Genomic DNA, 144,179 nt, shown 5'->3' on the forward strand with positions numbered 1-144,179 from the left:
CGTTCATTCACACAATACTGATCCAGGAACAAAATGATCACCACTGTTTTGACGATGTGGGTTTGCAGTCATGCATTAAATAAGGCAGGGAGCCAGGAACCAAGTGGAAAATAGGATAATCTATGTATGGGCACCATAATTTCTGCCACATCAAAGCAGCTGAGAAAAACACTTTGGACACTACAGGCTAACACACAGGGCTCACAATTGCTTTCTGACATTTCTAATTCAACCTTCCTGTTAGAAGGTCAGGTTAGTGTACATAAAAGCTACTCCCATTTATAATTAAAGCTACCCTGTGTGATAGGTTGGGCCAAGAAAATGTGTGTGAGACTAGCCAAAGATTGTCCATAGGGCCTTGCAGAGCCAGGCAAAGGCCCAGGCCAGGTAGATAATGCCCCCCCCAATCGCCTCCACCCACCCAGCGCCCATTCCATGCTCCTCTGCGGAGCCAATCACAGGCCCCACCCCGGATGCTGGGGTAGCTTTTCTCTTGCGCTGCCAGCCATGGCCCCAAGAAATCCGCCCACCACCACCGCCACCTTTACGCCTCCATGTTCGCCCCAGTGCATCCCCTGCCACTGTGAATATGCTGACCGAGGCCCCCTTTGGAATCGGAGGCCCGGGCCAAGTGGCCCATATGGCCCCCCCTCTGTCTGGGCCTGATTGTCCAATGTGCATTATGGATGAGAAGGAATTTGAAGTCAGATGCCCTCCCACCAGCCCCAGCAAGCATGGTCAATAGTCAGGGATGATGGGTCCAGAAACACATTTGTAGTCCACAGATTTTCCATCCCTGTACCAGAGGGGGCTTGCAGGAGACTAAGATGGAGTTTGTCTAACTCCATCTTAGTCTCCTGCAAGGGTCCTCAAGGGTTCCACAACTGCATGCTCCATGGGGGGTGAACTTGAACCTGACTAATCCTTTGACCCCCCCCATGAGCTCTCCCACCCCATTATACCTCTTTCTTTGGAGGCAGTGACTGGCATTGGGTCACAGCAGAGCTACTTACCTGTGTTTCTCACTCTTGTTTGCAACGACTGAATCATGCCCTTAGTAAGCCATTATTTTGTTATGGTTAATAATTTTATAATCATCAAACTTCATGAGGTGTCTCCAATAAGCTAGAAGTTAATACCTAATCTTTTGCATGTGCATGTTCAGTCTCCAGATGGCAACGGTTGCTGTCAAGCGATCCTTTCATCTGTGTTTGTGTGACATCCAGTGGCTGGCGGGATCAGCCACAAGCATGCTGTCTTCGGTTAATGATTTAAGAGGTCATTCTCTCTGCACAAAACCAGTAGCTCCTCTGGTTATTTTCCCCTTACATTTGTTAAAACACCTTGTTGTCTGTGATATGCACATACAGCTGAATTCAAGCATATGTGCCTAAGATAACTTACTTGTGTCCTACTGAAGTATGCATCATTCTGAAAGGAGCAACCTTAAACCAACAGGGAGAGTAGACAGAGGCCTTTTCATTGTCACAATGTATATAGCTCCTACAGTTCCCCAGGAAAACCATTCTGGTTATTGTGGCTCTGGGAGAGGAATAAAGGTCTCTCAACAACTCTCAGCAGCCTTAACAAACTACAATTGCCAGGTTTCCTAGGGGGAAGACATGACTGTTTAAAGTGGCATAGATGTATAGTGCAGATGGGGCATGCTTATTTTGTTAAATTTGTTAAATAGGTCTCTCACTGTTGCCTGTAGTTTGAAATAATAATTAGAAGTCAGGGTGTTTCTTGGAGTCTGCAGGATGGGAAGCTATGCCTCAAACAAGCATGTTGTTGTTTTTTAATTGTAGTAACTTGCCCTGAGACTTTGGGGTGAATGGCAAATAATAAGCCAAAATAATAATAATAATGTTTTGCTTATAGCAAAACGTCATGGATGATAATGGGATTTGGGGTTTTATTTTTCTGAGATCCATTTAAGAGATAAACACGCTAAATTCCATATAGTTCTATCTGTTTTTTTGGGTTGTTTTTTTAAATATTCAGCCTGAATGCCATTGCTCATGCAGCCCAAACAGAACTACCCACACACAAGAGAGAGGGTGGATGGGATCCCAAGGTTTGAAGAATTACTCATTTTTTATTTTATAAAACCTCAAAGGGTGTTGGGGGAATAAAAATGAATCCCTGTGACCCACATATGTGGAGAACTAATAAAGTGGGGCTTTGCACACTCTCCTGCAAGCAGAGAGCCCCAGTAGCAGAGATTAAACTCACAAAAGTTAAGCAACAGTATAGTGTTAGGAATATAGATTGCTAAACTGTTTTTATCCCATACATCTGCACACAGCAGCTGACCTCTCTTTCTATCCCTCTTGCAATGAGCAGACCCCACACTGTTAAGTAACTTTAAAATGCATTACTTACAGATTCAAGGTCTCAGTAATGCATTGTTCCATGCAGCAGCAAGAATAATACAGGCAAAATACTCTAAGTTCAGAGCTAGCTTAAGCGTGTCTGTCCTCATTGGTTACATGAGGCAGAGAGAGAGAGAGAAAGAGAGAGAGAAGAACAGGAAGATAAGGCTTCACTTCCTCCTTCACTGGAGAAGAGTCTAGGAAGTACAGTTCTGGAGTCCTTAACCCTTTTATGCACTAACTAGCAATCATGTGCATAGTTGTGTTTGACTGCAGATTTCCCCAAAGGGGACCCCCCCCAAAACCAGCCCAGTGAGATCTGACCATGTTTTTTAATGGCCATGTAATCTGACTGGCGTAGTGGTGGTGGGGAGACACAGAAAACTGGATGGGAGAGGGGATATTAATAATAATAATAATAATAATAATAATAATAATACCCTGCCCATCTGGCTGGGTTTCCCCAGCTACTCTGGGAAGCTAACAAAATATATAAACCACCAAACATTAAAAACTTCCTGATACAGGGCTGACTTCACGTGTCTTCTAAAAGTTGTATAGTTCTTTATCTCATTGACATCTGAAGGGAGGGTGTTCCACAGGAAGGGCACCACTACCGAGAATAGAATGGAGTGGTTGGAATTCTGAAAACAAGCACTCCCTGCTGCAACATTTTGTTGCAGACCCTCTGGTTTTTAACATAATAGTTGCCAAGATGCATCTCTGAGATCACTATGAAAAGTTCCCAGAACAGCACATATTGATCTTGGTACATGTTGCAGTATTTCCCCCAATGTAATCTGCTTCCTTAACTTGTGCAGACTTTTATTAAGGCAACAGGAAAAAGCCAAGCATGGAAAATATTACTGTATGCCTTTGGATGCGTGGCAGTAGGGGTCAGACTGAGCTTGATGTAGAAGCTAAAAATGCCATTGATTTTAAAGCACCCTCTGCTTTGCCTTATCCTAGGGGTATATTTCTACTTTATGGATGTGGGTTTTTTTAATTAAAAAACATATTTATTGAAAGTTCATAAAGTACATAATTATATGTGCACTAAACATGGTGAGACATAAATACAGTGGTACCTCGGGTTACAGATGCTTCAGCTTACAGACTCTGCTAACCCAGAAATAGTGCCTTGGGTTAAGAACTTTGCTTCAGGATGAGAACAGAAATCGTGCGGCGGCAGCAGGAGGCCCCATTAGCTAAAGTGGTACCTCAGGCTAAGTACAGTTTCAGGTTAAGAACGGACCTCCAAGACGAATTAAGTTCTTAACCTGAGGTAACACTGTAAAAGAGAGAAAGAGAGAAAGAGAAACAGAACCCATATAGAAGGGAAAATAAGTGTGGGGGGGAGCGAACCCCCCCCAAAAAACTGTATACTTTACAAGGTTGTTATTGTACTTTATGGATGTATAAAAATATTTTGCACATGCAGTGTTTTAGCAAATATATTGCCTGCTACATCAAAATGGGTATGTATTAAGTAGACCTGGCTTCAAGGAGAAGACCGAGACTGGAGTCATAAGCAAAAGGTTACCAACGCTGGCAGGGGACCAACGACAGCTGCGACAGCACTTGCGGGCAGAACGTCTTCAGGACTGCCAGAGTCAATCCAGGGTTTGTTTTCTCACCCCTAACTTTCTCATTGCTGACCATTTTTTTCATTTCAGTGGTAATAATAAGAGAGGAGAAGGTCCTCCCTTAACACTGAAACAGTTCAATATTTGACCATGGCTATAAATACCAGCCCAAATGCAGCAGGATTTTATGCAGAAGAAAACAAAGATAACGTATATGAAACTGTTCTTGGCGAGATCAAGTACTTGGAGCTGCCTCTAGGAATCACTTTAGGGTAAGTAGCATCATATCGCAAAGAATGCACTTTATTTTGTCCTGTGGGGGTGGTTTTATTTATTTATGTTTGGTTATACAGAACTATCCTATCATTCCTTCCGACCTCAGTAGAGATTTAGCTGTACCTAAAACAACCAGTAAAAATCGACACCTCTGAAATTGAAGCACATTCCTTCCTTTTAATGAAATGTGTTATTTCCATGAAAAGTATTTGGGTTCCATAAGTTAAGGCGAAATTCTTCCTAAGACTCAGTTCTTCTGTTTAGTGGCATTATTTGGATTTCTGTGCTGGAAGCAGCTTTGAATTGGGGTACATGATTTGCTGATGGTATTGGCTTGTTTCTGTGAATGTATACTCTTTATTTCCCCTGCTTTTGGAGTCTAAGAAAATGTTATATTTGAAAAATAGGTCCCCCCTGATCTGTCCAACCCCCAGGGAGTGGACTACATTTCATACCCATGCAGATATAGCTTTGATGATTAAAAGGTATTTGTGCAGCTAGCACAGAGTGAATTACCGAAAGGGTTGACATTCATTGTAGCACATTAACTTACTATAGGCTAAAATACAGCAATTAGCAAATAAAAAAGAAAGAAAATACATTTGCATTTCCATGGCCATATTATATATTTGATTACAAGGTATCATATTCGAGTTTATTTTTAGTACCCAACAGAGGTTTTTTTAAAAATAGCATGGCTCTGCTGCCACAAGGATCAGTTTACAAAGATGATTCTGCTAGAAAAACTATGAGAGAGAGCCAACTAAGTCATACTCAGAGTAGACCCATTGAAAGAAGTGGACAAACATTGCACATCACCCAGGATACTTTTATTTTCATGTCACAGTTTTATCAAATTTAACTCCCCCCTCCCCCCGTTTCATATGTTCTTCACCCAATGTACATAAAGTGGAAAAGCAATTTTTTAATATCTATTTGTATTTCAGTCCAGGTAGAACGTTGTTGAAAAATTATGGAAGCAACACTGCCTCCTTCCCTCCTGGTTCTGTGAGGATAGGAGGATGTTTCTTGGATTGCCATATGTCCTCTTTTTAAGGGGTAAATTTTCTGTCTTGGTGGATTTATTGAATTTGCTGAACTGTCTGGGGGTGTGGGAGCAGTCTACTTTTTATGTTGTTTTGGTATATTTTGAAGGGACATTGTAGATTGCACCCGCTCCCCCTCCCCTCTTGCCCCAGGTGTTGTTCTTCAAAATATGGCAACCCTAATATCCCTCTGGAGGGATGCAGGTGGCGCTGTGGGTTAAACCACAGAGCCTAGGGCTTGCCGATCAGAAGGACAGTGGTTCGAATCCCCATGACGGGGTGAGCTCCCGTTGCTTGGTCCCTGCTCCTGCCAACCTAGCAGTTGAAAGCACATCAAAGTGCAAGTAGATAAATAGGTACCACTCCTGCAGGAAGGTAAACGGTGTTTCCATGTGCTGCTCTGGTTTCGCCAGAAGCAGCTTAGTCATGCTGGCCACATGACTGTACGCCGCCTCCCTTGGCCAATAAAGTGAGATGAGCACCGCAACCCCAGAGTCGGTCATGACTGGACCTAATGGTCAGGGGTCCCTTTACTTTCACCTTTACCATCCCTCTATCCAGTTGACCTGTTTCTTAATGTTGCCCTTTCCACACCTGAATAATGTTTCAGGTTGAACTGCAAGGAAGGATAGGACCACGTCAACTGGGCCTAGCTTTATGAGAAACCAAAGCAATTCAACATATTTTTTTTATTTTGGGCCCTGCCTTTTTCAGTTCAAAGAGTTTGTACTGCCTTACCCTCCCTCCTTCTGACACCTATGAGGTATTTACAGAACCATTTCCAGATACAGTGACTCAAAGTGATAGATGCAAATAGTATTTATCAAGAAAGTGATTGTGCTGTCAGTGTTCTACTCTGGGATATGTGAAGGTGTTGTTATAAAAAGGAGAGACCCATTGAGAGTGTGCAGAGTACCGTTTTAGTGTAGGATAACTAGACACCCATCCCACCCATCTCTTCTAAAGACAGAACTTCAGCGACCATCTAAGGGCGTTTCCAGACTGCCGATATTTTCACGTGGGATTCAGCCCACATACCGACAAATCCAGGTTGTGGAGTGGGGACGTTTGCGATAAGGAAAGCGACGCAAAGTACCTCCCGGTAAACAAACAAGAGGGAATGCTCATTCAACAGCCAGCGTCGTCCGTCTAATATCTCTGCAGACCAATCAGGGCGAAGGCTCAACGAACAGGTCGTCTGGAAGCGCCTCCAAGTCCTTTTAGACGCGCAGACCAGTCCTGTATAGAGGTAGGAGCATCTAAATATGTGATGCCCCTCCTCCCTCCCCGGTTGGGATTTGGTGCGCCGACCTCTGCCTAGGACTGGGCTGTCAGGCAGGGTAAGTCCTGTTGGACTCATCATTTCCATGTAAGCAGGCTTCTGGCTTACTTACTGGGACCTACTTCCAAGCATCGGAGCCAACTCCTGGAGGCAGAAGTCCCTTCGCCCCCTCTGATAAAATATTTGACGGGATCGCCGCCCCCCACCCAAATTAATGGACATTGCCATTCAGATGGTGTACGTGCACCACGTTACGTGATCGATTGTGCAGGAAGGGGCTCACCTGCCCCGTATATTTTATTCAAGTTAGCACCCCTGGTTCCAAATACGCACGCACAGGATCGGGCTGCAGGGGCAGGTTGGAGAAAGGGAATGAATAAGCGCGGAGCTGGGCAGTGCCTAGCGCTATGCGCAGAGTTAGGCCCCCACCCCATTGGCTGGAAACAGACTTTCTGGGCGGGGAAGGACGTCCCCTTGAACTTTGTGCCACTGACTCCAAATTAGGAGCTCCTTCGTGCTCAACAACCCCGCGCCTTCCGGCGCCTCCCCGACCCGCAGGGAGGGAAGGCTCCTTGCCACAGCTCCCCGGCTGCCATAGCAGGAGAGCCCAGCGCCCCAGTCCGGGCCACCGCGCGCCCGAGGGAGTTCTGCAGGAGGCGGGCACCTCCGAAGGTCGACGGCTCCTTCCGGCACGCTGATTGGCTCGCTTCCTCTGCGCAGCGGCTAGCCCCTCCCCTTCGAGCCTCCCTCCCTCCCCCGCGGGCTGCCTCGCTTTCCTCGCTCTCGCCCTTTCCCTCTGCGCGCCTCCGCTCGCTTCCCTCCCATCCAAGATGGCGGAGAGCCTGCCGGAGCATGAGCGGATCCTGCAGGAGATTGAGAGCACCGAGACGGCCTGTGTGGGACCCACCTTGAGGTGAGGGGGCGGGGGAGGCTCTCCCCGGCCGGGCGCAGGGGCTGCACGTGCCAGGCTCCCCCCCCCCCTTGCGCGCTCCCCACCCCATCTCTCTCTGGTTGCCACAGCAGGAGCAAGAGCAATGACAGCTCCTCCCCAGGCACACGCGCACATTGGTTGCGGGGAGCAGGCTCTAGGGAGAGGTGCCCCCTTTCCTACCAAGTCTCAGGAAGGGAGATTCCTCCGAGCCTTTTAAGTCCTCCCTCCTGTGGAGTTTCTTGCCCTTCCCTACGTCTTGGGGCGGTGGTCTGTCTTGCTGGTGCCCCCCTCCCCCGTTCCTCTGTCGTCTTTCTCCCTCGTGTATCTTGTCTATTGTACCTATTTCAACCTGACACTTCACCTCTGCCCTTTGCAGACTCTTCTTCAAACCGAAAAGAAGGGGAGAGGGAGAGGTCTGCCTTCCTCCTCCTCCTCCTTCCTCATTATCTGACAGCTCACCTGGCCTCCCAAGACAGGCATATCGGGTTAATCAATAGTCTGAGAAATTCAGTTCTGTGCTCCTTGAAATGAGAGAAAAAATGCACTCCTCTAGAGAAGCTGCACTTGGGTTTCTTGAGTTCTGAATTTGTACTAATTGCCTGTGTTTGGAGACCAATGAGCTATCAAGTGAAGAAGGGAGACACCTTTTTGGAAAATCCTGTTAGGTGAAATGTGAGGGTGAAATGGGTTCTGTAGTTATCCATTTGTCCTGACAAACGCCGCCACCTTTTAGTTTTATTACTGAAGTTCCTCTGCAACTGATATTGGCCTGACCTTTTCTGGCACTGTATTTGTTTTGCTTAATTAGAGTATCCCTGTAGCTATCATGAAGATACGTTTGTTTTTAATTTTTTTGTAGCTCTCTTCTGCCATTTTTGGTTTTTTGTTTTCCTTGGCACTTGCAAAGCTTACATCTGATAGACTCTGGTTCTTGCCTCATCTTGTGTGAAATAGTTGTGAAATATATTGGAAGGAACATAAGAGTTGGATTTCGTATCACCCATTGTGGTTGGAGGAACAGTTTGGATGTTTGTAATTTTTTTGGACCTGTGAAAGCCAGTGGGTGTGTCTTGCTATTTATGTAGTCACTGGACTTGTAAATCGGCTTCCTTTGAAAGTGTTGTTTCACTAATCTTATGTGGAAATGAGGCTGCTCTTATTGTTTCTCACTACAATCCCAATTGCATGCTTTATAGTTGCAACCTGTGTCAAAGAAGTGGGGCAAATCTGTTGCGTTCTTTACTAATTACTTATTGCTGCACAATCCAGTGGGCATATCTCCACAAAGGTGGCTCTCTGGTGGCTTGAATAACTTTAGGTCTTAGTGATTATCCTCCCCCTTTCATCTTGCCTGCAACACCTCTCTTGTGCCATGGGGTAGTTCTACAGCATGAAGCTAGGATATATTTTGGTGGTAGATGTTTCATCGCATAGTGGTTCTGATGTTTCATTATGTCATCTGTCTAGACCAGTCATTCTCAAACTTGTTGTTGGACTACAACTTTCATCATCCCTGACCACTGGTCCTGCTAGCAAGGGATGATGGGAGTTGTAGTCCAACAACAGGCAGGAGCCCAAGGTTGTTGAGGTAGAATATGCTGTGCCCCATTTCTCAGTGCTTGCTTGTTGAATTCACAAAACAAATATTAAATCGGGAAATAATGAAAGAGTGTAAGGATGAGGAAAAAGTGGGATGATGTTCAGAGATAGGGCTTGCTTTCCCTGTTAGCAAAGGTTGAAGGAATTGGGTATGCTTAGGCTGGAGAAGAGGATGGGGGATGGGGTTTACATGATCAGACTCCTTACTTAACTGAGGACCATTGCAGAAAAGAGGACAAATAGTTGCTCTCTGCTTCCCAGAGGACAGGACCAGAACTAATAGATTAAGTTAAAAGATGGTAGATTTTGGTTGAACAGTAAGATAAACTTTTAATGGAGAAATTTAGCAATGGGACCAATTACTTGGGAGTGGGGATATCTCTCTTGCTGGAGGCCTTGGAGGTTAGACAGCCAGCTGTTGGGTGTGTGTGTGTGTCCGTGCTCTGCATTTCCTGCATCCAGCAAGAGGCTAGATTGCCAGCAAGATCCTCTCCAAAAACTCTGCTTCCATACTCTATTTGCGCTACATGCAGGCTCTGAGCTCTTTCTCTTCTGCTCTGGCGTACTGAATCCAGTCAAAATCTTAAACAAGCTGTCAAGCTCCTCTGAGGTTGGAAGCCCATTACAAAAGTGAGCACACTCATTCTGTCACCAGAACTGAAGTTCCTTAAAGCTGAAAAACAAATCAATACTTGCCTTCATGAAACTTTTATTTTCATTATGAGTAGACAAGTCTCCCAAAAGCAATTTGTTCAGTTCCCCTTTACAGTAGGAGGGATTGATGCAGGGACACTAGCTGCACAAGGGTTGAAAGAAACCCATTTCTTTCATTAGGTTTTCTACAGGCAAAGTTTCTGTTGAGTTGTTGGCCATATCTGTCTCTCTATCATCTATCTATCTATCTATCTATCTATCATCTATCTATCTATCATCTATCTATCTATCATCTATATCTATCTATCTATCTATCTATCTATCATCTATCATCTATCTATATCAGGCATAGGCCCTGCAGATGTTTGGGACTACAATTCCCATCATCTCTAGCTAACAGGACCAATGGTTAGGGATGATGGGAATTGTAGTCCCAAACATCTGGAGGACCGGCGTTTGTCTATGCCTGACATCTATCTATCTATCTATCTATCTATCATCTATCTAGGTTTCTCATTCTCTCCTACAAAAGAGAAACAAATGTTCTATATGCCCAGAGAAGTTTCATGTTGTGCGCACTGCATATTTGCCTCTTGTAGAATTATGAACCACTGGAAATGCTGTGTGGAAGTCAGCTGTGTAGGCAGATTTTCTGTGGAAGAGATTCTTACACAATATGATAGGAAATCCACTCTTTGCCTGGTAAAGTTTATGACTTCAGCTTTGTGTGTGCAACAATTTATTAAATAACCATTGTAACAATGCATTTGAAACAGTAATGGGTTACATCTTGCTACAACCAACTATGCTACTAGCACTGGATACAGTATGTTGAACAACTTATGTTGCATTTAAAACATATAGTATTTTGTTCCTATCAGTGTTATGGCGGTTTTAACTAGGCTTGTAGAAACCCTCTTAAAACTTTTGAAATAGATAGATATTTATCAAAGCTGAACCTGTTGCTTCCCACCAGTATTTAATAAGGTTATATATATGCTAATGCAGTATGAAAAGTATTTAAGGCACTTTCTGCATTATAGGGCAAAAAGTATATTGGAACTTAGGCTAAATATTTACTGTGAACAAGGTTTGTGTGTGCATGTGTGTATACTCTCTCTCTCTCTCTCTCTCTCTCCTCTCTCTTTCTCTCTCTCTCTCTCACACACTCTCACACACTTTTTTTTTAGTACAAACAGCCTTTAGCAGATATATCATTTAGACATAAGGATCTGGCTTTCTAATACAGTTGGTATACCTTGTGTCATAAGACGTTGCTTGCGGAGACTGAAACACAGTCTTCTTCACTAAAGTGCATTGCAAGTCTGCAGGTAGAATGACATAGTATGTGCAGTAGTGACTTTGCAAAACTAGATTCTGATACATTTTTTAACTGTAGCATTGGGAAGAAGTTGAACAAGTGGAAATTACTTTGCCACCCGCGTATATCCATGTTTTCAATTTACTACTCACCAACTTTATACAGTATAGCGAAATAAGGCAGGGGTCTAACACAAGATGATCTGAGATGGGGAACTAACTTTAGCTTTCAGGAGCTTGGATAATGGTTAAATTCTCCGGAGAGCCTATTTCAGGGCCTCCATTCCACCCCTGCCCCAATTTATGTCTAGTAAGCATCTGATATTGTTGTCTCCCGTACTTCTCTGCTGGAATGCCTTTTATGTTATTTGTTGCACTTATGCTTCACCTTTTCCCCAAGGAGCTCAAAGTGCAGTACAGTGGTACTTCGGGTTACAGACTCCGCTAACCCAGAAAAAGTACCTCGGGTTAAAAACTTTGCTTCAGAATTAGAACAGAAATTGCGCAGCGGCAGCGTGGCAGCAGCAGTGGGAGGCCCCATTAGCTAAAGTGGTGCTTCAGGTTAAGAACAGTCTCAGGTTAAGAACGGACCTCCAGAACAAGTTAAGTTCTTAACCTGAGGTACCACTGTACATAGTTCTCCCCCCAGTAGGCAGGGCCGGGGGCTGGCACAGTGGCTACTGGGCATGGGAGGGGGGCTGCCTGGCAGCAGGAGAGCTGCAGGGGGGCGGAGCCACTGTTCATCCTTCAAAAATGCCAGCTATGGGGGGAAAAGATCAACAACTTTGGTCCACCCCAGGTGCTGGCAGGGGTTGCTACGCTGCTGTCTCCTCTGCCTCATTTAATCACCACAACAACCCTGTGAGGTAGGTTACGCTGAGATGTTCCTACTGGCCCATTGAGCTTCATGAATGAGTGGCAGTTTGAACTCTGGTCTCCCAGGTCCTATTTTGACACACTAACCACTCCCAGTGAGTCTGAAAGTTATTTTTTCTTTCTTATATCATAGTCTAAAACTCCCTGATATCCTTTTTTTTTTTTTTTAAAGGAAATCATGCAGAGTTGTATATTTGCTACTGCTGTGTGAATTAAATTAAATTCAATTCAGGTTACAGTTATTGAAGACATTTTCCACACTAAAAAAGTGTATTTGATACCTGGGCTTAATTGACTCTAGGTTATTAGTGAAAGATGGAAGCGTAAGACAATGGGCCCATGTTTTCTAGGTCAAAAACACCAGCACATTCTTTCAACAATACTGCATTCAAATTATGTGGCGATGCCTCACTTAATGCTCTGCAATTCTCAGTTTCACAACAGAACTTCAAAGAAAGTCATGTGTGTGCTTAAGGCACCTGCGTACACATTGCTGTTGTTGATGTTTGGATGTTCAGTGAACTTGAGAAGGACGGTATAAGGACAGTCATTACCTCGGGCCCCAAGAAACAATGGTCCTGCTCAAAAGTGGCGCTAGGGTTCTTTGAACAGAAAGTGAGATTTCACGAAGCTTGTTTTTCAGGGAGACCAAGCAGTTCTAACAGGCACTAGGGATGTTGTTATGATTCTTTCCCGGTGGTTTCATCACTTAACAGCACCCAGTATACCATTCGCTACTATGCTTCACAGTAGCCTCTTTGCTGATTGTGTCCTCTGAGGCTTTCCCTATGCCCGTTTTATGTCTGCTTTGCTCAGAATTGGCACAACACCATACAGAATCAAATATGTGCAGGGCCAATGTTTGACTCTTCTTTGGATGGATTTAAGCCATGCTAAGCTCTGGAGTCACTTCAGATTTCAGCATTGCATTTTGCTTTCTTCAGTGAAACTGAGACAACCATCAGAAATAATAAAGGTTTTGGAGCGAGCTGATAGGAGAAACATTAACTTTAGATGTGCAGTGGGAAAGGATGTAATTTCTAATTCCACGGCTTAAGATAACCTAATATAAGAAGCTGGTAATAGAACTGGCAGAGGATTCAGCAGTCAATAGCTGGAGACGATTTACCTGTTTGTTCTCCCTTCTCTCAGCAATTGCTTAGAACTGAAGGAACAATTACAAACACACACACACACACACACACACACTTGTATTGGGAGAAATCCAATTGAATACATTTGGATATACTTTCAGATAAACAAGTGCTGTTTGTGAGAGATACAAAACAGAAAAGGTATTGGAGCCTTTCTTCTTTTCAGGTTATCTCTAGAATGGAAACATAATCTTTTTGGACTCATGGTGTTGATAATAACCCAATAACTTAAGAATGGAAGAGCAAGAAATTAAAAATAATAATTGTAGTTTTTATTAAGTCCTATCATATTGCTTGAGTAGTGGTCTTCGCAGGAGGATTTTTGCTGAAGCTCTGTAAATATTCATTTATTTCAAAGATGATTAAGCTGAGCAATATTGTTACAGAGCCTTTGGCTTTCTTTCTTCCTCCCTGCCCTTTTATATTAAAACCAGCTAGGGTTGACTTTCACTGCTTTGTGAAATCAAATAAAGAACATTTTTCCAATGCCTCTTGCTTGCTGTAGAAGAAAAATCTCTTTTGTAAGGGATTTCCTTTTCTGTTGTAACCATTTCCAGAAGGGTAGCACAAGCTACCAGGAGTCCTGGGGCAACTTAAAAGACAAAAGGTGGCATTCAACTAAGATTTTTGCAGAGTCGACCTATTGAAATCAGTGAACATCAATTTCAGCTGAGGACCACTGAGCCAAATTATGGCACAAACTTAGTGGACGGTGTGGTCTGTGAAAGCTTATGCCACAGTGAATCTGCTAGTCCTTAAAGGGCCACAAGATTCTGTTGTTTGCCTTTCTGCCTGGAATAGCTAAAACTGTCCTAGGCAAGGTAAGTGAGGCATCTACCAGACAAGCGAGGTATAGCTGTCTAGTTCTAGTAGCCCAATTGCCTATAAATAACCCTGCAGTGTGTATTTACCATCGCTTCCTCTGTCAGTGCTAGAGTAAGAGGAAAAATGTCTCCCTGTGCAATGGATCTCTCTCAACTGCATATGATTAGGTTCTGCTTTGGACAAATGTGTACATAAGGTCATCTTTGCTTCCTTTAAGAATTAATGTGGTTTGGGTACTGTCAGCCTCTTGGTTTCTTTAGCTTGCTGACCTCCACAAAATACTCAAGTTCTGTCAAGCTCTGATATTTCAGCTCTTAAGGTTTTGCAATGTCTTATGTACAGTGGTACCTCGGGTTAAGTACTTAATTCGTTCCGGAGGTCCGTACTTAACCTGAAACTGTTCTTAACCTGAAGCACCACTTTAGCTAATGGGGCCTCCCACTGCCACTGCGACGCCGGAGCACGATTTCTGTTCTTTTCCTGAAGCAAAGTTCTTAACCTGAAGCACTATTTCTGGCTTAGTGGAGTGTGTAACCTGAAGCGTATGTAACCTGAAGCGTATGTAACCTGAGGTACCACTGTATGTAAATTTCCTTTTAATAAGTGACTAAGGCATAACTGTGCACAGAATTGCAACCCAACATTTGAAGCTAGAACTCCAGCGGGTTACAATGACCATGGGGGATGGAGGCGATATAAATCTCATTGCTAAACTGGTACAATAACACACACCCCTCTAATCTTGAATTACCTGATGGTGTTATGGGCAAGACCAACATCTGAGCTGCATACGTTTGTACTGTATGCACAGGTGTCAGGAGGTGGGACTAGTCAGCAAGCACAGTTTTTTGTTAGGACTACATAGTGTGACATGGCTGGTGTGTTTAACACTTGGTTACATCTAGAAAGTAACTAGTATTTGGGGAAATCATGTGGAATAAGTTCACTGCCTTCAATATTTTGGTCTGATAATACATTGTATACAATCGTAATTTTACAGGTGCCTCTTTGATGTCAGTGGGTTGCTGTTAGTAAGTCTTAAAAGCTGTTGTATCTAGAGTCTAATCTGTCCTCTAGCTATTAAGCTGAAATTAATAGTTTTAGAGATCAAGTATAGCAAGTTCAAGTGCATGGCTGATATACTCCACACAAACAGCTAGGGAAAGTCCTGTCTAAACATGCTGTGTGCTGTGCTTTAAGAGCTTTTTATTTTGCTATAGTTTCAATAGTTGTGACCAGATCTTGATCTGAAAGGATGCTAGTTGATTCCCACAGTTATAAATGTTGATTTGGTCACCAAAATGTTAACAAAGTAATTTAGTTTTTCTTTGCCAGCAGAAAGAGCACAAGGTTCACTTTCCCCCCTGCCAGTTCATCCATCCAGTACTTTTATTTAGTTAACAAGTGACTACAGTAAAGGATACTTTATAACTTGTTTTTTAGGTCTGTGTAACTAACATTCTTTAAGTGCACGTCTAAGAGTAAATGTGAAGATTTGCAGTGGTGGGTGTACACTAACCTGGAAGCAAGTCATGTTTGGCTATATTTCTCTTGTTGGTTGTATACTTAGGGCAAACTTGCCTTTGCCATGGTGTGATATGCATAATCATGCCTATACAATCATATAATATTTTATGTGTTTTCCATGTGTGCTTTAGGAAAGTTTTTATTTTTGCTATAAAGACTTCATCAGAGAAATGTGGAGCTGCCAACAAATAATATGAAATGTTGATTATCCTTTTTAAAAAGATCAAAGAGACCTGATAATATTAAACTTGATAGATTTTTATTATGCATTGTGAAATAGTGAACAAATGTTTCAATCTTTCTGACTTTCCATGCATCCTAGTAAATGCTTCTTCATTGCACCAAACCAGTTCAGTCTTTCACCCCACACTCCTCCTGTGTCCCTCATTCCATCCGAATGTACATTTAGATAGGAGCTGACCCTGGATCTGGATGAATATTGTAATGTGCAAACGTGGCATAGGTGATGTCCTTGAATACATGGAAAATAGACTCTTTCCCCTTGCTCTCCAAGCATCCTCATGTTCATTGTTGGTGAAGCCACCTACCTTTCCACTTCAATGGTTCCTTTCCCCTCTAGCACTAGGGTTGAGCTAGGTTAGTCAACCTCTCATTTCACATGAAACATTTCAGACAGCAAATGTCTCATTGGCCGCTTTCAGGTGCCCCAAAGCATGGCACAAAAGCGTTTCTCTTCTGTGGAATCCAAAGGACTCATGGAAGGAGAAGGACTGTTTTCTTCTTGTCCTTTAGGGGTAGTTCGCGATAGTCTCTTCCTGCTTCTGGCTGCTCCCAAACATAGATAACAAGTCCTCTGTGTGTATCAGAGGACTTGAGGTGGGAATGGGGTCTGTATCTCTTCCTTGCAGGGGCCAACCCACTCATGCGGCAGGTGGAGAAGATGCACTGAAATCTCATTTCTTGCTTTAAAATAAAACAAGTAGAAATCTGGGCTGCTAATGGGTACCAGGCAGTGGCCATTCTGCAGGACTCAAATGGGGACACCGACTGCTCTGTTCCTGACACAGCTCTGTTCCTGCTATACATCCTTTCTCAAAGCTTGGTCTTTTTGTTTTCTGGCTTGTGCCAAAAGAGAGCTGGGCAGGCTAAATGGCCTAAGGTCCACTTTTTTCTTCTTGCTGTATTACTTGCTGGATGCTAATGGAAAATGTCCATTTTGCAGAAGCGTGCTAGGAAGTAATATTGCTCTTAATGCCTGAACGATGATATCATGGAAGCTTGTTTTCATGTAGGAAGCCGGTAAAGAAGTGGCAGTGTAAGATAAGCCACCAAAAGTGGTTGCTGAAAGAAGTGAATGTGTAAGTTATGGGAACTTGCTTTGTGTTGGGGTTTCTGTGTTGAAAGTAAATTATGTGGAAATGGGTATGCTTCCAGGTCCATTCAGGAATGTTACTGGATCCTGTGACTGCATTTGCTGGAAAGATTTCCATGCTGTCACTATTAAAGTATTGGTCTGCGGCGTTTGCATCATTGTGCCCAGAAAAGAGCATGAGCTTAGTTGTCACAGCATAAACTACAGTTTAATATCCTATCTGTTTCTTGTGAATCTTTACTATTCATTGCAAGGTTGAGATAACAGAAATAGTGAGAGTTTGGGATATAAAATACATCTCCCAACCAATCACTTGAGTAGTAGTATAATTGTTTATGTCTTCGATGTCTGATGTGAGTGTGCTCCACAGGGCAGGTGCCACTACCGAGAAGGCCCTGTGCCTGGTTCCCTGTAACTTCACTTCTCGCAGTGAGGGAACTGCCAGAAGGCCTTCGCAGTTAGATCACAGTGTCTGGGCTGAACGATGGGGATGCTCCTTCAGGTATACAGGGCTGAGGCCATTTAGGACTTTAAAGGTCAACACCAACACTTTGATCTGTGCTCAGAAACATACTGGGAGCCAATGTAGATCTTTTAGTGTAGAATCAAGGCCAATTTTCAGATATTTTTCTGGGAGTATATGACCAAACCTATTCTACCAGTTTCCCATTCGTAAACTTCTTGTTCATTTTTTATTGACGTATCAAGAGGAGCTTAAGCATTAAGCACAACATTGCTAGGTATGTTTGGCTGTTCTCTGTCTGGCCTGATTTCTTACAGGGGTTAGGTTGAAAGGGTGGTGGCAAGAGGAATTAAGATTTGTGAACATTTTAAAGCAAACACTTAAATTTGTAAACAGCTCTCCTGTTAACAGAACAGTTTGATAACTTGCTGCAAAAGTGGAGTTGCATTTGGGATGTAACCAACATTAATCTGATTCAGAGCAAACCCACTGATATGAACGGACATGATAAATTCAGGTTCATTCATTTTAGTGGATTTACTCGATGAGTAGGATTAACGTTGGATGCAATCGGTTGAAGCGAATCTTTGCAAACAGAATGTGGGCTTCAATGTCTTGTTCTGTTACAAAATGGCAAACTTGCTTATTACTGGGAAGGCTTATTGTATAAAATTGGTAAGTAGCACAAAAGCTTTGCAGGAAGAGGCATCTCCTTGCTTTGCGCTGTAAAAACAGGAAGAAGGAAGTCCATTGCAAATCTGGGTTTACTGATTATCCGTTGACATTTCACTACAAAGGATGTCCATTAACAGCCATCAGTGTGATACATGCTTATCCAGACTGAACAATAACTGCTGTAGTGTCACTACTACAGAATATTGACCCTGGTTATAGGAAGCAATGTTAACTAACAAACTGTACTCAGCCCTTTCCTGCTCATAGAAACAGGATACTATTAGTGAGAACAATTCACAGAAACTGCACATACAGGAAAACGTGCCAAATCAGGCAGAACTAAGATTAATAAATTATCTTCCCCTGTTTGCAAAATTTAAGCAGATTCCATTCTTTAGGCATGTTGTAATCTTCTAAGTAGAGCAGTGACTTATTTTTTAACAGGGATGGAAGAGATAATGTCTGCAAGTAGAAAGTCTGTTTAGGGATTGAGAATATGACCATATTAAATCGGTTGTTGAATTGCAGGAAGCACCTGGGCACCATTTTAGGAAAGATTTTAAGGGTGTGTGTTCAGAAAGCTACATGAAATACAGGAAAAATTAGCATCAGGCGCTGGTGATTAGTCACAAATGTATGTTGGTAGGTTGTTAGAGCAGAAACTGTGGCAAGGCTTCCTGAGAAATTGCTGCAATAATGTAATGTTGCTGTTGTTTTTTGTACTGTCACATTTGGGTTATGCTAATTACGGTTTGGACAGCATCCAATTTGAAATGCAGTATCTTGTGTGTGTGTTTCAGGGTCCAGTGAGCTTTGTTTGAATATTTGAAAACTTCCCCTTGCATGCACAATTCAAGGTTACGGTCTAATAGCAGTTTTGTTAGACTGGCATGGAACTAGAACCACATTTTGCTAAGCTTTTGTTACTTTTGTTTCTGTGTTTCAGCAGAGACTGGTTGTATATATGAGGAGGCTGGATCAACGTTGGGAATGTGGTAGATAGAACAAACAAAAGTTTGTTAGCAGCCCTGAGGATAGGCATGGAGGTAGGGTTGTTCATCAGGGCTGCTACCAAACTCCTGCTTGACCCCTTGGCTTTTATGCTGTGGGGTCCTGTTACTCATGTTCTTTAATATCTATATGTATCTACTAGGTACGCGGGTGGCACTGTGGTCTAAACCACAGAGCCTGGGACTTGCCAATCAGAAGGTTGGCAGTTCGAATCCCCATGACGGAGTGAGCTCCCGTTACTTGGTCCCTGCTCCTGCCCACCTAGCAGTTTGAAAGCACGTCAGCGTGTAAGTAGATAAATAGGTACCACTCTGGCGGGAAGGTAAACAGCATTTCCATGCGCTGCTCTGGTTCCCCAGAAGCAGCTTAGTTATGCTGGCCACATGACCCGGAAGCTGTCTGCGGACAAACGACGACTTCCTTGGCCAGTAAAGCGAGATGAGTGCCGTAACCCCAGAGTCGTCTGCGACTGGACCTAATGGTCAGGGGTCCCTTTACCTTTACCTACTAGGAGTAATTATCCGGGGATTTGGGACACAGCGTCATTAGGATGCTGATGAGGCCCAGTATCTCTCAGTTTGAATCTGGTGAGGCTGTGCAAGTGCTTAACTTATGCAGTGGTGGGCTGGATGAGGGCCAATAACCTGAGGCTCCATCTGACAAGAAGGAGGTGATGGGGTGGGCTGTTCTCATGTTCAAGAACTGGGAAGATGTCCTCTTCTTGACTAAGTTGCACTGCTCTGAAGGAACAGGAGCATATCCTGGATCTAGCTTTGTGCATGGAGGCCCAGGTGGCCTTGGTGATGTGAGTGCCCATGCCCTTGTGACGCGGGTGGTGTTGTGGTCTAAACCACTGACCTTCTTGGGCTTGCCGATTGGAAGGTCAGCGGTTCAAATACCCGCAACGAAGTGAGCTCCCGTTGCACTGTCCCAGCTCCTGCCAACCTAGCAGTTTGAAAGCACACCAGTGCAAGTAGATAAATAGGTACCGCTGCGGCGGAAAGGTAAACAGTGTCCCCGTGCACTTTGGCTCCCGCCACGGTATTCCATTGCACAAGAAGTGGTTTAGTCGTGCTGGCCGCACAACCCAGAAAGTTGTCTGTGGACAAACGCCGGCTCCCTTGGCCTGAAAGCAAGATGTGTGCCGCAACCCCATAGTCGTCTTTACTGGCCTTAACTGTTCAGGGGTCCTTAACCTTCACCTTTACCTTTACCAGTTGGCTTTACTAGCTCCATCTGTTTGTGGACTGGGATAGCCAGGCCACAATTATTTGTGTTCTGGTATGCTCCCAGTTTACTCCCATTAAGTCAGCTTTTAAATACCTCCAGTGTTTAGTGATGGTAAACGTTCGGCTTCTGTCAAGAGGGATTTTTATGTAATTGGGGTTTTTATGCGACCATCTCCTTGTCTAGTTGTGGATTGAGATGAGATTGAGCTTTGAGTCCAGCAGAATGATTTGTTCAGTCGCCTTAAAAAAACCAAAAAGTTGCCCAGAAGGAGAGGTCCATCACTGTGTGAAAGTGAGATTCCAAATCCCTGCATTTGCCAACATTTCGCATCTTCTGATTGAGTTATTTTATTTAATAAATTAATAAATAAACAAGGGTACATGTGCCAGTGATGAATAACTTTTCGGAGAATTTTCTTGTACCCCTGCAGAAATTAATGTAAGTGGTGCTTTATCCCATAATCTGGCCTAATGTGCATCTGTAGTATCCCAACCAAGATCTTGTTAATCCCTGGCATTTCCACATAGGGCTGGGAAAGAGTCGTGACTGAAACAAATGGTAGCTGCTGCCAGTCACTCAACCCTGAGCTAGGCAGACCAATGGTATAAAGCAGCTTGTATGTTCCCTTAAGTGTTGCTGATTCATTTTATTCAGTAAGCCACACCTTGTGTGAAGGAGTGCTGCCCTCTAGTGTTCACATGATATTGATGAACTTCAGTGAATAATAAAACAAAAGCATAGGACAGTGGTACCTCTGGTTACATACGTAATTCGTTCCGGAGGTCCGTTCTTAACCTGAAACTGTACTTAACCTGAAGCACCACTTTAGCTAATGGGGCCTCCTGCTGCTGCCGCGCCGCCGGAGCATCTGTTCTCATCCTGAAGCAAAGTTCTTAACCCAAGGTACTATTTCTGGGTTAGCGGAGTCTGTAACCTGAAGCGCATGTAACCTGAAGCATATGTAACCCAAGGTACCACTGTACTTCATGAAATCCTACTATTGTGGGGCTTTCTTATCAGCAGAATTTTGCACGGATAGGTAATGAAGTATTTGGATGAAAAGACAACAAATCCTATGAATTTGAAATGCTGCAAGTCTTTCTTTTCTCAGGAGTACAGGCTTGGAGGAAATGGTAAATTCATAAAGAACATGGGTTCTTATCTGCATTATCTGTTAATTCAAATGGAAAAGGAGCAGAAAAGAATATGTGTCATTGTTCAGAAATCACTGCATAGTAGGCTTAAATGCGCAACGGAAAGAAGTATAAACAAAGGTTGTGTATAAGTAAACTGCCTAACAAGAGTTTTAAAACACGTGAAAAGGAAAATGGGTCAGCAGCTTAATGTTAAGACTGATCATATGTAACTTCAACAACTTGTGTGTGCTATGAATGGGGTAATGCACAATAATTCATTTTAATTTAAGATTTTTTTTTAAAGCCTCCTTGCCAGCAGTACACAAGATATGCAGAGTGCATTAAAATGAACCCAACATAAACCAGACTTTAAAAAAACCCCTTTATTCTTCTATGTGACTGGAGGGTGAACAGTGGTAGTGTTTAGTGAACTTCTTGCTTCTTCTTTCACTAAAGAAAATACTAATTTCTAATTTGTGTTCACTCATACCCATTAAATATTGTTTCATATTTCTCTTGGATCACAGAGTTTGAGACAATACAAAAAAATACTTTATTGTGTGTGCTGATAGGCAAAAGGTTGTCTTGTTTCATGAGACACTGCAAGAAATGATGTATTATAACTCCCACAAGATGGTGCTATTTCCATGTGTAGTACAAAACGGCTATGGAGAGTTGATTGCTTTATTCTGTACTACCTTCATATTGAACAGCAAACGGCCTGTGAAAGGGTGGGCACTTTTATACATTGTATATTATGATCTTTTTGGAAAGACAGGATGCCTTAAGACAACACATTACATCTGTAATGAAAACTTGGGGGACCTTCATTATACAGTATAAAACTACAATCTCCTGCAGTTTATACATGGTGGATTTTCACTTTTCTTTTTGCTATCAGGAACCCGTTTTCTTTTCTTTTTCTGTGTTGGTGTTCTGCCTGCAAAATGGGGCCAATAATGCTTTGAGAAAGGTGGGGGGTGCATTGTAAGTACACATACAGTGGTACCTTGGGTTACAGACGCTTCAGGTTGCAGACGCTTCAGGTTACAGACTCTGCTAACCCAGAAATAGTACCTCGGGTTAAGAACTTTGCTTCAGGGTGAGAACAGAAATTATGTGGTGGTGGGAGGCCCTATTAGCTAAAGTGGTGTTTCAGGTTAAGAACAGTTTCAGGTTAAGAACGGACCTCCAGAACGAATTAAGTTCTTAACCCGAGGTACCACTGTATAGGTAAGGATCACAAAATCACGGGTTTACATATTTGTATTCAGGAAGCTGTATCAGTTTCATTAGTATGTATTTCCAATAATTTTCTGGCTGGCCTTCCCTTTGCTGTAAATCACTATTGATTTCTCTGTTTTATAATTCCCCCTTAGTTTCCATAATTGATTATTCCTCTATAGATAAGTATCTACAATATTATTATCCCCCCCCCCAATTTATTACCCACCCTTCACCATGAGGTTCCAGGGTGGGTTTCTACAAATTAAAATTCAGTATTAGGAACAGTTAATGAATTACAGACATAAGAATAGAGTGGGTCCTGAAAATGATAGATAGATAGATATAGACAGATGTGCACACCAACCACCCATCTGACTGGGTGGCTCCAGCCACTCTGGGCAGTTTCCAATAAATAAGAAACACAGTAAGACATCAGACATTAAAAACTTCCCTAAACAAGGCTGCCTTCAGATGTCTTCTAAAAGTCAGATAGTTGTTTCTCTCCTTACATCTGATGGGAGGGTGTTCCACAGGGTGGGCATGACTACAGAGAAGGCCTTATGTGTCAAAGGCCAGGGGTGTATCATGTATTTATTTATTTAGAAGATTTTCTTGGTTTACAAAAGCGTGTGCAATGTGTCTCTCTCGTATTTCCCCCCCCCCCATGTAACATTTTTACAAATCTGTTTCATTTGTTGAGACATTAGGAAGAAAAGGGGGAAAGAGGTGGAGGGGGGGAAAGCCGCTCTGAGCCCGGCTTCGGCTGGGGAGGGCGGGATATAAATTATTATTATTATTATTTTATAAAGATGGGTAGGGATGAGGTCGGGTGGCGATGTTTCTATTTTACTTATTATATGTAGGGTTTGGTGTCAGCGTTGCTTATGCAGGTTCTTTGTTTTTTACTTGTGTTCCTTTGGTGGTGAGAAAGGTTGGGGTTGGCCTATGGTGTGGTTATTCATTTGTGGTTGGCTGTGGTGGTCTTTGTTTTCATCTTTAGTATATGGCAGAAACTATTTAATGTAAGCCAGACACACCTCTGTGGGAAGGGAATTCCACAGCCTAGGAGCTGCCTAGGTGAAGGATGCCTTCTCCTGGGCCCCCACCACCCTGAACTTCTGAGCACAGTGGAACTACCAAGAGAAACCCTTCTGTGGATCTTAATACTGGAGAGGGTCTGTAGGGAAGGAGGCAATTTTTCAGATATTTGGGGCCAAAGTAATTTATGGATGCATAATGTTGTGGCAAACCGTGGTTTAGCTTGATGTGAGTGAATCTAGTCTCAGTGTGACTCACACAGTGAGAGCCAGTGTGGTGTAGTGGTTAAGAGCGGTAGACTCGTAATCTGGGGAACCTGGTTCGCTTCCCCGCTCCTCCACATGCAGCTGCTGGGTGACCTTGGGCCAGTCACACTTCTCTGAAGTCTCTCAGCCCCACTCACCTCACAGAGTGTTTGTTGTGGGGGAGGAAGGGAAAGGAGAATGTTAGCCGCTTTGAGACTCCTTAAAGGGAGTGAAAGGTGGGATATCAAATCCAAACTTTTCTTCTTCTTCATCTCCAAAATCCCTCTATTTTCCTGCATGGCTCTCAGTTTTCACTAACCATTATTTCCTGCGTTCCCTGCACCAGCAAATTTTGTTTAACACTAACCACTGTTGGTTTAAAACGAACCATATACCTGTACCACATTTTGAAATTGACTCCTCTTAACCAGAGATTGCCAACCTAGCACACTCTAGATGTGTTGAGCTACAACTCCCATCAGCCCTAGCTGGCCTGGCAGTGGTAAGGGATGATGGAAGTTGTGGTCCTAAACATCTGGAGGGCAATACATTAGCTTGCATTTCATCAAACGTTATCTGTGGATAGTGGTGTTATATTGTTCGGTCACTGGGTGGCAATGGGCTTGATTGTATTGGGGTAGAGTTGTGAGTTTCCTGTATCTTTTCCTCTTCTATTTTGGAGAAGACAAGGAATGTTTTCCCCCGTACATCTCTGACTGGTGCATCCTCTAAGCCTCCCATGACAGCAGCTGTAATTGTTTGGTGTTGTTTTGCCTCTTACTGTGTTTTGGCTTCCAGTGGCCTGACTTGAATTTCCCGTGTCTGCCAATCTCTGCTTGTTCTCATTTCCCATGCTCCTCGGCCACACTTCCATTCCTCTTTTGTTCTTCTACCAATGCCCTTCCTGCATATGTTCTGCTTCCCTCTGCCAACAGACACATTGGCTTGTGAGTGAGAGTGTTTTTTCCAGTCTCACTTGGTTGATTTCCCTCCTCTGCTCAGCAGCAAAGCCAATGCCATTTATAAGCTTGTATATGTGTGTGTGTGTATGCATTTACCCAGAGACATTTGCAAACTGATGTGAACAACAAATGCCGGGCAAGACTCCCTGGGTCATTGTTGCTGGTGCAAAGGGGAAAATGTGTAATTTGGTGTCTGGTATCTTGACAGGAAGGGACGTGGGTGGTGCTGTGGTCTAAACCACAGAACCTAGGGCTTGCGGATCAGAAGGTTGGCGGTTCAAATCCCCACGACGGGGTGAGCTCCCGTTGCTCGGTCCCAGCTCCTGTCCACCTAGCAGTTCGAAAGCACATCAAAGTGCAAGTAGATAAATAGGTACCGCTCCAGCGGGAAGGTAAACGGCATTTCCGTGTGCTGTTCTGGTTCGCCAGAAGCGGCTTAGTCATGCTGGTCACATGACCCAGAAGCTGTCTGCGGACAAACGCTGGCTCCCTCGGCCTATAGAGCGATATGAGCCCCACAACCCCAGAGTCATCCGCGACTGGGCCTAACGGTCATGGGTACCTTTACCTTTATTTTGACAGGAAGGTCTATTGAGATATCCTGGATTAGGGGGCAACGGAGGCTCTCCTACCCCACCAAACTCAGTCTTCAGCAGGCCACCTCCCACCTGACTAACCTTACTTCCACCCTGTCCACCTCCTTAGTCTCCGTGTTGCTTTTCTAGAGCTCAGCATTGGTTCGAACGTGGTGCTGACCAACCCCAAGGTTGCAGGTTTGATCCCTGAATGGGACAGCTACATATTCCTGCATTTCAGGGGGTTGGACTAGATGATCCTCAGGGTCATTTCCAACTCTAAAATTCTATCAGTCTATGAGCAGGGTGGAGGATGTGAACAAAGCAAGAGTTAGTTTGCTCTGCTATTTCATGCCTTCCGTTCTACTAGTCTCCATGGGCACTGGCTGACTCCCATCTGGGGCTTTATACGTACATAACCGGAGTAAAAGCTCATCCCAAAATCTGCTCTGGACCCCCAAAATCTACACTGGAAGGTCCCTCAAATTGCCAGAGCAGATTTTGAGGGTATGCCAGGGAGCCATGGGGACTGAAGAGAGGAAGTCCCACTCTGGAAGCAGAAGCCATGTTCACTCTAGCTCAGACAGCTTTGGTTACAGCCTAATGGAATCACTGTGGCTAATGCTCCATTTTGATGCAATTAAAAATATACATATAAATTCCGTAAGCCATGTGTACCTTTTAATGGGTAGAAAATAGTGTTGTAAAATAAGAACATCTAAGAAAGTGATGCTGAATCTGATATCTGGGTTTTGAGCATGTCTGTGCTAAAAATTGGTATTGCCCTATATTATTTATGTTATTTTACTTCTGTTTGTCTAGGCAGGCTTTCCTGGAAGGAGTGAGGCAGTACAATGAAGCCAAGTTTTGAACTTTTAGACACTGAGCAGTTGGCATTCATTCTCCGCTAGGGGGCTGATTGTGCAAGCTGATTTTGAACTGTATTTGCCTAGTGGCATGCAAAATGATGAAATATGATCTAGCATAGTTGAAGGCCATACATTTTGTATAGCAGCAATTCGTCTATTTTAATAAATGGCTATTTAGGAGATCTTTGTTGTTTGGCATGCTAAGAGAAGAGTACTAAGGTATGAATAATAGAGCTCAGATCTGATTGCCTGAGTACCTGACTTAATGAAATGAAGTCTTAGTTTATTTTTCAAGCCTTGAGTTATGTGTTTCACTTCCCAAACGCAATTATGACGGTATTGATAACTGAATTAAGTGGCAAATTTATTAATTCATGTTTAATCTTGGATTATTATTTTTAAAAACAAATTTGGAAAAGTTACTGTTATTAGTAAAATTCTAAAAGCCTGCTAATTGCTAACTCAAATGCAATTATTTATATATACTTGACAGGTCTGTATATGATGATCAACCAAATGCACACCAAAAGTTTATGGAAAAGCTAGATGGATGTATACGTAACCATGACAAGGAGATTGAAAAGATGTGCAATTTTCACCACCAAGGCTTTGTAGATGCTATTACAGAACTTCTTAAAGTAAGGGCTGATGCAGAAAAACTCAAGGTAAGGTGTTAGTTATGATTACAATTACTGCAAAGTAGTGAAAAAAAATATTCTTCATAATCACACATTCCTTTTTCGAATATACTGATACATTTCTGTGCCTGGAACATTTTAATTGGTGTAAATATCACAGTGGTGAAGACAGAATAATGTAGTTCCATAGCAAGATTGTGGATGTAAATATTTTAGGAAGTTTAATCTATTTTTTTAACAAGTACCCAAAATTTAGCAGGCTTTCTCCTTTCTCAAGCAAATGCTCCTCCACTCTCTCAAAGGGCAGTTGGAATTGTTGGGATTCTTTAGAAAGATGTTGTGAGATTTCCTCCGAAGTAAATGGTATAACTGGTCCCTTTAGCTCTCTTTACACATTTGCAAGAAAAATATGCACACCAGACAGAATGAGCATAGTTCACCAGAGGTTATGATTAGAACAGCATTATATAAAGGATATTCAGATAACAAGAGACCAAATACAACATCAATGAGGTCATTGAGCATCTTTGTTCAGAAATTAATGAGTTTTTTAATAAACTAGAATGTGCTCCCTTATTATGATGACCTAATGAGTCACTTAATATGTGGGAAAGTCTGAGGTCGAACACTGCCTGCACCTGCGGCATTAAAATGTTGCTGTGGCTTGGAGATTTCCACGTTTGATGTTAATCAACCACCCAGTGTTTGCATTCAGCAAAGTATGAATGTTTAATTACCGTAAAATGCAATCACCATTTCTTGCAGACAATGAATGGAACATAGAGCTCATTGAGGTTATCAAAAAGGGACCAGTGGTCAATTGGGTCAATGATTTGAATTGTTTGACAGACCTACAGAAACAAAAAAAGTTCAAAAATCCCAAGTAAATTTGAGAAGTTTGCCACAGAATCTGTTAGAAAGAACTGTCATAACTAATTGAAGTTAACAAAAACCCTTGGTGATCAAAAGTTCAAGTTCAAGCTGTAGAGTTAATTTGGATTTACATTTCTTTGTTCTAAGTTTCTCATGAAGCATGATCTGATTACAAGGGTGAGCGGCTGCATCAGGGCAATATGTGCATATTTGTCTAACAAAGGTGAAATTATTTTTAAGGTCCAAGTTACTGATACCAACCGAAGGCTTCAAGATGCTGGGAGAGAGGTGAGAAAATGGCGCTTCCTATGTGCTTAATGGATACTTGCGGGAAACACCGTAGGTGCGCAATTTAACTGTGGTATGTTTGGAAATATCCAAGGTGATTGCTGAGACGGAAGAAATCATCCACTGTAGACTCCAGCAGAGGAATATTACAACAGTGGTTGAGAAGCTGCAGTTGTGTCTTCCGGGTGAGTTACAAATCATGTGCAATACTTAAGCAGCACTTGGCAAAATTAGAAGGATGTGCATTTCAGTACGGCTAGTTTAAAATTACCTCCATGTGTTGTCGTTTATTTATTTTAAAAAAGGAATTATCGTCATTGTGGTCCTCGGCAGAACATTTCAGCTGAGATGTATCTCACTTAGCTCTGCTCCCGTTTGATATCCAGTCTATTGGTGAAAGATTATGGATGAAGCTAATGATAATGGCTTAATGCATATATAATGTTGTCATGCTGTTGCAATGTCATTTGACCTCTATTTACACAGGCATTCCCTTGACCTCTTGACCCAAGTCTCCTGTTTTTAATTGCTGTGTTTTAATGGGACTGCTTTATTGCAGGTTTTAATGATGGATGTTTGTTTTCATGTTTTCAGGATTTTTCACATTTGCGTGCTTCTTTTATATTTTGTAAGCTGCTTAGAGGTTTATTTCTGGCATTAAGCGGTATATAAATAAAAATAGCTGAAATCTGAAGCTATTTTAAATTGTTTATTAGGAGACTTTAATGCCTCCTCTTGCAACAGCTTTGAGGCCATGAACAAAGTAATATATATATATATATAGCTCATGAATTAAAATACAATGCCATCATACAAATGCAACTGAAAATGGGTGGGATATTGGAAATAAGCACCAGCAAAGCTTTAGAGCAAGCTAAAATAAATACCATCTCCCTTGTCCTGAATCACTGTTTGTGGATATTTTAGCTGCCGAACCCTTGCACATTGCCGTTCTGAATATGCCAGGGTTGTCCCACGTGGTGTGCTGCTTATTAAGAGCTGTTCTGGTAGAAGGCAATGACCTTCTTTTGTTGTGTGTGTGCCCTGTAACTTGCAAGGATTACAGTAGGTGGTACTGTTGGCATACAGTGTGCTGCTCCCCGTAGCTTGGGATGGATCCTAGGGTACTTCCAATGGCTTAACTTAAAAAAGAAGAAGGTTAAGCTTGTGTTGATGTTGGCTTGAACTTACTGTTTGATTTTACTTTTCTGATTGTTCATGGACTCCCCCTCCCCCTTCACCATTCATTCCATTGCCTTACATGCCTCCCCCCCCCATATTATTTCATCCTCTCATTGTAAAACATCCATGAGACAAGTGTTCATTTGCATATAGAACTGGAGGACATATATGTATTTTGGAACCTTTGCACTTTTTTGTAGTAGGATTTATGTATTTTAATATCTTCGTTTTACACAGTACTGGAGAGGTACAGCAAACTAAAAGAGCAGATGAATGTGAAAAGGTGAGTACAATTCTTATAAGCTGAAGTATTGCTTTTTTTATTATTAATGAATGGGTTCATCCACTTGTCTTCTGCAATTACCGATGGGATGGTAAAGACTACTCTGGTCAAGACATATAATGAATCGTGGTCTGCTCTTTGTACTCTTTTCATGTCTTTGTTTCATGCCTGTCATTACAAATGAACAGATGTTATGAGAAAAATTAACCTTTTTGAAGGGTTTAATGAGAAAAGAAGCCCTGTCTTGTGCAATACGAAACGAAAACGTTTTAAGTTCTGTTTGTCACAGTATTTATCACTTTATTTGCTTTAGTGTTTTAGAATAGTCTACAAATAACTGATACAGCATAGAAACGGCAAAGAAGCTTTCCTTGCTCATAATTTGCTTTTGGCTGCAGTCCTTTGAACATTTTACACAGGTGTAAATCCTATTGAATGCAATGGGAGTGGCTTCTGAATAAGAATGCTTAGGGTTGCACTTTTTCTTTGAAAGCACATTCCAAAGCAGTATTATAACTGTAAAAAAGAAAGAAAAAGTTATTAATCCTTTCTACAACTTATACATTATAAGTGTCTGTTGTTAATCTGTTTAGTATTAATGTAATTGCTATAATTATAACTCCTGTGGAGCTGTGCAATAAAGCACATTAGTACATCTGTCAATTTGGGGTTGATATATATATATATATATCAACCCCAAATTGAAGGGTTTAATGATATAATTGAAGGGTTTATATATATATATAAAATGTTTGTGTATTTGCATGAAGAATCTGAATGAATTCTGGTGAGAGGTAGTTATGGGTATGAAGGCAACTTATCAAAATGCTAATTTGGCAGCTTCGTAATATTTAGTCCCTGCAAGTCTCTCTCTCTCTTGTCTCTTTTTGTCTCTGACACTCTTACAATTGTGACTATTTATTTAAAACTTTTTAACCCCTCTCTTCAGCAAAATAAGGGAGGGCATAGCAGGTTACAGATTCTAAGCCTGAAGGCAAGGACTATGACATGGCACAAATGGAAAGGGGTTTGACATGGAATGTAAAAAAAAGAAAATGCTGGTGCTATTTCTTAGTTACAGAGTTCCTGTAATGACTAGCTCCTAGAAAAATTCCAGCGAGAGGAGGAGCAAAAAATTGCTGGTCTTTCTGAAGAGTTGATGGAGAGGTCCTGCAAACCCAGCTCTCTCCCTGTCCTGCAGCCTGATTGGATAGTGACTGTAGATGACAGCAGGAGGAGGAGCCTGATCATCATTGCATATGATGGTCACTTCTGCTGATCATGCATTTTTCTTCTATGCCACTGATTAAAAGTTAAGCAATGAAGAGCCAGAGAAAGCATCTCAGCTTGTTAGGCTGCATCTATGCATTATGCATAACCACAATTCAGCACTCTAGCCAGGAGATTGCACTTCATTTTTTTGCACAACTGCAAACGTTTCACAGATGAAACTACGTACAGTCGTGAGCATGAGTGGGTGGAGCTAGGGGCGGAGTCGGGCGATGTGGCCGGCTGGAAAATGGTGGGGCAAACACAACTCAGACTCAAAGCGTGCCAAAAGAGGAGTGAAGTCTGCAAGCAGACATCAAGCTCCGGATTGCCAAAGTAGCAAGGCAAGCTGCACGCATCACATGGCAATACATGAAATACATGTATATTCACTGCATTGCATTTACATCTTTTTGGAGAATTTACTGAAGCGAAGCAAAGGGATTTTGGCCCAATCTTTGCCAGCCTGGTGGCATCAAGATGTTTTGGATTGCAACTCCCATCAGCCCCATTCAGCACAGCTGATAGGAGTTGTAGTCAAAAACATCTGGAGGTTGCCAGGTTGGCAAAGCCTGCGATAGCCTAAATAAGCCATTTAGGGCCAGGATTCTTAGTAGATATTATAGCTAAGGATGAACAGCAGCTAGAGGGCATATGGGTAGAACTCTCCACAAAGGTTGCCAATCCTGTACTAGGGCAGTTTCTCATCTCCCTCCCATTTGCTCCTTTTGAGACCCTAATCTTATTTGCACGAAACTGCTCAGACTGTTAGTTTTGTTAGGATTACGTTCAGATGGTAATCAACAACAACAACAACAACAACAACAACAACAACAACAACAACTCTCCCCTTATTTTCTCCAGATATTATTCTGCTTTAAAGACTATGGAACAGCTAGAAAACATCTACTTTCCTAGAGTTAGTCAGTACCGGTTTTGTCAGATAATGATTGAAAACCTTCCAAAACTACGTGAGGAAATTAAAGAGATTTCCATGTCGGATCTGAAGGACTTCCTAGAGAGTATTCGGAAGCATTCGGATAAAATTGGTGAAACAGCGATGAAACAGGTATGTTTGCTGAAATCTAAGCATATTCAAGCTTGACTAAACCAATCGTAATTTAGCCTCAATTCACCTGCTTATAAGGCCTAACATGACAAGAGGTTCTACACGAACACCTTCCTTCCCTCTGCACACCCATGGGTCCCCGACTTGTGCAAACTTTCCCTCACATTTTCAAAATGTAGGAATTGCATGAATCCAACCTGTGTCAGTCTACTCCACTGGAAAATATTTTGGTCTTGGGTGACTTTGTGGGATCCACCTGAAGAGATAAGCCACTTCCCTCCTTCTGCTCCCTTGGCCATTACATTTGCTTTCGTAGGTCCACAGATGAATTGTGTGTGATCTTTTTGTGTGTGTGTTCAATGGCATGCTTTGCTATTACAGGCACAGCAGCAGAAAACCTTTAATACTGGTCTCCAGAAGCAAAACAATTTCCGTTATGGGAAGAGTCCATATATAAATAATGATGGCATTCCAGAGCCAAGGAATAAAATTGTTTCAAAACAAAACCTTGAAGAGGAAGAGGAAGAACATGAAGATGAGGTATTTCAATCTCAAATAATTTCCCTTCATTTTACTTGTTCTTATTGTTCAACCTTTAGGAAACAATCCTGAAATAGGTGGAAGTGAATCTTAGAGTCTCTCAGGGGGCTTGTGGTAACCCATTAGACCATTTAGCTTTCTTTTCCTTTTGAACAGCAATTTTCCACATGAAAAAGCCCTCAGTTTTAAAAAAGCAGTTTGCTACATCAAATGGGGTTGAGGAAAGTGGTTTTTGGATTATCATTTTTTACAATACTCACTTGTACAAAGTACTGGCACATCTTTTTTCCTGCCCATGGCAGCCATTTTGTGCTGACAGCCATGACACTTTTATCAATATATGTGAGTCCCAGCACTACATTATTATTTTTTACTAAATAAAGAACAGATTATAACCATTATTTTTATCCCATGAGGAAAGAGTGGAGAAATAAGTGCTCACTGAATATTATTCAGGCAATTTTGATTTAACTTAAATATTTGTAGAAGGGAATCATACTTTTATCAGGCCTTTATCTGTCAAGGGCACCTGTACAGTTACCAAAATGGCTGGATAACTGATCATGGCAGTCTGCCTCCTATCTAAATGCTGACATCCTATTTGGCTTACTGTTATTACAGTGGTGCCCCACAAGACGAATGCCTCGCAAGACGGAAAACCCGCTAGACGAAAGGGTTTTCTGTTTTGGAGGTGCTTCGCAGGACGAATTTGCTATGGGCTTGCTTCGCAAGACGAAAATGTCTTGCGATTCCTGGGGTTTTTTTCCGCTCCCCACCCCCTTTTTCTAAGGCACTAAGCTGCTAATAGCCTTTTAGCAGCTAATCCGCTAATCCCTTAAGCCTTTAATAGCCGCTAATAGCCGCTAAACCGCTAATAGCGCTAATCCGCTAATCCGCTAATGGGCTTGCTTCGCAAGACGAAAAAACCACTAGACGAAGAGACTCGCGGAACGGATTCTTTTCGTCTTGCGAGGCACCACTGTAGTTTCTAATGCCCATTTGATTTATGAATGTTATGCTGTAGCTGAATGTGTTTTGCTTTGGATCCCTTCCTACAGGTTTTGACAGCTCACGATCTGGTAGATTTTTCTCCAGTTTATCGATGCTTGCATATTTACTCAGTTCTGGTACGTATATCATTCTTTTTTTTGTGTGGGAATTTTTTATTTTTACATTCCTCTTATCCTTTTGCCTGTTTTCTCTCTGTGTCTCAAAACTACATGAGTTTTCGTAAGACCATTGCAGCTACCTTAACAGAAATCCACCTGCGTTCTAAAAATAATGTGAGTGTGCTGTTTCTGCCAGCCTCTGTTGACATCCTTTAGTTTATATCCATTAATATCTGTAACAGGATTTTTATAAGATTGTGTCCATATATGCACCTTCCATCCAGAGTAGGAATTCATGAGAGATTTCCAGTTTTTGTTATTGGGTGATCGGGAGAGAGAGAACCTGTTTCTTGGTAGCAACAGAGCAACCATAATTGCTATCCCAACAGAACATCCTTCGTATCAAATTAATTATGGTTCTTGTGTTGTTTTAGATAAGAATATGCTCACTATGTAGGGCAGGCATAGGCAAACTCGGCCCTCCAGATGATTTGGGACTACAACTCCCATCACCCCTAGCTAACAGGACCAGTGGTATGGGATGATGGGAGTTGTAGTCCCAAAACATCTGGAGGGCTGAGTTTGCCTATTCCTGGTGTAGGGTAAAGAGCACACTCCAGCAAATGAGTTAAATATACCTAAATTCAGATGTAATTTCAGTGGGAGAATTAAGCATAAGTTTAAGTCGCTCCCGTTGAAAGGTACGGGAGTGAAAAACTGTGTGTTCTGTTGGATAGTTGCAAGATCTTGCTGATGTAACTAATTTGACAAATATGACTCATATGGCGGGGGGACGGGGGACCACGAACAACTCAAGTGGCAAAATGGAAACTTTAGAGCTTTCCGAAGATAAAATTGTAACTAGTAGCTTTGATACAGTAGAAATACTGTACTACTATTGCTGATTAGGCATCACAAGCCTTTTCACTGGTTGGAAAGTAGCTTTTGTGTGCTTTGTTTCTTGAATAGTCATGGTGATGGGGAGCAGTGGTCAGGACTGGGGAAGGGATTTAACCCTTTCCCCCCTGCTGTGGAACTGATCTGGACCACCCACCCCCACAGCTGCTATTTACTTTGTGCGTTTAGGAAGAATGCTACTTGAAAACCGTAAATGCTCCCGCTAGGTAAATACTGTGCTGTACTTGCAATTATGCTACAGTAGTTGTTTCAGAATTACATGTTGCTCTTGGCTGAAGATGAAAACTCACATGGCATGGTAAGTACTTACATACGTAGGTGTCCGTTCCCTGAATCTATTTTTAGAGTAATAGAAAGTACTGTATAGTTCTCTTGATCTGATAACGTAAACCACCAGCTTAGTTTACAGATCTTGTATTTTTAAATAATCTTTCAGCTTTGCATTTTGAGAAAGCCATCTGAGTGTAGTGGGTATTTCCATGTCTGCAATTTCTTATTACGGTACCCAATATATCTTTCTGCTTTGAATTTACTAATTAATGGAAACCTAAATAAGTAAGCTAAGCTAACCGCAAGAGTAGTAAAGCTGAACTTGAGCAGTTTAAGAGGGTTTTTTTGTTTCGTTTTTAAAATTCTGCTTACATGCAAATTATATTAATTTCAGTATATACAGATGAGTCAATGTTTGTGGTGGTTTTTAAGTAGACAGATGGTTCTTTCTGAATGAATCATCACGATAAAAAAGATCTAAATAGATTTTTTCCCTCTACATTATGAAGAGCTCTGAGAGTCAAGGGACCATTTCCCCCCATTTCATAGAAAATAGAAACCAATGAAGTATAGAGGGTGGCCATTAAACACGTGCCACAAATAGACGTTTATTTTAAATATTAAATGAAGTCTTAGCAATGTTAATCAAGGAGAGTGAAAAGCACACCAGAAAAAGGTTTGTTCTCATTTTACTCAAACTGATATTCCACACCACATAACTATACTACTGAACATATTGAAACTATTAAGGAAGATCATGCCTTTAACAGCAATGCCTACTCTATTTACGGTAGCCCCAATCTGTGTGACATCTTTAAATCTGGGCACGCTATGATGTTTCCAAACCTGAATATAACTATCTAATTAAAATTTAGCATGATGTAAGGGAGAAATAGCTGGTTTCTTTTTTCTTTCCTTTCTCTCTCTCTCCCCCCCCCCCCCCGGGTCCCACACTTTCAAAACTGTACTTATGCATGATCTGGATAGATTTCTTGAGTGCTGAATTGCTAAAGTACTTTGCAAGAATATGGCTTGGGTGCTAGATTCAGATGGATGAGAACACAACTCTGCTCAATTTATATACCAAAGGGTACCCATTTCCTTTCTCATAGCAATATATAATCAACTCTAACCATGTTGCTTAATAGTAGTAAATCATATTTGGAAACTTTAAACTTCAAACATCATAAATGGGTTTATTTAATGCTGTAAGAGCTAGCCTTGATTTCTTATTACCTGTAGAAAAACAGCCAGTACTTTTGGCTGACCTTTCAACATAGTAACACCACCACCCCCATTTTACATTTTCAACTAAATTTAAGATTCTTGGCAAAGCATCCTTCAACAAAGTTGATACCCTTCCAAGCCCAAGACATCAGGAATAATTGTCAGCTTTTCATGTTGTTTTAAATTTCATCAATTGGTGGTGGAAACCTAACAGTGAACAAATCCTTGAGAGGCAAGATATTCCCCCCATGGCTATTGAAATGACACAAATCAGCGTTGTAAGTTTTCTTATAAATGATGCAAATTGGAAAAGAAACTGTTCTTTTTGTTCTAAGTAAGGAGTCGTTGAATGTCAACTTGCTGTTCAAGAGTATTGTCAAAATGAGTTGGTTGAACCAAATGTGAAATTAGGGGTAGGGAACAGGTTCCATCTGGTAGGCTGGATCCTGAACTCCATCACCTCTAGTGGACCACTTTGACATTTGGGCGGGTCCACACTCCTGTCAGTCACCTGGTGTTACAAATGAATGTCTCAAATGAAGTGCTTTTGGGTGTGTTTAGAGTATTGCCATTCCACAAACGTAACATACATTTTTGTGTGTGTACTTTCACAAGATATTTTTTTTTAAAAAAAGGTGTATGTATATATTTATTTTCCCCTTTAGGGCGATGCAGAGACATTTGAAAATTACTATAGAAAACAAAGAAGGAAACAAGCAAGACTAGTGTTGCAGCCACAGTCAAACATGGTACTTAATTTTCCTTTTAGTGGAAATTGGTCTGTTTTAAAATACTTAACATATCAGATAACTTAAACTGTTTATATTTATATATATTGCGTTCTTTTCTTAAAGCATGAAACGGTGGAAGGTTACAGAAGATACTTCAGTCAGATTGTAGGGTGAGTTCCAAAACATGGGTGTCTCTTGCTCTCCTGCTTTATAGGCCTCTATTTGTGGTAGCTTTTGACTCTTCAGCTTGTTCAGTGTTGATTTGCAGCAATGCTAACTGCATTTTTGCCTAACCTGTTGACTACTGCCTGCTTCAGATGTTGCCAGATGCCTGGGAGGCGGGGGGGGGGGGAGAGCAAATAACTCATGCTCAACCTCCATCCCAAAATAGCTTAAGCTTGCTTGAAAGCAAATCTTGTGCTTACTCTCGGAATGGGGTTTCCAGTTCAACCCCCCCCCCCCGTTCTCTTTTCCCTGGCCCCACAGAGAATTGTCACTCTCATCAGTGTATGTGTACCATAAACTCATTGACTGTCTGTTCGGATAGGAGAAATTGGTTCTGTCCCACAACCTTGCCCCCACTGCTGGGGTCACAAATTAGCTTTATGACTGCTATTGCAACTCAGTTACTAGTTTCAAGGCAAATGACAAAGGGTGGCTTTCACCCTCAAGCTGGTTTGTGTAATCCTGTTAAACACCCTCTAGCAGCAAACCCCATAAAAATTGGTAACACTGGTTTAAACCTGTGTGTGTGTGAGAGAGAGAGAGAGCAAGAAACAAACAAACAAGAAGCGGGTTGTTGTTTGGTTATATATGATTTTAACGGCGATTATTCCTCTTAACTATTTTCTATGCGTTCAGTTTTTTTGTAGTAGAGGATCACATTTTACACGTAACCCAAGGATTGATAACGAGAGCTTACACTGATGAACTTTGGAACATGGCGCTTTCAAAGATTATTGCGGTCCTTAGAACTCATTCGGTAAGTGAGAAGGTGTTGAGAAGATGCCCTTTAGGTTTATTTACTTAAAGAACTTCTGAGTGTGTTTAAAGGAAGGATAATGTCAAAGTAAGGGGGTGGGGAATCCAGGTCCATTATTGGGAGGGTGTTGTGGGTTTTTTTGTAATTAAAAATTGCTCAGATTGGGGGGAGAGCCTGCCAAGCTTTTGTTTGTCCCACCAGTCTCAGGCTGTGAGCCACAGCCCTGGGCTATCTGCATAATCCTTTGCTGATTTACAACTCCCTGGGTCTTCCAAACTGTGGCCTTAGTCCGGCAGTTTAGAATATGCAGAGTTAATCTGCTGTTATTATTGCAATCCGTCCTAATTAGTTTCAACTGACCTCTTCATTAGATCAGATTGAATTAGTTTAGTGCTGAAAGCAGCACCAGGAAATAGTTCCTAATTATCATTCCAAAACCCCTGTTTCCAAAATAAACTTCACCAGCGGAACCCTTAGAGCTGCCCTCTTTTTTTTGGTACTTCTGTTGCAACTTAGACACAATGCCTTGGATCTCTTTCCAGCTACTTGAAACTGGAACAGTGCTGTTAATTTAATATCTGTATTATTTGGTTGAGGGATAATTAATCACTATATAATGTGTGTCATTTAATGCAAAGTTATTTTTGCTCAATTTGCCCAGTTGAATACCTGCATGAGAAAGAGTGGAATAGCTTCAGTTGCTTAGGAGCACTCAAATTTGGGAAACTGCCCCATAATATGAGTCAAGCCATTGGTCCATCTAGCTTAGTATTGTCTACACTGACTGGCAGCAGTTGTCCTGGGTTTCAGATTTGGGTCTCTCTCAGCCCTACCTGGCGACGCCAGAGATTGAATCTGGGACATTCTGCATGCAAAGCAGATTCTCTAACCATTGCTGACAGAATGGGACTGTGGCAACCTGTGTGGTGTCCATTGTGATTAAAAAATAATATTCACACCACCTCACAAAAATAGTAGTAATAGTATTCATTTATTACCCACTCTTCATCCAAAGATCCCAGGGCACAAAACAACAATTTAAAACACAACGTTGTTATTTCAAAAACAAATCAATCAATATAAGGACATTCCAATGATGATGATGATGATAATAATTATTTTAACCCCGCCCACTCTGGGCGGCTCCCAACAGGATATTAAAAGCACAAAAAAGTCAAACATTAAAAACTTCCCTAAACATAGCTACCTTCAGTTGTCTTCTGAAAGTCAGGTAGTTGTTTATTTCCTTGACATCTGATGGGAGGATGCCACTACCGAGAAGGCCCTCTGCCTGGTTCATTCATGCCATTTTGTTGCTGAACTGTTTTGTAGATGGATCATTTTGAGCAGTTAGAATAGTAGACTCATAGAATTGTAGGGTTGAAAGGGACCGCAAGGGTAATCTAATACCATGTCTTCCATTGGTTAAAATTCAATTTTTGAAATACAATATGTGGTTTTTACCTTTCAGTCCTATTGCACTGATCCTGATCTTGTTTTGGAGCTGAAGAATCTGATTGTCGTGTTTGCTGACACCTTGCAGGTTGGTGGTAAAATACTTTGTTGTAAGCATTTCATTGGGTGTCCATTTGCAGCCCTTCTGTTGGCCAACTCAATTCAATTCAATGTCTTAACAGTAAGCCAAGGAAATGTATTATTTAAGGACATACCGTATTTTTCGTCCCGTAGGGCGCACCGGCCCATAGGATGCACCTAGTTTTTTTTTGGGGGGGGGAAATAAAGGAAATTTCCCCCTTTATTCCCCCCCCAAAACCAGGTCAGGGAATCCAAACCAGGTCGGGGAACAGCGGGATGGCGGCGCTCCACCTCCCTGCTATCCCCTGAGCTTGTGGGGCTGGCGCTGGGGAGAAGGCTTCAACGAAAGCCTGCATTCGCCCCATAGGACGCACACACATTTCCCCTTCATTTCTGGAGGGGGGAAAATGTGTCCTATAGGGCGAAAAATATGGTATATATATACCAAGGATGCCTTTATGTATTGATTGCAGGCATCAACTCTTAAAATTTTGCAGTATCATATTCTTACTTATACTCACTTGCAGCGATAGCATCCTTTAAAATACTGTTTTTAAACACTGTTTTCCTAGGGCTACGGGTTTCCTGTGAACAGGCTCTTTGATCTTTTATTTGAAATAAGGGACCAGTACAATGAAACGCTGCTTAAAAAATGGGCTGTATTGTTCAGGTTAGTATCACAGAATATGAAGATCCTGTTTCAAAGTAATGTTAACCAGTTTTGGTTGTTCTTTCGATGGCTATATAGTTGCATATATCCAGCCAGGGGATTTCACTTAAAGAAAAAAATTCTAGCTCTTTATAATTATTGTCAAAGTTACAATTGAAAGTGTGTGTGAAATGTGTGAAAGATGGAGCAGGACTACAGTGTCCTACATAGTCTTTGTTTATCTCCATGGCTAACAGAAGCTGTCTAAATTACACAAAATAAACAAATACCTGAAGTCCCACGGGTTTATATTTCCTACCCTTGGACACTCTGCCTAACAGGCAATCACTTTTAAATAGTGCTGCCTCTGCTTCTATGTATCCCTTCCCACCAGCGGTTCACAGCTGCTCCTGTCCTCAGACTTTGAGCGCTAGCAATTAGATGGTTCGGGAGCAGTCTGTGACACCAGAGCTCAGCACATGCTTAGCTCTCAACGTTGAAAGCTGTAGAAGTGCTTCACTTTGGCTAGATTGTGCCCATATAGGTTTGCCGTGTGCTTTAGTATTTATGTTTCTAATATGCTCCTTTGATTGCACAGGGATATTTTTGAAGCAGATAATTGCAGCCCAATTCCCGTCTCAAATGAAGAAGAGTACAAAATTGTCATTAGCAAATTTCCCTTTCAAGATCCGGAACTTGATAAGGTAAGAAAACACACACTGTGCAAAAGCACCTGGGGAGGCATTCTGATGATCCTCCAAACCAAGTGCACTCCCTTTTTCTTCTCTTCCTTGTACACATAGAAGAGGAGGCTTTTTCCAGTTAGTGGCAAACCATTGTAATTTTGTCTGAATGCAGCAAACTGGTTTGCTCAAATCCTAGTTTGCCTGCAAGCTAGGATCAATTTTCAATATGTGTCTGGTGTATATGCACAATTTTGTTTTTGAAGTGTATGTATTTCCATCTTTGGGACTTTGGGGTGAAGTATAGATACTTAAAATAAATAATAAGTAAATATTATTGTCTCAGTGCAGATGTAACAATTAATTAGGGATGAAGGCGAGGACAATGGGATTGTGTGCCTGGGCCCTTCCTCTCAGCTCATCTTCTTTTGTGTGTAGATTTCCTCTTACTACCCAATCCTCTTTTTCAGTCCTTAGGTGTTCTGGGCATTAATCTGCTGAGACAGCAGTACACACTTGTAGAATCCTGTAAAAGGAGAAATAACCTGATGAATTGGTGTGTTTTGTTTTTTTGTTTTAAAAAAGCAAAACTTAACATACTTATAGCCTCCCTTGCCTTTTAAAATTCAATTTATACAACTTGGAATGTATGGCTCTATTTATGGTCCCAACTTGGAGAGATCTGAATACTGTAGCATATTTTTATATGACGAATTGTGTTGTCAGTCTCTTGCCCATCAGATGTGAGGAATGGCATGTCTCTCCCTATGCAGGGGGGGGGGGACTACAGAGATATCACAGCCAAATATAGCTTAGCACAGGCATCCCCAACCTTCGGCCCTCCAGGTGTTTTGGACTACAATTCCCATCATCCCTGACCACTGGTTAGCTAGGGATCATGGGAGTTGTAGGCCAAAACATCTGGAGGGCCACAGGTTTGGGATGCCTTGCTTAGCATATGATATTAAGGCCCTTTTCTCCAACCTGCTTAGCTTTAGTCACTTTGAAATGCAGCGTAACATGACACATATGTGTTTTGTTTCCGCAGCAGGGTTTTCCAAAGAAACTTCCAATGTCTCAGTCAGTGCCTCAGATTTATATCCAGGTCAAAGAATTCATTTATGCAAGCCTTAAGTTTTCAGAGTCACTTCATCGCAGGTAAGCATTTACAAAAGCTGTGTGTGTGTGTGTGTGTGTGTGTAAAAGACATGCAGGACCTATGTATATACACAAGAAGAAAGGGTTGGAACTCAGAACGCAAGGTGTGCTATCTAAAGGTCCCAGGTTCAATTCTATCCCAGGTGGGGAAAGGTAAGACTCCTCTCCGAAACCCCTGAGAGCTGCTGTCAGTCAGCATAGGTGATGCTGAGCTAGATGGAGCAATTGCGAATATGGTAAGATACAGTATAACAATGCGTGTATGAAGATGGCTGCGTTACCAGATAAGGAATCTGCAAGTTGCATCAAAATCAAACAGCTGGCAGTCTCCTTGCAACTAAGGAGCATATGAGATCATTGCTAGTGTTGCAGCCTGGTTAGGAACATATAGAGGTGCTGAAATGTATTAACTAGTATCTGATCAGGTAGCTGTATACACAACTCCTGTTTCTGACTTATGCTTATTTTGGTTATGTTCTTCAGAAAAAAAGTATCCAATATATCCAAACTCATGTATTAGTTATACTGGTGGAAGAAAGATTTTGGTCTTGAAGTTGTTATTATTATGCATTTCATTTCTATACTGCTTTATATTTTTGAGGGGGGGAATCTCAAAGCGGTTCATCAAAACATCAAAACATCAAAACATCAAACAAAGCAATCCAGAAGAAAGCAGTACGGTAGAAAGGCAATTACAAAGTATACATTCAAAGCTATGCAATTAACAGGAAATGAAAATATTATCTTAAAAGAGTTCAAAATAAAACATTATGAAGGAGGTCAACTACAGAATGCATGTTTAAAGCATTAATGCAACTACAGAATGCACATTTAATGCTGCCAAGTTAACAAAAAATATTTTGAACATTTCAAAAGAAAGCATTACTAAAAGAAGTCTAATAATAATACTACTACTACTACTACTAATAAAAAAAGTTATTTATATCCCGCCCTCCCCAGCCGAAGCCGGGCTCAGGGCGGCTAACAACAATAAAATAGTGCAACTTTCTAAAAACATTTCATTATAAAAATTAATTAAAATCAAATTGATGGCAACCATAAGCTTAAATTCTGTAGAGATTGCCAACGGAGGGAGTCAGGCTGCGCCCTGACCAAAGGCCTGGTGGAACAGCTCTGATATAAAATGTACATATAGAGCAGCACAATTATCGAGAGAACAAAGTATTGTCATCATTACATTGTTTTGAATGTATATTTTACTTCCTTCTGTAATGTTTTATTCTGGATTGTTTGGTGTTTTAATGTAGGTGGTAAGCTGCTTTGGTATTTCGTTCCATAAATATTTAAAGTGGTATAAAAATGAAATGAAAAACAAAAGTAAGTATAGAACATATCTGCTGCTCTTGCTGCCAATCCCGCTAGTAGTGGTTTATGGCAGGGAGGCAGCTGCAGAAGCCAGACTTGATGACCTGGGTCTGCACCACGAAACAGCCAGGATGGACTATGATATGGAAATATGGCTAGCACCAGGCATGTTTTTCTAAATCCTCATGGGATTTTCTGGAATTTGCTCTGTGGGCCATCTCATTGCCATCCCAATGTGGACTATAGAGAAAGTTTTTATGGGCCTGGGAATAGAGCCCTCCACTGTTAGTGAAGTTATAGACAGATAGAAACTTTAATGTTGGCTGGTCCTAAGGAAAATAGAGCGGCAGGTCAACGTGAACCGGGAAGCAAAATCCTTCCCACATCAGTAGCAAAGTGAGTTTTGTGAAACCCATAGCATCGTGTTCAACCATGTCAGTTCCAAAGTGACTAAGAAATGCCACAACGTAGTCTCTTCTCTTATGGTAACCCTGAGTAATATACCGTACCATGTTGGTTAAAAGCTGACCTACTTGGGGAACATAATGAGTCAGCCTCCACCTAGAAAGGCAGGGGTGTGAAGGGCAGAAGATCGTCCAAGGCTATTCATGGAGACAGATACAATTTGGGAAAGTTGGGGCAAACCTGAGTAGCTTCTGTATGTCTCCTTGTTAGGGACCACCTTTATTCAGCCTGCACAATTATTTTAAAGTTCCATCAGTGGTTTAATCATTCGTTTTCAAAGCATCTTAAATTTTTGCATTTCAGTTCAACAGAGATAGATGATATGCTTAGAAAATCGACAAATTTGCTGCTGACTCGAACTTTAAGCAGTTGTTTACAGAACCTCATAAAAAAGCCTCACATAGGTTTGACGGAGGTAAGTTTTGAAATGCATGCCTCAGTGTTCTGGGTGCTCTTGTGCGTAGTTCTCTGATTCTTCAGACTTTCCCTAAGGGCCATTCATGTCCTCCAAAGCTTCTCAACTAGAAGCTCCTGAAAGGGAACATGCCCACCAGTATAACTATTCTTTGCTTGCACTCAGCAGTTACAAAGGGGAGTATGGGGCACATTCAATCTAGAGCCCTCTCTTGGGTTCACCCAGGATAATGGTGGCACTTAACAAGCCCAGAAAGTTATCACCACCCTGCATGAACTGTGATGAATGATATAGGATGCATTGTCCTCTCCAAGAAATGGGAATTCTGTAGTTGGCACAATGATGCTTCTTGGTAGATAATGTATTAGGTAATAGTAGGTTCTCTGAAGGTGGAAAATTTGCTTCTTGTAGCAATCCATTTACAACCTTGTAGCCTTTGCATGTGTGCATCAGTCAGTATTGCTAATAAGCATTCTGAATAATCTCCTTTAAATGAGTTGTGTCTCTTCTGCTATAGTCGATTCAAGTTCAGTTGTGTATTGCAAATGTATTTTATCAGAATTTGTCCCTTTTCTGTGTTTTCTGTTGCTGTTAAAGCTGGTGCAAATTATCATAAACACAACGCATTTGGAACAAGCATGTAAATACCTTGAGGACTTTATAACCAACATTACAAATATTTCACAAGAAACTCTCCATACTGCAAGACTCTATGGTCTATCAACGTTTAAGGTATGCAAAGAGTTACCATCTTTTGGTTAACATTTTTAAATACACAGGTCCTAACCAGGGAAGACAATTATTCTTTTCTGGGTATAGCTTGGTTTAGCTCTCTGTTTTGGGAGGCAGGTTATGAATGTAACAGCCAGGAATGTGTAACTCCACCAAAAATATTATGCAACACTACTGTGGCTTTAGTTCATAATTATTGTGGGGCAGATGTCATTGTTTTTTGATGGTTGTCTTAATTTAAATTGGGATAATCTCATTAAAGTTAATCCATGATGAACTGTGTGCCATATAGGTCTTGATGGGGTCATATTGGGAAGGAGGCAAAACTGGAACATATTTGTGCCCAATATTGTCAAAGCTACACCTACATATTTCTCAAACTTGATCATACATGTTGGTAGTTATCTCATACTGTTTTTAATTAGCAAAAGCATGCCATTGTTTCCCAAGGAAACACATGTGAAAGAATGTTTTAATCAGGTTGCCTGGCTAGAATTATTGCACTGGCATCTCATGCCTTCCATACATCATTGTGGTCCTTTAGATTTGCCCTCTTCTCTGGAAGTTTGAAAGCCATAAACAAACTTATTCTGCCATTAGGGGTTGGAATAAGAAGCAGTTTCTCATTCCTTGTATGCTAAGATTACCAGATTTTTTCCCAATGAATCCGGCGGCACTTTTAAACTTCAGTAGGAATGATAGGATTTTGTCAGGGGACTGATTTGTAAATCTGGGGACTGTCCCCAGGAAACGGGGACATCTGGTATCCTTATTGTATGCACAATGATTAGCATCGAGTTTTACTCAGAGCAAATCTACCATATTGGCCTGAATATAAGCTGCACCCGAATATAAGCCACCCCTTTAAAATTGGAGGGGGGGGGAGAAAAAAAAATACCTGAATATAAGCTGCTCCCTTCCTCACTGATCCTGGCTGCATACTGGGGGGGGGGGGGAGTTGCGCTGTGTTGCCAGCGGCCTTTCCCCTTCCTCGCTCTCTCCCTTCCTGGCCTTGGGGGAGAGGATGGGGGACTGCGCATGGGGCGGGTGCTGCTTTGCCCCATTCCTGGTGCTGTTTACTCTGAGCTCCTGGCTGCATACCATAAGTTCACGAATATAAGCTGCACTTTAACTTTTCACGGTCGGAATTTGGGGGGAAAGTGAGGCTTATATTCAGGCCAATACGGTATTGAAACGAATGTGCCTAACTTAGTCATGTTCATTAATTTCAGTGGGTATACTCTGTGTATAATTTAGTTCAGCTGGTCTTCAGCTGGTAGGTCAGGACCCACTTGTAAGTCTTGGCCTAATCCAGCGTGGGGAACAGCAGGAGCACTACCACCATGCAAATACATGAGGACAGATTAAGAAACTGGCATCCAAATGCATATTGACAGTAAAAGTGTGTCCTGGATCTGGAAAGGTTGAAGATTCTTGACTTAGTTGAATACCACCTCATGTCTCTAAGTCAGTTCAGGCAAGTTTCTATATAACTTATACCCTAGCACCCTGGCAGATTTCTGGTTGAATCTCTCTCTCTCTCTCTCTCTCTCTCTCTGTGTGTGTGTGTGTGTGAGAGAGAGAGAGAGAGAGAGAGAGCTTTCCCCTTCCTTGTCTGCATTATCCATTTGCCAGAGAATGAGGCAAGATACTTTGTACAGGTTATTCATATTTTACACCTGAGCAAAAACAATGCAATTTGGAGCCAAAATAAAATGGCGGGAATATCTGACTGATGAATATTTTAGAGATTGCAAACCAGGACTTCGTTGTGTGCTGCAAAAGGTTCTCAATGTTTGACAGATATTACTCCCAAATAAGAATATACAAGATGGCTTGTCTAATGTAAAGGAATGTTCGATTCCCCCCCCCCAACCATTGAATAGCCATTCTAACCCCCAGTCCCAGGCCCATTTCACATACTGTTTTTCAAACTCTTCAGCTACAAATTTAGTTTGGTAGGTAAAGTGAGGAGCTGTTGTTTTGAGAAACCTGGTTCACACACCCTTTGGGCTTCTGGGATGTTTTATGGATTATTCAATCCTAGATATGGTATTTCCCAGAGGCAAAAAATATTTGTTGAGTATGTTAAATAAATAAAATATGTGGAGTGGTAATGTAAAGCGCATCATAGGTTGTTTATTCATTTAGTCCTACAAATTTGTTGCATTTTGTAAAATAAGTGACGAACACACAAAAACAGGAATTGGTTGGTTCCATGACAGCTATATCTTCCATTTCAAATAATTGCCTTATTGTGTATACACCCAAATGCGACAGGATTTCACAGACCAACAAACTAAACAGGATTATTCCTACTGAGGCTAGTTCTGTCTTCAGTACTTTTAATTTTGTAACTAAATCTTAAAATAAACCTATCAAATTCCAATGTTAATCTCTGTTGTCAAGGTTAACGGAGGACATAAGAAGGATAAAGGCATGCTCAAAGGAATTAATACCATGCTCCTGAATTTTCAGCCTTGGGAACACTTAATTTGAGGAGTTGCACTGTTATGAATTTTAGAACCAGGGCAAATGGCAAAGATGACGTTTTCCATGTGTGCATGATCTTCCTACAGGATTTGCTGCATTGTAGCTTTGATCCCATGGGTTGGTTCTGTTGAAATATGGAACCACATTTTATGAACTTTCAAACAGAATCTTATTTTCATATATATATAACAGAATCATAGAACTGCAGAGTTGGAAGGGACTTCAAGGACCATCTAGTCCAACCCCCCTGCAACTAGATCATCATACATGGCAGACAGCCTTTGCTTAGCAGGGCACTGGAGAAATCCTCAGAATCCTACTGATTGCTGTATCTGCTTAATACAAATATTTAATATAACTGTTTCTTACTGGGAATCTGCCATGCATAAAAATAGTGGCTGTCTCTGCAGCTGTGTGTCTCATCCACCCCCAAATAGAAAAGGATACACATGGCAAACTTCCTTTGGGCCATCAGGGAATCCAGCACAGGACTCAACATTACTAGACCTGGGCTTGGAATTAGAGTGGTGGCAGGTGCAGGGCAGAATTGGTAAAATTGTGCCTGCCGAAAGGAAGCAGGCACTGCCTTCTTCTCTTCAGATGATGCAAGGAGCTGTCAGGCGAGACTTCTTTCAAGAAGCTAATAGACTCTTCTTTTCTATGATCGTTGAGAAAAGTTTTGTTCATGGATGGAAGGGTTACCCCTTTGCGGCTGAAAAGATCTCAGAGCTATTCTTCCCTCCCATGGATTCTGTTTTTTTGGGTTTGATGCAGAGAGAAGGTAGGCGAAAGAGAAGAGAGTCTTTGGCTCTCCCTTCCCATCCTCCTGACAGTCATCAGTTTTCAGTCTTTTGCTCAGACAAATTCATTATGGTTTCCCATGTGCCATGTTTACATTGACATTAGGACTAGGAAGCCCAACAGGTCATAGGAACAGGGCACATGTTACTGCAGCACTGGTGGGCGGTAAGGAAATTTTACCATCAAGAAAGATTCATTAGTGGGTGTTAGGTATAAAAAGGTTGACTACCACGGTCTGGAAGTTGGTTGAGTGGAACTCTGGAACGCAAAGACAGTTTTAGTGAAAGTTTTAATGGATATTCCACGTGAAACCAGTTGTAGCAACAGCTGTTTTTGTTCCTGTGTCAGATAAAAATGTTTGTCCCCTCGTTATTATGTTCTGTGAGAGTTCACAGTTTGCTGCCTATGTGTATGCTGCATCTTATGTATACTCAAGAAAGGAATATACTAGCCTGTCATCTGTGCTTTGGCTTAACCTTTTCTTTCTTTCTATTTTCATTCTGGGATTAAGTAAAAGTATTAATGAAGGGCCTCTATATCAAGCTATATGCACATTATCTAATTGTCTGTGGGACCATGCTGTGACTGTCATTTGCAGTATCTAAGCTCCTGGAACAAAACAAAACAAAACAAAAATCCAAAATTAATTGCAAACAAAGCCCAGCCAGGTTATAAAGGCATACCCCTTTGTAGATTCTTCCCCCCACCTCCTGCTCTCTATATTACTAAAAACGTATTATTTTTACCCCAGAGAATCACACCAATGCATACGCTTCACTTGTGATGGAAAATCCTTTTTTTATTAATCCTTGTGTACCTTCTTATCAAAAGCTGAACACATCTCATCAGCCTAGCTATCCTGCCGTTTGGCATGCTCTGCTCTTGTTAACTGCATCTCCTGGAGGCAAATTGTATCAGTCTTAATATTTTTTAAAAAATAACTTGGATTTCTCTTTTGCCATTCTGTTGTTGTTTTTTAAATGATACACCTTATGCAAAATAGTGTTCTGTGACTTCTTACAGCAGAAGGTTTGTAGATTTCAAATTTATTGGTTTCCAGTGTCTTTTTTTAAAAAAATTATTAGTGACGTGTCTAGATGCTCTACATAAATAACTATAGCAATCCAGATTTAGTCTAAAATGCATCCTTACCAATAAGAATATACAGTTGTGTATTATTTGCAGTTGATCATTCCAAAACATTAAAAACGTGAAACAATTACCGTCCTCTCACAAAGTTTGTCAGTTTAATCAAATTAAACATAAGGAGAGCCCTGCTGGATTAGGCCGCCCTAATGCAGCATCCTATTCCCGCAGTAGCTATCTGGATGCCCAGGGAAAATCGGACTGCAAAAGCACTTTCCTCACAAACCATGTGTTTGTTTGGGCCCTGGGTGTGAGAGCCAAGGTGCATGTGCAGAGTCCTGGCTGAGAGCAAGTAGGCTGAGAGGGGAAGTGTGTCAGAAGAAAACCCCGAAATCAGTCTCTCTATATTAGTAATATGTATTAATGTTACATTTATATATGAAACGATGGCACGTTTTTGTAACGTTTGTTGTTCCTTGAGTTGCCTGTTTTATTTTTCTCTTCACAGCAGAGGAATAACATGTCTCTATGCTGTGAACAGAAAAATAAAACAGTGGTTTAGACATGGACTCCATATATAGATGGATTACAATAACAATGATTGACTCCCCCCCCCCCACGTCTTGACCCTCATTTGCTACATTTGAAGAAACTAGGATACTAAAACTTCAGCATACTTCTGTTGTTCCCCATTCCCCAGGATGCAAGACATGCTGCTGAAGGAGAAATTTATACCAAACTTAACCAAAAGATTGATGAATTCATCCAGCTTGCTGACTATGATTGGACAATGAGTGAGCCAGATGGGAGAGCCAGTGGCTATTTAATGGATCTTATTAATTTCTTGAGGAGCACCTTTCAGGTTTTCACTCACTTGCCTGTAAGTATACAAATTGCAAGTAATTGCAGGTTTTATTTGTAATACAGTCTAAGGGTGCTAATGGCACACGTGGTGGAAGAAACAACAGTCCTGGGACCTGTATCAAACTTGCTTCGATCACAGATAGACCCAGTTCAGAAATGGGCTGAACTCTTGAAAAAAGAGTTCAGCATCGCAGGATTGGGTCTTGCTTAGTCTCAGGATTATGCATTCCCCACCCAAGCCCTTCTCTGGTCTGGCCGCTGGAGAGTACCAGAAGTTTCCCCTTTCTATTTGCAATTAATCATAATTAAGCACACTGTCTGTTTACAGGGAAAGTGCAAACCCAAGGCTTGTTGTGGTTTGTTTCCATCTTAGCTGGGCCACTGTGATATTCTAAGCAGAAGTTGGTCCACCATTAACCATGCTGTAGTGTTTCATCTGCATTGGAGCTAACCAGAATTTGCTTTATCCGGAATTAGCAAATGAGATTCCAGTCCTGCCTTCTTCTTTTTTGCTTCTCCTCCTCTTTTTTTAAAGAGCCCAGGCTAATGTTAATCATGGTGCCAGTGCCAACATTATTCTATTCCACATCTAACAATGAAACTACAAACCTGCTATATTTCATTTGAATCCACAACAGTGATGAAATAAAGCTTGGTTCTTGTTTTCTTCTTTTTAAGAAATTCATTTTTAAATGCACCGTAAACCAGTGCTTATTCACATATAATTGCTAGAAGATAAGAGAACCAATAATAATTCCTTACAGCATTGGGGGAAAACACTGCATGTTATGAAAATTCTCATTCCAGAAGTTCATAAACATTGACTGCTTTTCTATAAATCTGTCGATTTGAGGTTTGTAATAACTTGCTGTGAGATGAGTTGTTTTGTTTATAAAAATATTAATCTGCTGCTCCCTCATATAAAGTATCAAGGTGGTGTCCAATGGTATATACAAATGAAGTAAACTATAGGATAGCATAAACCAGCACAATCTCCCATATTGTGAATGGTTTTGCAGGTGAAACAGTTGCTGCACAATTAAGTTCTTTTAAAAATGGACGTTTGCACACAATAACGTTTTCTACATTTTGTTCTTCCACTGCCCACCTTGCTACAACAGGAAAGTGTTTAGTGTTTACAGAGCTTTTGGGAAACATGGTGTAAAATGACTAACACCGCAACACAGGGAAGATTTTAAACTTTCCCCCTGAATCTTTTATTTTGTTTTGTTTTTTAAATTGTACCCAGGCTAGATTTTTTTAAAAAAGTTTTAAACTATGTTGAAAACCACTTTGAGTTTCTTCCCCCTAAAATATAAGAAGTATGTAAACTGTTGTTATCAAGTCAAATATTTCTTTGCTTCAAGTATGTGGTCATTGTCTATTTTATGTTCTAGTTGTTATTTTGGCTGCTTATTAATTGGCTGGTTATATTTATGAAAATAAATATAAGTTAACCTGCTCGAGTTCGACTTAAATTTTATTTCATTGAAGGCAATGGACTCCTTATATTACAGGAGTGCTTCAAGAATAAAAATTATGTCTGGTCTCTGCGATTCATCCCGTCTAGTACAACTTGTTTTCTTGTTTTGTGTGAGAGTGTTTTACACTATATCTAGACGGTACTGAATCAAAGAAGTTAAGCTGGAAAACTTCTGAGATTCATTCAAAATCTATAATTCTGTGCTATGCTCTGGCACAGTGCAAACATGTTAGATTTCCTCAGTGGATTGTGTTTGGCTGCATTGGCAAGTGACAGAGATTAGACTTGATACATTTAACCAATGTTATTCACCATGGCCATGTTTGTAGTAAGAGTTTCCCACAAGCTGGCTTTCTCCAGATGTTTACTGACACATGTTCAACCATGGCTAGCCTGCAGATGTTGTGCAATGGAAGAGAAGTCAGTATGTCAAATATCAGGTTGTAGCTGAAAACACTTTAGTAGGGATTGAGAGCAACAAGGGCAGTTGAGAAGGAGGAGATGGATGCTGGACAGTTCCTTCTGAGAATTATTTGGCAGGCCTTGCCTGGATCTTCACTTGCAGCAAGATTAAAGACAGTCACTTTACATCACATTGCTGATGAATCTTTCCTGTGTTAAGAAAGCTAGCTCATGAGGATTCACAGTTCTGTTCCAGGCCTTTGCCTGCTGTGCTGATTTTCAATTTGCAGGGAGTTTCCAGATGTATTCTGGACTGGCATACCATGCTGAAGGTATGAAGGAGGGTTGCCTTCTTGAAAAGATGGGGGTAGCAAGACTTGGTTCCAAGAGAAGCAGGATTTCAATTCATGGAAAGGCTTGGCTGACTAGATCAATGAGAAGCCTTAGGTGAAGGTCTTGACATTTGGTTGGTAAGTAAAGGAAATTTTACTTACAACATCATTCGTATACTGCCCAATGAACAATGTCTTCGGGTGGCTAACAATAGAAGTTTGAATCCATGAAAACAGGGAGAGCTCTAAAAATCATACAGTGAGAAATCAACTGCATTAGGAAACCAAATAAATGGGCACCTATAGCAGGAAAACATACATTAGTGCTCCAGAGCGCAAAAAGAAAGATCTTAAAATGCCCGTAAAAACAAAAAGGCCTTCATCTGGCACTGAAAAGACTTAGGTGCTGGGTGAGTTTTACATCTGAAGCAGCTGTGTGTACAGAGGGGTGGGGGCAAATCTATATCTCTTGAGAAGTTTTTGTTTGGGAGTTGATGGGGTGGGGTGAAGTTGCCTTTAGAAAAAAACCTTCTCCTCCCCTCCAAAAAGCAACCAAACAAAAACACCCTCCTGCAGAGATGCTGATAGAAGCCAAGTTTGTAGACAGCATCCACGTCATGCTCTGTACTTCCCAGGTAGTTATAGGTAGGGGGAAAGCTTCTTTTATTGCTGAGAGACGAAGTGACCATATGATGTTGCTCTAGCTGATCAGATAATTGGTCCATCTAGCCCACCTGTGACTGTCCACCACACTCCAGGGTCTGCAAGTGCCCATTGCCTCCTAATCTGGAAAGTGGGATTCATAGGTTGTTATCAATAAGGTTATTGGAGAGATAAAGGTGGCTTTGTCTTAGTGCAGGAGTGGCCAAACTTTGTTGGTCCAATAGGCTCCAATGGGTAGCTTCTCGGTGTGTCTGATTTATGCTAAAAGCATAAATCAACAGCTGTGAATGTAAGCTGCTCTTGTGAAGGAACAATTTGGGAGTATTTTCTAAGATTCCCAATTGTTCCTTTACTATCCTGCACCTGACGTCATATGCCGTCAGGTGAGTGACAGGTAGGCTTGGCATGGGGGAAAAGGACTTGCAGGCCAAATTGAGAGGCCCAGCAGGCCTAATTTAGCCCATGGGGTGGACGTTCCCCACTTATTCAGTAGGGAAATGTATCTTAAACTATTAAATACTATGTCCATTGAAACTTGAAGCAAGTGTGTTTCTAGGATCAGACTGTAAGTTCCTAAGCCACAAGGCTGTAGGGGAAATCTCCCCATATATATGCCACTTCTGTAGGGTTGTAGTAGTTATGAGTTTGTAGCATCCTTAGTGAACACAATATATTATGCAGCCATGTTCTTTGACTTGTGCCTGGCTACATCTTTACTATAGAACACGACCAGAAGCATAACCATGAAGTGACCTGGCATGGTCTCATTGGACAACAGATTCCAGAGGAGTCTTTCTCCAGAATTTCTATAATATCATTTTTCAAGCAAGTGTCACTTATTTACTTTTGACTTCAGGGATGAAAACATCTAAAACAGACACTAATGTAGAGGCAGCAATGTAAGGTGTGTGTGTTTTACACTTGCCTGTGAAAGCCTTTTAGTCATAAGTGTGTAGCTTGGTCAGTTTCTTAATATCTTAGCACCTTTTCGCATACAATGAATGGATTTGATCCGGTTTAGCTAGTCTATGGATGGAAATGCTCTTTCCATATTTGGAAGGCACTGAGATCCAGTAGAGTAGAATAGGAGCCACTGACTTTTTTGGAAACTGGAGAAACTGTGGCTGGCACTATACACAGATCCACTGCAATGAAGTACACATCAACTTAATGCTTCTTTTGAGGCTAATTTTGGTCAAGGGAGTGGATTCCATGCACACCAGGAGAGGTTTCTCTGGGCACATGAGTGCCCGGAGTGGAGATTTCCTGCCTGAGGAAGCTAGGCAGGTGACCCCTCCTTCCCATTGAGGCTCCCTATTCCATCTCTCACACTGCTCTGGAGGCTGCAAAGGAAAGGAAGACTAGGTGAAGTTTGTCTCCCAATCTTCTTCCTCCAGAATAAGTGGAACACTACTGAGCACAACTCTGACTCCAGCCTCATAGCGTTTAGCTATAAAGTACATCTGCAGCCCACAATAAAGCTATCTTGTCTTTACTATGAGATATCTGCACAATTATCCTTATTGCCTGTAGCTTCCGTGGTGTCATCTGGTTGCTAGATATGTTTCTTTAGCTTCGTTTCCCTAAAAGTGTCTTTGTATTATATTTGTCTGTGTTGCCACTTGATAGCAACAGCATCGTTGTTGTTGTTTTAGGGCAGGGTTTTTTTTTGTGTATTTGTACTGAAAACAAGCCTTTTTACATTTCTGATCCATTTAACGGATGGATGTATTTATTTTTAAACACTGTCTGTTACTATTCCTTACACATATTTTTAGCAAAGTAGCGAAATAACAGATTGATGATGGCTGCGATGTAACATTTCCCCCATGTGTGAGCTGAAAGCACTTCTCCATTCACACAGACCAGGGTTGATGCTTCCTTCTGTCAGTGGCTACTCATGACTCAAGGGATGCTGCTCTGGAGAAGTGCTGATCTTGGAGAACAACATTTTGCTGGGGCAAGGGGTGTTACAGGGATCTGCTGCTGCTACAAAGGGGCATCCCAGAAGCCCCAGTACACAGTAGTAGACCATCTGCAGAGATCTGGTTTAATCCAAGGAGTTTTGAAATTATATTTTCCCAAAGCTCTTCAAATAGCACTTGAAATGAAATCTACCGAGCCTGTCTCCTGGAAAATACTGCTTATGCAGGATATTTTACTTCTCTGGCTTCTAGTACTGTGCTGTGTATTAATTCATTACACTTTCATAATATCACTTAAAAATTGTGTCTATTTGGCTCTTACAGCTGCAAACAGAAGACTAATTTGGCTGAACCATGGCAGATCAATCTTGAATAATAATTTCGAACCATTCCCATCTTCAGGAAAGAAATCCTTATTGGCAGACATTACTTATTTTCTCAAGAGCCCTCCCCTACCCCCTCTGACTGCTACCAAATGCAATTTAATGTTGACAGTGCATTTTTATTTTTTGTTTTGTTTTGATTGCCTTACTGGTTTCCTTCTCAGAATAACAACAATGACCATGCAGCTATGTCGGTAAGTAGATGCAAGCTGAAGAAAAGCATGCACATGGAAAACTTAAACTATGAACTGCCTGCAGGCTTATTGCTTCAATTCTGAGTGACTTTGTTTAAAACCCCCTCTATTTATACCGATCTGACTCTATACTAAATTGTGTAGTTGCATGCAGAATCCAAGTTGAAGACTAACCTTGGTTTTTGGACATCAAGGCAGAAGGAACCTTTTAAAGCCTCATAGAAACATGATAGGGCATGTGTTGCATCTGAAATGAGATCATTCAAAGGGGACCATAAGACCTCTTGGATGGGAGGTCAGGTGTCAGAATGCAGCTATGGGGATGTGCATACGAAATAAGGTTAAAATGGCTAGATAGTGGCTGAGAATAAAGAGCTGGTGAAAGTTTTAGACAGTCTCTTTCAAAAACATACTTTTTGAAGTGAGGAGAATGTCTGCACCCAAATGTATTTCTTAAAAGATGATGGATTGCTTTAAAAGATTCATGCCCCAATTATTTTCAGGTCACCGACTCATTTTGAGTAGTTTACTTTGGTCCAACATAAATATTTGCATTATAATGAATAACTGCTACTTTCAGATTTGCTAGCGATTGGAAAGCTTCCTCCTTTATTATTTTTTTAAAAGGCTGATGCAGAATTGTGTTCTACTCATTTACCCACAGGACACTTTCCCTACTTTATAATGATTTTGCACCAACACTTTGGTAGAAAAAGTATGCAACAGACGAGATATGATGATCATGTTAGTTCCACGCATGTTGTGCTATAAGCATAAATAGTTGCAAGGGGTCAACTCATTCCACGTCCCCTTCCACTGTGACTTCTGACTTTCTGAAGACAAATTTAGAGGAAGATAAAAATGCTTAAAGATATTGTTGCAGATAATGCCGGGGTAAAAAACTCATGAAAGTATTGATAACATGAAAGGTAATTCTGACTGACAGTCAGGATGGCAGCCATAAGGAAATCTGATGTCCTAAGTGCAAAGCAGTCCCCCAAATGGCTACCATATGGCAGCCATGCCTTCTCCAGTTATCTCTAGATAACACAATATTTCATTTGCTGGTCAGGGCTGCTTCATGCATGAAAACTATAACATGAGCAGATCCCAGTTATACATCATAAAGCTTCACTTGTCTGAAGCATACACATGTATTTTATTTCAATGCATATTCACCATTAAAGCATGTTGCAAAGCTGCATTTGGTTGTCTCTCTTTAAAATAGCATATTGGTATGTGGAGTATAGTTTGAAACCTTATATCCAGCTCAGCGGAATATTTATCCTTCAGTCACGTATTGATAATTCTTACCATTCATGATCTTCAATCTAGTTGAAAAAGTGTGCTTCTAAGTCGTTGCTTCTGTTGTTTGATTCAAAGTTTATTCAGTTGTTCATGCAAATCTGTTCCTCCCCACACCCTGCCCCTGTTCTAATTTCTGTACATTTTAAACATTTAGAAAGAAAGCAGTGTGTGTCCTAACTTGCTTAGAGAGGACAACTGGGAAAATGCCCTCTGACACTAATGTATTTCCTGGATATTGAGACCCATCTCTAACACAGCAGATAGAGGCACTGAAGGGATGGGTGTTTTCCAGTGACGTAGTCATATTAGTCTGTTGCAATGAAAACAAGTCTTCTTTTACCTTTAGACTACAGAAAGGTGTTATAGCATAAGCTGTCATGCACTACAGTCCCCATGATCACATGCAACAGGATTAATGTATGGAAGAAGCCCAGGCTTACTTACAACCACCTTCCAGCTGTACTGGTGATAGTTATGAACATAGGGAATTGCTTTGTACTACATCAAGCTGCTGGTCTATCTAGCTCAGAACTACATTGACTTGCAGTGGCTCTACAGGGTTTCAGTTGGGGAGAATGGGAAAGTATTATTAGATTGTTTATTTATAATTTCTCCACTAAGAAAAGCAATTGGGTGGTTTGCCCAGCATTGCAGAAGAAGTCAATATGCCAGAGTTAGAAACTGATCTTCAACTGATTTCGTAGCAGCCTTATCCCTTTTCTCAAGTAAAACTTACAGTCACCTTGATTTGCTAAGAGCTAATTGGCCTTATCTTTCCAGAGTTGTTACCAGTTGTTGTGAGCCATTTGGCTTCCCCCAGCTCTGCTAAGGATTTTGCTGTTATGTGTTTGCTTTCACCTTGGAGTTCCTCAGAAAAAAACATTTGCAGATGCTTTAATTTAACTGTTAGCAATGGTGGAGGTAACACAAATGAGGTGAACAATTGAGTTATCATAATCTAATTCTTGTGTGGTCTAAAACAGACTTTGAATATTCTGGGGGAAAAATGTAGGATATGCTGTTTCCCCCTCAACGATGATATATAAAAAATCACTGGCAAAATTAGATGTTGGTGGAATGAAAATGGTTAAAGTTTGTCTGATAACTAAGCCTTTCCAAGAGTCTTTATGTTCATAACATATATTCAGAAACCATTATCACAGAATCCAGACCTTTGTTTTAAGATCACAATCATGTACCATGATCCTAAAAAGCTGCTAGCATATTTGCCTATGATGTGCTCGGATAAAGCATCCTAATTACTTTCTTAGCAGCTATTGCCATGTGGAAGTTAGTTTGACCATCTTAATCAATTGCTTCTGTGTTATAGAAATTGCAGCTATTCCCTGCATGCCTTTTAGATCAGTTTTTAAGAGACACAGTTGTAAATACACCTATTATTATAATGGGTGTTGTTGTTGTTTCTGGTATTTTTATGAGAAGGGGTAATTTAGTGCTGCTATTAGATCAACAGGAAGATTCAATTCTTGCTATCAGGAGAATACTTGATTTAGCATTCTTAAATATGTGAGTTACCCTTTAGATTCAAAACATTGAAAAGAAAGCTTTTGCTTAATGTGTGATTTAATATTGTTAAACTAATTATGAAGCTAGACTTTCAGATGTAACAGACAAGTCTTGTTGTTCCCTGTTTGCTTGGGGGTTTGTGGATTGTGTTTTATTGTTCCCTTGATTGGCAGTAAAAGCCTTATTTCACAGCTTGCAGCGAGAAGCTATTGGATAAAGGGTGGTGGCGCTCCACAAGCTATATTCAAAAACTGTCAATCAAAAGCCCACGTAGGCTACTTAGAGAATGGAGTTTCTTACTGATTCTTCCAAATGTCGTCTCATGCTGTCCTTGATTGGCATAGCCTGGCAGGGAGGATGGATGAATCTGTCACCGGCTGGTTAATTGTGTTGCCGGTCTCAGTCTGACATCAGGTCTTTGACTCTTAAGTGGCTCAATACAAAACAAATTAGCAGATTGTAGTCATATTTCTCATCCTATATGCTTTGACTTTGTTGAATGCAGTCCATAAATCATATTGACTGACACACTACTGAATGATGAAAGCTGCTTTTGAGACAGCTAGCTATGAGTCTAGAAAGCAGCACCGTGAAGGTGCCATGCAAGAAGGATGCATATGGCTGACCCTTTGGGAATTTCCTAGGAGCCAAATGTCTCTTTACAGCAATTGTTCTTAAGAGAAAAGCTTTCGGATACTACAGAAAGGATTTAACATGTCAGCAGATTCTCTTTTACAAGTTCCTTTGAAATCTAAGACGTTTGTCTAAGGGTTTTCTTTTTCTCCCAAACTTGTATTTCAGCAAATGTGACGGGTGGGTAAGCTGAAGGTGTCCTATCTTCTAGCAGGTGTTATTGGTGGTTTCTTTTTTAATGTAAGAGAATACTTATTTCTTGAACTTTGCCGTGATGGTATACAAAATATGGATAATTGATGAATCAAGACAAAGGTGTTAGTAGTTGTTGGGTAGTAGTAATTGTAGGGAACTGAAACAAAACCGTCCCCCCCCCTTAAGTTAAATATACATAATGGATGTAAGAGCATCAAACAGGGATCCAATGCTGATGATTAAGGATGATTTTTAAGGCCAATGATGAACATTCATTCAGAATCAATGCAATGATGTTATACCGGTAGTTTCTTGCATGTAAGAAATTGAAAGCGTTGGGTAACAAAAGATGCTTCAAACTGCCCTGTTAAGTCTAGAGACATGAGCTCACTTGCTCAAGATGAATTTGAACAAATACCTCCTTTTAACCCGCCCTCATTTGCCAGTTTTGTGCATTTTCAATTTGGAAGACCTGTATACTTACAGCAATTTAAAAGTTACTGGTAAACTGAGCAGTAAAAAACAGATTCAGGTGCTTATGACTTACAGTTAAAAGTTCAAATGTTTAGACTTGGCTTCTTTATCTTGGTCCAAAATGAAAACCTACATGATCTCAAATGGTTATAACATGTTCCTTTTCCCTCTTCTGCTTTTTTTTTGACTGTGCCATGAGAGCAATAAGCCTGTAGTCCGAGTGCATAGTTGAAAGCAATTTTAAAAATTCATTTTAGGGGGTTAGCATTTGTCTACCATTATAACAAACATTTAATGTATCTGTATGGAACCTAACTCTTAAAAAGCCACACAAATTATCATGCTTTGTATTGTAACCATTACCTTGTGCTCCAGTACTATTGTAACCAATTTCAAACAACTGAATGCATAGGTTTGGTGAGAAATGTGAAATGGAGTATTTGTATAACAATATAGTCCATAATATAATTGCATTTTGGATTTAATTGGATGTTATGTTTTTTGATAACGTCACTAATATGCTTACTGTTACTACATTACAGTGGCATCAAAAAATTATGTAAAATAGGACATGGAGCTGATTTGATGGGGTGCTGCATTAAATCAAAATGCAGTTGCTCCATTAAATCAAAATGATATTTCCATCAAGTATCTTAAATCAGCTACATCATAATTGAATTAAGCCCATTGATTCTTCTCCCCTCCTCCCTGCCCCAATTCTCTCCTTTCCCCCATTCATATTGATATTGTTCCATTTGGGGAATTAGAACTGCATGTCCCCCGGTCTGGTCACTGCTGGGTTTCAGACATTTCAAGCATGTTCCGGTGTGTGTTCATTTATTTCTTTTTCTGTTGACACTTGGTTTGTACCTGCCAAATGTTAGTTTCATAAAAGCTTTCAGTTTTTAAATGTCCACTAAAGAGGATGTGTCATGGAACATATACTTTAGTATCCAGTAATAATAAATACAAATCAAAAATAGGAGAATTTTCAAAATTGAGTCTTTTTCTGTCTGCTTGTTTCTAAAGGTAGCTGAACACATACAGATGCTAATTAGGTTATCTGCCCCAAATAACCGTAAACTTTAAGTCATAGTTCAAATCTATAATGAACAGCTTAACTATAGAAACCAAAGAAACTTACTTTATCTTCTGTGAGGGCTTGTCATTTCTCTCCTTTTGAATCAGTATGTTTGGTATGCAACAAGATATAGGCCTGGTTTGCATGTAACATCAAACCATGGTTTAAGTAAGCCTTTGTTAATAAACCATGATTAGCATTACATGTGAAATGTGCCCCTATTACTGTGGTTTGTTAGTGAAAAAAATGCAATGGTTTGTTCTTGGCTTACTGACATTACCTTCAGTATGGCCTAGCGTTACACACGAACCTGGACATATAATGCAATTTAATGCTTTATTTAGGAATGGCATCATTCTTATTACATAGCACAATTCTGTGCATGTTTCCAGAGAAGTAAATCCTATTGTATTCAATAGGACGTACTTCCAGATGTGTAGGACTGCAGTCTTAAGATGCAACCCAGTGATTCTTACCTAAGAGTAAACCTGATTGAACCCAGGGGAGTTACTTCTGAGTAAACATGCACGGGATTACACTGTCGAGCATACTAGTGTTTAAACTCACAAATTACCAAAGTATTAAAGCAAATTCTTATTTTTTCCAACGTATTTAATTTAGAAATGAGGAGGAGCCCTAAAATGTTAGCAGTAACTTTTGTTAACATTCTTTAACTATTCCTTCTGATTAGATTAGAATTCATACCTGTGCCACTTATTTAGAAATAATTTCCATTAAAATCAATGAGACTTGCTTCTCTGGAAATGTGTATAAGCTGTTGTGTTGGCGTGTTTAACCTGCCTTTTCCATCACTGGCACTGACATTTATGCTATAATTACTGGAGCAGAAATGTTTACCATGAAACATGTATGTATACTTGAACAGCAGAGGACTGCATATGACTTCATAGATTAATTATTTTTAGAATTATCGTTCTCCCAGATGTATAGGTGCATAGATAGAAAAGGGAATATTTGAATTGTCAAGCTTGAAATGTGTAGCATTCCAGGAAATCCATTTTAATAGTGTTAAGGCAAGTGTTTTCTGTAAACCTGTTTTATGATGTGTGTTGCTGAATGTATATAACTTGTTGGTTTCAGTTGTGCGTTTACATATTAACATTGTCATTTGAAAATACTATTCTAAATAAAGCTACTATTCGTGAACAGAATTTTAAAAAATTACTGTACAACAGGAAGATGTAGCATTTACTGTCTGTCTGTTCTTGGGCTTTGTAAATGTGGGAGAAAATGACCATTCTGACAAAACATACTTACCTATTCTTACAACTTCTTGCCTTTTTTTTTAAATAGGGAAAAGTGGCGCAGACTGCTTGTATGTCAGCTTGCCAGCATCTGTCAACTTCCCTGATGCAGATGCTGTTGGATAATGATTTAAAACAAATTAGCATGGGAGCCATTCAGCAGTTTAATTTAGATGTCATACAGTGTGAATGTAAGTATGAGATTCTGAGCTGTAAGTTAAGAGACAGTCATTCTTGTTTAGCGGGAGGGTGGAAATATCCATTATATGTGCATTACTGTAATAAATAAATGTGGAAACTGGGGATCAATGAGATCTTTCTGTTTATTCAAGCAATGGTTCAAGAGTTGTTTGTTTGTTTGTTTATTAAATGTGTATGCCACCCTTCATCTGAAGTTCACAACATTGGTTGGATACCTTCTAGAAGGCTAGTAGTTTAATTCATTGGAATAAGAGAGAGTAACTTAATAGATTTGTAATCATTTAAAATCCTTATCAACATTTACACTAATATGTGTTCTTTTTTCCTCTGAACTGCAGTCAAAACATTATAGGTTCTAACATTTGCAGTTGTAGGCAATGTCTTCTGATAGTACAGTGGTGCCTCGCAAGACGAAAAGAATCCGTTCCGTGAGTCTCTTCGTCTAGCGGTTTTTTCGTCTTGCGAAGCAAGCCCATTAGCGGATTAGCGGATTAGCGCTATTAGCGGTTTAGCGGCTATTAGCGGCTATTTAAGGCTTAAGGGATTAGCGGATTAGCTGCTAAAAGGCTATTAGCAGTTTAGTGCCTTAGAAAAAGGGGGTGGGGAGCGAAACCCCCCCCCCAGGAATCGCAAGACATTTTCGTCTTGCAAAGCAAGCCCATAGCAAATTCGTCCTGCGAAGCACCTCCAAAACGGAAAAACCTTTCGTCTAGCGGGTTTTCCGTCTTGCGAGGCATTCGTCTTGCGGGGCACCACTGTATTTAATTCCTAAAAGAGAAAGTCTTGGGATCAATCTGTAAATCACTTGAAACTTAAGCAACTGAAAAAAGAGAGTTTTATTTGCCATTCATTTTAAATTTGTTAGAATTTGTCTTTCAGAAACTGTTCTGATGAGTTTCTTTTCAACAGAACTCTAAAAGAACCAATTGAGAGGTCTTAACATTTAAAAAGTTTGTAAATATATTATACTAATTCAGCAGTGGAACAAATGGAATAGGGAATCTCAGTTCTTCAAAATTGTAAGCACACAATGCCCTGCCCCCATCTCTCTCACTCCCCCATTGTATTTTTCTCTTGTTATTTGTTTGTTTTGTAACACAAAATAAAATCTGTAATAAAAACTAATTAAAAAAAAAAATTTAACAACTGGACATTTCCATTTTTGGCTGCCATGAGTTGCAGTAAAACCAACTCTTTGCTTCTCATATACTAAAATATCCTTAATCTGTTTTATAAAGCTATATTAAATTTGCTCAGTTTGTAACCCCCCCCCCCAAAAAAAAAATACACATTTCCTGTTTGACATATTAAACAACTAAGAGATCATTGTGGGTTTTTTGTTTTTCATAACATAGTGGTTCGGCACCTGTTGCGATGCTTGTGTTACAGAATATCTTGTGTGGTAGGAACCATTACATAATGGCTTTGAGTTCCTTCCAACCTTATAATATTTATATTATTGTAGAAAAATGTAACCTTGGGTCTACAGATTATACTGTACTGGAAGGGGAAAGTAAAACCATTACTTTAATACTGGAACATGTTTAGTAAAATAAGTCAGTCAGCTGTTACTGGCTATATTAAAGCAAGTGCTTTGATACTATTTTAAAGGAAAAAATAGTAATGAGGAGTGAGGATGGTAGGATCTAACTTCACAAGTAAGATATGCTCTTGCTTCAAATTCAGCCGGAATCTTTGCTGGGTAGGAAATGTCATTGTTTCAGGTCACTCATACAAGTGTTACTGACTCATTACTTAAGGTATTAAAAAGAAGGTCTAAGTTCACTTCAAGAAGTTCAATATAGGTGATTCAACATTTGTAAACTTGCGCTGTTCCCTGAAAAATTCAACTAAACCACAGGCAGTCTTGCTTAACGGGTGTGCTACACACACACACACACACACACACACACTAGAATGTGCTGAATCTGCTTTCTTTCTGACATTTCTTTCACAAGCTGTGCCATAGGCACATTCCACGAATCACTGTGCCAGCTGTGATTTATGATCTTACCACCCACTCCCTTCAGCTTCGCCCCTCCTGGGTCAACATTTTGAGCTTGGTACTTGGTGACAGTGCCATTTACACTAGGAAGTGTCTTGCTACTGTATGCGATTAGATGATGTGGAAAAAGGAAGTAGCCAATACACCAAGATGTGATTCCATGAGCACTCTCTCATCAGATAGAGAAACCTTTTGGAATTGCTAATTGACTTTTGGCGTTCTACCTGCTACCTGATTTCACCATTATGTATCAGTGAAATGTCCAGCGAGACAACTGGTAGAAGTTGCCTAAAAGGCAGCTTATGCTCTGTTCCCAAACCCTTCCCTGCAAGGTGCAACCACAGGAAAGTTTTGGAAGTATTACACAATGCAGTCTCAGTTTACACAGGATGATAGACCTGGCCAGTTACCAGAATGCCATGTGAACTGAATGTGAAGCATCACCTAGTGTCCTCTGCAACATTCCTGGCTTTTGTATCATAGGGATGTCTTAGCAGACAAAACAATATGGGGAAGGCTTTCTGTTGGTTTAAGGTATAGTAGTATAACTTAACAAATCCACACATGCAGTGTGGTGGCTATTTTCTTTAAGAAATGTGTAAACTGCTTTCTGCCTTTAAAACCATGCAAAGTGATTCACAGATTATGTGCTCACTTTAGCAGCAGATGTTCATGTTTTAGGCTAATACTCATTTTGTCATTCTGAATGGCTGAATGGCAGCTTTGCAGGGAGGTAATATCCTAGATGCGAGACTGCAGCTTGCTACAGCAAATTCAGTTTTTCCTTTTGTCTCACAAGCTGAAGTGGACCCAGTGGCGTAGCGTGGGGGGTGCAGGGGGGGCCGGCCGCACCGGGCGCAACATCTGGGGATTAGGGTTAGGGGGCGCAAATCCACGGGTTAGGGGGCACAAATCCATGGGTTAGGGGGCGCAAATTACTTGCCTTGCCCCGGGTGCTGACAACCCACGCTACGCCACTGAGTGGACCATGCAACTGTATCATAAATATGACAGCTGATGATTATTCCTCGACCAAGTGATATATCAGAAAACGTAGCAGCAGAATAAAATTCCAAATAGTTTACAATATTCAGGTTACAGTCAGAAGCCAGACAAGTAAAAAAACAAAACAAAACACTAACCAACAGCCTACTGAAAAAGCCAGCTTTTTAACCTGGTGCTGAACAAACCACAGTGTAGTGGACAATTCCTCAAAGGTTGAGCCCTTTGCTAAAGATGTGAGTTCTGGTAGCATAACAGAAGTGACATCTATGTGTATGTGAAAACCCATTGGAATAATTAGAGAATCCTTGATGTGATATTATTGAATCCCAACACCTTATTCCATGTGGCAGACTATATTTGAAACTCAGCGGTGGTCTGTGAGGAAAAATCAATCCCATACTCCATAGACTCACCTAAAGTAGCCCCCCTTTGATATTGCTGCCCTTGCCTAGATATTGGCTAAAGCAGGTGCCCAATGTATTTAGACAGTGTCTCCATTATACACATGCACCAAGGGCTTGCTTTAGACCATGAAGAACATCTATCAATACTCAGTCAGGGTCTGATTAACCAATAGAAATTGCTTGGGGTGCTATGGACAAATGCACTTGCTGAGAGAGAGAGAGAGAGAGAGAGAGAGAGAGAGAGAGAGAGAAACTTGTCTTCTGGAGATGTCTTCTGGAGATACCCCTGAGTTTGGGGACTCTGTCTCAGATTGAACTGGATCAACTCCAAATATGGATCAAAACAGGGAGATCTGTTTGTAACTATGACATAAAAGCAATGCTTACTGCGAAGCCTCAAATAATAAAGTTTTATTACATCTGGATGAAGCGCATTTAAATTCAAATACCTGAGCTTACACCATGTTCCTTGAAAGTAAGATCCATTGGAAATCAATGGGACTGATTTTCAAGTGGCATAGTTAGGACTGTGATGTAAAAATGGTCATATTACAGCTTGTCTGCTTACTCCCTTTACCTGGTCTATAACATAACCTGCATACTACAGTGGTACCTCAGGTTACATACACTTCAGGTTACAGACTCCACTAACCCAGAAATAGTACCTCAGGTTAAGAACTTTGCTTCAGGATGAGAACAGAAATTGTACGGCGGTGCAGCAGCAGCAGGAGGTCCCATTAGCTAAAGTGGTGCTTCAGGTTAAGAACAGTTTCAGGTTAAGAACAGACCTTCAGAACGAATTAAGTACATAACCAGAGGTACCACTGTAATTGCTCAGCTTCTGTATGGTTTGCATTTTAATGTATGGTCTTCTTACATAGCTTTTACACACTTTTGAATTTTAAGAGTAGAATTCTATTACGAACAACTTGTTAAAGGCATAAACACAACGTTCTATCTTTTCTGTAACTCGGCTTAGATTATTCTGCCTGTTTGGATCTTTATGCTCCCTCCTGCTTACTGTCAGTCTTCTACCATGGTTAGGCTTAGGGACTAACCATCCCATTTTGCCACCGGAAGTGAAATGGGAATGTGCCACTGCCTTCCTTCGGCCATGCCACCCCCCCTTCCACTGCTGTCACAATGCCTCTCCCCTTGCCACAGCTGTTGAGTGAAGGGGCATTCTGCAATGTGTTCTTGCTCATTTTCTATGCCCCAAGTGCAAGAAAATGAGCGGCAGTGTGGCACACCAGAAGGCCTCTCCTCCCTCCCAATTTTGGCGAGAAGGGGATATTCTGCTAGTGGTGGAAGCGATCGGGCGGGCGGGGTGCTGCCTCTGGTTAGGCTAAGAAGATTTTATAGAGCAAATGCTATAATGACAGAATTAGATGCAGACAGCTTTGGAACTGGTAATAATTTTGAAAGGCTTTTCTGATAAATTCACCATGCAAAACAAAGGAAAGCTGCCTCCTTTTCGTGCTATTTGGGACACAGGAACTCTGCACTGTAGGACAGAGGTGAAATGTTGGGAGGATATGCCAATGAAGGTGTGTTTCCAGATCATTGATCTTAAAAATGTCAATATCCCAGTGCTTGGTGATGCATGTTATAGTGAAAAGAAATTCTGGATTCTGGATTGAAAGGATTTATTGTTATTGTTATTACAGTGTTCGCCAGCTCTGAGCCTGTACCTGGGTTCCATGGAGAAACCTTACAGTTAGCATTCATCGACCTCAGACAAGTAAGACATTATTTATATGCCTGTTAATGGTCACATTTTACTGAACACCAAGCCTTTGATTCATAGTCCAAGCAACCCTATGTGTTAGCAGATGACATGAAGTCCACTCACACAATGACTTCTTGACCCTCCATCCCCGGCTGCATTGCATGCTGCTCTGTAGGTTCGCTAGAGGGTGGGAGAAGCAAGATGCCGCTGCAGGAATCCGGGCTGGGGAAACCCTGGTGCTTCTGAGCCACATTATCATATGCTTATGCTATAAATGTGTTTGTTGGTTCTGCAAGGCTCTTGATTTTGTTGCAACAGACATAACACAACTCCAACATTTTGGGAAAATTGGGGAAATGACTATTCCACTACTTCACGTGTAACAAGCAAAAGGGTATAGCTATTCAGTTGTCAGGATGTGAGGTTGAATTCTAATGTATTTGCAAAGTTATAAACTTGAATGAAAAGGCTGTTTTAATATATGCTGATCGATCTCATGAGTATGACCTTGACCCATATTTCTGTGTGGTGCTATGTGAAATAGTTAAGTGGTAAGTAAGTTCAAATGATGGCTTTCGTGTGGGTTTGTTTGTTTTTTTAAACATGTTTAAGGCTAGAGTTATCATGCATCATCATTAAAAGCAACATTTTATTCTGTAGAATATAATCTCTTGTCAATCTTTTACTTTAGGCTGAAATCATATTTGAGACTGCTTGATTCTAGTAGGGCCTTATGAGGAGAGAGGGAAATGAAAATGCTACACACACACACACACACACACACACACACATTCTCCTTGATTTACCTTTTGTGGGGTGCACCTTTTGCATTTCCTCACATCATAGGATTTCTAATTTTTATTGTTATTAGTAATCTCTTTTACATAACTAGTCTATTGTTTGCTTTCAAATCATTACCCAATTCATTTTCACAACTACCCAGTGAAGGTAGACCATATTGATAAATCCTAGTTTACGTAAGAAAAAGCTGAACTCAGTTGTGTCTCTCCTAAGTATGACATAATATTTTCATTAGGTTCCCTATATCTGCCATTCAAAGTTCCAGGTGCACCATTATGTATTAAAAGTGGAATGCCTTCCAGGTATTTAAGCAACAACTATTTTAATACAATTTGTTGCAATCATTTTTGCTTTGCTTCTGAATACAGAATGTAAATGAAGACCAGTCCCTTTTTGTTTTCTTCCTCATCTACTAGCGGCTCATTTCAGTGATGTCAATCCTTACAAAGAGCAACATTTAGCTTTTAGTAAGGATTTAACACTCTTCCTCTCCCTTCTATTTATGATCCATTTCTTTCTTAATAGGCCAAATGACAGTTCTTTTCAAGAATACTTAGAAAGGCAACAGAGCCTTTTTCAGAAAGAGGTCATGCTTCTGTTTTTTAGTTTGAATTCGATACTGTTTCATGAATTGCAGGATATGAAAGATAAGGAAGTGGGTCCAGTGGTCAGGTTTTACCTGCCCACCCGGACTGTGCCCTGAGGTCAAACTCCTGATATTTGCTGTTTGGTACAGAGGAGCTGATGACAGGTAGGGGCTGATACAAGGGGGAAAGCTTGAACCATATCAAAGCTAAAAGGCAAGAGAATTGGGACTCAGTGAGAGACTGTAGCTAAAAGATGGATCAGCAGGGTTGCCCTCTTTTTAAAAAGTAGCTGACCTGTGAGGGAAAAGACTTTATCGTCCTGCCAATCACATGCTTACTAATGGAAGCCAGTTATCTCAACAACAGCTTACTCTTTTCTGTGTGATTTCATGGCAACGGGGAAGATTAGTAGGAGCGTGGGGTAGCCTTTGCTGGTTATTCCTGACACAAATTAATAAACGTAGCACGCACTGCAGTTAACTGTAAAGTTTTGGTGCTTTGAAGACACGTTCAGGGCTGTTTCAGGCTTGATGTTGATAGCACTTCTGTGTAGGAAATAGCATGAAACAGCTGTGTAGATCAGCATGTATGTGCCGTAACATACATGACTACCTATATCAGCTTTTGCTAACTGGGAGCCCTCCAAGTGTTTTAGTTTCTATCCAAGAGCTCTGATTGCACTAAATAATGATCTCAGGGCCAGTTGTAAGAAATAGCAAGCAGGGAGTAGGAAGGAATGAGATAGGGTTTAGGTCATGTTATGCTTTCAATAGGTCATGTTATATTCTGGATTATGTAGGTTTTATAGATTATGTCTGAATGGGATGAGAGTGTTGGAGGTACGTGCAAATGTGTATGTGAAGCCGGTCTTTGGGTGGGTGTTTGATTTTCGTTGTTGTGTATACTGTGTATATACGGACAATGACAAATAAATTTCTATTCTATTCTATTTCTATTCTATTCTATTCTATTCCAAGTGTTTTAGACTACAACTCCCATCAGCACCAGCTAGCACAGCTGGCTGACACTGTTGTTTTGCATGCCATTTGCATGCTATTTTCATTTAAAATTTTTGTCAGAGTGGCTGAAAACTGGAGCAAGCATCCAAAAGTGAAAATGGCTGCCTCTAAAGAACCACATGAAACATGCTCCTTTGTTCTCAGCAACCTGCTGTAATAATAATTTAACTGTTGCACCGAATAGATTCCTCCATAGCTGATCTAGAACGACTAAAGTGAGAAGTAGAAATTAATTGGTAATTCCTTATGGAATGACTATAGCAAAGTTGTTTCAGTTCTAGACATATTCTTGCAGAAATCCACAGATAAAGCCTTTTTGAGCTATTGGTTGCAAACTTTTGTATATATATGTATCCTAAATAAATACTTTTTCCAGAGTTGTTTGTATGGGTGGTATTAGATGATGGAAAAATCAATTATTCTTTTCTACAACCAAATGGTCCTTATTCCTAAGTAAATGTATTTTAGTATCAGGGAGGCAGAAGCAAACACCATTTTGTTCCTGTAGCTATGGTAGCAAGTTTTAAATGAATTTTTATAATGTGAAACTGCACATACTCATACTCAATGTCGTTAATTTGCCAACTCTTTTTTAAAAGTGTGCTGCTGTTGTTTTTTCCTGCTGTAACAGATTAGGAATGTCAAAGCAGTTGGATAGAATGGACTGTTGGTTGTGCGGTGGTAGGGAAAGAAAATTGTATGCTTCACAACTGGTAACATTCTGGTTATCTAAATGGGGAATCTCTATAAAACCATTAAGTCCAGGGTCTAAAATGATCTAGTGCTGCACAACTGAACCCAGTGCTGACTGACTTGTGATTTATAACTTGATGTACAGAGATGCACAATACTTTGTTTTTCAAAGCCTGGCTCCTTAAATATCCAAAAGTGACCAAAGGCTATATAGCACATTCAATTGATTTGGTAGGCAGGCCTTCGATTTTAACAGACTGAAATTTGCAGGAATTGCTTGCCCGGATTGGAGACTGTGATTATGCAAATAGGTATTAGAAGGAGAAGGCTGGTATAATTGTTGTTGGTGCCACGCAGACACTAAAGCCTAGATGTTCAGAGCTGGAAGGCCACAAATGGACCTACCTGTGACTGTCAAACTCCCGCTCAACTCAAATGTAAAATAGTTGACTTAACATTAAAAAAAAGCATATATTGTCCCATAGATTGGCCTTAATACCTGAAGACTGGGAAGTGCCCAAGGTAATAACATGTTTTAAAAAAAGAGGTGCAGGAAATTACTGGCAACCAAAATGATTAGGAGACTGAGGCAACTCTTCAGAGATTACAATGGTCAGGACTTTTTAACGTAGAAAAAAGGGAGTAAAAGGTGAGGGGACATGATAGAGGTTTATGAAGTTATCTGTGGTGTGGAAAAACTGGACAGAAACAAGTTTGCCTCCCTCACAATACTAGAAGCCATTGGGATCATCAACTGAAGCTAAAAGAGTGAGGATAAACAAAAGGGAAGTGCTACTTAACATAGTTAAACTGTGGAATTTGCTGTCCCCCAAGTTGTGATGGGGATGGTCCAACTTAGTTGGCTTTAAAAGAGGTTTAGACTAGTTAATGAAGGATAAGGCTATCAATGAAGCAAATGGCCATCACGACACCTCCAGTATCACAGGCAGAATGCCTCTCAACAGTGGGAGAAAGCTATTGCCCTCATGCAGTGTTCTTGAGCTTGGCCACTGTGGTAAACCAGATTATGCAGGCTCAGGAGATCTCTTCTTATTTTCTTATGTTCTTACCCATCTGCTGTCCTTCTAGAGTCAGCAGGATTTCCTTAAGTAGCCAGGTATTTGGCGTCAAGGACCAATTATTATCCACTTGACCGTACTGGGTTCTAGAAGTTGTTCAAAACAGCTGCGGTTAAGACCTGTTATCCATTCACTCAGTATGATGTACACTACTCTTCAGGGTAGCTAATGTGAGAAAAAGGTACAGTGGCTTTGTGAAATCCAGTCCCAACTGTTTATCAGAGGGCCGAAAGGTTATGAACAAGTGTACATTTTTGTAGGTGCATTCCGTCCTGTAATTCTAATGTTGAATAGAAATATTAACACATGCTGAAACATGCTAAATAGCTCACTGCCTAAGTGTTCACATGCTTGCCAGATACTGTTGTCTTTGTACTGATAGTCAGTGGGTTAATGGCTTTGGCTACTGGTTGCTCTGAGGGGGTTTCTGCCTTGGCTTCTAAACTTCATGCCCCCCCCTCTATTTGCCCATCTTATACTGATATGCTTGTTTTTCAATTTAATAAGTAATTTGCTGTCTGATACTGTGCTATATACTTTGCTAAAGGCACAGAAAATAAGATCAACTCTGTTTCCTTTGTCCAATATAAAGTTTGGTCTCTATTTTTGCATTCTTGCTGACTTGCATCTCATTGCTCTTCTAATAAGCTTGGGAAGCAGCCTAAATCATAGATACTTCCTGTAATTAATTAATGCAACTTGTTCTGTGTAGCTAGACCCACTTTCAAATAAATCCAGAATAATGTACAAGAAATGTACTAGAAATACTCAACTGAAAGGAGCTGAAAGTTCAAATGACGTAGAAATTATTCCCAGTAAGCTTAATTTAACTAAGCCAATAATACACCTTAAACTTCTTTTGAGCTCAAATTACTTTAATGAAGGTGTTAATTACTGAGGGATTAACACTACTTCCAAGTGATAATGGATGGAGTCCATCAATAGCGGGTTAGAATAATATGGTTTTAGGGAACACAAGAATCTACCAAAGGATTACTTGCCAGGAATGGATGCTATTTCAAAGTAGAGGCAGGTCATAAGTGATGTGTGTTTTTCCCCTTAAATCGCAGCAGGCTTGAATGAGGGAAAGAAATTATCTCTCCATTGCGAGGGCAAAATATTTCTCTTTTTGGCACAGTTCAACAAAAGCAAAAATAACTGAATTTATCAATCCCTAATAGCTTTAGCTGACAGGATGCCAAAGGCAACTCATTCATGAAGTCAATATTGGAAAGATATGGGGAAATTAAAATAATCAACTACCTGTATATAGAAGTGTTATTTACATATTTTGAAAATGTACTGCGTAGGGAAGACAGCAGGTACAGAGTTCTAGAGTGAAAAGTAGCAATTCAATCTTACAATTTAACCATTTAAAATTCATAGCAATTAAGATTGCATGCTAAATTTCAAGCATTTGTTCGTATTAATGGAACACAGCCGGTCACAACTGTGCTGTGACCTTTTTGTTTCTAAAGGTGGAAGCAAAGAGATTCCACAGACCTTTTGCATGGTATCTGCAGGGATCCACCCTATCAATATTTGCTGATGACTCTTCTCCAGACAAAGTTCTTATAGTGACAGTGGTTACCAAGTAACTGAACTGCAATTGTGAGCTGCACAGGAGAAATCCAACCCAACGCAATCATGATAAGATGGAAGCCATGTTGGCTGGCAAGCCCTGCTACCTCAGGGAGATTGCAGTTCCCCTCATACTGGGTTACCTTTCCCTGTCACTCAGGTTCATTGCCTTGGAAGCTGTTGGATCTTAGCACTTCACCCGCCTTCTGGAGAGGCTTTCTGTATCTGCCATAGATTGTAGGAAGAACTACAGTGTGTCAAAACATCTGGTTTCAGTGCTTTGGTATATCAGTCAGCACAAGATGCCTCAGAGGAATTGCCAGGACTTACTAAATACCAGATGTGCTGAATCCCTGTTCTTTCTCAAACCACTCGTACTGGGCTTAATGGCCACTGAACTCAATCTAGTGCCAGCTGGCTACTCATGCTATCAAGTTTTAGTGTTCCTAATTCGAGGTTTGCTATTAGTGGTGCTGGAAAATAACAGTCTCTACTGTCTGCTTATGCTGCTCTACTTACTAAAGTTACTGGAGTCTCAAGTGACTTCTGTGTGGTTGAGAGTGCTTACGACCAGTTTAGGCTGGTTCACCAGCTATGGCTGTTCGTGGACCAGGATAGCCTGGCCCCAGTTGTCCACATTTTGGTGACCTCCTGTTTGGAGCGCCGAAATGTGCTCTGTGTGGGGCAGCTCTTGAAGGCAACCTAGAGGCAGCAGCTAGTTGCAGAACCTAGCTGGTGGGTTGTTAAGCGGAGCAGCCTGATAGGACTTTGTGTCACCAGTCCTGAAAGCACAACAAGTGGTTACCAGGTCCAAAACGTTAGTATAGCAACGTTCTGGGAATAGTGCTTAAAGCCAAAATGGTGTGTAGTCAAAACACAATGGGTGCAATGGCAAGTGGGATTGCAACTTACCAGTACCTAAATGCCTGTAAGTTGCAGGCTTACTGTACCATACTGTTAGCTAAAGGACTCTGGGCCCAAGTTCTTTATAAAGCAGCATCAACCATCTTGGGCCTTACAATGAGCAAGGGAGGCACTGCTGGTAGTGTCATCCCTGAGTGCTGCCCAGTTTGCATTGGCCTGTATCTCTCCTTCTCATTATTAATGTTTAGAAACAACTTACAAACATTCCTGTTTACGCAGGCTTTTGATGGCTGAATGGTAATCTTGAACTTGTTGACTGTGAGGGTATGTGGTTTGTTTGTGTGCTTTTTTACATGTTTTTGTTTCATTTTTAATTGTTAGCAGAAGAGCTTTGACTAAGTAATAGAGCCATCTACTTTGCTGTAGGTGTTCAATCCCTGGCATCTTCAGGTAGGGCTGGGAGAGTTCATTGGCTGAAACCCTGGAGACCCACTGCCAGTGACTGCCTTTAAAAACAAAAAACACCACATTGATGTTTGCCTCATTATGCCAATAAAGGATGAATGAGTGAATGAATAACCGTTTGCTGCCTTGGGCTCCTTTGGAAGAAAGAGCAGGATAGAAATTTAATAAATAAAGAAAATTAACTACTATTTGCTATCTTTTTTTTTTGTTACTATACTGGAAGACAGACTGACTAAATGTGGAAAAGTAATAAGAACAATGCATGACCAAAAATAAAAATGTCACTGAGCAAACTACAGAGTAAGTTCTGAGGAAAAATAATCCACCCCCACAGATCTGTTGTACTAATTCTTTTGACAATTTTGAGGGTGTTCTCCTAAGAATCTGCATGTTGGTGTTTGTCATTTGTCATTGGTTTCTTCACACACATGCTGAAAAGAAGTTTTTGGTTGCCCCAAAATAATGTGTTTCGCCTGAAGAGCACTATTCTTGTGAGGAGAGGCTTTATGGTTGAAGAATGATATTGAATGAAAATTCTGTCATGAGAAATCATTTTGTAAATGGTGCATATGCTTGATATTCAGTAGTTTTTGAGGTATTACCATTAGTCACTGAAGTTTTTAATGCTGCTTGCAAGCCTGCAATCAAATAGGTTTGATCAGAGTGTTAATAATTTGATATTTTGTAGGAACTGCTTCAATAAAACATTGTAGTCTCAAAAGTTACTTTTTTATTATTACTTTATTTCTTTTTATTTATATACTGTGTATATGCCCAAATGTCTTCTAAGTGGTTTACAACTATATAATAAAATTGTAATGCTGTTGTCCCGTTGCAATTCACCAATTGCCATTGCAATGGCCACCAATAGGCCACAGCAACTCCAGTGTGAGGACCAAACATCAGGCATCCATGTTGTGAAAGAACCCATTTCTTTCATTAAGTTTTTTACAGGCAAAGTTTATGTTGAGTTGTTGACTGTGTGTGTGTGTGTGTGAGAGAGAGAGAGAGAGAGAGAGAGAGAGAGAGAGAGATTTTTACAATGTAAAGCCTATAATGTCTACCTGGAAGTAAGCCCTGTTGAATTCAGTGGGATTTAGTCCCTGTCAAGTGTCCATACTGTTGCAGGCACAATATTCCAAATGAGCATTTGAAGCTTAAACCTGATGTTTTGGGAGCTGGAATCCTATATCTACTTTTACCTGGGAGTAAATATTGTGGAACTCAATAGGACATCCTTCTAAGTCAACATGTATAGGATTGCACTGTCTGTGGTTTTCCCAGCAATTTGTTTAAACATAACAGCATTATTTGTCAAACATAACAGCAAAGGGATATAAATCGTGTTAATTAACACAAAATTAAATAAAGATGTGACTTTGCAGCAACATTTCCCCTCCCCAACAGTTGTGGATTATTGCAACTCTTCTGATGAGTGGAGAGTGAAATATGTTTGGAATTTGTCCATGCACTGTTTTAAACATTGTGTTGTAAGTTCTGGAAAATGGTGACCTAAAACACTACTAATCCAACCAACTTTTACCTCTAAAATTGTTTTGTTGCTTTGTGCAAAAGGACTCTGTGTACAGGCTAACGGGCTACACAGAAACAACTTGTCCAGACCCCTTGCCCTTTGAAAACTGTCTGCCAGACGGCTCCTTTTCAAGCTGTAAACTCAAAAAGACAGTTCTTTTGCCACCGGTCCAGCTTATTCTTTAATGATGAGAAAGGAGGCACTACAATTAAACAATGTTTCTTTGTGTTTGTATTCAGGGTTGCTATAGCATAAGTGGTGCCTGCCTTACTCGATTTTATCAACCTTGCGACTTTCTATGACCTTTCTTTAGAAAAAAATAATAATGCTTGACTTCTAAAACAGGATTAGCAAAAGTTGTAGCATCAAAATATTTTCTGGGTATTCTAGCAGAGCAACCGCCTTGTTTGCACAATTCCTATCTAACATCCTGCTTTCTCCCCCACCCCCCACCCCTTGCATACGGTCCTTAGTTCATTTGAAGTCCTAAGGAATTAGCAGTATATAATATAACAAGACCAGGCATCTCTCAGAATTTACCTCAAGGTCTAGATTTAAAGAAAGCACTCTGCCCTTTGGGGGAATTTAGGTTGTTAAGGATTAGTATGAACCCAAATAACTTTTGACTTTTTCAGAGCAGAACAATTCCCTGTGGTTCAGCTGTCATAACCCCTGAGTTTATGTATTTATATACACTTACAAATGTGTGAGAGATTATATCCCCATTATAGTGACAGCTAATATCTTCACTTAAGGATGTCAATTTGAAACAGATGTACATATCTTAAAAGGAAAGTAAGGGCAATCTATTGTTAATGTTCAGACTTTATCCTTCATTGCAGTATCTAAATAGATTTTACTATTGAATTTTATTTTATTTTTAAATGCATTCCTGTTAATGTGATTGTCCTGTTCTCATATTTATAGCTAATGTACCTCACAGTGTTTAGTAGACCAGTTTAAGACTCTATTGACACTTAAGATGAAACTACAAAGTCTGATGAAATATATCTTTGAAAATACATCCCTCCTGATACATTTGACGTATCCCACCCCAATTAATATTGTTTTAGTTGTGCTTTATGCATAGGAACAATTTGTCCTTGTTATAAATTATATATTGTCAGGGAGAATATCTGGATTTTAGTAAGACTGATGTATCTGAACTTACATAAAAAAAACAATGAAGAAACTGGACAGAACACCCCCCTTTCTCCCTGTTTCTAAAACATTATCTTCATCATTCCATAGACCTGCTCCTTTGGAGAGGGAGGGACTTGTTCCTTTTACTCATTTACATTTCTTGACTTCCCTTCCTTCTAAGGCATGAATGGGGAACCTTTAGCCCTCCAGAAGTTGTTGAACATCCACCAGCCGCAGTAAGTACAGCCATTGGCCAGGGATGATGGGAGTTTGAGTTCAGCAACATCTGGAGGACCAGAAGCTCCCCACACCTGTCATAAGGCATTCAGGTTAACAGATGTGTTTTTGCCTAAGCAGGCTACCACAGATTTTCCTCAAGGAGAATGTGAAAATGTACCAGTGGGTAATATGCCCTGGGGAAGTATCCCAAGGGCCAGATAGAGAGGTTTGGAGAGCCAAATCTCCTGGACTAACATCTGTCTGCTACAGCAGCCATTTCCTCTGAGATCTGCAGTGACCCAGAGCTTCCAGTGCAGAACAGCAGCTGGAACATCTGAAATCTTATGAATGCCTTTGCCCCTCTCTAGTAACCCTTGTCTGTTTTGTTGTCAGATGCTTCAAGAACCTTGGTTAGTAAATAGTGTATAAATATTCTGAAACATTTAGCAATCTAAACCTACAGGGCTCAACAGGTAGTTGAAAGACTCTTTTACTTGAGTGCTGCTGGTTTCCTTGTTCATTGACTACAGTTTTGAATGGGTTTGTGTTGTGCCGTGTTTGAGACAGCGGTAATCCCATATTCAGCTCTCTGTCAAATTCTGTATCTAATGGCTCTGAAATGTTTTCTGATTAAAGCAGGGATGCTAGTCATATTCGTTGTTGGCCAAAAAAATATATAAAATTGTCTTGCATATAAAGACATAAAGTCTCATAGCGAACATAGTTCACAATTGCATATGTTTAGCAGGGGTTACTTTAGGAGGAAACGTTGGCCAGCCTTTTAGGTTTTTAATTAAGAAGGTCACAATCAATTATAGCTGAATTTCAAAGAATTTAGCAATTAGCTGTAATCTGCAGTTCCCAGCGGGAGGCTTTCATACTATTAAAAAGAGATTGTTTCCATCTCTGATCAAAGCCAAAATAAAACTAACAAGATTATAAAATATTTTGTGTGTCTTATGCAGCACACTATACCGCTGTGTTAGTGATCGGGGTTTTCTTTTATTTTTTAATGCTATCTTTTGGTTTGATTTATTTTTTAACATTTTATGTGTAGGGGCCAGTACTTCATGAATGGTGACAACTTATCTGTTCCATTAAGCAAGTGGAGCAATTTGGCCTTTTCCTTTTCCCTTTTTTAAAAAAGAGTATGTGAATAGCTTTGAATATTTTAAAGTAAATAATAAAAATGCAGTCTACGGTAACCTAAAGTTTTTGACATAAGTATTCATGTCATCGAAGTTAAAGTAAGCTGAATTGATGGGTTCTTTCAACGATCTAGGGTATGTGCCGAGTTTTGTACTTTTTTTTAAAAAAAAGTTCTAATTTGCACTTTCCAATGAATTTAAACTTTCTAGATTTGTACCTACTTAAAAGAATGTTTGTGACCTTTTGACCCTTTTGTTATCCCTAATTCAGAAAGGCCTTTATTCTGTAAAAGCTTAGGTATTAAAAAAGAAAGAAAGAAAGAAAGAAAGAAAGAAGAGCGAAAAAGAGGGGGGGGGGAGACGTTAATGGCATAACAGTCCTTTCTGGTCATCCTGTGTAAGATGTTTATGCAAAATGTCAATAGAAGCAATTGGCCTAACAGTGTGACAACTTACTTTGCTTGGAAATGGGCTAATCTCCTGTTTGGGTTATCCAGAGGTCAGGTAGGGATTTCTTTCCTCGCTCCCCATAGTGCAGGGCTATACACTTTTACAAGCTTTGTTGGGCTGAGGCCCAAATCTTCCCTACCCTGATGAGTCCCGGTTATCTGCCAAGGAAAACAGCATGCTTATCCCTGAGCACTGCAAGTTAAGCCCCGTTTATTTTAATGGAGCTTGTTTCCGAATAAAAGTGCACCTTGGGTCTCAACTTTGGTGTGCATTTAGTTACCCCTGAACGTGCACCCCCCCTTTTGCATGCAAAGGATGCATTCACCCCACAACTAATGGGCAATTTTTATCCTCCTTTATTATGTCAAGTTAAGCGGCAGAAACCCTGTCCCATTAACAAACTCAGAGGGGAATGGGTGTGCATATTTATACAAGTACCTGAGTTTAGGATTGGAGTGCCAAACATGCATGTTTTCTGCCCCTTGAAAATGGTTCTGCTTTAACATGTGCTTCCTTTGCTTCTAGAGGGGGACTAGCTGATATTATCATCCATTCTTTCAAAGAATTCATTAGAGGCCTAGTCCTGTCCCTTCCTGAAGTTCATGTGGAAATCCCCCCCCCCCATCAAACATTGTCGTCCTTCAGAGCTTGCCACCACTGCCCTGTCACAGCAGGCTGGAACTCAATAAGTGCTCAGGCAAGCATGGAGGGCCATGAAATAGGCCTTGGCAGGTTGCATGCTGTGAACTCCTGGCTCAGTGAATCAGCTTCTGTGTGTTTTTATAACAGCCTTTTCCCCCCTCTGTTAATTACGCCCAGAGGCTGTGGAAAGGCAGCATTTACCTGTTGAAACAGACTAAGCAGCAAGTGTTCTGACATGTTTATCAGGCAAATTGTATCTGACAAAAGGTAATTACACATGCAATCAGGTCTAGAAGTATCTGATTGATTACAGGTTAATAATAAAACTGTTTAGCATTGGGTACAATTTTTTGGTTGGAGGAAAGTTGTGTAAATCTGAATAACTAGTACTCAAGGGTATAAATATTTTGGGATGTGGACTTTAACTCATAACCTTTTTAAACAACAACAACAACAACAACAGATATTCAACTTACAACTTCTATTGGACAACTTCTTTGTGGACATTTCAGTCCATTTCTGTTAATTAAAATTAATCTGCAAATGAGCATCTCGCTGTATATAGAACCTTATCTTCTTTAATTATTTTGGAGTTTGATCATGAATGAATCCAGCACATATGGCATTTCCATTGTTGCTTTTCTTTCCCAGCCAACTGTCTTGAAGGAGCTGTACTCCTCAAAGGACTATCTACAAAGAATACTGTATGGCTTTTATGTGTGGGACTTGAATATACCTGAAAGAGCAGGCTAGTGGGACATCACTATATGCGGATTAGCTTACACATGACTGTGTTCCTATATAATGCATCACAGTGAGTTTCTCATTTATACATTAAAAAATTGACATTCAGTGCAAGGTCACCTATGTCTGAAGAATAGCTGAAATGTTGGCCAAAATCACTTAAGGACAATGAGAGTTAACAAATAATCTGGATAAAAATTCAGCCTTGTACCTACAGTCTTCAAACTGAACCTAAAGGAATCTAGTGACAGGAAAGAAAATCCTAAACCACAAAGGTTATTCAAAGCAAGCAACAAATGTCCTTTTTATCTTGCAACTAAATCGCTGAGTGGTGTATTTGAAGATGTGAATTAGGTTCAAATAGTGGGGCACATAACTTGGGGTCAGCTATAGGAATTCCTCACACAAATGTCTTCCCACATATTCTTTTGTTCTTTTGATACTAGTCAGGCTGCAGGGTTCAGCCTTAGCTCTTTGAGGGTTCAAATAGCAGGGAGTTAACTCATTACTGGGCAGCCGATACAACAAATGGATTTCCAAGCACCCATATGTTAGAAAGGAACAGAACTTTTAAAAATATAGCTAATTCAAAGACTTCTTTTGGATCTAGCACTTACCCCCATGCCTTGCACGAAGATGGCTTTTTAATTTATGGGATCAGGTTTACCAGATTGTCTCATGACCATCTAGTAGCTAAGATAACTATTCTTATAATATAGACAGACTAGCAGAATGTCAGTCCTAAGCATATTACAGGGAAACAATTGCCACTGATTTCAACCAGTGCATTGGGAATGAATCATTATTAGAAAATATTATTTTAAAATGCAGTTGTGTTCAAATCCTATGTATAAAAGCCATGTACAATTCTTTGTAGATGTTCTCTCATCGAGAGTATTTGATTGTATTTTTATTTGTTGTTATAAATTAATAGGCACACCAGGACCTTTGCAGTGAATAATACTTACTAAGCATAATGCAATGAAGACAACAAAATGTTTGTTAAAATTTTAATGGTATTAAAATCAGAAACTTTAGAGGAACTTTTATAAAGGAAAAATGATTTTGATCAGATCTAGGGCAAACAAGTTATAAGGAGAGATGTATAGAAAATAATAAGTCTTTTAATAGAGGTTTAATGTACTTAGACTTTTGCTAAAAACATTTATTACACTTATTACACTATCTTTTATACTTTTTTATTTAGTTAGTTTATATAGGACCATTGTATTGTAGCACTCAAGGGAACTTGCATTAATCTTTGAAAAACAACAAATCCAATTACAAATGTGGCAAATTATATTAGGAGCAGATTGAAACAAATCCACCAACTTAAAAACATAAAAACCATGACAATGACCATTTAAAACAATTAAGACACCTGGGTGGCTCCAGTTAGCCACTGAGAAAATAATACGTTACATTAAAGGCACAATCTTATAATTGAGGTCCACTAGCTGAAGGACTTTACCTGCAGGTACCTACTGTGCTGGCCAATGGTGCATCTCCATCTTGTGGAACAGTTGCTGGCATAGTGCTCTGTTGGCAGAGCTGGAATAGCTCTGTCAGCAAACTTACACTGGCAGCATAGCTAAAGACTGGTACAGTCAAATGGTGGAGTCGCTGCTTGCAGGAAGCGTGAAGCTTGCAGGAAGTGAGAGTGGGAGGCGCAAGGCAACAAGGGAGGTGGCGCTGTGCAAACGCCCTGGTAGAGCCAACATCGTGTTCCTGCTGGTATGTTTGCACAGTGCTGACCTCCCTGTCCGCAGAAGGTCAAATAAGAACCACCACCACTCCCCACCCCACCATTCATTATTTTTATATATATATATATTAATAATTATTTTCCAATATACACCCAATAATAGCCAAATTATAACAATAACAATTAATTTCTAAATTATATAATTATAAAAATGCCAATCAACTTCCATTTAATACATTTTAGTTAAAGTGACTCTTGTATGATGGTTTGGGTGCATTTCCGATCTTATATCACTGTGTTCCATGTCAATTACATTTCAGTTAAAACAATAATCCATTAGTCAACAGCTACATATTTAATGATTTCCATTTGTCACGTTACAATATGTAAATCTATAGCTTCAAGTGAGGAACTCAAACTATTATCTTCATTCTTCCCTGTGTGTGAAAACTGTTATGTTCATGGAGATTCTTTCTGTCCACATACAGTGGTAAGAACAGCTTAGTTTATGAACAACTTGGATTTAGAATGCTGCAAACCCGAAGTAGGTGTTTTGGTTTGTGAACTTTGCCTTGGAATAAGAACATGTTTCGCTTCCTGTTGAGTGTGTTCCATTTGGAAATTGAGTCCCCCGCTGCAATGGGAAAGCATGGCTTGGTTTAAGAAGGGACTTCCAGTATGCTTTAAGTTCGTAAACCAAGGTACCACTGTATGGTGTCTCTTTCACTTCCCAGCTGTTGTTTTCTCCAATCATGACTTGGAGAGCAACTGAATCTTGAAGTTTTTCAGAGGTCTTGTCTCTCCATCCCTTGCTTCAATGTCTCAGAACAGGTGACTGTTATAAACCATTCTGTCTCACTAGTAAAACATGTCACAGATCTTCATCATTTCCCCCTCAGCCTAGGAAAAGGTGGGCAGTTTTTGAACATACTGAAGATTTAATACTCCTTTCCAACTCCCAGAATCTCTGCAGCATTCTTATCACAGCCCCCAAATTCTTTTCCTTCAGCTAGAGATTTATGGCCCAATTAAACATTATTCTGGATTGCTTTCCATCAGTAGCACAAACAAATCTCAGTCTCTTTTTCCTTGTCTTTTGTTTTTAATTGGAGGTGAGGGGAATTATGCTGTCTTTCCAACAGTCATACTTGAGCTTCCCCTCCTTTCTTCATTTCAGATCACACACAGTTCATATCAATATTACTCCAACGTTCCTTCCTCACTTGTAAATATCTTTTTGTCTTGTATTCTGGAGAGGGTTGCTGAATCCTAAATATATAAAAGAAACTTGGAATAAACAAACCATGAGCTTCCCTCTCCCCAACTGAGAATGAGTTCCCTCTCTTCCAAGTATTATACCAGCCTTTTTAGTGAGAGGAGAGGACCTGGACAGGAAACATCCCTGACATCTCCAGGAGGTAGAGCTGGAAGAGACAGTCTCCTTGTCTGAGGGCTGTTGCCAGTCAGTGTGAGCGTAATTGAGCCAAATGGACCAATGAACTGTCTTGGTATATAAGGCAGGTTCTTAAAATGGAAGCAGCTGCTCATAGCAAAGCTCTGACCGTTGGGATTAAGAACATGCCAGGAACTGTTCGCAAGGTTGACAAGCTGTGTTTTGATGGAGCAAATCCAAAAACAAAACAAAAAATAACACCACCAGGATTGCTTAAAAGCTCATGATTATGGCAAGCTTATAAATTCGTTCAGCAAAATTGTTTGCTCTGTTTATGAATAATCCAAGGGCCGACAGAGAACCCTTCTCCCAGAGCATCAAAGACACAGTAACAAAAGCAGATTTAGCCATAATTTTGTTTCATGCAGACCTGGGACTTTTGGAAGACCATTTCAGATGCGGCTGAATGTGAGAGATCTTGAAATCCAGGAAATCTTTTCCTTATTTCGATTTCAGACTCTGAAATCTTCAGTAACTCTAAGACGAAAGTGGTCAGAGAATGTGTACCTGTGGTTTAGTAATCTAGCCCATTATTTCCTATTCCTTCTACATTATGTAGCATTGTCTGCCACTTTTGTTGCATTAAATTGGACTTCACACTTCCGTTACCTTTTTGGTGTCTTCAAAGAATAAATGCACGCGAATGTGCCTTTCAGGTTTAGCTAAGCATTGTTTAGGAAAGATGGACATCCTAAAACGTCATTCTTTGATTATGCAAAACATGCCTGCATATAATGCCTTTTTTTCTAGCGTCTCTTAAAGTATGTATAGATTCTGTGTGTTTCCTTTACTATGATATTACTTGCCCCTCTATTCTTGTCCTTCTCTAGCTGTCTGTTTTGTTAGGTGCAATAAGAAAATGAATCCTGAGAGGACAGGTAACATTAATTTCCCATTAATTGCCTTAATTTCCCCCCATCTTTTCTTTGTCTGAGATACCATTCATGCAGTTGCTTTCCTGAGAAATGCGTTGAATTTGAGAGGGGTAATGAAGTTGCAGCAGGCTCCTTCCATTTATGGAAAATGATGCTCTTAACCTGCACATCTAGCAAGTCATCAGTGGCTGGATCCAGAGGAACTTAGTCATGCTTTAGTTCTTCCAAAATCAGTGGGACTCAAGTTGTTATGAGTAGTGCATAACTAACTTCCTCTGGATCCAACCCAATACATTTAGGCAGTTAAGGGCAACCACTTTTTGAAAAAGCAACTCCAAGTAAAACTTTAAAGTTAACACTGTGTCCCAGAGCCAACATTTGCTAATGTGGAAAGGCTCAAAACTGGGAACTAGTGTAGAGCACAACCATGTTAATAGCACCTGTATTCACACCAACTAGATCTGTGTGCCACAGTCTGGGAAACAATTAAGACAAAAGTTCAAAACACTGACATCCCCATAAACAGTTGTAAGCTGGTGTATATATTTTTGGCAGAGGTATCTGCCTTATGATTGGACTTGCCCTCAAATTCTTTTCCTGTTCCACCTTTATATTAATTACAGGACTTAAATCTCCTAGGATTATATGCCTCTACTGTTTCAGTGGAAATGATCATGTGCACTCTGTTTCCTCTGATGAATTCTGAGTCACAGTAGCATCTTGAGCCAAATCAGAAAAGATTACAGGCATTACGTCATGTACATCTTCGAGAACACAACCACACACACACACACACACACACACGGTGTCTAATTTACAAATATATAAACACACACACACTCGTATGCATATTCCCACACATTCTCTCTTACACAAACACTCCTATATTGATGTATGTTTTTGTTATTGCTGGTTTTATAACTTTAAAAAACAAAAAAAAACTTTGGTTATCTTATTATGGAAACTCGATTGAGTTTTTACCCCCAAAGATGGCCTATATATATATATATATATATATATATATATATATATATTTCAATGGCCTCCCCTGTTCCCTGCCCCTACTGACAGTCTTTTTAAATAGATTGCTATACATACCCAGTCATAAGCAAACTGAGCGTGTGACTTTCTAGCATCTTGTATATATAATAATAATTATTTATTATTTATACCCCGCCCTTCTGGCGGGGTTTCCCCAGTCACTTGTATAATGGATTACTGTATAGTAGCGATATCAGTCCTGCTGGTTTTTAAATTTCTGATACTTAATTCATTCAGATGCAGTATATAGCATACTTACCACTTTATCTTTTCGTTTGTGTTGTTAGATTTAAGCAAATGTTGTCCATAACTTGATTTTTTTTTAATATATAGGACATTCATTAGCATAGATTGTAATTTAAGTCAGAATGCTGACCCTCCTGAACAATGTTGAACTAGAGACTATACACAATTCTCTCATTTTTATTTTTGTTTTAAGCAAGGTAAAAAGTGAAGCGAGTTAACAACTTGCTTTGTTGTTTAGTCGTTTAGTCATGTCAGACTCTTCGTGACCCCATGGACCAGAGCATGCACTCCTGTCTTCCACTGCCTCCCGCAGTTTGGTCAAACTCATGCTGGTAGCTTCGAAAACACTGTCCAACCATCTCGTCCTCTGTCGTCCCCTTCTCCTCCATCTTTCCCAACATCAGGGTCTTTTCCACGGAGTCTTCTCTTCTCATGAGGTGGCCAAAGTATTGGAGCCTCAGCTTCAGGATCTGTCCTTCCAGTGAGCACTCAGGGCTGATTTCCTTAAGAATGGATAGGATTGATCTTTTTACTTGGATCCTGTAACCTGGACCTTTCCACGGACATAACTGCAAAATGTCACACCAATACTAGATCTAACTGTGAAAGCTGCTCATTGAAATGAGAATACTAGATACCCTAGATGTATATGCCTATTCACTTGTGAGTAAGCTCTATTGAATGTAATGGGACTGACTTCTGATTAAGCATGCATACGATTATACTGGTAAAGTGTATTTTCCCTATTCCATATAGTTCTGATTCATTTTCTAAATTAAGTCTATGCATTCGATGAGTGAGGGTCACAGGTGGCGCTGTGGATAAAAGCCTCAGCGCCTAGGGCTTGCCGATTGAAAGGTCGGCGGTTCGAATCCCCGCGGCGGGGTGCGCTCCCGTCGCTCGGTCCCAGCGCCTGCCAACCTAGCAGTCCGAAAGCACCCCCGGGTGCAAGTAGATAAATAGGGACCGCTTACTAGCGGGAAGGTAAACGGCATTCCGTGTGCTGCACTGGCTCGCCAGAGCAGCGATGTCACGCTGGCCACGTGACCCGGAAGTGTCTTCGGACAGCGCTGGCCCTCGGCCTCTAGAGTGAGATGAGCGCACAACCCTAGAGTCTGTCAAGACTGGCCCGTGCAGGCAGGGTTACCTTTACCTTTGCTTATTCGATGAGTGAATCTAGCCTTTATTACACTTGGGTCACACACACACACACTTGCATGTGCACACACAGACTGGGAGCCTCAATGGTGCCCCTCTGAAGGATTCACTGGAGCAAAAAAAACCTGGCTAGCGCCCCGCCCCCAGTAGCTGCATTACAGCCTGACTACAATTCTTTGAAATCCTGCATGCCCAGTCCCCCTCATCTTAACTCCCAGAACTATCCTTTTAAAGAGATATTTTAATACCTGGATTTTATTGTGCCTAGGGCTAAAACATATGACATATTTTTAAACCACTGTATTTACTATTGACTCTGAAGTCTAATCAGATGACAACTACATAGGAAGTCTGGAAAGCTAATAGCAATTGCAGGTGTCAACCCACATTTCAAGGACTTGAGAGTTCAAATGATATATACGTACCAGTAAACCACTTTGATTATCTCCTGCAGCCTTGTGTGGACAAAATAACTAACGTTACTGCCAGCTGCCTTTGAAACCTCATACCACAAACAGGAAGGCATGAAATAGTCATGTTAATAGTGAGTAAAGTGGATCAAATCTTTTGTTTGTTTGTTTTTTGAGAAGCTGTGAAGGATGGTTAATACCCTGTCTTTCTGTGTGTATTAATGTAAGCTGAACTGATGGAAAGGTTCTTCGTATCAGATGCAATTCCCACCATACGAATGTTCCTTGAAATGGCTTACAGGCACATATGGGAGTGATGCTGCCTCCCATCCAATTGCTTGTATTGGCGGTGCATCGCCTGAGTGCCAAATCATATGCAGGTGACCAGGACATGGTTGCAAAGACTAGGCCACCAGGCAGCTCTTGCCCACCCACAGCATACAGTATACATGCTGTCAAAGTCCATTACGCACAGCAAGGTGCGAAGCTGCGAGTGAGACAAAGAATAAGTGTGTAATAGCACCAAGCAGCCATCCTGCTGTTGCTGCAGCTGGCTGTTCTATCTGCACCATCTTCACCCGGGAGTTGTCCCAACATAACCCCTGAACCTGCCCTCCGGAGGGGAGAGGGAAGTTTATAATTGGACTGCTTATGTAATTTGCTTGTGCGTTGGTCTTCCGCAGCATGTAAAGCTGTGGTGTTCAGAAAAAAAGAAACTTTCTAGAATTAATGAGGCTGCTGTGTAACCTTTCAGCTGAGCATAGGATGCGATTACATCCTCTGCCGTCACTTATGGTACACTCCTCCTGCTTCTCCTCTTTGAGGCTGAAGCTGATGTGATGGCGTTGAAGGTTGTTCCTGTTCATATAGGATATGTACCAAAAGCAGAAAATACAGTGGCAAATGCATGCCATTCAAGTACATCTATTTTGCTTATCTATTTATGTTTTCAATATTTATATGGTCTGTTTGGTTGTTCTCCACAAAGGGGAGACGCAGGATGCACACTCAGCACCCTGAGAATTCCCAGTTTCCTTTTTCTTTTTAAAGCAATTTCCCCATTTTGTGTGGCTGCAGAAATTTTCTTGAAAGCATGTGGGGATAACTGGTCTTTTCTGTGGTCCGGCCGGGCAAAGCTTCAGCGTCCTGCCTAGCTCCCTGCTCTCTCCCATTACTAATGCAAACAGAATTGTGCAAAAATATGCCCATTTTACAGAATGTGTTCTGCTTCTCTTGATGCAGAATGCGTGTGATTTTTTAAAGGCTGGTTTTTGTATGCCTCTCCTACGTGTTGTACATTCTACATTCCTAAGAGTGTAAACTCTAAGGAACAGAGGGAGACTTCTGGGTAAACATGCATAGGATCCTCGGTTATCTTTGAACTGGATGTGAAAGTCATTGTCATTTTAAACAGTGGAACTATCTGAAGTATTTTGAGTAGTGCAGCTTTAATGTTTCTTGCATAGATCATGATAAATCTGAGGAGTGGAACCCGCATTACTCTTCAAATATCCACCCTGCACAGTCGCCCTGCATTATATCTGAATGGATATGTGTAGTTTTCTTTCAAGAATATCCAAGGATGATACACCAGGATAGTCTGAAGTGTGACATCCACACCCACACACCAAATTTGATTAATCAGCCTTCTGCAAAACATTTTGCCAATATCTGCTTGGATACTTGGAGAGGTGGTGCAGTAGCTAACACAACCATAGAGGCATGATAAAGTATATCTTGCATCAGTATCCCAGGAAACATCACACACTGTGAATGGTACCCTCTTTGGGTGGGGCTATAACTAGGCAGACAGGGCTACCCCAAGACATTTTGCTTCTTGAGGCAAAGGGCAAAATGCCCCCCTCCCCACTTTTCCATTTACAGAAGCCAACTGGACTAGCAGTTGTATTTTATTTTGATACTGGCAATGAGATGGTGCTCTTTGCCAAACACGAGGGTGCAACAGGCTAGTTATGAGTGTGCAGGGCAACCATTGCTTCCAGTATCTGCCACCTGATGCAGTTGCCTCATTTCAGTTATGCCTAGTGGCAGGGATGGCCCTGCAGGGCAGGTTCCCTTTTAATTTTCTCCGTTTGAAAACAAAAAGAGCACAGGCACTTCAGTATACCTCACCAAAATAAATCTGGTGTTTGGTTGAGCCTAATTAGCTGCACTGTCGGAAGGCGCTCCAGAAAAAAAACTGTCACTGCACTAATTAGTCTACTATAAAAACACACCAAGAAACACATTAAAGGGTGGGTCAGGGGAATTGGTTGAGGTGCAAGAATGGGTGGCCTGTTGTGCCCGTTACCAGACTGTGGATCTCTGAGACTAGATGAGTAATGTTTTAATTTAGAGATTGCCAACTGAAAACAGGGGGAAGTCATTTGCTATGCCAAAGCTTTCCATTATCCAGTGCACTGATTTGATCTATCTGAATGATGACAAATACAGAAACACACTACATTAATCAAACCTGCATTAGAAAATGGAAACATCTTATTTTGCAGTCTTGTGCCCGGATTGCTAAATGGAGAGACTATAAAGTCTGAGATGCATTGCAAGAACAGAAATTTTAATTCCACAGCGGGGATTTTCAGATTTGCTGTTGAATTAATGTTTACCTAGGAGTAAGTCATACTGCTTTCCAATGCAGCATGCTCTTAATACGGTTTGTAGGACAGAAACATTGATGCCTGTACGATTTTGCTCTTTATGCTCCTGCTGTAAGCTTACACAGAAAGTTATTCCAGAACTTTGTGCTGTAAACTGAGCCAAATGTATATGAGCAGCATGCGAACCATTTATGTAGGATAGCCTACATCAGTTTAAAATTGGAAAGTGATGCTAGTAAAGTGAGCGTCACCAAATTTCAGAAGGGTTTCATGGCTGAGAGTTTTGTATGGAGCTTCTGTGGGCAAAATATTGGTTTTGGTGATAGATAAAAAGACGTTACCATAAATTGATTCTTGGACATTTTCATACGGACAAATATTACCGTACTGAGTAAAACTTTCCTTTATTTCCCCTTTGGGTAGCTTTGGTGAAAAATTGCATGTTAAGTAAGATGTATGCCTCTGAACTTGCTTTCGTCTTCCAAATCCTGAATATGATTTTATTTTATTTTTACTGATGTATACCAACAGTTTTCTTGAGGGTTTTTGATTCATCAGCATGCCACGCTTTGCTTCTTCTGCCCATTTTGTTTGTTTTTCTTGCTTGTTTTTCTTTAATTTTAAATAAGAAGATGCACTACCAACAAAAATGAACTCCTGAGTCATAAGCACCTTATTTGGAAGTAAAGAGCCATTAATCCCAATGCTCACTTCCAAGTCAATGTGCTTACTATCATAGGCTGAGTAGTCCGACCAAGATGAATAGTGTCAAGAAACCTGTTTAGCATGTGGTGAATGATGCTACACTTACGGGTCTCGCTGCTCAGCAGAAGAAATGTCCTACACATGAAATTGCTGTTCTGTAGGGTCATGGATGAATCCAGATTAGTCCTGGATTTTGCTCTTCTTAAAGCAAAATCCAAGGACACCAAACATGATTTATTTACCCCTTCTGACACTTTAACTACACTCTCCTACTTCTGTTTTCTAAGAGTAGAATAGGGGTGCAATGATGGGTAAGAAACCAGGGTCTGTGAATTAGACCAGGTATGTAGCAATCAGACTTAAAGGTTTATTTGGGGTGGTGGAATAACATTTCAGAGCTTGCAGTGTTACTGCTCAGGTGTCGGCTTCCCCCTCCTTCTATCATCACCACCTCCCAAGTGCCCACATTCATACCAGTTAAAACATGTTTGCATACATGTGTCTTCCCTTCAGACCTTGCAGAAAAGGGTAGGGTTGGCATGCTATGGAAATGCAGGGCTCGTTTTCCCTACAGTTTCTAAAGCCAAGAGGTTATAGGGTAGGACGGGGGAGGTGATCAGGAATGAGGAGTTGCCCACTGTGGCCAAGAGAATTCAAATGGCTCAAAGAAGGTTGCAGATGGCTCTGCCCAGCTGAGGTGCTTCCCTATGTTGTCCTCTGACCCCACTCATAATTTGGGACATCTCTTATTTTTATAAATTGGTCTCTGAGGCAGATGTGGAAAAACTGCACTGGCTTGAAGTTCCATCTGTCCTACCACACAGGGCACAAATAGCAAGAGAGAGATGTGAGACTCTGGCTTTTTAGGTAGTGTCTGCCGGACTGAAGTGTGACTTGTGACAATAATCTATGGAATGGCCTGTTTTTAGGAAAACATGGAAATAACCGGCCTCCAGTGGGAGATGAGCTGGAGGAGGCTTGTGAAGTCTCCTCTCCCCTGACTCTGGACCTCATGAGGGATAGGCAGTGCTTTAATTTCTAAGCAAAGGAGAAGCCGGGCCTCAAGTCTAGCTGGAAGCAACCTCTTGTCCTTCATCCTTGCCATCTATGGTGGGCTATAGGAGCCAACTCCTAGGGGCCATGAGGGCTTTGGCCCCCACAATAAAATATTTGAGGGGGCTTGGCCCCCACAGTTGATGGGCATTCCCATTCAAATGATATGTGTGCACTGTGTCATGTGATCGTTTATGTGTGGTGGGGCTTACCTGGGCCCCCACAATATTTTATTCAAATTGGCACCCCTGCAGTGCACTCAGGCTTTGCAGTCAGTGACAAGGGAAGATGGCACCCTAAACAGGTCCCAGGACCCCTTTGACCCACTCCTCCTTCATCCCTGCCTGGGCTCCCATGAAACTCCAGGTGTAAGTTAAGAAGGAAAGTCCCAGCCTTGGGACTGGAGGCGTGGAAGGAGGAAAGCCTTTGCTAAGTGTAACGGGATAGGGTAACCTCTAGCCTGCCTCTACCCTTAGCTGTTGGACCACGCTGGCTGGGGCTGATGGGACTTGAGCATCCCTGGTTTAGTGAGACAGTTCTAGCGTCAGCCTTCCCACGTCCCCGGCCGCTGTCTGCTTGGCATCCAGCGCCGCTCATCCTTCTCCTCCTCCGGAGGAAACTGGTTTCGAGTTTAGGTGGCTGAAGAAGATTCCGCTCGACTTGGGAGGGCCACCGTGGGAAAACCCGGATGGCCCTTCTCGCTGGGAAGCCGAGAGACCGGAGCTCCTTGCAAATCTCTCTCTAGGAGTGTCAAAAAGCCCCCGGAGGCGGCGCAAGTGTAGGTGGCTGGGGGGACCCCGCCGTTCCTCCCCTACGCGCGCCTTCCTTTTGCCCCACGGTCTCCAGGTTAAGGCGAAAAGGAAATGGCAAAGCGAGCCCTGATAATGAGCAGATGAATAAACGTGCGAGAAACGCCTCTTGGCCACCCCGCCACCCCTCCCCACCTTTTCCTTGGCTCCTTCAAAGACGCCAAAACAACCTGCTCTCCAGAAACCGCCGGGGCTGGAAGGAAGACGATCCGCGCCCCAAGTAGCGAGTGAAGGGCTTGGCAGTTTTGAAACAATGAGAAACGTGGATCGGAAGTTGGGTTTAAGTGGCTTAGAGGGGATTAGGGCTTCAAATTGGCGGTGGGGCCCGGCGCTTTCCTGCGAGAGTCACGCCGCCTTTTAAAAGATTACGCGCAGATTTGACAGCAGCTCCGGCTGGATATTATGAGCCGAGCAAAGGCAGCTGGAAGGAGCGGGGGTGGAGGTCCCTCCCGAGGGATTTTATTTTATTTTATCGCATTTTATTTTATTTTAACCCGGCTCCTTCTGTTCCTCGCCTCCAGTTTACATGTTCCGGTACTTTTCATAAAGGCTACTTTTGAAGCGTGTTGTGGGAAGAGCAGGGCGTACAGAGGCATTGGAACGAACATTCCTATTCCACTTAGACGCGTTTTAATTTTGGTATGAAAAGCATACCCCCGTTAAAACGAGGGAGAGGTGCCCAACAATTTTTCTGATTGACACGTATTTCGATTGCATTATCTGTGGAACTTGAGTGATCACTTTCCCCCGCTTTAAGGTGTAAGAACAGCGTTTGTAAACGGAGGCTTTGTAAGGCGGAGCGCTGAAATGCGCCCTTCCCCAAAAGGGGTACTAAGCTGTGTTCTGTGTTGCATCAAAAAAACACAGCAGTGCCTTGTGGCAAGCTTAAAAGTACTCAACAAATGAAGATATTTCTTAATAGCGCAGGAAGGTGTGGGAATCGATCCTACGTGAAAAATGGACATATGAATTTAGAACCGCAAGAGGTCCACAAAATAAGAACCAATTTCTTTCTATTTGGTGTGATTTTATTGTTGTTCACATTAATGACACAGAGCATAGACAATCTCCCGCCCTCCATGAATAGCTGTGGAAAAGACGATGAAATAGAAATAGAGGCAGAGCTTTACAAACGAAGGTTCTCTGGAAATGCAGCTCATCTCCCCCTGGAAAATGAGGGGTATCCATGCCAGTCGGGTTTTTATTTGTATAGACGTGTTTTATAACGTCTCCGTATTTTATCGAAAGTCTGAAGTGCATTTCTGAAATCTCTCGGCCCCCTCTAGGTCCCGCCTTCGTGCCTGTTTTCTGTGATTGACTTCCTTCTATGCTCGATTTTGCCTATTTACTTATTTATTTCGCGCCCTTCACCAGGGAGGGTGGGTTATGCGATACATTTTGTGGCATAAACTGCTGTGGGCCAAAGCCCAGCTCGTTAGCATTAGCGGATGTTACATTTGATGAATCTCATACCATTAGAAATTGGGTCTTTAGGCGGCCCCGAGGGGCTCTCTGCCTTGAAAAAACGGGGGATTAATTTTTTTTAATGGCTTGCTTTAAAATGACGAAAGAAGCAGATTTCCATTTTTTCGTTTGCTTCCTTCCTCGTGTTGTGCATCTTGAGTACTTCCTAACGCGGGATGAAAGTTGGTGGTCGAAGGAGACGGGGTAAAATCGCCACGTCCATTGGGAGCGAGAGGAAACTCCACACCCCAGAGGCCCTTAACGTCACTTTGTGTGTGTCCCCCTCTCCCCCCTCCCCACTTCAGCTTTTGGATCTCTTCATGGTGTGGGATTGGTCGACTTACCTAGCAGACTACGGGCAGCCCAGCTCCAAGTACCTGCGCGTCAATCCAACCACCGCCTTGGCCCTCCTGGAGAAGTGAGTCACACACAGCCCTCCTCCTCCTCCTCCTCTAGCCATCTATTTCTGCAGGCGCTATCAGGAGACCAATGCCTTGCAGGAGAGCGAATGCTAGGGCACCCCGCCCCCCCCAGGACACGCATAGGGAAAGGTTAGGTTGTAACCCAAATGCCAGCGCTTAGGTGCCGCCTGTCCCTTTGCAAACGGGGAAATGCTTCTTTTAGTTTTAACAGCTCCATCCGGATCTCTCGTGATTAGGACTGGACACTATCTGCATCTTCCCGCTTAGGAAATTTGCCCATCCTAAATTTCCTCGGACGGACGGGTCCCCTTTCATTGGCGCCCCCAAAAGAAGCCCACGCAAGTTGGCAAAGTGTGGGATAGATCTCGGAGCAATTGGTAAACGTCCTGATTTTCAGGACCTTTTGGTTTAAAGTCATTCCAAAAATATGTAATTACTCTTTTTGAGACAGACAGACAGAGAGAAACCTGCAGCAAAAACGCCCACACAAATGTGACTAAACTGCAGTATTAAAAATTATTCTTTTCAGTATGGGGTCTTTGCTTGCGTTGCGCTATGCAAAATTCCCATCACCAACCTCCCCGTTCAAGGAGTCCACGTGTTTTGATTTAACCGGATAGTAGATCAGATTGCTACAAAAAAGTTGATCTATTTGATCCAGTGTGCCCCCCCCCCCCAAGTGCAGGCAGGCCTTGGCTGAGGATCTAACTTTGATCGAGAGAGGGAGAGGGAGAAAGATGGATGCCTCCACAGTCTAGCTGTTCCAAGGATCGCGGCAGCTGCCTTGAAAATGGGCAGGCTTCACCTGGGACTACGTCCCTCTGAGCTGAATGGTACTTACCGGTACGTCTGAGCAAACCTCTTTAGGCTGAAGCAGCGAGGCTCTCTGGAAGCTTCAGCCTCGCCGCAAATGCGGAATAGCAAAGAGCGTTTAGGAGTCAAGGCACACCGCTTGCAGCTACACCCTGAAATGTAAAGGCGTTATAAATATTTAGCTGTGCCTTAAACTACCCCCTTCCTTTCTAACTGTTGATTTGTTTTCTTTCTTTCCCCCTCTCAACGCCCCAACGTTTTGCAGAGTCCACAGAGGGTATGTATTTTTGTGCTTTTTTGGTTTTACTTCTACTGTCACTCCGAATTTATTCCTTTTGGTATTAAACCACCCAAGGTTCCGCTTCGAAGAGATTAATAGGAAGGCTGCCTAAAACAAACAACCAAACAAAAAACAACTCAAGCCAAACTAAAGTGTCTTAATGGTTACAAGAAGTTGCCCATATACGAGTTACAATGAACTGCATTCTGCTCCTTCTACAAGTAACTTAAATAACAACTGATTGTAACAGAATTCCTTTTGCTTCCATGGATACTTCCACACATCTATAATATTTAGGGTAGCCTCCATCCCCCCCCCTTTTTTTTTTAAGTCCTGTTTGCACTGGAAATTCCTGCTTTGTCATCCCAGCTCAGAATTTTCAGATTTGGAAAATGAACTCAGGTCCCGGAAAGTTTATGCCATCCTAAAATATTTTAGCCTTTGAAGTTCACGGGTCTCTCTGTTGTTTTCGCCTAGACTGCTCTTTCCGCCGTTCGGATTGGAAGAAAATCGGATTAAGCTGGTGCCGTAAACTCGGCTGCTTGAGAACCTCAAAGGTTCCGAGCGCGTCGTTTTTTGCGCATTTGGGTGGGGTGCTGCGGGCATTAAACCCTTTGCGTTGGGAACGAACGCAAATGAGGAGGAAATTTGGGCTTCTTTTGAAAACGAACGAACTAACTTAAATTCTGTTTCTTTCCTCTTCTCCCGTTCTGCTTTCAGAATGAAAGACGTGAAGAAGAACAACATCTTCGCCCAGTTCAGGAAGAACGACCGCGACAAGCAGAAGCTCATCGAGACGGTGGTGAGGCAGCTGCGAGGCTTGGTGAACGGGATGTCCCAGCACTCCTGAACGCCGGGCGTTTTTGGAGACCGGCGGGCGCAGGCCGAAAACTAAGCCTGCGTCTCCCCGGTTAGGGTCCTTGCTCCATGGACAACTGGAAAAGATGCTGTGAAAGGGACCGGCCTATGGAAACAGCCGGAGAGAACCTGAGCGTCTGCACTGCTGTCAATTAATGCTATCTTAACAACAACAACTTGTAAAAGGAAAACAAAACAAACCACACACAGACATACATTAGTAGGGGTGGAATAGGGCTGTATATTTACCAAGGCAAAATGCCAAATTGTACATGCAACAGTGGGATTGTAAATAACTTTCTTTGCGGTCTGCGGGCAATGCCTCAAGATTCCCCCCTCCCCTTTTCCAAATGACTTGGTGGGGGTGAGATTGCCACGCAATCCGCCTGTGCTGCTCCCTACACTAACCCCGAGGTCATGTTTCAAGGAACTTTTTCTGTTTCAATAGTTGCCTGTCTCTCTAGATATAAATATAAATATATAATATATATATTTACACACACTCTCCTGTATTATTTGTAAATTATTAGCCTTAAGTGATCCAACAGGTTTTCTATACCAGATTTTCTTCCTTCTTTCTTTTCTTTTCTTTTTTTGTAGTGGGGGCAAAAAAGGAGAGGGTTTTCTTTTTTTTGTAGAAGCCTTTCCAAACTACCTGAATCAAAACTCCGGCCTTGGTGGTCTTTGAACAACTGGACTTTTCTCGGGTATTTGAGCGACGGGACTTTTATATACAATTCTTAAACCCCCCGCGGCGGCGCCCCCCCCCCCAGTTTCCTCTGCCTGCGTAAGGGATAAGGCAGCGCGATGCCAATGTTGTGCGTGTAGTTGTGTAGGTAGGTCTGTGTGTGTCCATCTGGGTGTTTCTAGGACTAGCTATTCCCCACCCCACTCCGTTCCCCTCAGTTTTCAACTTCTGCACTGGAGCAGCCTCGTTCGAAACGCAAAGCGAATGTATCCTAAATTCCAAAAAAACCAAATGAACCGAGGGACTTGCATCAAGAATGTATCTTTCTTTCCTTCTTTTCATGCGCTCCGTGTATTAAGTTATTTGGACAGTCCCGAATACAGTAATATAAACCTTACCCTCCCTTTGGTGTGGCTTGTTTCATTTTTTTTCTAATGGGGGAATGCTGCGTCTCGGCCTGCTGGACCTTCTCTCATCGGGGTTTCGATCAAACGAATCTCTCCTTCTGACTTCGGCTCAGGCACAGTCGAGATCGTCGGCGCCCTCGGATCTTCCTTGCCTGTCCAGGCGGCCTCTACGGTTTGTGGGAGCAGCAGCCGCGATTTCAAGGAGTGTGCAACCGGGGAAGATTTTTTCCCCTCCCAGCCAAGTCCACCAGCCTTGGAGATGCGACCGGAAAGTCAGGGCACCTCGGAGCATCTTGCTTATTTTCTCTCTCTCTTTTCTTCCCACTCTTTTCTCATTAGAGGAGACAAGATTGAAGCTGCATTCAATCGTGCATTGTTTAGGGAGGAACTCTGGGGGTGTTGGGTTGTGCCTTTTTTTTTTAAAGGAAGGGATGGGGGCAGCTGCCGGGAGGATCAATCGGAGCCGAAGACAGAGAGCTGTCGCTTCGGGTTTGCTGGCCAAGACCGATGGCCCCCAAAGGGCATGGACGGGGCCAGCCTGGCCTCATCCTCGGAGGGTTTGATCTGCCCTGCGACAAGGCCTCTGCAGCCCACCTTTCCTCATGAGGCAGCCGGGTAAGTTCTTTTGCTTCTTAGCGAGGGAGGTCTGCAGATCTGGCTAAAAAGGGGGCCGGTAGTTTGCTGCTGAAGTTCCAGCAATTGGGGGGCGGAATTGGGAATGAGAGGGTCGAATGGACAACGAAGCTATTCAGGGCAGATCAAAGGAAGTGCCTCTTCACGCCGCGCAAGGATGAGCTATGGAACTCGCTTCCACAGGAGGCAGCGGTGACCTCTATGGCTTTAAAAGAGGACTAGACAAATTCTAAGTTGCCGATGGCTACTAGCCATGATGGCTGTGCTCTGCGCAATGCTTCTGAATACCAGTTGCTGGAAACCATAGGAGGGGAGAGGGTTCTTGTGCTTGCTGGTTTCCCACAGGCATCTGGTTGGCCACTGTGAGAACAGGCTTTCGACCAGGCCCCTAATTGCTCTTATATGCTAAGGACGCGCCTGTAACAATTTTGGCTTTGCAAAGACTCAACGAGCCAACAGAGCAGCTCAGATCGACGGGAATTTGGCCTTCACAGTCTTGGGAGACGTGATGAGCGCCCCGCGCGCTTGCTTTGCGCCAAGCCGGGCACCTGGAATCATTTCCCGGTTCTTGACAAATGCAGCAGGGAAACTGGGGTGTAGGATAGATGGCTGGAGAGCCAGAGAGTCCCTTTGACATTAAGTGAAACAGGGAAAGGTGTCCTCTGATCTTGACATCCTGCAAGAACTTTGAATGAAGGCGCAGACCCTGGCTTTATGCGTCCACGGGACCTGGCAGGCGCTGCAGCGGGGAAAGAGGCACCACGCACTTACGCACCTCGGTGGGAAAGTGGTGCAGCTTCACTTCTTCAGCCCCCCCGCCCCGCACGCTCCAGCACAAAGGACAGATGCTTCTGTGATCTGGATCTCTAAGGGGCAGCCCTATCTGGGAAGTAGAAAAGACGCTTTTTTTTTTTTTTTTAAGGATCAGTATTGAGAAAATCCTGTAGCTTTTTCCGCGAATGTCACTCGTTAGCCATTCTTATGGGCACCACTGGGGCTAGGAAGGTGATTTGAGATAGAGCCTCTTAGCGAGACGAAGCCGGGGTCTAAGTATTCTAAATAAATAAGTGCAAAAAGCGGGGGACGGAGAGGACAGAACTCAGCAAGTTCAGTGAGTACGGAACTGGGCTATTAGGAGAGAGGATGGGGTGTGCGGAATGGACCCGCATGTTTCTGGTCCCGCTTGGATTGAACAGGAAAAGAAAAGCCGACTGTGCCTTAGGGTTCAAAACTAGTCGTTCAGGTCTTTCAGCCTAAGGTTCTTGTCTAAGATGGCCTTTCGCTCGTCGCTTGTGGCCTTCGGGTCTTCTCTCCGCAGGCCATGTCTTTGTGGTCTTTTCGTTGAGGGACATAATAATAATAATAATAATAATAATAATAATAATAATAATACAAAAGCAAGTGCAATAAACCTCTACAATATGCAGTAAAGGCGAGATACAATTGGGGGGGGGGTCACCAAGCTGCTTACATGAACTTATCAGCGTTCAATTCCCTTACCGCTACTGTTGCCACAAATGCAACCTAAGACCTTCGCCCACGCAAGAGCACGTGTGTCGTGTAATTTCCTAACTTTATGTTCAATAAAGCAGACGCAAATTAGCTGGAAGGTGACTTCAAAACGCGGCTTGGAAAGCAGCGGCATTTGCTTCGCTAACCCCTCCAGGAGAGCTGTTCCCCTGCCCTTGCCGGTTCCTTGAAGGAATTTTGCCGGCTGCACCCGAGATAAATTTGCTGAGCAATTGCCGCCTTCGAAGCGAATCTCTGCAAAAGAGATGCGTGGCTTCGGCGTCATCCCACCCAGAACTTGGCTGCAAATGTTTAGGAAAGCGGCGCAAACCACAGGCATTAGAGAACCTTGCGAACTTCATGGGTGCATATTATTAATATTTGCTAATAAGAATCACTAGCATTCGTTGTATTAGCGGTGCAGAGTTGGTAGTAGAAACTTCCCCCTGTCGAAAGCTGTGTGGATTGGGGCGGGTTGTGTAGTTCCTAAGCCTTCCCCGGGACTCACCCTACTCACTACCTCCAAGCTAAGGTAGCTGGAAGTCCGGCCCGCGTAAATGGAGATGGGGCCGGAATCGACAAGCTACAATCCGCGTACTAAAGTGAGAGAGAAGCACAGATTGCAGGGCAGCTCATGGGCGCCTCGCCCCATTGCCACCTGTGGGTGATATTTAGGAGTTAGCAAGCAAAGGCTTTCATCTCCCTGTCTTCGCCTCTCTCTTTAATATTGCTTGAAATGGCAGTCCCACCTGTCCTGGAGCGACAGGACCCAACTCCGTCGGACTGAAGTAGCTCTGCTTCGCCGTTGCCCACGGAGGGAACTTCTACACCCCACCAAAGTGGGCCCAGAGGGGTTATTTCAGGGAGGGACGGGGAGAGACGCGTGGCTTGCCGCCTGCGGCTTCCAATCCACAAAACACCTAGCCATCCTCTTTGGGGCGGCAAAAGAAACCCAGTTGGTTTATTCCATGTACATCGCGCTTGTCCTCCAAGTAGCTGAGGGGTGATCGATAGAGTCACTCCACCCCCGCCTCCTCTCATTTAATCCTCCGAACAACCCTGCAATGTAGCTTTGGGAGAGAACGATTGGCCCAAGGCCACCTTGGGAGCGTCGAGTGTTCCTGCCTGATCTTCTGTAAACCAGATGTTGACAGACTTCAGGCTGGTGGGATCTGCTTAGAGTTTTTAAACCCGGAGATACGCCAACCGGAGCCAGGAAGCTAGAGGCAACTCCCCACAGCACCTTGGGGCGCACTGCTTCTGAAAGTGCAAATTCCTCCCACCAGGTAACAACCTTTGTAGCTTCGTGATGGAACATCCGCTTTACAGGTCGCGGTTCAATCCGGGTAGGCCTGGGACTTCTGGCGTTCTGGAGAGCGCCTGCCTGTCAGTGTGGACAATAATGACCTAGATATACCAGTGGTCTGGTTTGGTATAAGGCAGATTCCCAGGTTGCTGATTTAGAAAGGGCTGACTGAAGTGAATTAACTGCTTTGTTGTTATCAAGAAGTCTTATTACCCACAGATCTTTCTGCGCGCCCCTGCTCTGAATCACTATTACAGAGCTAACCTGTGGCGACCCTAAGCCCGCTTACCTGGGAGTAAGCCCCACTGAATTCAAGGGCGGGGGGGGGGGAAGGCTCATTTCTGAGTAGACCTGTCTAGGATTGCCTTAACCTGCTCAGTAGGGGCGGGGGGTTTATTCCCAGGTCTCAGCTCTCCTGGCATAAAGTCCTGCATCGCTCCCGGAGCCAGTCCAAGCAGCGCCTTCTGCTTCCAATGAGACGCCTGGTTTTCCAAATCCAGGCGGGGCGGGTAGGGTCCCAGTGGGCTGCTCTTGGGTTACCTGCGAGGCGAGTCTCCCCCTCCCGAGACAGGAGAGGTCCGTCCCAGCAGCGCTTTCCTCCTCCTCCTCCTCCTCCCCCCCTTTCATCGCGGACCCTCTCAGGCGCCAATCGCAGCGCTTTCGGCCCCCCGTTTTAAATATGCAGCGGAGACGTCAGCAGGCTCACCCCCCAGCGAAGGTGGCTGGCCAATATCTATATAAATCTGTGCAAGGCAGAGAATAGCTAAAAGGGGTGTGCGCGAAGGATGCTCCCAAAGGGTGAGAGAAGGAGCGTCCGAGCGCAGGCGGTTTTTGACAGCTCGGCAGAAAAGGGGAAAGGCGGAGGGGGATGAAGAAGAAGCCTCTTCAGAGTTCTCACCCTACGCGCGAGCAGCCTGGGCGGGCAAATCCTCTTTGGATTCCGAGGGGCTGACCGTCGAGGATGGGGCTCGTGGTGCTTGCAAGTGGGTCCGAGGGATCCCGATCCCAGCCACGCCGGTTCTGAGCAGAATGGCCCCCTCTCGCTCCCTGGCCGCAAAAGGAAAGGACGGTGCGCTGTAGTTTCCCCGATCCTTTCAAAGTAGGTTGCGATTCTTTCAGACGCGCAGTGGAAACAGGAAGAGACCCCCGCCGAGGTGAGAGCAAAGTGGCTGCGCTGTTGGGTTTCCTTTTATGTTTTGTGGGGGGTGGGCGTGGGGAGACTCACCAGGAGAGGTGTCTTGGAGGTCTCCTTGACACCTCCCTCCCGGTTTGACTCTCAGGTTTTGCGCGGGCGCACCCGCTTTGGATCGCAAGCCTTGCGCAAGATTCCTTTGGGGACTTTAATGGACGGGTGGCGAGGAAAAGCATCTTTGAATAAAAAGTGGCATTTTGGGGATGGGTTGGCTTCTTTGCTTCCTGTATGGTGAGTTGAACCCACCTCTATGGGAATCCTAATCCGGAGTAGGATGCCCTGGCATCTGGTAGCAGATTTCCCCTCTCAAATATTCCCTTTCTCTCTCCCTCTCCAGCTGAAGCCACAGTCGGCCAGTGAATTCCGCCGGGCGATGCTGCCCAGCCCGAGCACGAAGATGCTGCCGCCGGTGGCAACCTCTGAGGATGCGCTCTCCTGGCTGGAGGCTGCGCTGGCCACCTGCCTGGCGGTGGCCTTCCTGCTGGCGCTGGCGCGGCACCTGTGGGCGCTGCGCTGGAGCCTGAGCCGAGACCGCGCCAGCGCCCTGCCGCTGCCCAAGGGCTCCATGGGTTGGCCCTTCTTCGGCGAGACGCTGCATTGGCTGGTCCAGGTGAGCATTGGAGCGGCGGCGGGCGGGGCAGGTAAAGGAGGAGCCTCCTGGGCTTAGCGCAGCCAGGACCGCGGGACTCTGCACATGGTCAGGGCGCCGAAAAAGAGTTCTAGCGAGTGTGTCCCGCTCAAAGGAAGGTCCTACCGCTAGTCGTCCATTTCTCAGGATGGGAAAACGAAAGCCCTCGAGCTGGAGGGGACGGGGGCTGGGCAAATCAGGGGTAACTCAGTCGGTAGAGCATGAGACTCTTAAGCTCATGGTCGTGGGTTCCGACATTGCAGGGAATCTGACTACATGGCCTTTGTGGTCCCTTCCAACTCTACAATTGCATGATTTTACGACGCATTTGCCCAGCTGTCAGGTCAGTGGGATTTATTCCGAAGCAGGTGCGCCTAAGGCTGTATCACTTCCACAGGTGTTCCTCAACGCAGGGAGGAAAGCACTTTTGTGAGGCTCAGAGACACTCTTCACATGTCCCAGGGTTGAAATTTAGGAATCATAGTAAACCGATTCCCCCTTTGAAAAGGCGCTCTGAGTCCCCTCGGAGGCGATCTCGGGCCGATGGTGCTCTTTCTGGGGGACCAGGATATGTTTGACACAAAGAAGCAGCTGCGAGGACTCAGCCCGGTGGGGAAAGCGCTCAGAGACACCGTCGACTTTCTTCGCAAACTGTCCGCGAAGCTTGAGTCCAGGCCTGCGTCTCCATCCCCCTCTTTATCTGACTGGCTGTGCAGGGTTCCAGCTTCCACAGCTCCCGGCGGCAGAGATACGGCGCCGTGTTCAAGACGCACCTGCTGGGCAAGCCGGTGATCCGCGTGAGCGGCGCCGACAACGTGCGCAAGATCCTGCTGGGAGAGCACAGCCTGGTCAGCGCCCAGTGGCCGCTCAGCACCCAGATCCTGCTGGGCTCGCACACCCTCCTCAACGCCAGCGCCGAGGCGCACCGCCAGCGCAGGAAGGTAGGAGGCCGAGGGGCGCGTCTCTGGGGAGGGAAACCTTGGCCGCCGAGCCTGAAACCGAGCCTAGGCGCCCTCTGGGGAAGAGAAGGCAGCTCGCTGGCGTTCATCTCCCCCTTACAGGTGTTGTTGGGCCCCCACTCCCATCAGTTTTAACCAGCACGGCCAATGGGAAGGAACCATGAGAGATGCGGTCCAGCAATATCTAGGGGTGGGGAGCCCTATAGCTAAAAGCTGGCTGTCGAAGTTTGTGCTGGGCGCTGTCGCAGGTTCCAGTAGCCACTCCTTGGACCCGACCCACGCATTACGCAATTCTCTTGGTTGTTGCTAGGACTATACCACTTAGGACTACTATTAATTTTACATCGCCCGCGGCGATTCTCTCCCTTCTCTTTTCGCCGCGTCAGATCCTGGTCAGAGTCTTCAGCCGCGCCGCCCTGGAGAGCTACCTGCCCCGCATCCAGAAGGTGGTGCGCTGGGAGCTGCGCGGCTGGTGCCGGCAGCCGGGCCCCGTCGCCGTCTATTCTTCCGCCAAGACCTTGACCTTCCGCATCGCCGCGCGGATCCTGCTGGGACTCAGCCTGGAGGAGAAGCAGTTCAAGGAGCTGGCTGGGACCTTTGAGCAGCTGGTGGAGAATCTCTTCTCCTTGCCGCTCAACATCCCCTTCAGCGGGCTGCGGAAGGTAGGGCTGCGTGCGCATGTGTGTGTGTCCCCATCCTCATCGCCATCCAAAGAACTAACTCCGACCATGATCACTTACCCCTATCTGTTCTGAAGTCCCGCTAATGCCACTGATGAGCGCAATCCTAGAACCCCCGGTCTAAAGTGTGTTTATGGCTGTATCCCTACCCTTTGCATCGGATAGACCTTATTTATTATTATATTTCACATCTTTGTAGGCCGCCTTTCAAGACTATGGGTGTCCCAAGGCGGCTTTCTGGCCCATTTGGGGGGTCGGAGGTGGGGTGAGGTTCTGGCTTTGAGCTCTCGGGAGCCCCATCCTCTATTCAGACCAAGCAGCTGGAATAATTTTCTGCTGGAAAGGTATTCTGCACCTGCTCAGAGGCACCTTGCACCTCTTGCTTATTTGTTTGTGTAGGCTATTTTAACCCCCCGCTTTCCCCCCCAAGCAGGACGCAATTAAGTTTTATAGCACAAATGAGACAGCAACCAAACTTTAAAAGCACAAAATCCCAATTAAAACAAAATACCTGCCTATTCTAAAGCCTTTGAAAAGGAAGGGTTTTTTTTAAAAAAATGGATTTAATATTCACACGCGTTGCAACATATGTTGAGTTGCACATTGACTCTAATATAGAATGAACGGTGCGAAATTCAGTTGGAAAAGTCTGAATTGCCCAAGGTGTCCAGCTTAAAAGGGACAAACTCCGGCATCTGTTGCATCGTGCTCGAACACTGATCGCAACGCTTAGGGGGCCACCGCAAAAAAAGCTCTTTCTGCCTGACAAGCGGCAGAACCGCAAATTGGTTCTCATTCCCAGATCGGAAAGGTCAGGGGAGAGCGCTGCCTGGACCTGAGCAGAGCCTTGCATTTAGCCCCCAAACGATTCGGAACCCAGCGGAGCCCATAAAGCACAGGTGCCAGTTCTAACATGAGCGACAGGATACTGGGCAGGCTGAGCTCTTTACTGGTCCAGATTCAAAGCCTGGTCGAAGCCACCCGGTTCCTTGCAACGGAGCACTTTCTGCGGCTTCTGCTCAAGACCTTTATTGGCTGTGAAGGGATTTTGGCGGCGCCCGTGGACGCGGGACGCGGGTCGCGCAGTGCCGACCACCTCTCCTCTAAAACTAGGTCCATTTGAATTAAATGCGTCTTGGTCTTATTGAATTCACTGGGTCTTACTCCCAGATAAACAGAGATTTATGACTGCAGCCTAAGGACCCTGTTGAATTCAACAGGACTTACTTCTGAGTAGACCTGCACCAAGTTTCACTGCTTATTTATCGATTTCCCAAGTCCATAGGATCGCAGCCTAAGGCTCTCTCATCATACACCCGAGGGAGTTTCGTAGAAATCCATTGGGTTCCCCCGACAAGTAAAGCAATAATCCAAAACAGCATTCTTTGAGTTGAAAGCAAATCCCATTTGAACTCTTTCCTTCGGAGTTAAGAGGATCGCATTCGCATTGCACTAAAGGCAGGAACAAGTTGCGTCCTGCGGAGTAAAGGCATCGTCAATGCAGAGTGCCTTTGTACGGTCACGGTGGCTGCCTGGTGGCAGAGGAAAAGGCATTGAGATCTCCTCGAATATCTTCCCCTTTCTCCTTTTTTTGCTTCCAGAAAGTCGTTCATGCCTGATCCATTTAAACACTGTCTCATCCGTGCTCCCATTGCACCGGCTGCGACGCATTACAATTGAAGGCTTTAAACGATTCCCTTCCTGGTATAATTGGGGATTGTTCACACAAACACACGCAAGTCTAGCGCAAGTTTGGGCCAGGTGTGGTGCCATTCATTTGCGTTTTTCTTTAGCAACCAATGGACTTTCAGGATCTCGGATTCCTCCACCCCCACCGCTGGAGTTCCCGGCTTCCTCTTATTGTTCACCTTTTCAAAATTTGGCAGCTCAGCGGCTGAAGGCTTTGTAGTCCTCGGGATTTCCTTTCTCACTGCACTGATTATGGGTTTCGTTGGGCGGGATTGACAGGAACTTTCCCCGTTTCAGCGAAGTTAGAGGCTATATTAAGCGCCGCTTCTAATTATAATGAGCTCCTACCCGGAGAAGTACGGTAAAAGATTGCCTGAACGTTCCAAGCAATAAGCGACTTCTGACGTCTTCGGCCTCCAAAGGCGCTAGACCTGTGTGTGTCTGTGTCTGTGCCTTTCTCCTTAGCCATTGCTGTTTTTTCTCTGAACCCTTCAGGGAATAAAGGCCAGGAATCTGCTACACGAGTACATGGAGAAAGCCATCTCGGAGAAACTGAAGCAGAAGGATCCTGAGGCTCACAGCGACGCTCTGGATTTCATTATCAACAGTGCCAAGGAGCATGGCAAAGAATTTACCATGCAGGAGCTGAAGGTAACTCCCTTTAAGCCGCCTGGAGTGGCCACAGTTGTCCCCTAGCTCACACAACCAAACATGGTCCTTTCCAAAATGACCATGTAAAGAAGTAAAAAAGGTGTAAGTGCCTCTGACCATGTGCAAAGGTCATTTCTCTAGGACGGTCCATCCCACACAGTCTACAAGCAAGACACAGGACTTCCAAGCACCTTGCCAAGTTAGTTCCAACCATATTATGGAAATAATAACCACATATGATGAAATAATTATTCCCACTCCTTCTGGCATGATCTTTGCTCTGCATCTTTTCTGTGGTGTTCAGTTAACTCACATTGACTTTGAACCAGGCATGGATCAGGATCGTGCCCATTTGTTTATTATGGTTGTATTACGCTTTTCCTTGGGGAAATTCGAAGTGGTTTCTTGGCAGTACACACAAAGCATCCTAGGAATTGTGTTTTTTCACCTTTCACAAAACTACAATTCCCAGCACCCTTGACAAATTACAGCCTCCGGGATTCTTTGTGAGGGAGAAATGGGTTGCTGAGCTCTAGCACTGTGACAGCATCCTGTTACCTCAAGCCGATGAATGTCAGTACTGCACCCAGAAGTCATTGTGGTGACTGCGGTCCTCTCCCACTTGCCACAGGGACAGATGGGTTTCATTGGGTGGGATTGACAGAAGGAAAACTTTCCTAATTTCAGCTAAGGAAGAGGATATATGGAGTGCTGAATCTGGTGTCTGGAGATCTGATATGGCCTCCTGCACTTATCCTGAATAGAATCCAGGGCTTAGTGTTGCCATATTTCAAAAAGTTAAAACCAGGACACCCCAAGCTTTTCTGATAGCATTTTGGGCACAGTTTAACCCCCACTGGCAGTTTTCCAGGAAATTTGACTGATTTCCGAAAAATAATCCAGATGCAATTTTCGGAGGCAAAATCCTGGACATGGCCTGGAGAATCAGGACACATGACAGTCCTAAAAGGCTGGGTGTGGAGATTTTTGCAGCAAATGGTTTGAAGTGGAGTTTATTTGATTGCTCTACACCAGACCTATTTCTCCACGTATCATATTGAACTGAATTATTATAAATAGCAGCCTTGAGCAGAAGCTATTTTTTCTTGAAAATAGGGCCAATTCAGTAAAGTCCTAAACACACTTTAGGGGAAGAGGTAAAAAAATCAGTTTCAAAGAAGTGAGACTTCTTTCTGTGCCTCTGATCACCCATCAGGAACCACATCAATCGGAGTAGTCTTTAAAGCACAGAATACAGTTGAGGATTGTATTGTTTTTATTTTAATTTTAAGTCATTCTTGTTTTGACAATTGAAATCGATTGGAATGGTCAGAGTAAGTGTTTCCAGGATCCAAACGATAAACAGAACCACATGAGCTGGTTGATGGGATTCCATATGACATAAGCAGCTGTCTAAACTAGAAAGGCCTCTTTCCAGACAATGAAGTATGTGCCATGCCATGCTGACTCCGCTGTAATAGGTGGTGACTTCACTGAAGTCAGCAATTACCCATCTGCATGGCTATTTTGGCAAATTGGCTTTGCTAGGATGGTGTGTGAATTGGTCTATTCTGTAAACCAGAGATGGGGAACCTGCAGCTTCCAGATGTTGTTGGACTCTCATCTTCCCCAGCCAGTGTGTCCAGAGATGATAAGACAGGCATCCCCAACCTTTGGCCCTCTAGATGTTTTGGCCTACAACTCCCATGATCCCTAGCTAACAGGACTAGTGGTCAGGGATGATGGGAACTGTAGTCCAAAACATCTGGAGGGCCAAATGTTAGGAATTCCTGTGATAGGAGGTGTCACCCAGCAACATCTGGAGGGCCACAAGTTCCCCACTTCTCCTGTGAATGCAAAAACAGATTGATTGGAGCACACATAATTTTCATATTTTCTTTTCAGCATAAAGAGAAACTTTTCAACATTTGTTGCTTAAACCAGGCTCCCTCAAACTCGGCCCTCCAGATGTTTTTGGCCTACAACTCTCATGATCTCTAGCTAGCAGGACCAGTGGTCAGGGATGATGGGAATTGTAGTCTCAAAACATCTGGAGGGCTGAGTTTGAGGAAGCCTGGCTTAAACAATGATATAAGAAAGATTGACATAGGGATATGCTGCCCCTATGGATCCTGTTGCCTGAGGTGGTCAGCTCACTTGGCCTCATGGGTTGTCTGGCCCTGAACTCAAATTCCCATCAGCCTCAGCCAGGAGGCCAGTGGCCAGGGATTACAGTCAGGGATGATGGGAGGTGTAGTCCAACAGCATCCAGAGTGTCACAGGTTAGACTCTGGATTTAATGGATGGAGAGGGGCTCTTGATTCTGGATTTAATAGTCTTATGGAAGTAACGTTCATCCTTAGATGGTACCATCCTTAGATGGTAACATGCATCAATTCACTTAAAAATGCTGTACTCCCTCCTTCTGCTGAGTGGAGCCCCAAGCTTCTGCCCCAAGGTCCTAGGCCCAGCTGTACCACTGCTTGGATGTGTAACAAGTATGGACTGCACAAGCCTGTAAGGAATGATTCACTGATGCAATTGGTAGCCCAAGACAGTTGGGATGAGGAGCCATTTTTTAATAAGTAATTAACCCCTTACTGTAGCTCTGATCATGGGTGTAACTAAGGCGGACAGCTAGATCCTCAAATATTATTATTTATTATTTTATTATTTTTTAAAAACAACAACAACTCAACAACTTTGGCTGTCCCACCTCAACAAAAATCCTGGCTATGCCTATGGCTCTGATCACCAAAACTGTCACCTCAACAATTTCTTATGGATGCTCATGTTTTCCAGGCCAGGTTGGAATCAAAAAATGATGTGAGTTTTCTGGTTCCCCCCAGCTTGAAAGCTCTAACAATGTTATACTTGAATTCTAATCACAATGTGTGTGCCTGCTTGACTTGGACGCACAAGTGGACTCTGTCTTAAATGGCTTGTGGGTGTCATGCCAAAAAAGAGAGTATTTAATCTCTCTCCCAATGGCTTATCTTGCAGGAGTCTGCGATTGAACTGATCTTTGCTGCTTTCTTCACCACCGCCAGTGCTACTACTTCCATGATCCTCCTGTTGCTGAAACACCCCTTGGTCATAAAAAAGATTCAGCAGGAGCTGGTGTCCCATGATCTCACCGGGCAGTGCCATTGCCGCACTGCAGGAGATTCTCTGAGAAACCATCAGTCTTGCCCAGAGACTCTGGTCATCCATGGAAAAGAGAGCAAAGACAGGGATTCCAATCCGCCTCTTCCTCCCAGGCTGGAAGGAGAACTAGACAGAGAGACAAAGAGGGAAGTCAGAGTCCCTAAGTTGGGTCCCATTGCTACAGCAGCCCAAGGAACTGTCCATGAGACTACAAACTGCCCTTGCTCAGCAGCCAAACAAGAAGAAGCAAACCAAGTCCTCGGCGAGCTGGAAAGACATGAGCACTATTGTCAGTCTTACTTGACCCTGGAGAAGATGAGCCGCCTGCGGTACTTGGATTGCGTCATCAAGGAAGTGCTACGTTTGCTGCCCCCAGTGTCCGGAGGCTATAGGACAGCCTTACAAACCTTTGAACTGGATGTGAGTTGTGCGGCTTGCTGCGTGGGTTGCTTTTGTGGATGTGCATGGAATTTGGGCTGGGTTGAGTTGGGTTTCACAAGGTTAGTCTGACCACTTCATAGGGGCCATGGCAGCCACCTTTATAGGGATCATGGGAAACACCCTCCTTTCCTAGTGATGCTATGTGTTTATCCTACTTGGGGACAGAAGATGTTGCAAGAAACAACAGGGGCACTTGGGATTCACAAGTTAGAAACCTAATGGCCCCTGGGGTTTGCTGTGGGAAAGTATGATTGATAGAGTGCAGAAACTGGAATGGGGGTGGGGGGTGGGGAGGCAGGGAAGCATGGGAAAGATACAATGAACAGGAGACCCTGGTAGTAGATAGCTAACTGGGATGGCTTGTGAGAATGAAAGGAGTTGTGAAGAAGGTTCCATCAAATTTCAGTGATTAAACCATAGAACCGATTACTGAGACAGGTGCCTCAAGAGATAGACAGCTGGGAATTGGTAGGGTGTAATTGTTCAGGTCTCGGGAGGCGCTGTGGTCTAAACCACTGAGCCTCTTGGGCTTGCCAATCAGAAGGTCGGTGGTTCGAATCCCCGTGACGGGGTTCAGCTCCCATTGCTTGGTCCCAGCTCCTGCCAACCTAGCAGTTTGAAAGCATGCCAAAAGTGCAAGTAGATAAATAGGTACGACTCTGGCAGGAAGGTAAATGCGCTGCTTTGGTTTTGCCAGAAGCGGCTTAGTCATGCTAGCCACATGACCCGGAAAAACTGTCTGTGGACAAATGCCAGCTCCCTTGGCCTGTAAAGCGAGATGAGCGCCGCAACCCCAGAGTCATCTGTGACTGGACTTAACTGTCAGGGGTCCTTTACCTTTACCTTTTACCAAAATGAATATGGCCACACTGGATGTTCATTAGACCAATTAGTAGGATTGCTGCCATTACAAGTATTGCAATTGGAGCATCTATTGGTGAGAGTAGTAATCTGCAATGGAAGCTGTGCTTGGAGAATGTTTAAAGATTCATAAGCTGAAAGATTGCTGCAAGTGTGTTCCCCACAAAGTCCTTGATTTAACATCAGGGTTAAAAGGGACCTAACTCTCCATAGCTGCAACAAACTCCTCATAGTTATAATTTTCTAGGTGATTCCACCTCAAGCTGTGGCTCACAGAACTACCAAACTGCTCTTTTAATCAGCTCAGATACCATTTCAAGTAAACTTGATTGCAGACATGAAAGAGGAAATTGTTCCCTTTAGAAAAAACCCCAAAACATTCATGCCAAATCAATGACCTCTTGTGCAGGACATGGAGTACTAGTCTCATTTATATATTTAAATAAACTCCCAGAAAAGTGTGGGCTCTGGATCAAGCCTTATCTTGTTGTTGTTATACCATCAAATAGAAGGTGCCGTCCAGTATGTATTTATTTAGCAAAATGTACATACGACTTGATTGTCACAAAACCTCAAAGCAATAAATAGCACAACATGCTTGCTAAGTTGCCTTTGGCTGCCTGCATATGTGCAGGTAGGAGAGAAAGTGTGATAATGTGCATCCGAGAGTTGTATACCCCTTGAATATTAACATAGGCTGTTGACCCATCTAGTTGGGCTTCAAGCAGAGGTCTTCCCCAACCCTGCTGCCTGAAATCACTTTTTAGTTATGCCTCACTGATAATGGGAGCTGTCACACTGCATAAGAATTAAATTATGTGCCAAATATTGTAAGCATTGCTGCAGAGTAGTCTTTAGGTGCTGTGTCAGCTAGATTTATTCTTGCCTGGCTCTTACACTGTTAGGATTAGCATGCTCTCAAGGTGTTGCGAGACCCACACCCTTCATCAAAGATAGAGGTCGATGTGGCGGAGGGAAATTAACAGGTTTTCTCTCAAATATTTGTTGCATACCCATTTCTATTCGACTGTTAAACGGGATTTTGAATACTTCAGTGTACATTCCCTGAAGTTGTGATTCACACATCACTGAAACCATGGTATTTCTGCACCGCCCATTATAGGCCTCTTAACATCTTAATAGGCTTGAGTTTCTGCTCAAGGGTAATGGTACGGGTGAGTTGAATTTGTGAGGCTTCCTCAAAGATGGGGGTCTGTCCTTGTGGATGCTCTAGTCTAGAAGTCGCTTCCTTTCTCCTTCCCTTTGCAGGCTGCCCTCTGCAGGTTGCTGTCTCTGGTGCTGATTTTGTTCTGTCTCCCTCCTGCAGGGCTGCCAGATTCCCAAGGGCTGGAGCGTGATGTACAGTATTCGGGACACGCACGAGACCGCCAGCATCTATCAGACTCCACCAGACATGTTTGACCCAGAGCGGTTTTGGGTGCCACCGGAGGAACGGGAAGAGCACAAAGGAGCTGGCCCCGTCCGCTTTCACTATATCCCCTTTGGTGGGGGAGTCCGAAATTGCATAGGCAAAGAACTGGCCCAGATGGTCCTCAAGTTGCTTGCTATTGAACTGGTCAGCACAGCCCGCTGGGAGCTGGCCACAGCACACTTCCCTAAGATGCAAACGGTGCCTATTGTGCACCCAGTGGATGGCTTGCAGCTCTATTTCCATCCTCTGAAGCAGGGAAGAGAAAGCAGCGGAACCAGCAAGACAGAGACTTGAGAACCATAAACTTCACACGCATTTCCAGCTGAGGATCATGGCAGAACATGTTTCCAGGACAAAACATCCGTCCTCTCCCAGTGTAGGTTTTTTCAGCTGGTGCAAGCCCATTCCCTGCCTGTTGGTTGTGGGAGGGGAAAGGATGAAGTCCCTGTCTGTGGTCCTTAATGGGCTGTGAGTTTCCTATTAGCATCCATTCAGAGACATGCATCTTTCTTAGTTGCACTTTTTGTGTGTGTGTGTGTGTGATGCCACTTTGGGATCTGGTTAGAGAAATCACGGTCCAAAGTTAGATGTCTCAGAAGGAATCCTAGGAAACATTGTTGTCAGTTTTCTATTAGGAGAAGCAAAGGATGTGTAGGTCAAGTAGGTCTTGTGTAGGTCAAGTAGAGGGTTTGTTACCTGAGAGTGTTCTGCATTGATAGTAGACCTAACGTGCTCCTGGAAAAGAGTCTTCAGAGCTCCTCGCAGCTTAGGACAAGATCGCTCCTCTGTTATCACAATGTAGTGGTGGGTCTGTTTCTGATGGGAAGGAAAGTCAATCAACCACTGGCCTGCCAAATAGATATGCTGTAAGTATATTGGAAGCCAGGCATGGGAACTGTCAGATGAGTGGTGGTGGTAGTGCCTATCAGAGGGCAGGCGAAGGAGATGGTATATGGATACATATACAGGTCTACTCAGGTGGCACTGACTCCCAGGTTAAGTGTGCCTGGGATTGCAGCCTGATTCATCTGCCAGACTGCATTGCTGTGGGCTGGTCTTAATTTCACACCATTTAGAAATGCAGACTAGTTATGGACCTGGGATGCTAGGCTTTTAGGAGAAATATGGGGAGGATTTCTTAGGTATGGTTTGCATCATGCATATATGTTATTCGATTTCTTATTTCTTCATACTTTATAGCTGAATGTATGAGCCAACTCCATTGAAAACATTGAGGTGATATGTAGATCCTATTTCTGGCATTCTGACCTGTGATGGCTCCTTGGTAAATTCAAGTCATTAGACAATGATCATGCACTTAATCAAGCTTCACTTGGTCATTGGTCTGCTCAAGATGCTCTCCAGAAGCTCACACCAAACTGCCAACAGGGTACAGTTCCCACAATGATGGCACTCTGCCCCCCCCCAAACCCCCAGTTCAAATAGCAGTGGTTGGGTTTAAATTAGTTCCAACTCACAAAGCAACTGGTTTGTAGATCGTGGCTTATGAGTACATACCTTTAATTCTGTACCCCTATTCATTATAGGCCAATGCTGTGTATTGTATAAAATCTCTTATTCCCGAGAGGTGTCTCTGAAGCCCAATCTTTTGGCTCAAGAGTGCTTTTAGTGCTCCTCTCCAGCTGATTATGAAAGCACTTCATAGAAATGAAAAAAAAAAGTGAGTGGGTTATGCTGCTGGTGTGAGCCAAGGAGGAGTGGATAGTGGAATTGTAGAAGCGGTATATGTGGTTAATTTCAACCTATGGACAGCTCCCATGCAAATGTCCAAGTGTGTAGGATGCTGCTTTAGTGACATGGGTTGGACAAGATGCATTGGTAGCTTACAATATTGCAATAGCATCTTCCATTTCCGATGGAGATCTGCTTAAAGCTGCTGCTAGGAATTGCCATCTCTAGTGGCCCGCGGATTGTGGCATTTATTTAGGATGATTTGAGAAGAAGAAAACCAGGCTGCTGGCTGTGAATTAGAAATTCAGAAAGAAGATAATTTTTTTAAGGAAACATGCAGGCGGTATGAATCTGCAATGTGCAGAGCTGCAATGGGCATTCCTATTACAGTGGTACCTTGGTTTACAAACTTAATCCATTCCGGAAGCCCATTCTTAAACCGAAACCATTCTTAAACCGAGGTGTACTTTCCCTAATGAGGCCTCATGCCGCCAGTGCCCTTCCATCATTCAGATTATGTTCTTAGACCGAGTTAAGTTCTCAAACCAGGACACTACTTCTGGTTTTGTGGAGTTCATAAACCGAATCGTTCGTAAACAGGGCTGTTCTTAAACCGAGGTACCACTGTACTTGTAGAAATACTGTATTGTTAGGGGTTTAGTTCTTGCTGTACACCTGTATACACTTCACGTTTCAGGTGGGGGTTACTTGATTAAATGCTATTCCATACAAAAGCAAAGCAAAGCAAAAAACTGGCATGCCTGATAGAAAGCTAGCCTAGAACGCTTGTTTTTGACATGTCAATTTTCTGTGCACATGACTTTTTTGAATTGAGGAACTTTTCATCATGTGGGCTCCCCCTGCCAGCAGTCTGAAGTAGTGCATTCCAGGCACATGTTTGCCACCTCCTTGAGAACAAGGCCTTCCTTATAAGCAGCACTTCAAAGGTGTCCTTGTAATTCTGTCTTCCCTTAGGATGTATACACCTCAAGTAGCCTAGATGCATCAGATGTTGTATAGCGGTGTTGTGTGTTCAACATTGTACTGTGGTGACCACCATGCTGCTACAGACTAGCAATAAACGTTTGAGGTAACTTTGCTGTAGAGAACATAGCCCCCAGGTGAAATTCTGTACTAGTTTTCACCAGGGACAAGATCTTTCAGGAATGAACCGGGTCAGAAAGAAGTCCTGTCCAGTTTTGTTTATTAAAAATGTTTGTCATGACACACTGAGTAGTTGAGAGCTGGACTTGCCTTGGAGCATTCCGATAAGAACTTCGCGTGATTTTTGAGCCAGAACATCCATTATGCCACAATCATGCCTTAGGAAACACAAGAACACAAGAAGAGCCCACCAAAACAGGCCAATGGCTCATCTAGTCCAGCTTCCTGTTCCCAGAGCGGTCAACCAGATGTATTCCCTTCTCAGGGAAGACCTGAGAAATAATCTCTGTTAACAGTGGCTCACATTCACAAAAATTGATCCTTGTTGTATACTGACAAAGCAAGAGGATCTTAATTTGAGTCAAAAGCACTACGAGAAAGTATGGCTAATCGCCTTCTAGCATAGCAATTAACACTGCAATCCTAACCATGTGTTCTCAGAAGTAAGTCCTATTGAATTAAATGGGTCTTATGGACAAGTTAGTTGGGGCTGGATTGCAGCCTTAATTCTCAAGAAAGCCCATCTATCATTGCAGAAATGACTAAAGCTGAAAAATTTGGTCTTCTAAAGACCATTGGTGTGATTTATAATCAACAGAAAACAACATTTTAAATTATTCTGACAACTATTGAAATTAGTTCAGGTGTTCACAGGACAGTCTGTGTTAACAGCAGAAGGGCGCATTCTCCCTTATGTGAAATATGAGGAAATGCAGCTTTTAAAATATTGAACCTGTTAGGTTGCATCAGGGACACCAGGTCCCACCCACTAACTTTTTTTCTTTTCTGTATTGAGATCTGAACATCCTGGCCCATCCACCTACACTTTCTCTGTTGTTGGCAGCAAAGCTAAAGTTTGGATTGCCCCCAAAGTGGAGCTCACCAAATTAAAGTTGTAGAACTAAGCTGGAGGCTTTCCTCCTTACGAAGAGACCATCTACTGAGTCTATCAGAGATCTTGATAGCTCAGCATTACAACCTTGGAAATACAGAACAGCATGCCTATTACTGTCCTATGATACAAGCCCTCAGGTTGCAATCTTAGACACCCTTACGTGGGAATAAGTCCCATTGAACTCAGTGGGACCTGGAAGTAAGCCAGGAGTGGGGCATCTCCCAACCTGAGGGCCACATTCCTTCATGGCGAATATTCTGGGGTCCACATGCCAGTGCTGGGTGAGGCAAAAGTAGACAGAACGGCAGACATGACCTTTAACTTTGTACAGTAGGCCACAGTCCTCCCTGCAAAAGCCATAGGTACTGGGGTATAATTTTGTTTAATGCACGGCTTTGACACCAATGGACATATGGATGCCCATTTTAATGTTATTTCAGTTCTAAGTAATGGCTGCTGATGCTCTTGTTCTTTTGTGCATGACAGCATCTGTTCCAGATTTTTATTTGGTTGGATGGCACCTTGAAAGCCTCCTTCCGGCAACTCCTGCAGCCAAGGTGCTGCCAAACATACTGCTCTGCTTTCCTTTGGACCACATCAGTGAGGTTGTGAGGGGGGTCTTGCCATCTTGGCAGCCCAGAACCTCCATATCCATGCGCTCCATTCTCTCTTGAGACAGACAAATACCAACTATGTACCACATGTTTCTCATATATAACAAAACAAGTTAGTACAGACATTACTGGTAACTAGTTCTTCCTACTAGTTATATGCACACAACAGAGAGTTATTTCCAGGTATGAAGCAGTTGTCAAAGTTAAAATATAGCCATTTTCTCCACCTGGTGGCATTTAAAACAAACTACAACAGAATGCATCTTCGAGTTCAGTTATTTCTAATCACTTTAAAGGGGTCTGTGACTGTATAATAACTGGTTGATTGTTTCTAATTGCTCTGTGGTTTGCACAGGAGAGGGCTTTTTTAAGCATTAAGATTAATAACAAGAGGAGTCAAAACAAGCTTTCTTTGTGATCAATTTTACACCTCTTTGCTTCAGTGGATGGAGAGATGAATCATCCCATCGTTCCCACTCCTGCCAATTTTTACTGAATACCAGCTTTCCATAACCTGGTGCCCTTGAGATATTTTGGACTACAACTTCTATCAGCTCCAGTTCAGTCCAGTCTCAGGTTGGGGAAGGATGCTTGAGATGATCACTATGTCTGAAATTAACTCCTGATTTTAGTTATATTCCCTCTCTTGCAGCTGAAACAAATTTGGGGAAAACATCGCCCTAACTCAGTTGTGTTTTACAAAATGTTAGGAATTTGTTTTATGATAATTTGAATCCACTCACCGAGACAGGTGTGAATACTGTTAGGTTTAGGAGGAGGAGTTAAGGAGAAAAACAAAATTGGCAAATTGATACTGGAAAGTATTGCCTTTAAATTAATAAGCAAAGACAAATGTCAAAGCCAAAAAGCAAACCTTATATTTTGAAAAAGGCTGAACTTTTTACTTCTGTATAAAGCTTCATTTCTAACTCCTCCCTGCAGATTTATAAAAATTGCTACCCACCCAGCTTCCAGCGCTCTTCAATTCACCATGTCATCAGGTGGACATGGCACTTTCATTTGTGCAATTTTTAAAACTGCGAATGGATCCATTCTTCTGCCCAGAGCCAGTTTTTAAGGCAATATATTCATGCTTCTGTTTGGTGGGCCCCAAATAGTAGGTTTATTTGTTTGTTTGTTGTATTTATATACTGCCCTATACCCGGAGGTCTCAGGGCAGTTCACAGAAAAGATCACAATATATAAAATCAAAATAAGAACAATAACCCAATAACACCTCCCCACAAAAAGAGCCATATTTTAAAAGGGTATAGCATGTCAGGTCAACCAAAGGCCTGGTTAAAAAGGAATGTTTTTGCCTGGCGCCTAAAGGTATATAATGAAGGTGCCAGGTGAACTTCCCTGGGGAGAGCATTCCATAGATGGGGAGCCACTGCAGAGAAGGCCCGTTCTCGTGTTGCCACCCTCCAGACCTCTTGAGGAGGAGGCACACGAAGGAGGGCCTCAGAAGATGATCTCAGGGTCTGGTTAGGTTCGTATGGGAAGAGGCAGTCCTTGAGGTATTGCGGTCCTGAGCAGTTTAAGGCTTTATGGGTCAAAACCAGCACTTTGAATAGGGCCCAGAAACTAATTGGTAGCCAGTACAGTTGGTTCTCATTATGGTGAGGTCTTGTTAGCCGTTATTATGTTTAAACAGAAACACTATTGCTGCAACCCCTGTCCTAGGTAAAATTTGCCTAAAATATTATCTTGGATACTATTTGGTACAGCTATTTGGTAGCTGTACCAAAATATTCCAGTGTTATTGCCAGTAAATGGCTGGCTTAAAATGGAGTTAGCAGAGGTGAAAGTATCCTCTGCTTTGTTCTTATCACCAGATAATCAATCATGAAATGAAACAAGCATTTAAACATACAGTTGTCTTTAAAATATCATGTCTTATATGAGGTTATCTTCTTCTGCTTCCTGCTATGATTGCCGCTGTTTTTACTTACACTGTAAGGCACTCAAAACAGAAATTCAGCAGATGGAGCATTACCTGTATAATCTTTAATGTTTCGGAAACCCACATCTGCAGAATATTTGGTAGTCCTGCAGTCGTTAATCCTGCTTCCTATCAGGGGCCTCTGGGGTCAAAATACCAGCCCTGATTTCATTTACATTCTGAAAGGAAGATGCCTGTTGGGTTCACTGGACTTTAACCCTGGCCTAAATAAACTTCATTCATATCTAGTTAAAGTGTCTGATTAAGGGAGTCTTCATGTGCCTGACACCATGGCTTGAAACAGATTTATTGGGAATCAAGTCTCACTGCTATCAGCAGAATTTATACTGTCATTCTTAGTGTGACTTTTTATTAGTATCCATTGGGGTTGCCCCAGGAATAAAACATTGTAGTTGATTAATTCTATGAGTTTTAGTTGATTAAGTCATTGTTCAATCAACTGCATTGTTATAAATTTGCTTACAGCTAAGTAGTCCAAAACAAACAAACAAACAAACAAACAAACAAACAAACAAACAAAGCATACAAACATGTGACCAAGGCACCCCGTTACAAGACCTGTTTTCTACATGAGAAAGAACAGGGAACAGTTCTCCCAAGCTGCAGGTATTATTTATATATTTGTATATCACCGCTTTGAGGGTGTCCCCCCCCCCTAAAATCAAGTGGAATATAAATTTTATGAAATAAACAAACAAACAAATATTAATATTAATTTATTTATTTTTGAAAATTTGCTGCCTGAGTAACCAGCCACCTTTTCGGTATACTTAGCTAAATTTCAAATGAAGGCAGTTAGGAAGCTTCAGAAAGTTTGTATGAGTTTTAACTTGTTTCGGTCTATTCAGTTTTAACTTTCTGTATGTTTTAAATTATGGTTGCAAATTTTTTAGTGATAATTTTTTGGTTTTATCTTTCTTGTAAACTGCTTTGAGGTTTTTTCCTACAATCAATTAGTTAAAAAAATTATGAATTAAATAAATTAGATTAAACAATAACTCAAGTAAACATTACAGCCCTACTATTCTTCCATCATAAACTGGGATCAGAAGAGGGGATAAAAATACCCACCATTGACATTTTACTCTAATGTGACTTATTAGCCACCACCAGAAATTCCTATTTTCAGAAAGAGGTGCTTTAGCTGTCTTCCAAGTATCTCCTCTGGGGAAGAATGGGCTTATTTGTCTAATTTCTTATTCTTCTTCAGATTTCTGTTCTGTTTCATCCTTCTTTTCTTGTGAAAAACTCTTGTCTGTAAACAGTGGGGTTGTTAGATAACTGGCACTGGGTGTCTATAGAATACCTTTGGGCCTCCATAATAAGTCAGAGAGACCGTCAGTAGACTCACTTACCTGGAGGTACAGAAGCACCAACTGGAAAGCAAGATTTCCGAATGAACTCTCAGGGTGCGGATCCTGTGTAAGATAATTCCGCCTTTGTTTTTTCTCTCTTCCACCGTCCCACCCCCCCCCCCCCTTCGCGAAGGTTGCCCTTAAATGCTGAGTTAAATGCTGTTGGCAGGCTGACCCTCGAGTGAACCTGAAGCCTCTGCCCTCTTGACCTTGCCTTTTAAGGTGAATCTTTGTGGTAAACTGAGAAAAAAACAACAACAGCCAAATGTCAATGACTAACTTTAATTAGCACAGCTCCCCTAGACGACCCCCCTTCTAAATGCTACAGATAGAAGTCATGGTGAGATTTCCCTCCTTTAATCAAATGGGTTTGATTAAAATAAAAAACACAATGGAAAGAAGAAGCGCCGGGACTGTTGGATTTCGTTTTGGAGACCTGTTTCACACCTACCCCACCGCTTCGGTTCACACCCAATTCGGTGGTTCTAAACGCGGATGTGGATCGTGTGAAGGGGTTCTTCCACCACGCGTTGACTAACCTGCCGGCAGGAGTGTGGAGGACAGGGAAAGAGCGAATGTCTCCTACCATGAGACTGCCTTCATTCAATCTAGCATGGAGAGGGTATAATCTATAGATGTTCCTGGTTCAGTTTTCTTTCGCTCTCTTCTCCTCCTCCAGAAGAGCCTGGGAACTTAACTCGGGCTTTCAGACACAAAATTCATTCTTCTAGCTTTTCCTTCATTCCCCGAATCTTAGCGCTTCCTATTGCAGAGCACTCACTCCGATGACCGTCTGCTGGGAAGTAAGTCCCGTTGCATTGAATGGGGAAGAGCGCACGGAATTGAGGACACAGGTTGCAGTTCTGTACCTTACTTCCTAGGGAGAAAGCCCCACTGGGACTTGCTTCTGAGGAGACATGCACTGCTCACCGCTGTAGTTAGTTAGGCTCTCCAGGGCACACTGCAAGCCTCAGATTCACTGGCCCGATTAAAAGGGAGAAACCTGCGAGTCTGAAACTGGCGAAGGCGCGAAGGGCACTTGAAGCTCGAACGCAGCCGCTGGTACGTTTCAAAAGCAAGACTGAAAGAGGGATAGATCCGGCTTTCAAGCTGGTGGACGCGCTGAAAGACTGAAATGAAATTTGGAATGAAAACTGAATCTCTGAAGCCTCTGAAGCGTTGATCTCCGAGAGTCGGGATAGTGAGAAAGCCGTTTAAAAACCGGATAGCGCGGAAGCCTAATGCGCTCTTGATTCCGGTTGACTTACCTCGGAGAATAAACACAAACATAGGATTGGTCAACATAAGAAGATCATATATATTTCGTTTGGAGTATTTTCGTTTTCTTTTTCAAAAATGCCCTCTGAGTGTATTGGAGCGGAGATATTGATTTATTTATCATTTATTAAATTTATATAGTGCCCTTCCTCCGAAGATTTCAGGGCAGTTCACACGACCGAATATACACGTTTGTGAATTCCTACATTCATAAGCACATGAAGAGTCTCCTGGCACGTTAACGACAAAGGGTGGGTTTATATCCAAAGGTAATCAAAGTAGACCTACTGAAAGCAATGGATGGTCAACTTCATTAGGGCGCCTCTAACAAGCTTTCACGGACCACCACCAGACCTGAGGATTATTTTCCCTTCATGCATCTGCTGAAGGGGACTTTGGTAAAGTGGACCCCGAAAGCTCATTCGCAGTCAAAAGTGTTAGTCTATCGAGGTGCCCAAAACCGCGTGTGATGCTGCTACTGCTGCTTTAAACGGTTTAGCTCGGGGATCGTGGCAGCCTTTAACTCGCCTAAGGTTGCGCAGGAGTTAATAGGTTTTTTGAGAAGGGAGGCCCGGACCTTTCCCCACGGTAGAAGTCCGAACCCCACCCCACTCCGCCCCCGCTTCTTCCCCCTTCGAAAGTGCAACGTAATGACCGTTAACTTGCCACCCCCACCGCCCCAGTCCCTTCGTATTCGGCTGTTAATTTCTTGACCTTCTTCCAAGATGTCTTTAATGATCCCTTTCACTCTCTGACCACTGGAGAATCCCGGCCCCCCCCCCCCCCGCAGCCTCGGGATTGACGGCTGCGGAGATAATAAAGGTTTCCTGTGTTAATTAACGGTGCTCAGACCACCGTATCTCGTTATTTGGCGGACAGTGAACTTGGCGCAGGAGCTGGCAGGGTTCATTCATCCGGGCGGTAGGTCACTGGCAGGTCAGCGCATGGGAACGCGCAAGTGCCCCGGGGTTAGGCCACTGTTCGCGGAGCCGCAGACGCACCACCGGACGGGCATCCGCCCCCATTAGGCGCACACGCACGAGGAGGATCCAGGTCCACCCCCCCCCCCAAGCTCGCCAGGGCCCTGGGCTTATATAGGTCAGGCGAGGGGGCGAGGAGGGAACACAGTGAGCCTTAAAAAAAATCTACTAAAAACAAAAGCCAACCGTGGGGGGAAGAACGACACAGGCCAGGAGTCCGTCCTCGCCTCTTCCCCTCCAACATAATTAATATAATCAGCTCCCATTCTGGCAGTGCTTGTTGACTGGGGGGTCGGGAAGGAAGGAGCCAGGAGGAGCCGGAGGATCGGGACCGACTTCAGCTGCCCTCGAACTGAACAACGCACTTTTGTTAACCCCTAGCCAGATTATAATTACGTGTAATCATTTGAGTAAGAGACTTGGCCAGTGTTAATGGCAGGCTGGGATGACACGCAGCTTGCAGAGAGAAAGGACCCGAGTCTCCCCACGCGCACCGATTCTCGATTCCGAGAAGAGGGGCTTGCCTCGTCCTTTTCGCACGGCGCGCCAAGAATGCTCGGGTGCGTGTGAACGTTGTTTATGCGAGTTCTCGGGCGCTGCGTTTCCTTCGGCTCCCTGAAAAGAGGACCAAGCTTTTGAGGAGACACGTGTACGATTGCCCCGCTGTGTATGTGGCTTGCTGCAAATCCTGCAAAGGATCCTGGGCTTGGTGGGCTCGGTCCCATTTTATGCTCCTCAGCCAGAGAACAAAACGAGGAGCAAAACGCTTCTCCCGGCCTGGCCCATATGACATCCTCACCACAACCCTGTGAGGTAGGCAACAGTTTCGTGGCTGAGTGACATTTGATCCTGCTTCTTCCCAGCTGCACTCTGGCAATGTGCCCGCCCCACCAGACTCACTCCCCAGGATAATGAAATCTGCACACTTAGCCACAAATAGGTGGATCATTCCCTGCAGAGCAGACTTATTGCTGTCCACGAATTTACTCCAGAGCGACTTGCTCCAAGGGGGCATCCCGATTCTCAAAGTGTAACACTTCCTCCCGTAGTGCTTTGATTTTTCTCTCTCCACTCTTAACTCCAGGAGGAACGGAAAGAATTCCAGTTAGACACTTCCACTGCCCTGCGCCTTCCGACCGTCCCCAATAAACCCCTGCATTTTTCTAGGTTCACCCTTGTCCCTTCAGCTCAAAGGGATTTCCCTGTAGACCAGCCGCATAATCAGAATGTACGACATAAATCTATGATCAGCTGCAAAAAAGACAGCAAGCAAGCGCTGGCTGCTCAAGGCGCTTCTTGAATTCCCTCGCCTTGCAGTGGAACTGAGTGCGCTAATGCATTTACTCGAGTCCTACACGAATCCCACAGCCCTCTCCTTGGGAGAAAAAATGCGGCACCTAGGCCGCATTTCCCCTAGAATAGCCGCAGGCCGATCCCGGTGGCGACTCTGTGAGCAGCGGGACCACCTCCCCGACCCTTCTTCTTTCGCTCCCGGGCTACGCAAGTGCTATGCGTGTCTGCAGCGCTTGGCGAACACCCAGCGCCCTCTGGCACGAAAGGGAAATTTCGGCCTGGCTTGGGAAGCCTCTTGGAGAGGGAAAGAAAGGCGGCAGCGGGGCCGTCCCGAGGGTCCCCAGAGAAGCGGTTTTCTGGTCTGGTAACCCCACTAAAACTTTTTGTTGTTTAGTCGTTTAGTCGTGTCCGCCTCTTCGTGACCCCACAGACCAGAGCGCGCCAGGCACTCCTGTCTTCCACTGCCTCCCGCAGTTTGGTCAAACTCATGCTGGTAGCTTCGAGAACACTGTCCAACCATCTCGTCCTCTGTCCTCCCCTTCTCCTTGTGCCCTCCATCTTTCCCAACATCAGGGTCTTTTCCAGGGAGACTTCTCTTCTCATGAGGTGGCCAAAGTATTGGAACATCATCATCATCATCATCATCATCATTATTATTATTATTATTATTATTATTATTATTATTATTTGCTAAGCGAGGAACACCCCCGCTCCCTCCCCGCCAGTGGGCTCCCAAGCACGATCTGCTGGAGAAACCAATGAATGGAAGATGTCCGCAGGTCACCTCTGACGCATAGTCTTACGGGGGTAACAACGCAAATATTCGGGGTATGTCTCAGTGGGGAAGTAAAATGGGGGCGGGGAGTCGACGTGGCAGCCTTGGCCAAGCAGCGAGAGAGCGGGTACTTCCGAGAAGGCAAGGGTGGTTTGTGCAAACAGGTGCTTGTCGCCCTCGGCTGGCCTCTTTCCAGGGGTTAGGCTGCGGTAGCTACGAAGTTGAACCCAAGGCCTAGGGCGCAAAGGTTTCGAGTTGGGCCTTTAAATCGTAGTTCTTCGCCGGAGTAGGCAGGGGGTGATCCTAAAGGCCAGGCGAACCCCACCCCACGCCATTCTCGGCAGATCGGATAAAAGAGGCTTTACTCCCCCAAGTCAGTAGGGGATTATGTTCGGGGTACATAATAATAATAATAATAATAATAATAATAATAATAATAATAATAATAATTTTGCTGCGCCCATCAGAGTGGTTCCCCAGCCACTTTGCGCGGCTCCTACACCTGCACCTTTCTCTGCCCGAGGCTTTCTTTCGTGTGCGGGGCAGCGGTGGGGAATGGGGTTTATTTCCCTTCCAGGAGAAAGTAGCGCAAGGCAAATGCACCCAGAGGGACTTTGGGAACCGGAACGGGGCGCAGCTTTGCGCCCGATGCACGCGCTGGCCGCCTCTTGTCCAACCCTCGCTTCCTTCCGTTCCAACTTCTCTGGCTGGCCCCAGAGAAACCGACTTGACATTTCTGCAGATTCGGGGTCAAGATGGCTGCGGAGTGAAGCCTGATTCGCCCTCCCCCGCCACGCAGGTCTGGAGAGAATCCGAGTTCACACCTTCTCCGCCCGCCCTCGCAGATCCGGCTGCCCCCCCCCCCCAGGCGACTCTGTGTGTTTATCTTTCGCCCCAACAACCTCCCTTTCCCTCGCTGACCTGCGTTTGAACCTACGATTCGCCCCGCGCCATCAGCTTGGAGAATTTACTCCGTCTTCTCGCTGCTGCTGCGGATTCCTCCTCTCAGATCCCTTGAACGTAAATATCCAACCCCTGTCGGTGGGGTGAACTGCAGGCCAAGGACTAATTTTAGAGAAAGCGGCCAGGGCTCGGCCATTCTTCCCCGGGCCGCTGACATCATTTATGGTTTCGAGCCTCGGAAACATCCCGCGCTCCCTTTGCAAGGCAGCGGCTGCTGCGGAGGCAACGCTCGCGCGGAGCTGGAGAGCCGCGGATTGGGGGCAGGCCCAGGGCTTTCCCACCCTAAATCTTCACGGCCCTTCCAGCCAAAGGGGGCAGAGAGAAGCCGGAGCTACAGTGGTTCAGCAACCGGATCGGTTCCTTGTAGTGGGGGCTTCTCCCCGCGCCCCCAAAACCCACCCCCAATGCTTGGCCGCAGAAATTTTTTTCAACCTTAATGTACGGTTCGGGGACGTTATTACTCGGTTGATGGTCTGCGGCCCAGCCTAACCTCTCTTACCTGCGAGTAAGGGCCGCTGAATGCAGTCAGCAGTCCAGGGTCAGGTTTGCGTTCTTATTTTCTTTACAGGCCAAGAGTGCGCTGGGCATTTTATAGAGTATTAAGGTTTCTGCCCCGAGGATTTTACAATCTAAAATTCCACCCAGGGGGAGATAGGACTATCTTTGTGAGAAACACGAAGAAAAGAGCACCTCTGGGCATGTACAGAGGGGCACTTAAGTCACCGCAACTCCAGCCTCCTCACTATAGAAGGTTCCACCTCCAAACTGGACCCCCCTCATTTGAAGAAGAAATGTGCTCAAGCGATCCTTTAGGAGAAAGGCAATGCTTCTGTTCTGTTAGGAGCCCAGCTAAAAGAGCGCAAAGAAGTTCGCAAGCTTTGCTGTTCCACAGCGTTCTTCTCCTGCTTGGATGTTAGCAAAAGCAAACAAAAGAAAGGGTGGGTACCAGCGGTAGTGTGCACTGCGCAGGGTCAAATAGATGATCCCAGGGTCCCCCAAAGTCTTTGAAAAAATCAAGGGCCAACTCTGTTATTGGATGAGCGGCAGGCAGAAATTTCACAGGTCGAGCTCCGCATCACTGCATTTCTGTATCAGGGGCAGATTAGAGAATTGACAACCTAATCCGATGACTCCTTATTCAGAAATAAGTCCCCCACTACTGTACTCAGTTGTGGTGTGCGTGGCTACTTTGAGGTAAGTGTTTGCAAGGTTGTAGCCTAAATTTATGTATTTCCTGCAACACACTAACTGGCTGCCTGGAGAGGGAGCAAAATTAAGAAGATAGAAAGTAACTCCACCCACCGAACCAATTGCTTACACAATTAAATTCCATGGAGCTTTCTAGTTATTTGAGAGAAAGCTTTCTATATACAGTATTTGAGAGAAAGCTCCATGGAATTTAATTGTGTAAGCAATTGGTTCGGTGGGAGGAATTGCTAACAGAGGGTTAGATCCTCATGGCTCGATCCAATGCATCTTTGCACAGCAGAAAGTCCAACTTTCCCGCGAGTAAGTGCATAAGACTTCTGTCCCAGGCTGCTATGGCCAGGATACTGACCGAAGTTTCAGTGAAGTCAATGGAAGTTGTAGGGTGCAGGTCGCGCGTGAAATCCAGGTAGGCACCTTACAGTGCGGATCAGCAAGTGCTGAGACTATGGAAGGCCTCTAGAACAGGGAGGTATTTTTTAGAAAGAGAGGAACAGCTGTTATCTGAGGTGGGTGCCTGCTGCCCACTGATGGAAAAAAGAGTTGTTTTTGCCCTGGTACGCACGACTTTCTCTCCACGTTGCTCACGGTGTGACCTTGGGACGATCTCTCAAACAGCAGCACCCTCAGGTCAAACCCGGGGATGTGTTTGTGTGACCGAGAGATTTTTGGCAGGGAACCAGCGTTGGGCCAGTCGGGATCGCTTCTTGCTGCCTGATCCAGATCTGGCCTCCCTGTCTAGTTGTTTTGAAAGCGGGTTTAAGGTAACCTGCCCTTTCTGCCAGATCTACACCGCAGGATTGTTCGGAGAACAAGAGGAGAAGCGAATTGCTTGAGTGTGCGGCATAAAGATATAGCAAGAAATCTTTACAAATTAATAAATCCTAGAGAAACAGAAGTTGGCTGTGGTTGCACCGTCGTAATGAGGAAGCGCCATTTGTCTAGGAATACAAAGCGGTGCCTTAGTACAGAAACCGGATTATTTGTCCAAGTGCGGATTGGTGTTTTTTGCAGGGTGGGCAACTTCAAAGTCTTTATGAATTTACTAGCGGGGGGGACGGGGACTGCAGGGTCACAGCACCGTTTGCGAAGTGGGGCAGCGCTTTAACTATCCGGGAAAGCCCGATCCTACGCGTGTTTACTCCTCCAGTAAAACAAGGAGCAGATAAAGTCCCTCTCTGGGAAGCAGACCTCATGGTTTACTCCGAAGTAAAGATCGAAGCCAGGCTCCCAAACCATGGAAACGAAGAGAACTACTAGGCAAGGCACAGGGGGGAGGGGGGTTATCGGTTCATTTTTAATTATGCTTTTATGATGTATCTCTCTCTTGTGAACCGCCCTGCGATCTACGGATGAAGGGCGGTATTTTTAAAAATAGCAAATAAATGACACAGGATTGGAGCCCAAGCTTAAAGGCACGGGAGGGAGGGGGAGACTCTTAAATGTATTGCAAAACATCGCCGTTGATTGGAGTTGGGAGCACGTCTGAAATGGCTCTTGGATGCACGCGACTGACTTGCCTTAGGTTGAGTCGCCGGGCCTGTTTTTGCGATGCAGTCCTAAACTATGGAGTGGCGCTTACATCTGCGCAAGTGCGCGCAGGATCTAGCGCAACGTGTGGCATGCTCACTTCGAAGCGGTGGGTGCGCCGCTGACCGACCAACCAGTTCCACAGGGCTTCCTTCCTTCCTAAAGTGTTGAGCTCCACCACCCGATGATCCGAAGGAGCAACTCACTAACCCTGCTCTTTTCAATGGCCTGAGCGCAACCAACTCGGACCAGAGCAGAGCAACCCAACTCTAGTCGGCAGCCTCGTTGCGCGCCTAAGTGTCCACAAACGCTTCCACAGTAGGGCAGGGTCCTTCCTGCTGGCAGCCCTGGAGCACTTGGCTGCCTTTACAGGAGAGTAGACCTTATTGGGAACCCAGCGAAGGTCTCCTTCTGAGCCACTGCGCCTAGGTTCGCCCTAGACGGCTGGTTGACCCAAGCGCACCTGCCTTTCCCAGTCAAGCTGCTTGCTTGGCTTGGCTTGGCTTGGAGGACATCTGCGGAGGGAGGAGAGGCGCTCAGCATCCGCTTTGCAACTGCGGCTGGCTCCCAAGTGCTTTCTGCAGAGCGCAGGAGAGAGGCGGAGACCGGGAAGGCGCAAAGCCCGCCCAAGGCAGGCAGAGTGCATCGACGGGGCGGAGCCTGCCGGGCCCGAGGGGCAATTAAGGATGAACTTTCGGTGAACTAATTGATCGCACGGCCCAAGGTAAAGTGGGCAGCGACCTGGGCCGAGGATGCTTATAAAAGGGAGCCCCCGCCGCGGCGCTGGGCCCTTGCGCTCACTCGCCAGCCCCCGGGGGAAGTCTGCCAGCCTGCCCGCCCGCCTGACGGCAGGTGCCCGCCCCGCTCGCTGCAGCCCGGCCCCGGCGGCCAGCATGGGTTTCTCTGCCTTGCTGCCCAGCGCTGTGCTCACCTTCGTGCTGCTGCCGCTACTCCTCTTCCTGGCCGCAGTGAAGCTGTGGGACTTGTACTGCCTGCGCGGCCGCGATCCCAGCTGCCCGCTGCCCCTGCCCCCGGGCACCATGGGGCTGCCCTTTTTCGGGGAGACGCTGCAGTTAGTGTTGCAGGTGAGGAGAAGGAAGAGGGACGACGGGGGAGAGAAAAAAACAAACAAACCAAACAGGTGCCTTTGGGCTCCCCAGCTTGATCCACCCCTCTTCTTTTCGCTCTCTTTTTGCAGCGGCGGAAATTCCTGCAGCTGAAGCGGCGCAAGTACGGCTACATCTACAAGACGCACCTCTTCGGGCGGCCCACGGTGCGCGTGATGGGGGTGGACAACGTGCGCCACATCCTGCTTGGAGAGCACCGGCTGGTGGCAGTGCAGTGGCCGGCGTCGGTGCGCACCATCCTGGGCGCCGGCTGCCTCTCCAACCTCCACGACGGGCAGCACAAGCACCGCAAGAAGGCAAGCGGGGAGCGGCTCTGCCGGACGAAGGAGGCACCGCCGTAGCTCCGGGGCAGGGGGGGGGCAGCTCTCTGAAAGGCACGCCAGCCTCGGTGGGGCCGGAGGGAGAAGGGCTTCGTGTAGCGGGTTGGGGTGGCTCCGAGCCCGGTGAGGGAAGTTGTGGAGCCGTTAGGTGACTTTTGATTCTGGACTTCTGAAGATTCCTTTCTTAGCCGGCTGTGTAGTGGGGACCTCTTTCTGCTCATTTTGCGGACTGGGGGCCTGGACTTCTGCCCCCGATGGCGCCAGTGGGGGCGGGGGGGGGATCTGCTCCAGAAGTCTGCCGTCGGCTCTTGGAGAGGGCGCCGATTTTCACTGAGCCCCCAAATTCTAGATTTCAGCCTCAATTTGGAATCTTAAGAATTCCACGCAGGTCTGTGGAACGCGCTTCTTCCTAGTAGCAACTCAATCCTAGGCACGTATACTCAGAAGTCACACTGATTGCACGTCGGGCTCTTCCCAGGCAGGACTGCAGTCGAAGCGCGTTCAGGGATTGCAAGCCCGCGCGCGTTTCTCTGCCTGCCTGCTTCCTGGAAGAAACCCCCGACGTGTTCAGTGATGGGCTTTTATTTCTGCGTAAACACAGGTCGGCTCTGGCTTTCTCAGGAAGAGTTCTAAGGGAAAGAGGACGAGGTTAGAAGGCCAGGGTGCTAAAAACACATCTGGGGGAAAGTCCGTTCCAATAAAAGCGACTCCCATAAAACGAATGGCGCCTTCCATAAATAGCCTCGAGAAGTAAAAGGGAGCAATCGAGAGACCATAAAAAGAGGTCTTGGCGCCCCGGCCTTCCACACCACGCGGCGAAGTCTCCTTGATTTCAAAGGTGCTTTCTTCCCTTTCAAGTCGCGGGGCGCAGGAGTGCCAAAATGCGAAGCGACATTTGGAGGAAACGGCACTGTTGACGCCCACCCTCCAACTCCCCACAGTCCTTCCCCGAAGGTTTTCTTTTGGAAAGGCGCCTCCTAACTCAAAACCGCGAAACAACAGTTTTCTGCCTCCTCTGCTTTGAACTGGGGACTTTTGGAGCCTCGATCCGCCCCGTCGAGTTCGGTGGGATTTACTCTGATGTCCAGCCATCTGCTTGCAGCCTTAATCGCCGAGTTTAGCGCCTGGAACCTCTTTGCATTTGGGTCGACTCCTGAGCAGACTTACTTGGACGCAAGTGCCTTTCAAATCGGGGGTATGAGGCTGGCTCTCCGCGCCCCTGGTCTTGGCTTGCAGCAAGGCAGAAACAACCCCCTGGATTCGAATCCACGGCCTTGCCAAGCGCGCCACCAAAGTTTTTAACCGCGGGCGCGCAGACCTCTTTTAAAAAAAACCTCGCCATTTTTTGTGGGAGGACCCACTTGGCAAGCAGAAGAGCGCAGGACGAAGCGCTGCGGCTTTCCGCCAGGCTCGGAGCACTTGTTTAGCTTTGCGGGCTGTTTTTTTCTTTAAAAAAAGTTCCTCCCCTCCGAGGGTCCCCTTAAAAGTAACCGCCTCTCCTTCCGCCGCAGGTAATCATGCGCGCTTTCTCCCGGGAGGCCCTGCAGCACTACATGCCGGTCATCCAGGAAGAGGTGAGCGCCTGCCTGCGCCAATGGCTCCTGGTGAGCGCCGGCGGCGGCGGCTCTTGCCTGCTGGTTTACCCGGAGGTGAAACGCCTCATGTTCCGCATCGCCATGCGCATCCTACTGGGCTTCCGGCCCAGCCCGACGGCGGGCTCGGACGGCGAGCAGCACCTCATGGAGGCCTTCGAGGAGATGATCCGCAACCTCTTCTCGCTGCCCATCGACTTGCCTTTCAGCGGCCTCTACAAGGTAAAGGGTGGTCTGAGAGGTTGTGGGGGAGGGAGGTGGGAGGTGGCCCGAGGGGAACCCCCTGCCCGGACATGGCAAGCGGCGCTCAGGAGAGGGGAGCCTGCCTCTCTGAAGGGATCCGCTCTTGCTTCCAGGGCTTGAGGGCGCGCGATGTCATCCACGCCAAGATCGAGGAGAGCATCCAGGCAAAGCTGGCCGGGAAGGAGCCCCCCGACGGCTACAAGGACGCGCTGCAGTTGCTGATGGAGCACACGCAGGGCAACGGGGAGCAGCTCAACATGCAGGTGGGGAGAGGTCCCAAGGCGCTGGGATCCTGACCGGGCTCGCTCGCTCGCTCGCTCTCTCTCTCTCTCTCTCTCTCAGCTTTGGGGGCCAGGGATTCCAGTGCTGGAGGTGGTCTAGTAGCCACCAGGGACTCTAGGATGCCCCCGAGTCAATAGCAGCTGCTTTTTCGAAGTTAGGGTTGCCAGGCTGGGTTTTTAAAGACAGCATAGCAGGCAGAAAGTCACCAGGTGCAGCCTTTCCTGGTCAGGCAGATTCAGTTGCGGAGAAAGCACTATCGGCATTTCCTCCATTCAAATGATGGAGTTAAATATGGTTCCCACCCCCACCACTTTGTAAAGGGGCTGGAAATATCTGTCTAATGAGGGTAGGTGACCTGTTTAGAGCATTCAGGGTTTCTGTGTGCAGTGACAGGATGGACTAAACTCAACAATTCTTCCTTCGCTGTTAGATCTCCATGTCTGAGAAAGGCTTTCTGCCTGTCTGTGCAGCATTAAAATAGGTTCCTTTGAGAAGAAATTGTATTGGTGTATGTGTGTATGTGCGCGCGCGCAAGGCCATCGTGCTCCTCATTCAGAGAACCCCCCACCAGCAGACTTTGATGCCCTTTGTTCCCATTTTATGCTCATTTTAGAAAGCATCCTTTCCCCAGGATCATTCAAAACACTGATTTTAAAATATAGTTCTCCTTGACATACTTCAATTTTTTTCCTGCAGGGGTGTTTTATTATTTACTGTGCGGCATGTTGTGATGGGTGGTGCTGGGACGTGGGTGGTGCTGTGGTCTAAACCACTGAGCCTAGGGCTTACTGATCGGAAGGTCAGCGGTTCAAATCCCCACAGCAGGGTGAGCTCCCATTGCTCGGTTCTTGCTCCTGCCCACTCAGAAGTCCGAAAGCATGTCAAAGTGCAAGTAGATAAATAGGTACCACTCTGGCGGGAAGGTAACCGGCATTTCTGGGCGCTGCTCTGGTTTCGCCAGAAGCGGCTTAGTCATGATGACCACATGACCTGGAAAAACTGTCTGCGGACAAACGTCGGCTCCCTTGGCCAGTAAAGCGAGATGAATGCCGCAACCGAGACTGGACTTAACTGTCAGGGGTCCTTTACCTTTTATGTTGTCATAAAAAGCAGTGGGCTGGCCTCAGGTGGTGACCTGCCTGGATGTTTGGCATCCCATTCAGGGTTTTGGTTTTTTTAATTAAACAAACACACCTTTCTTTGAATTGAAGTAATGTTCATTCATTGGACTCTAGGGGTATATATATTCCTGTACATGTCTGTTCATAAATAAGTGCCATTGAGCTTACAGGTAAGGGTGACACCTATTAGGACTACTCCACCTTAGTTGATTGCATGGGTTTTAATTGGCTGCTTTTAAAGCTGCATGCATGTTCTGTAGGAACAAGTCATAGTTCTAAAGGGAAAATTGAATTCTTTGAGAGCTAGTGTGGTTGTAGTGGTTACAAGTGTTGGACTCTGAGTGAGAGAGCTTTGAATCTCCACCCAGCCATGAAGCCGCTTGAGCGACTTTGGGTCAGTCTCTTTCTCAGCCTATCCTACAGGGTCGCTGTGACAATAAAATGGTGAGGAGGAGTGATCAGTGTGCTCTGGCTTCAGCACAAGGGGGGGGGGCGCTGGAATATTTTAATAGTGGTGGCGGTGATGATGACTAATTTGTTTTAGTTGATGTCCTCTTGTTGCAACAGGCAATAAGGTTAGTTGAACTTGGGTCCCTCTGAAATCAATGTGAAAATGCTAGTTGCATCCTAGTTATATGTTTTTGTATATGCTGGAAGCTGCCCAGAGTGGCTGGGGTAACCCAGTCAGATGGGCAGGGTACAAATAATAAAATTATTATTATTACTAGTAGTAGTAGTATTAAACAACTGGCTGATCAATGAATTGCTATGGTCCTCAAGTTCTCATAAGGATCTCAGTGCTCAGTGTGTAGGAAGTGGGCACAACTGGAGCTGCTCTCCAATTTTCTTAGCTACCCTGCCCTTCTCCCAAAACTTCTTAGTCTTTTTAGACTACACACAGAAGGATGCATAATATACCTTTGTCCCATGAAATCACTATGTGCGGAAAACTGGGTTAGAACCCATCATCTGGACATCCAAGCTTTCAAAACGGCCGAGTTTTTATGTTTGGCATGGAGGAATATTCAGCATGTGACTATGCCCATGTAGTCACAAGTGGAGCAGCCCAGCCATGGGACTGGTTCACACTTGGGTGCTAAACCTATGGCAGCTTTGTTCTCTTAATTCACAACAGGGTTTGAGACCTGCACTGCGCTCCACTCTTGCTTATTTATTTAGCCCATTTATATCCTGCTCTACACCTGGGTGGGTCATTGAGAACATTCCCCAACACCAAACCAATTCCTAAAACATGCAACACAAAAAATCACGCAATAGGAGCAGCAGTTAGGGAGCAATCTGAAATGATAGTGGCAGTGTCACCTAGAGGGCTGGGTCAGATAAGTGTTAACCTGACTTCTAACTACCAGCCATTTTCTCTTGCATGTTTCTTAACTCCTGGAAAGTGCTTGCTTCTACTGTCTTTTACAACCACATTCTTGTCTTGACTCTGCAGTACATGAATGAGGAACCTGTGGCCCTCCAGATGTTGGTGGACATCCCATCATTATTGACTATTGGCTGTGCTGACTAGGACTGATGGGAAGTTAAGCCCAGGAACATCTGGAGGACCAAAAGTTCCCCATCCCTGCCTTACAACCTGACTTCTCTCTCCTCTCCTCTGCAATGGACTTCACTAAGGTCAAAGATGATATCCTTGCTGCTTGCCCGATTCAAAGGTGAATACTGTGCTCCCATCCTCCCTGATCGCTCTACTGCCTTAGACCCAGTTTATCACCACGTTTCTTGCTTGGCTCCCTCTGTATCCTACCTTCTTCGACTCTGCTCTTAGTCAGTGGAAGATTTCTCGCTTCTCATTGCAAGGGATTATCAGATAGTTAATGAATTTGACTCAGCAAGATGCAATTGTTGTGGGAAAACCAGATGGAAAGGGACAGTAGAGAACAGAAGTGGAAGTCCTGCTAGCACAATGGAATTTCCCCTCTTCCTCCCTTCACATGCCCTGCGCCATCCCATAGACCAGGGATTCTCAAACTTGGCTCTCCATCTGTGTTTGGACTCTCATCATCCCTAGCTAGCAGGACCCGTAGTCAGGGGTGATGGGAATTGTAGTCCAAAAACATATGGAGACCCAAGTTTAGGAAACCCTGCCATAGACCATGCAGTGTGACCTGCTATCCTCCTGCCTCAAGTTCTTGTGCATTATCAAACCATCTTTAGGCAAGTTTAGTAGGGTAAAGTGGCTGACTAGGGAGTGGCTGATAACTATGTGCATCAGCCTCTCCCTTCATTTCTTAAATCAGCAATGCAGATGTCAAAGGAATGTAGAAAGTAAAGGGAGTGGATTGCAGTATATTCAGGTGGAGAAGAGCAGGTGGATATTGAGTGTGCAATTTGAAGCCAAGGGGGAAGGTGTCGAATGGGAAGGTGGTAGCCCTTGAAAGCAGTGGGAGAAGAATAGACCGTTCAGACTGGCAGAACTGGAAGGGGAAGGAGAAGACCTGTTTTGTCAGTGAGGATTTTCGAGGACAAAGCAGGAAAGGGGGCTTGGATGGTGAGGGCTTTAGGGGAAAGGAAGAATCATTGACTGATCAGCAGCGATTTTGGGAGGCCACATGTTGAAAGGGGATAGTGATGGGTATTTGCAGGAAGTAACAACTGTCGCTCCTACTGCTTCCAGTCTAACAAGCCAATTTTTGTTGCAAAACTCTGGGCAAAATATATGTTACAATGATGCTATGCTGTCCAAAGAAACGTGGTCTCTGGACATTTGTAAAATACAAAAAATAATAATAGAGCAATAAGAGGCACCCATGAACTTAGCACAACAACATGGCCATTAAGTACCGGGATCTGTGTCCCTGGGAAGTTTGCCTCTGCAGCCACTTTGTGTGTGATAGCCCTGAAGTAAAAGGATTCTGGTGCAAAGTACAGCCTGATGTTCTTTCTCCTGTTTTTCCTCTCCACCTGAAGGAGCTGAAAGAATCTGCGACGGAGCTTCTTTTTGCTGGGCATGAGACAACTGCCAGTGCTGCAACGTCCTTGATTACTTTCCTAGGCCTTCACCAAGATGTGCTGCAGAAAGTGAGGAAGGAATTGCAGGAGAAGGTGGGTGTTGTCTAAGGGTTTGGAGGTCAGGCTGCAGCGTGCATGAAACAGGCTTCTGTGATTCTGTAGACAGTCTTGGAAATGGAGCTGGGAGACTTGGTTTGGAAACCCTGCTGGCACAGATTACAAATGAGTCTGGTCATATTAACAAAGCTATTAATAAATAGGTGGAATGATGCTCAGGTATGATACTAAAGGGGTTGCATTTGGTGCTGTGGTCTAAACCACTGAGCCTCTTGGGCTTGCTCATCGGAAGGTTGGCGGTTCAAATCCCTGTGACAGGGTGAGCTCCCATTGTTCAGTCCCAGCTCCTGCCAACCTAGCAGTTCAAAAGAACATCAAAGTAGATGTAGATAAATAGGTACCCCTGTGGCGGGAAGGTAAAGGGCGTTTCTGTCATGCTGCTCTGGTTTCGCCAGAAATGGCTTAGTCATGCTGGCCACATCACCCGGAAAAACTCTGTGGACAAATGTCGGCTCCCTTGGCCTGAAAGTGAGATGAGCGCTGCAACCCCAGAGTTGTTCACGACTGGACTTAACTGTCAGTGGTCCTTTACCTTTACCTTTTAAAGGTGATTTTTCCTTTGTGCAACAGAATGACCTCCCCCAGCTCACCCCTTAAATCTTGTTCTGGGGTTCTCCCCAATCTTCTGGAGCAGATTTGGGTATGGTAATGCAACTATTTAGTTGACTGCTGCCCAAGGTCTGTACTGAATATGCCAAACTTCTGCCGGTCTCTTTGTATATATCTTACCCGCTAGAGTGTATATAAAACATTTTCCTTTGTAGAAGTAGTGATATAAAGAGATAAAGATTAGCTTTACTAATTAAAATATTACATTTTTTTAAATATGAAAAAGATACCCTCCGTTTAAATGGGCAGTGTCTTTTTCTAGATGGTTAATGTTTCAAATATAAGAAAATATCACTGGCAGATGAAGCGTTTCCTGTTCTCTTAAAAGGGAATTGTTGCCAAGAACCAGGGGCACTGTGTCCCGTTTCACCGCTAGAGGTGAAACAGGAAATGCCGCCTTGCCCTGCCACTGCCGCCACTGCTGCAGATGGTGCCCATTCTTCATTCATCCTGCTACCTCCATCAGTGATGGAGAAGCAGTACTGGCATCTGCACCAATTTCAGGCAAGATCTCACCCAAACCATGAGATTTCTCCATAAGATCTCCATGATACCGGCGCTGCTTCTGGAGGAAGTGGGGCAGGTAAGGCACCTGCGGGGTTCCTGTCTTGAGGGCGTTGCTGCCTGAGGTTGTCTAATGTCAGGGCCAACTTTGCCAGGAGCAAATATAATAGTCTGTTATAGTTACATAAGTTTTGTTAGCACGCCTCTATCCATATTTAGTTGATTCAATCTCATTTTATTGTGACTGTCATTAATCAACAGATGTCTGTGCCTTGCATGTGGTAAACTTTACAGGTGTGTATTTCAAACTGAGCAAGGGTCTCCCAGGCTCTTGGGAAGTACATCACTTGAGTGGCATGTAGATTATGCCAGGAAATATGTGGGCAGAAATCTTTACTAAATATACAAAGTAAACAAAACAACCATCCAGGAAGTGGCAACAAAAGTATGTGTAAAGTAGGCAGGGGTGGAGGAAAGAAGTCAGAATGGAGCTAAAATCTTTGCTTTCACTTTCAGGTGCAAAAGGAAGTGGCGGGAAATGTCATTTTTAACATGCCGTTTTAAACAATCTGTCCCTCTCCACAGGGAACTCTGGGAATGGTAGTTCTGTGAGGGGAATTAAGGGGTCTCCTTGCAACTCTCAGCACCCATAACAAACTACAGCTCCCATAATATTTTGTGGGAAACCGTGGCTGTTTAATGCGGCATGGATACTGCTTTTTTAATGTATGGCGTGAATGTGACCTTAGCCTGGAAGTTCTGGCTTTGGGATCTTGCTTTGGGACCTATTGCATTAATGCAGATGTTCCTGTAGGGTGTGGGTGCTGGATCGCTAAGCCTTCTCTCTACACTGGTACTCAAGACACATCCTTTGTTTTCAGGGATTGTTGGGCAACATGAGCCAAGAGAAGCATTTGGAAATGGAACTCTTGGAGCAACTGAAGTACACTGGCTGTGTCATCAAGGAGACTCTCCGTTTGAGTCCACCAGTTCCTGGAGGATTCAGAGTGGCTCTCAAGACTTTTGAGCTAAATGTAAGCAGGCAAAGCCCATTTTCATTAAGTCTCCATAACATCTCAGTTCTGCTGATTTTCCATGGAGATCCTTTTTTAGTGCTTAGCATCGCAACAAAATATTTCAGCAATAACTGGACTGCTCATACCATAATAATAAAAAGTACATTTAGAATTTTTGTAAGAAGCAAACTTCCAACAGTTTCTGCATGGCTGCAATGCCTTGGGATAAGCTTCATCTGTCCCTCTCAGAAGCAATTTTGATTCTATGATTGGGGAGACAGAAAATGGTCCTTTTTGGATTATGATGTGGATCTAAGTTACACAGATGTAGTTTCTGTGGAGTCACAGTGTGGGGGGAAGTGGCACCTATTGAAATTGTTCTGTTCCAGGGTGCTTAAGCCTGTTCCTTTTGGTACTGGAATAAGTCAGACATAACTAGCTCTTTTCATGACATTTGTCATGCCAGAAAAGTAAGTTCTTGAAGCTGTTCTTATGCCTTGGTATGAGGAACTTAGCCAATGCTTGCCTTTCAGTCTGAGCACCATGTGCTCTTGCAAATGTGCAAGAGAGAATTCTGGGAGTTGTAGCTTCTCCAATGTGATGCTAGGAAAAAAGTCTACCTGCTGAAAATATCTGCTATGCAGCTTTACAAAAGGTGCAGGAATACCTGTATGGAACTAGCAGCCCTCTTTCCCCCTTTGATAATAGTAAAGGTGTTGCCATCCTAAGGCATTATGAATTAGGGAGCTATGTTTCACAGAGATTAGCTGTAGCTCTAGAGAAAGTGTCGCAGCCCAAGACATTTTGTTACTTGAGGCAAAGGACAAAATAGTGCTCTGTTTCATGTACCAAGGTATACCAGCACTGACTTCAGTGCTGAGAGAGTCCTCGACCACAGCAGACGAGCTATGGGGGTGCAGGCCAGGCCATGTGATTCTCAAAGCCCTGTCTGCTCTTCACCCATAGCTGCTGCCTTAAGCAGTCATTTCACTCTGCCTAATGGTAGGACCAGCTGTTCCCCATTTTATACGCATGGTAGCCTCTGAACTTTCTTGGTACTGGTCACCTGTGCCAGGTGTAGGGCAGCTTTGGCCCTCCAGGTGTTACTGAACTCAACCCCCCCATCACTCCTGTCCATTGGCCATGCTTGCAAAGGCTGGTGAGAGTTGTAGTTTAGCAACGTCTGAAGTTCCAAAGCCTAAGAGGTCCTATGTGCCTAGGAAGTGGTGCATGGAATTCATTCTGTCTTCACTGAGTGGATGATCAGCTTTGAACAGTGAAATAAGCATATTTTCCATGTGTAGATTACCCTTAGTGAGTAAGGGGATGGCTTGGGTCATCTTGCTGGAGCTGTTAGACAAATCAGAAAGGTGCACTGTTAAATCAATCCTTAGTCTTATAGAAGAAGATGGCCTGTAAATCTATGTGGTGAGTAGAACCCAGACCATGCCTTGGAATCCATTTCTCCAGTGCCATTGTGATGAGGTGCATCATCTTTCAAAAGACATTAATCTCTCATAAACGGCTCCATACATGTGACCCTTTGTCTCTGTTTTGTGTCCTCATTCCATCTCTTGTTTCTTGTAGGGCTACCAGATTCCTAAAGGTTGGAATGTCATTTACAGTATCTGTGACACACATGATGTTGCGGAGCTTTTCACCAACAAAGATGAATTCAACCCCGACCGCTTCATGTCTCCTTTCCCAGAAGACTCCTCACGGTTCAGCTTCATCCCTTTTGGAGGGGGCTTGAGAAGCTGTGTAGGCAAAGAATTTGCAAAGATTCTTCTAAAAATCTTTACTGTAGAGTTGGCCCGGAACTGTGACTGGCAACTTTTAAATGGACCACCAACAATGAAGACCGGCCCTACTGTGTACCCAGAGGACAATCTGCCAACAAAATTCACAAGTTTCAATGGTCGGGTTTAAATAAATTCCGGGACAGTATCACTGTGATCTTAACTTAAGTTTTGGTGAATTTAAAACATGCACAACGGCTTTTCATAGTGTCCTAAATTCAATATTATATATTTAAATTTATAATGTGTAATAGTTATTTATAAGTGTGTTTTCTAAGAATATTTTTAAAGCTATTTCATGTATTAAACTTTTTTTTTTAGGCAAGCACTGTAATTATGAGTCCTTGGGATTCATAAATGGATAATTTTATTTCTATAGAAATAAAGTTTCCTTCTATTTAAGAATCGTACTCAAAGCTTGTTTACTAATTATGTTGAAACCATTTAAGGACCTTTATGTGTATCCAGACACGTGGTCAAAAGTTAAATGGAATTATATGTATACTGTGAACCAAATTATGTCATAAATAAAAAAAATTCTGCAGCTAGAATGTTGGTATTTATTTACATTTATATGGGGAATTTTGACCTGCTATGAGAGTGTGTTCAGCCAAGTTAACACCTTGATCCTAAGCAGACTTGACTTGGCAGTTCCACTGAAAACAGTAGAATTTGGTGGAATGTGCTGGTGTTTTAAAGAAGTATGGCCAAAATCAGAGATGGGCCTGGAAATATATTTGTCCCTCCATCCCTCTTTACTCTCCAGACTGCACCTTGTGAGGGGCAGTTAATTATCTGATCTACTCCATAAATAGTCAGCGTCTAATAAATAAAGTTGACACCACCTTGAAGGAAGGTTATGAGAGCCCATGTGCTCACATGGCATGAGGTCATTGACGCAGGGGGACTGAGGAACTAGTGGGCTTTCCGAAAAATCCCTCCAAGAGCTACTTTACTATTTATTTATTTTTTGCCATGTGCAAGAAAGAAACAAAATAATTTTTATCTGAAGACTCCAGACACTCATCATCACTTTCCTACAAAAGGAAGCTGAGCAATATTTACATGCTGAAAACTTGGTTGAGGGCCAGGCGAGATACATAACTGCCTTAGGGCCAGGTCTGGCTTGCAAGTCATCCGTAGCCTTGACTCTCTGACAGGCAAGTAGATCAACATACTTGGCAAATATAGGCTTGGAAGGTTGGGTTGAATAGTTTGCCACAGGTCACCTTTGAAATGAACTCTTCCCTCCCCTGAAAAACTCCCATCTTGGCTGAGCAGTGTGGCTGCTGTAACTAAAACTCGAATGCACTTCATTGCACTCTTCTAAAGGAGACAAGCAGATGATTGCATAAGATCCAAAACTGGATTGAAAGAGAGACAAGACAGGATTTGTTTATGAAAAATCACCGTGCATCTATCACACAGCAACTTCCTTTTGCAGCTGGAAGCAAATTAAGAGCAAAGTAGGACATTGCTTTTTGCCATAACAGTATGAAACAAAGGCTAGCTCACACTCTCTCCCACTCTTGTCCCATGGATGGGTTCAGCTGTAGTGTACGACCAATTAATACGAGCCTATCAGCCATGATCACTCTAGTCTATATGGAACATCCATGGTCAGAGATAGTATACCCTTGAATAGCCATTGCTTGGGGCAGAGCACCAGGAGAGAGCTATACTCCTTGTGTCTTGCCTTCTGGAGGCATCAGGGAAATGGGACAGGGAGACTCTGTTCAAATCCTCGCTTGACTGTGAAACTAACGTACCACACAGGGTTCTTGTGAGGAGAAAATGAGCTGGGAAAAGGACCGTGTATGGCACTTGGAGCTCTTGGAAGAAAGGTTGGATAATTGGATAGGATGTTTAACTTCTGGTTTGACTCCTAAGGTTGAAGTGGTTCTGTTTCCCCTCCCTCCTGCTGAAAAACTATTAAAGCCTAAAATGAAAATCAAAAGGAATCATTTTGAGGTCAGCTTGTGCTCAAAGGGTGCTGTTCAGTGCAAATTGTCATACAAATAACTAAGAGGCAGAGAAGTGAGCTATTTAACAGTGCAATCCTGTACATGCCTACTCAGGCTCTATGCTTTATCTGAGTTTAGCGTGTATAGGATTGCAACCTTCATCTTCCTGGCTCTAGAGTACCCTTCACATAGATACTATTATCTCTGCCCCTCCCACCCAGTTTGCTGATGTAATTGAAAACCCTTCTGCAGACACACTTCTAATATCCTGCACAAGCATGACCATGATGGATAAAATGGCCCAGGAATGACCCTCTGAACCTTGGCTAACCTTAAAGACTTACACATTTGGTCACATTTCTGTCCTGGCTATGGTCATGGCTTTCACTAAGCACCAAAACATTAACCAAGGTAATTCAGTTGTGTCAATAGTAAAACAAAAAACAAAAAAACCCCACTCATACACAAAACACCCCACAAACTTTCTCACCATACATCACTTCCACCACACAAATAAAGCACCCACTGTTGAACCTCTGGGTCCTTCTGGATAACTCGATGGATGTGACTTTCCTTTTATTTCTTTTTCAGAGGGAAGTGGAAATTCCCGTTTGCCCATAGAAACTGCAGAAGCCATTACCCCAGTGTGCGTTTCTGATCCTGATTTCAATGGGGACCTGGATTTCACAGAGTGATGGGGGCTTCTTGCAAAGTGTGTTTTTCCTGTCCCACTGGTAAGCTATTTAGAACACAATACAACCCCAGGAAATCCTAATTAATGATCCGTGCATTGTTGCAATAAGTATTTATCTCATACCCCAAATTTAAAGAGATGGGGGTGTTGGGTGGCATGCATGGTGCTTCTTTTTCTCTCATTTCAAATACATTTGATCAGAACAAATCTTGCAATGGAGGTCACTTTTGAGGGTGCTTTTGGTTATGCTCCTTTAGCACTGACTCCCTTTGCTTTCCGTGTAAGCAGTTGCTGTCTTGTACCGCTTGGAACAAGGGAAAAGGGAGGGAGGCTGAATATTCTGAGAAGCAACAGCCAAATCAGAGCCACATCATGTGCTTCTGTTCCTTGTCTGATAGCTTCAAAGGAGAAAGATCATAGCTCAGTGATAGAACATCCCCTTTGTATGCAGAACATCTCAGGTTCAATCCAGACAAGCTAGGCTGTGAAACAATGACTGTTCCAAGGTCACCCAGTGGGCTTCATGCTTGAACTCTGGTCTCCCAGGTCCTCTTTCAACACTTTAACAGTTGCTGCCCAGCTCTGCATCTTAAAAGCCAATCAGTAGCATCTCTTCCAAATACTTCCTGGTTTTCCTTTTCTATAGAGGGCTGCAACTGTTTTCCGAAGCTCACCATTACAATTTTCCCTTCATGCTCCAATACGGCTTAGAAGTTCTGAAATAATTGAAATAGAATCCAACATGGTATTATTTTCATGGAATTCCTTTGCGAAGCTCTGGCATATATGTGTTTTGATTTGCAAACCTTGCATTTAACAGTTTGTCCCATTTCTTCTATTGTCTATGGATCCAGGTAGTCATCACATCTAAAAAAGGCAGTGTAACCTTTTCCTTCCATCTAGACTGCAGTCCCACGCTCCCTTACTTGTTCTGAGGAGACGCACGTAGGATTGCACTGCTAATTAACAATAGCATTCCAGACTTCGGGAATCTACTAAACTCACCATCACAAACATTTAGGTGTTTACATTTTAGGTATTTAAATTTGATCACCAATGCAGTTTGGTGTTCCAGCCTGAATGGATCCACTTCACACAACTGATGAGCTGGGCGCCAGCCAGCAAGCTGCAACAATAAATGTGTTTATCTTTTAGATGGTACAAGAGTCTTTGTAGTTTTTGCTCCAATAGCCTAATGCAGTTATCTCTCTAGAATTTATCTACTAAATGCATCACAAAAGCTGATTAGCCCAAGCTGACCCATTTAAGGAAGTTTAAGCATTTTAAGTTCATCACAAATATGCTTGCAATATTGTGTACTTTTAACAACTGTCAAACCCCCACCCCACCACCCAGAAGTGGTTACACTTCAGTGGATAGAATAATTCCTGATTGTAAAACTCTTAGGGATCAAAGGCACTACTTTAAGAAAAGAGGCTATATTTTCCATAGAACACCAAAGGCTGGGAAAGTAAGTGGGAGCTGGGGGGGGTGCGTGTCTTGGCTGGCGGTCCCTGTTCTAGATCTAAACATCTCCCGCTCCCCACTCTCACATGCAGTGCAAGAAATATACAGATCATTCCTAAAAGGCTATGTTTATGGGCAAGAATCTATTAACATGACGGATAAGAATTCAAGGAAGGTAGTAGATGGCAGCAAGCTTAGAAAAGGCTCATTTCAGGACAGGAGAGCCCAAATTGTTTAACAAATCGGCATGAAAAATGACGACTTGAAGAGCTGTATGAATTATGCAGCCTTCATTGTGGAATGGAAATAAATGCAGCTTTCTCGGATGGGTGTGAGATAAAATATTTAGCAAATCTGTTTGGGTGTGAGAAGGCACAGGAACATCACGACCAGTGTTTAATTACTTCCAAATGATTCTGTTTCAGAGGGTGGGGGGCTGGCAGCAGAATAAAGATCCTTTTGCAGGGCATCTCAAAGCTCCACCCGAAAAAGGAAGTTTGTCACGTGCATCAGAGAAGTGGCATGTG

At 43.4% G+C, this 144,179-nt stretch overlaps 3 protein-coding genes across 21 annotated transcripts; all 3 read left to right on the top strand.

Moving 5' to 3' along the window:
- The first annotated feature begins 3,902 nt into the window (after positions 1–3,902).
- Positions 3,903–96,972, top strand: EXOC6 (exocyst complex component 6). 18 transcript variants are annotated; one of them, XM_083443594.1, is made up of 24 exons: positions 3,903–4,233; positions 26,709–26,880; positions 27,967–28,014; positions 28,109–28,199; positions 29,434–29,479; positions 31,613–31,817; positions 32,199–32,357; positions 33,416–33,484; positions 36,547–36,630; positions 36,736–36,782; positions 37,474–37,594; positions 39,066–39,137; positions 39,703–39,800; positions 40,378–40,483; positions 41,511–41,620; positions 43,715–43,826; positions 44,424–44,558; positions 49,639–49,818; positions 55,155–55,184; positions 61,717–61,858; positions 66,950–67,023; positions 93,820–93,932; positions 95,015–95,026; positions 95,750–96,972. In XM_083443594.1, the coding sequence occupies exons 1-24, from the start codon at positions 4,112–4,114 to the stop codon at positions 95,877–95,879; spliced, it is 2,478 nt and encodes an 825-aa protein (XP_083299720.1). In that variant the 5' UTR covers positions 3,903–4,111; the 3' UTR covers positions 95,880–96,972. The 18 variants fall into 18 exon arrangements, with proteins under 18 accessions (XP_083299720.1, XP_083299713.1, XP_083299723.1 ...); XM_083443593.1 differs by lacking the exon at positions 3,903–4,233 and adding an exon at positions 7,322–7,478; XM_083443587.1 differs by lacking the exon at positions 95,015–95,026 and having other exon boundaries at positions 93,820–93,946.
- A 3,930-nt stretch (positions 96,973–100,902) lies between these two features.
- On the top strand, positions 100,903–113,695 carry CYP26C1 (cytochrome P450 family 26 subfamily C member 1). 2 transcript variants are annotated; one of them, XM_083443624.1, is made up of 7 exons: positions 100,903–101,584; positions 101,960–102,232; positions 102,967–103,191; positions 103,596–103,871; positions 106,074–106,229; positions 109,233–109,796; positions 112,006–113,695. In XM_083443624.1, exons 2-7 carry the CDS (start codon positions 101,996–101,998, stop codon positions 112,402–112,404), a joined length of 1,857 nt encoding a protein of 618 aa, XP_083299750.1. In that variant the 5' UTR covers positions 100,903–101,584; positions 101,960–101,995; the 3' UTR covers positions 112,405–113,695. The 2 variants fall into 2 exon arrangements, with proteins under 2 accessions (XP_083299750.1, XP_083299749.1); XM_083443623.1 differs by having other exon boundaries at positions 100,903–102,232.
- Positions 113,696–128,274: 14,579 nt separating this feature from the next.
- On the top strand, positions 128,275–140,078 carry CYP26A1 (cytochrome P450 family 26 subfamily A member 1). The gene is made up of 7 exons (XM_083443625.1): positions 128,275–128,906; positions 129,020–129,244; positions 130,780–131,082; positions 131,217–131,366; positions 135,441–135,575; positions 137,594–137,746; positions 139,316–140,078. The coding sequence occupies exons 1-7, from the start codon at positions 128,574–128,576 to the stop codon at positions 139,655–139,657; spliced, it is 1,641 nt and encodes a 546-aa protein (XP_083299751.1). The 5' UTR covers positions 128,275–128,573; the 3' UTR covers positions 139,658–140,078.
- The last annotated feature ends 4,101 nt before the right edge of the window (positions 140,079–144,179 follow it).

Source organism: Podarcis tiliguerta (assembly GCF_965153285.1).
Source record: "Podarcis tiliguerta genome assembly, chromosome: 5".
NCBI classification, from domain to species: Eukaryota; Metazoa; Chordata; class Lepidosauria; order Squamata; family Lacertidae; genus Podarcis; species Podarcis tiliguerta.

Excerpts from the sequence above, each read along its gene's own strand:
- EXOC6 (XM_083443584.1), top strand. The coding sequence starts at position 4,112 with ATGGCTATAAATACCAGCCCAAATGCAGCAGGATTTTATGCAGAAGAA. Across the intron at positions 40,484-41,510 it reads AAGATCCGGAACTTGATAAG|CAGGGTTTTCCAAAGAAACT; the intron begins GTAAGAAAACAC and ends TTGTTTCCGCAG. Across the intron at positions 44,559-49,638 it reads ATGGTCTATCAACGTTTAAG|GATGCAAGACATGCTGCTGA; the intron begins GTATGCAAAGAG and ends CCCATTCCCCAG.
- CYP26C1 (XM_083443623.1), top strand. The coding sequence starts at position 101,873 with ATGGGAATCCTAATCCGGAGTAGGATGCCCTGGCATCTGGTAGCAGAT. Across the intron at positions 102,233-102,966 it reads CGCTGCATTGGCTGGTCCAG|GGTTCCAGCTTCCACAGCTC; the intron begins GTGAGCATTGGA and ends CTGGCTGTGCAG. Across the intron at positions 109,797-112,005 it reads TACAAACCTTTGAACTGGAT|GGCTGCCAGATTCCCAAGGG; the intron begins GTGAGTTGTGCG and ends TCCCTCCTGCAG.
- CYP26A1 (XM_083443625.1), top strand. The coding sequence starts at position 128,574 with ATGCTTATAAAAGGGAGCCCCCGCCGCGGCGCTGGGCCCTTGCGCTCA. Across the intron at positions 131,367-135,440 it reads GGGAGCAGCTCAACATGCAG|GAGCTGAAAGAATCTGCGAC; the intron begins GTGGGGAGAGGT and ends CTCCACCTGAAG. Across the intron at positions 137,747-139,315 it reads TCAAGACTTTTGAGCTAAAT|GGCTACCAGATTCCTAAAGG; the intron begins GTAAGCAGGCAA and ends TGTTTCTTGTAG.